The sequence below is a fragment of the Acipenser ruthenus genome, chromosome 7 (assembly GCF_902713425.1).
Source record: "Acipenser ruthenus chromosome 7, fAciRut3.2 maternal haplotype, whole genome shotgun sequence".
Taxonomy (NCBI): domain Eukaryota; kingdom Metazoa; phylum Chordata; class Actinopteri; order Acipenseriformes; family Acipenseridae; genus Acipenser; species Acipenser ruthenus.
Window position 1 is genome coordinate 51,091,051 of NC_081195.1, and position 144,179 is coordinate 51,235,229.

The 144,179-nt window shown below is 36.7% G+C and overlaps 2 protein-coding genes across 2 annotated transcripts; both read left to right on the plus strand.

Moving 5' to 3' along the window:
- The first annotated feature begins 11,332 nt into the window (after positions 1 to 11,332).
- Positions 11,333 to 93,814, plus strand: pot1 (protection of telomeres 1 homolog). Its single transcript, XM_034024761.3, has 19 exons — positions 11,333 to 11,452; positions 35,078 to 35,210; positions 35,703 to 35,775; positions 36,473 to 36,570; positions 49,297 to 49,407; positions 50,284 to 50,398; positions 59,043 to 59,173; positions 62,403 to 62,684; positions 64,252 to 64,407; positions 82,368 to 82,540; positions 83,277 to 83,344; positions 84,040 to 84,096; positions 85,055 to 85,211; positions 88,064 to 88,263; positions 88,435 to 88,570; positions 89,101 to 89,189; positions 89,726 to 89,820; positions 90,314 to 90,419; positions 93,601 to 93,814. Exons 2-19 carry the CDS (start codon positions 35,088 to 35,090, stop codon positions 93,714 to 93,716), a joined length of 2,286 nt encoding a protein of 761 aa, XP_033880652.3. The 5' UTR covers positions 11,333 to 11,452; positions 35,078 to 35,087; the 3' UTR covers positions 93,717 to 93,814.
- A 9,547-nt stretch (positions 93,815 to 103,361) lies between these two features.
- On the plus strand, positions 103,362 to 111,561 carry gpr37a (G protein-coupled receptor 37a). The gene is made up of 2 exons (XM_034027242.3): positions 103,362 to 104,969; positions 108,272 to 111,561. Exons 1-2 carry the CDS (start codon positions 103,878 to 103,880, stop codon positions 109,130 to 109,132), a joined length of 1,953 nt encoding a protein of 650 aa, XP_033883133.2. The 5' UTR covers positions 103,362 to 103,877; the 3' UTR covers positions 109,133 to 111,561.
- Positions 111,562 to 144,179: the final 32,618 nt, after the last annotated feature.

The following is a 144,179-nucleotide window of genomic DNA, read 5'->3' on the forward strand; positions in this document are numbered from 1 at the left end:
TATCATGGATGAGTTGCAAAACGCGAAAAAGAAGAAACAGTTAAGTTTGCAAAACAGTATGTGAATAAGCCTACAACCTAGGGTTATTATATGTGCAATTGTTCTGACTAATGCTGTTCCATTACACAGTTTTCCACGGATACCAGCAATGTCCCTTTAGTTCAACTCCAAACTGAAGCTGCCTTGTTTTTTGATAGTGGAGCCTTTCGATTAAATTCCAATGCGCTGTTCAGTCTGTTTTATTATTTTTATATCAGATACAGAAATACCTATCTGTTATGTTCTTGTTTCAAAGACTATGTTAATTTGCACAGAATCTTTAAGAGACAGTATTAGTAAGTGAAGCTCTTGACGTAAGTGCGGTGGGCTTATGGATGTGCTCTCAATGTAAGGGCGAAAAGTTGTTTTAACTATGAGTTCCAGCAGTTGTTAGTTCAATACAGTTTCCAGCAACGTGCTTGTTAAAGTAAGACACTGGCCAGCAGTGTTATTTTTATTTAGTCACAACACTATCATATTCTGAATCTGAATTTACCCAGGAAATGCGGGAAAAAAACAAACTACTAAGACGATTGAAAATATTATTAAAGATAAGGGAAAGTAAAAAGCTAGAATGACATTTGAAGCTAGTTTGGTTTTTAAACATCCAGTGCTTTGGCTGTTGCTCCATTCTGCTAATAGGTCTTACAGTAAGCAGGGGGCTGTTAAAAGGGTGATCAAATTGTTTGGACAAGGCATAAAACATTTTTTTTTTACAGGACTGACTTATTACAACCCATAAGCGAGGCTATGGCCATGTCCAACCAGGAGTCTCGAGAGAGGTTGAAGTGCTTTCATGGCAGGACCTTCAACACGTTTACTGCTTTTTATTTGCTTGTAATACTTTTTCAATATTCATTGAGCCAAAGACAAATGGTCATCTTTCTGTGTAGTCATGCCTAATTATTAATGGCCTGTAACTGGCTTCACTATATCTAACATCATCACTGTGACCTAACAAAAACAAGCAAGGTGACTGTAGTTATAATGTCACAGTCATCCATTAACTTAGTGATTGATGCTACATGGTTCTTATTAAATTCAATTTTATTCCCTGATTTGGAATTTGATTCAAATCACCATTAAATAAATTTTTGTATATGAAAAATACTGATGGCTTTTTAATCTACAGTAACTCAACTTTAAGTCTATTCCCACTCCCAAACCAGGAAACATACCTGTTTCAACAACAGGCACTCTCTTATTAGGCTTAAGATGTTGTATAAAATAAAATACCATACAGGGATACTTTCTTATATATGACAACACTAACGTTTCTCTTCACTGCCCTTAGCAGTCCATAGAAAGGCACTGGACCATTTTATCTGTCATCAATCCATAACTAAAAATGTATATAGTAAACTTTTTAATTAATTTGTAATTATTTCATACAAATACCATACTTCTCTGTTTGCTGTCATTCCATGCTTTCACAGCACTTTACTATTGAAGTAAACATTTAGTAGTAGTAACTTTTAGGGACAACTACTACATAAAAAGGTTTACAAAATACAATAGTACATATCATTTTAGCTCATCATGTCCTAGCATTATTTCTATATAACGATTGCAACCGTTAAAACCAAAATAATCTATTGCAATGTGTCCCTTCAACTTTCAATCGATTGATTTAATACAGTATGTTTCCATTCACTATCCTGCGTAAATTACTGTAAAGACCATTTCTTTTAATTAAAGACTTTCTATGCCCTAAGTGCTCTTACTGTAATATTGTTAGCCATTAGCAGGTGCAAACTGCCTCAGGATAACTCTCCTTCCTCACTGGCTTTTAAGGTCTCGAGACAGACACCATTCTAATATTATTGAGACAACTGTCTCTGGCATCTCTCAACAAGCATGGAGCCAGCAACCTGTTTAAAATATGCTCTCATTCCACATGACCCAGAGGGCTGTGCAGACAGTCAGTCCCAGGGACAATCGAGTCTCCAAGAGCTGCCCAGAGATAACGCCAATGCAGTTGTTTGCCATACCACAGTAGTCTCAAGCTATCCCAAGGGTAAGTGCTATGTCAGACAGCTGTATGGAACTTCCTTAAGTAAGGGATACTCTGTCTGTGCTTGCTACTTAGAAATGCTTCAAGCTACTCCTTTCTCTACATAAAAAGATCCCTTGACAGATTTACTTCCCAGCCGGATTATCCAAATTTAGGCAATTTAGACAAATAGGTGCCGAGCTGGTAGGCTTGGGGTCAGCATGGTCTCTTCTTAATGGATCATTTGTCTGAGAAAACAAAAACAAAATGATTTTCTGATTTTCAGTGCTGTACTACATTTATCCAAATACTGCAGCACAATATCAAACAAACAGCAGCCTGCTGGCATGATGCCTTTAATCTGTCCTTGAACTTGAAAATGCAATATATTCCTTTTGCCTGCGAATTTAGAAAGTATACTTATTCAGTGATGAGTCACCCTACATGAAAAACTGTAGCCTGAGAATAAAGACAAATATCTATATATATATATATATATATTTTAAAACAGATAGTTAAAGTACTTAAATATTGGTACTTTTTGGTTTGTTTGCTGTTTTTTTTGGTTTGTTTTGTTTTTATTATTAATTTAACTTGAATGGAGCTTCTTGGAGATGTTGACACACCAACACATATTTTAGTGTTATCTTTAAGGCCCCTCTTAAATGTGACAAACACACATTTACAAGATACACTTCCAGTTTTGAGTAAGTATGTGAGTCATGGAACCCTTCAATCCTTAGAAAACTAGATGTGGGTTGATCTAGATGACTTTGAAGTCAATATCCTAAATGACCCTGGTATGTTCAATGGGGTTTAAATCGGGTAAAAATGCAGGCCAGGCTAGCACATTGATAATTGTCTTCGGTAAGAAATCCTGCGTTACACATCACTGTGTGTACACCCACTATCCTGTTGAAAAGTGGTAGCATCATTATGCGCTTTCAAAAAACAGGACATCTCAGCAACAGTGTGTATTACCTGGTAGTAATTCCATTGTTTCCCCTGTGAGTGGATTTATTAACCCACTTAATAACATGACTGCATACAATAAAAACATACAGTGCAATTTGGTCTGTGAAAAAACAGGTTTCGAAATTTACAGGGAGGGGGGATTTATATCCATCACTCTTTAGAGCATTAATAATGACCTTTTATACATCATTTAGGAATTTCTCAAAAATCTTAGGAGTCTTTGGTCAGCAACTTCTTCAGCAATGATTGACCAAGTATAGATTCTTGATATCCTTATTTTACTTGGTACATTACATAATTCCCCAATGTTATTTTTGCTGGTATGTTTATTTCATGAAGCGTTGTTGTTTCATAAGGAATCTGAGTGTAGTATATTCAATATGATATGTACTATAATAATTGATTAGCTTACCAGAACATTATATATATATATATATACATATACAGTACTCACCGTTATAACGCACCTCGTTATAGTGTGGAATCGGTTATAACACGGTAGTGTTGTGGCTCCCATTTGCTCCATAATGCCATTACAGTAGCCCTATTATACTCGTTATAAGGCGGAACACAAATAGTCTTGTAACTATGGCTCCCCACTATAGCGTTATATAGGGTGAGCACTGTATATATATATAGCATTTGTCTAGCATTCATAAACAATTGGTCTCAGAATAACACATGGTATCCAGACCTCAAGGACTAGTCGATTCCTGCCAACAGTTTCATTCTCAATTCAAATTTTTCCAAAATAAACTGAGGCTTGTTTAACTTTGTTTCAAGCATTCTGTGGGCATCACAGTCCCGTCCCATCCCCCCCCCCCCCCCCCCCCCAAGAAAGAGATTTGCTAACCTCTGCAATTTACTTTTAATACTCCACTCAAAAAGGCAGCATCCTACATTCTGTTAGCATCATGTATTTTTTCCATTTATTCACTGTCCTTATGAGTTTCCATTTAGCCTTAAAAATGTTGGTTCACTTCATGAAAAGTCCCAGCTGGTTCAAGGGCTGATGATGACTTTGCATCACTAAGCATTGCCAAGACCTAAAAATGTACGCAGACATAAGTAAGTGTAAAACAATGTATTTACGTATTTATATTGAGGCACTAGTGGCGTAGACAATTAGATGTTCTCTTTTGTACCCAGCTGCATTGCAACATGTAGCCAATAATACATAGTGGCGATAAAGTCACTATTGCTTTATAGAAATTGATGGTAGTGTGAGAGCTCCCAGTCTCTGGTGTTTCCTTCTTGAATGATACCTTTCTATACATTGAATTGGTTTCCAACAACACAAATAGTAAGTGTACACAACACCCTGCATTTTACATAATCACATATCCCACATAAGTCAGTCAGACTGTAAATGAAAGAAAAGCACTTTTCCTATTAAAGCACTGCTAACAGAATCCCGCTAGTGCTCTGTCTGGTTCTTTTCTAACCTAATTGCTACAACTACACATCAAAAATTGAGAGAAAAATCCAACTGGGTAATCAATAGCCTTTCAGTCTGCAAGTCTGTTACTGATTCACCTCCGCAGTGTCTTTAATGCCAAACATATTATGGGCTGTAAAGCATGTCAGTAAATAGGGGAAGCAGCTAGTTTTTTAATTACAGGAAAGAAGACATTGTCAGGGTTTCTATGCAGTTTATAGACACCAAATTCTTCACGCTATAGGATGTGCGTGGCCAAAACATCATACGGCTAAAAAAAGGTAAATCACCTTCTCACGCTAAAAAGCCACAGAAATTGACCAAAAACTAAGGTTGTTTTGCATGGAGATAAGTCCAAAAGCTATACCATAGACTTCAGCAGTGAATATCACTGTGTGCCATAACCTCGCGCAGCTTTCTGCTATAACTAAAGACCATACCAAGAAATTCTTTATTAACATTAGATCTGCTGGAAGTAGCCCGAGCTTCTTTGACCAAATATGAAAAAATAAGCATATAGTACTAGGGGTTTAGAGACCTCCTCATTCAGTATTTTTTTTTTTATGTGACACCATTTATTCAGCATTTGAAATTATTGCTATTTGACTCATAAAATGATAGTGCTTTATAGTTTAGTTGTTTTATAAGCAAGGTTATGATAACATGCTGCAGCTACTACACATAAAAAATGCAGCAATGCAATAAATACATATAAAGAAATAAAGAAATAACAAAGCCCTTTGCAAAGCACAGAAAGATATTTTTCATCCTTTACACTTTTGTTATCTTCATGTTTGGTCATCAGATAGTTGATTGCTTTAAGCCTAGACTTTCCTGTCCCCTGGCAATATGATGCAATTCATAGTACACTGACCATAAGTAGCATTTATCATAGGTACTTACCAAGGACAAAATGTATTAAATGAGCATAGCTGGGAATTGGTGCCAGTGGTCTCCTGTATATTGCTGCGGGCTACCTACAGCACCAGGCTTGAGCGACCACCTACAGAGTTGAAGTAAAATCTTCAACCTAATTTATTAATCTACATTTGTTTTAGAAGAACAAACACATGAAAAAGAAAAAACAAAATGTTGGTTCAACTAATTTGTTCAAAAAGACAAATACAGGGTTTAACATCACCATGCTGCAAGATTTACATAACACAGTTCTAGAAAGTTACATAAATGCCCAGGTGGATTAGCATCTACTGAGAAATGTGATGAATTCATATAAACTACTGCTATACTGGATCCCCAAGAACAACAACAACAACAACAACAAAATATCTAACCACATTCTACTGGCAAGAGCCTTGCACTGCCCCAGCGGAATTTGGATTCAGGTATTTATTATTATTATTATTATTATTATTATAATAATTATTATTATAATAATTATTATTATTATTATTATTATGATTATTATTATGATTATTATTAATAATAATAATAATAATAATAATAATAATAATAATAATAATAATAATAATAATAATAATATGTAGTGGGGGGAAAGTAGGACAGCCTATTTTAGATTTACTACCAGTAGAATGGTGTTCACCTGGCATTCTGCACCTGCTATCAAATATGCACTTTGACATCATTAATCCATTAAAATTATATTGAAATGCACTCAATGAAGAAAAGAGCATTGAATTGGGCGGGATCTGGATACTAATTGGGTGCAAACATTATAATGTGATGTAAGGCTTTTGCCTTGCACTTGGGCAACTGCTGACCCTCCAAAAACTTTACACCTCTTTTTACAAGGCGCAAACCATGGTAGAAGTGAGTAACTAAGAGCTGTATAAAAGCACACACCTACAGAGACCTGTTATTGGATTCAGGATGGCTGCTGTGGTACACTTCCTGATGCGGCAACACTTGACTCTTGTTGAGGAGAGACAGGAACACGTTCAGAGGAGAAAGGCAAGACGAAGAAGACCCTGCATATCTAATCCCAGGGTCACTTTGTTTGGGATGTCGGAGGATGCCGTGCTAAAGCGTTATCGTCTCACTCTGCAGGTCATCCTAGAACTAATAGCTGAATTGAGGAATTCATTGAGCTGAATATAGCTAGACCCCAGCGTCAGTCTAGGGACCACTATCCCTGCACATGTGAAACTGCTGTGTTCTCTGCACTACTTAGCCTGTGGTTCCTTTCAGACCATAGATGGAATGTCTGGAGGGAGAGCCCAATCCACCTTTTCCAGAGTGCTAGGCAAATTTCTCAATGTCATGCTAAAAAGGGCAGGCCAATACATATAATTTCCTAAGGATACTAGCATACCTGATGTTGGCTGAGGCTTTTCCAAACAACTCCGTTTTATGGTGAGTGACCCCAGCTGTAAGGACTCTCAGCTCCTTCTCAGAAAACTTTTATTTTCTTTTCCACGCGCCAAAAGGACTTTGCTGCCCTTCCTCTGACATTTTTTTTGGTTGCTCTCTGTACTCCGAACTCTGCAAGTGCAGCTGCTGAATAGACTGATGCACTCACTGAGACCCTCATTATCATAATTGTGGATCATTATTTGTGCATGTTGAGTAATTTGCATTGCTCTTAGGCTTACATAGGGCGCAGTGCAATACAATTTGCACTTTGCATCCACAATTATTTGCACTGCGCCTATACTTACATCAACCCCAGTATATCTGAAGATCTGCTTATCAAATTGAGATTACACATTTCATTGCTAATTCTTTTTCTATGCTATTCTGTGCAAACTGTTCATGTATAGCATGTGGTTGTGACATTTTTCATCATACTGATAGTTCTAATTCTGAATTTACAGCAGTGGCGGGGGATGTATGTAACTGACATACATGTTTGTAAGGTACGGATAATAATAACTGCTCAGAATAAATCATTAATTTGAAGTTCCTGTTCCAACTGGTTCAGATTAGCAAGAGTCTATTTAAAATTAATTGGCTGGCTGTAATAGGGTGAGGCCATAATAACAAAATGTGGTGCTGCTACTCGGCCATCAAAGGAACTAGATACAATTCATGTATAATATTCAGTGCTGTTCAGTACGTAATTGGTAATCATGTTTCTAGGGGAAATGTAATGTTAAATCCAGCGTTGAATATTGAGGAAAAGGATTGATATCCTTTGCTCATACAATGTGCTACATGCAGCAGTACTGCTGTTGTTTGAGTGAGTGGGCGTACACACTCTATGCTTAACCCATGCTGACAAGTTTTATGCCAATTACTGCCCAATGTAAACCGCTTAAACATCAATTCATTTGAATTTGAAACAATGAGGAGAAAGCTACTTAACACACTGTACAGTAATACTGCCTTGGAACCTTTAGTATAAATATACATTTTTAAATATATATCACAGTGATTTCAATGAGAGACCACTCGCTTCTCCCCTGTATTAAAACCTACATTCCCCTTTAAATACCTGGGATATGCCTTACCTTCTGGTTGTGTTTCTGTACTCCTCGATGCTTTTTGGTGTTTGTTTGTTTGTTTATCTAAGGTTAAATACAACTGTGATAGATTACAAATAAAGTGTTTTTGAAGTAACCTAAAAAAATTGATAACAAAAACACAGCCTTGAATAGTAATTTCTATATGATTTCTGTTTATTGGTTTCAGTAATATGTCATTATGCTAGAAGTTCCTTGATTATACAATACTGTAATCTATATCCTCTTCTTAACCAGTATAATACCCTGTATGTTGACCCTTTAGCCATTGCTTCACAAGTTATTTGACAAACAGCACAGTGCAGTTTCATGAGCTAATACCATTATGTCACCTTAGGTTCTCTAATCCTGTGGTTTATCTTAATGAACTAAATACATACTGAAACAATGGTTTAAATTCAAGTTATTGGCACAGTTGAACAAAAGATTTCAGCATTAGATTTCATTTCAGAAATGGAAAATATGCCTTCCCTAGAGAAATAAAGCAAGCATGCCTGCAATGTTCTGATAATGACAAAGATTAATATATTTTTTCCAAGTTTTTTTTTCTTTAATATGTCCTTAATGGAAGCTGTTTAATCATTAAAAAAAAAAAAAATCTTCAAAACAAATTGTATTTCTTTTTTCTTAATCTTGTTAACTTAATATTTAATTATGATACAATATCTTACAGGAAAACGGCATTATTTTAATTTAACTAATGTATTGTGCTTTTATTGTAGCATGAGCCTTCGGGGTGGCTCTACCACCCCACTGGTCAGTTTACACTAACCCTCCTTTGTTCTAAGATAGATATATCTAAATTTCAAGTTAATCAAGTTACTCTTTGCTTTACTCTCTAGAGCCTATTTGTACGCAGGGACTGAAACTGAACTTTGTATTCTAAGCATAGTCTAAGTGCATTATACCGGTACTGTACAACCTCATTTTAACCCCCCTTCTACACTTTTCACTATAGCCAATCATTCTGTTTTCCTTTTGAATTCCCTCTCCACTGCCTGGTTTCTGTCACTGGAGTGAGCACTACAATGCCTTTCTTGTAGAGGGCTTGTTCTAGTTCTGCAGCACCCATTTGGTATTTGAGTCTTACATTTTTCTGACCGGCATGCAACAGTTTACATTGAGTAAAAATAAATGTCAGTTGCCACATTAGTTTCTACCTGCCAACCATCACAGGTGTGGCCACCATACCCCAATTAGGTAGTGGCTACCTGTATATAAGGAAGACAACATCCTTTGTGTGGGCATGGGCGTGGGCTAAGGCCAGGGCGAGGGCGAGGGCGAGGGTGTGGGTGTGGGAGAGGGGAGTTTCGTGTGAACTGTTTATTTTGGCCCTCGTGCCAGTTGATTTGTTCCTGTCTTTGTTTTGTTTATTTTGTTAATAAACATGCGCAACAGTGCTTCACTGCAGAGTCTCATTCCTGCCGGTAAGAGCTTGGGCCGTGACGCTATCCTGTCACAGACAGGATTTATGTTACTGACATATTAGTATACAGTACAGCTTGCAAATTATTTTTGCTAAAGTGTTTTAGCATAACCACATCAATACAAAAAAAAACCCCAAGTATGTCTGTAACACACATCCCCGCCACGACTGTAAATTCAAAAAGTGAGATATAAGTATGATGAAAAAGCTGATGGCATGACAGATATCAAGAGTATATAATAGTATAGTATAAGAATTAGCAATGAAATGTTTAATTACAATTTGATAAGCGATTCCCTAAATATATGCAAAAATGTAAGTGTGACACATACCATAGATGGATGGATGAATGGACACGCCCCCCACCCCCCAGGGGTCAGCACCATATCGAGTGGTGACGGACATTTAAAAAAAAACCAAAAAAAAAACAAACCATATTGTCCACGGACAAACAAAACAGAAGTTATATACGATTACATGCGTGTGCGTGTTAGATGTATTCACTGCCACAGACACTGATAACTCTTGCTACGGACATGCGTACATGCGTGTCCGTGTATGGACAAGTTGCCAACCCCTGCCAGAATACAGTACTATACAGTACTTACATTTTTCTGAATGGATTCAGATGGATAGATGTACCAAAAGACACCCCTCCAGATATATAGAAAATTATATGTAAACATATGTAAGGCCACCTCCACAATATGCCCTTAGCTGTGGATTACATTACCAGCGGGAGAAAATTATTCACATTGGTTTTTAAACACTGCCAAAGTACATTATTTTAAAAAATAATTTTGTGTGGAGACATCCTATAATCTTTTTTTTTAAACCCACAGGTTTAGGTTTTAATGGTTGTTCAGAATCATAACAAACCTCTTAATCTCTATCACAGTTGGGACCGAATTTCCTTAAGTAGAATGGTATTTACAGGCATAATGAAAAAGATTCAAATGCATACTTTACAGCATGTCCCCAAAACTAGCATGAACTCCCATGCTAGTGCATCGCCCAGAAACGAAGCTAGTCCCCAGAGTTGTAAATAAGATATGCAATTGTTTTAAGTTAATTAAACATCACAGGTCTCTGATTTCCAAAGCTCAGAACTAACAAAACAAAACAAACAAACAAACAAACAAACAAACAAAACAACCTCTTACTGCTGCACAATCACCGCACCTCTGATTTCCATTCGTGCTGCACATACACTGCACCTCCCCTTTCCAATACGTGGTCACTTTCAACTACGTCCTAACCATGTATTGCTATTTTTTTCCAGTAATTTCGATAATTTTGCATACTTTCAATTTAGTATAGTACCCTGTATGAAAAGTATTACTCTGGAACGATTAATATGATCGTTCAGTGTTTATTTAATGAACGTAAGGAGTGCTATCTGTACCCGTTGCAAACCGGGATCTGTTTAATGTTTGGGGAAAAATATTGTGTGACAGGGACATTTTAGGGAAAATGGGACAGTCCTGGTTCTGGGCGTCTGGTTACCCTACTAAATCAAGTATGAAGTAGTGTTGCATGAAAACTTATTTATTGATGCTCAACTGAAAGCTAAGTGCTGACAGACACTTGGAGGAAAACAAGTTATCAGATTAAAGAGTATGTAGGCTATTCTTTAATTGTGGACATCACAAAAAAATAGGATTAATTTATAATAAGGATTTTTTTTGTAAAAAGAAAATCTGCAATTTTTTAAAAATACAATATGTATTTAGCTTAATATATTTCTGGACTTTATATTTCCGTTTTAAATGATATATGTATTTGAATCCATGGTATAGCTTTGCTGTTGTGTGTGAAGCTGTGCATCAGAAAACCGGCGTGACTCAAATCATGTGGCTCGGTTTGAGAAAATGCCCCACTGATCCGAATTTTACTTCTCTAAGCAGTAAAATCCACACTTGTCAATAACTGCACCCAAACTGAAATCCCTGTTACTACTAATTGTACTTTGACTAAAAATGGGCGTTCCTGTGCAACTTTACACTCTTCTCATACTTACAAGCATGCGCGTGTTCAAACTTCACTTGCGCCTGCGCATTCTGTACTGCCTGTCCGTGAACTCCAACCTGCATTGGCGGTTAAGAGAAAGAGGGTTTTTTTTTTCACATATATAAACTACCGTAAGTGGATTTTCTTTTATTTTTACTGTATCAGGACCTATGGCAAATACGTGCATTATTAGATGAGCAAATAGTTGTTAGTTTAAAAGTACTGTGTCAACACTGCAGCCTCTTGTTATTGTTTACTGTATGGTTGTAAAGTTAATGTAAATGCTGTCTATAAATTTACTGTTGGTTACTATTAATTCTTCTCGTGGTCCTTAATTCTGTCGCCAGCGTCTCATACGTAAATCAACATCATGACAATCGTGTCGTACCAGATGCCCTGGTTGTGTCATAAAATCCTGATTCCGGGAAAACACATATACAAAGTGTGTAATGATGTTGTTGAGCCGGGTGGTGATCGGGCACCTGGGCCGACTACTGTTATATAATTTGTTCTACACTGATGGTGCGTTAAGTAACAGCGCTTAGCTAGATTTTTTTTCTGGTCACTCATCACCGATGAAATTTGTTCTCTGAACTCACAGGGAGCGGTACCGAGCATGCCGTTAGTGGGTTCATTCACTGAGCTGCTCTGAGTCGACTCACTTAATTTAGCGCGTCCTCTGTTCATTTTGCATAATCCCATAATAAATAAATAAGTCGAAGGTAAAGGAAAAAAAAAAATTTATTGCCATTGTTTTTGGTAACATTATCTATATAAAATATTCAGGTAATACTTATAGCACAAGTCTAGAAATTATAATCACAATTAACCTGCAAGGTTTGATGTCCAAGTTTCTAGGTTAGCTACATCTGAATAGGTAATAGTGCAGGGAAAGAAGTGGATTGTATTTAAAACTCAGTGACTTACAGCTCTTACTGTTAAACTAACCCACACTGCAGCTAATTATGAAACAGAAGTTTGACGTAATCTTTTTACTCTAAAAAATGCTACAGGTTTGTTTGTTTTTTCTCATAACGATTCAGCTTTAGGCAGATTCTGTATCTTTATACTACATTTAGCCAATTTAATGCAATCATATCTCATACATGAGCTTAAGTATTTCTGTGTTTCTCGTACTGTCTTTTGAGTCATTGCTGTGAACATGCCCTAGTATGTCATAGTTATAGTTATAGTAGGCTGTTATCTTAATGCAAAAAACAACTTCTTTTAATAAGCCAATGAGCCAGAAAAAAGACCATAGGATTGTTATAATGGGAATACATCAGAATTACTGGAGAAAACAAAAACATTAACAAAAAATGTTACAGTACATATTCAGGTAAATGACCACACATTGATGTAAACCAATTTTGTTCCTGTTCATATTATTTGCGTTAAACAATCCCTAAAACAGCATGTTAATGTCTGATGAGGACAAACTAAATATATATATATATATATATATACACACAGTACTGTGCAAAAGTTTTAGGCAGGTGTGAAAAAATGCTGTAAAGTAAGAATGCTTTCAAAAATAGACATGTTAATAGTTTATATTTATCAATTAACAAAATGCAAAGTGAGTGAACAGAAGAAAAATCTACATCAAATCAATATTTGGTGTGACCACCCTTTGCCTTCAAAACAGCATCAATTCTTCTAGGTACACTTGCACACAGTTTTTGAAGGAACTCGGCAGGTAGGTTGGCCCAGACATCTTGGAGAACTAACCACAGTTCTTCTGTGGATTTAGGCAGCCTCAGTTGCTTCTCTCTCTTCATGTAATCCCAGACAGACTCGATGATGTTGAGATCAGGGCTCTGTGGGGGCCATACCATCACTTCCAGGACTCCTTGTTCTTCTTTACGCTGAAGATAGTTCTTAATGACTTTCGCTGTATGTTTGGGGTCGTTGTCATGCTGCAGAATAAATTCGGGGCCAATCAGATGCCTCCCTGATGGTATTGCATGATGGATAAGTATCTGCCTGTACTTCTCAGCATTGAGGAGACCATTAATTCTGACCAAATCCCCAACTCCATTTGCAGAAATGCAGCCCCAAACTTGCAAGGAACCTCCACCATGCTTCACTGTTGCCTGCAGACACTCATTCGTGTACCGCTCTCCAGTCCTTCGGCGAACAAACTGCCTTCTGCTACAGCCAAATATTTCAAATTTTGACTCATCAGTCCAGAGCACCTGCTGCCATTTTTCTGCACCCCAGTTCCTGTGTTTTCGTGCATAGTTGAGTCGCTTGGCCTTGTTTCCACGTCGGAGGTATGGCTTTTTGGCCGCAAGTCTTCCATGAAGGCCACTTCTGACCAGACTTCTCTGGACAGTAGATGGGTGTACCAGGGTCCCACTGTTTTCTGCCAATTCTGAGCTGATGGCACTGCTGGACATCTTCCGATTGCGAAGGGAAGTAAGCAGGATGTGTCTTTCATCTGCTGCAGTAAGTTTCCTTGGCCGACCACTGCGTCTACGGTCCTCAACGTTGCCCGTTTCTTTGTGCTTCTTCAAAAGAGCTTGGACAGCACATCTGGAAACCCCTGTCTGCCTTGACATTTCTGCCTGGGAGAGACCTTGTTGATGCAGTATAACTACCTTGTGTCTTGTTGCTGTGCTCAGTCTTGCCATGGTGTATGACTTTTGACAGTAAACTGTCTTCAGCAACCTCACCTTGTTAGCTGAGTTTGGCTGTTCCTCACCCAGTTTTATTCCTCCTACACAGCTGTTTCTGTTTCAGTTAATGATTGTGTTTCAACCTACATATTGAATTGATGATCATTAGCACCTGTTTGGTATAATTGTTTAATCATACACCTGACTATATGCCTACAAAATCCCTGACTTTGTGCAAGTGTACCTAGAAGAATTGATGCTGTTTTGAAGGCAAAGGGTGGTCACACCAAATATGGATTTGATTTAGATTTTTCTTCTGTTCACTCACTTTGCATTTAGTTAATTGATAAATATAATCTATTAACATGTCCATTTTTGAAAGCATTCTTATTTTACAGCATTTTTTCACACCTGCCTAAAACATTTGCGCAGTACTGTATGTATGTGTATGTGTGTGTGTATATATATATATATATATATATATATATATATAAACGTGGGATAATACACAGGAGACACTTCCTTCTCAGGCAGTCCTTAGGAGGTACATTTTTACACAGAGAATTATGAGGGTGTGGAACCAACTCCCCAGTAATGTTGTTGAAGCTGATACCCTGGGATCCTTCGAGAACCTGCTTGATGAGATTCTGGGATCAATAAGCTATTAACAACCAGATGAGCAAGATGGGCTGAATGGCCTCCTCTTTCTTCTGTTAGTATGTTCTTAAATACCAAGCACTGACCTTTTCTAAAAATGTACTTCTGTAGCCCCTTAATGACTTGTCAACAAATACAGTCATGATCAAAATCATCAAAGCTATTTATTTATGATCCAAACTTTTACTTACATAATCTATCAGTTGATGGTATATCTGTCCTTGAGCAGGGTTTAAGTAAGATTGTATTATTATTAAGGATACGATTTTGGCACTGTGATTTTTTGTACATTTCACAGTCGAGTTGCGGAAAAAAAGAATCCACGGAAAGGCCACCAAAGAGGTTAGCTACATCAACTACACAAGAGCTTTTACATAGTACACCAAATCCAGTAATATAAAGACTATTGCTTTTGACTGCTGGCAAGATTACATACTACATTAACTACATCAGTTAAAACGAGTTTGCATTAATTTTCCCAAAGTTGTCACAAAGCACTTTCTGAAATGACAATACCTTATTCAGGAATCAACTAATATATTACTTTATCACATTGCAGGCTATTTGTACATTTTTTCGTAATAGGATAATCAGTACAACCGTTAAAGTTATTGGCCGAAAATAAAAATTGACGTGAAGGCAAATTAAAACATACATTCAAACAGTCTTTTATTCAGGCTGCTTGTCAATCTTCCCCCAAAAAAGGAAACAAATGTGTTGCTGTCAGTGTCAGGATCGGGTTGGCAGTGAGGCATTGTAAACTCACCCGACTTTAGGACGGCTTACGCAACGACTTGAGACACAAGCATGAGCGCTTTGTTAAACAGGTGTGGACGTCAAAGAAACAAAAAAGTGTAATATTTGAGTATACGTATAATGTTTTGAATAATTACAAACAATTTAGATAGTGTACTTACATATTATTATTATTATTATTTATTATTATTATTATTATTATTTATTCATTCATTCATTTGCAGTAGTAGTATTTGTAACAAGGCTAATTTGAAAAAATAAAATGTGTTAACTGCAATTGTATACAGTAAATGTTTTTCAACTGTGATTAACGCATGTTAAACAAATAAAAAAAATTAATGCATTAATCGCAGAAGTTAACTGCGCTTGACAGCCCTACAAAGGATATGAAACTCGCTAAGGACCTTTCTTAGCACAATTTTTTTTCACAGTGTTTAAGGAGGCTGTCTGTCTGTATGTAAAACCTTCAATTTTTACATATATCTAGGGAATAATAATCCAGTTATGAGGATACTCTGGTATCTGGTCTGGACATACCACAAGCTATTGTGAATGTCAGAAACTGAGGGTACTATATATGAAGGCATCTGCCCATCTTTCTGTTTGCTAAACCTAGGTTTCTGACAAAGAATATGTTACCCGTTTTCGAGAACCATTTTTTGGAAGGGTAAAATGCCCCATTTCAGACGTTCTCTGTTAGTCCTTCTGTCCCACTACAAGTTACTGTATGACAGAAGAATGAATAGACAGAGAATGACAGTATGTCAAAACAGATAATTACGTGACAAACTGCAGCTTTATTTTCAAATGGATAACATGCAGTCAAAATTGAAGTGTGACACCCCTAGGGATCACTTATGCCTCCACTGAGAGTAACAGTCCTCAGAGCCTCTGAACTATGCAAAAGTGCCCATTTCAGATCTGTCGGCAATAAAATGGGAACCCCTAGCTCAACTGTAGATTTGGCTGTTAATAAAACATTTATTAGAACTTCAACGACTCTCAATGGCTTGGTTTACATGCACTTGAAAATCGAGAATACATTGTGAAACAGCAAAAGAACATCCTTTTGGCAGCGTGACTTTAAGGGCAGGGTCAATCACTTTCTCACGATATAAATAGCTGTAAAAACCCATGTAAACCGGAGCAGGAATCGTGCTTGTGGCTCACGGGGTTTCAGCAGGCAAGATCCCGTTTTTCTGACTTAATGTCAAGTAATCTCCAGCAGAAAGGCCGTACAAAACATAGACCCCCCAGAATGTGCACAACAACACTTGAATTAATTTCTCTTGTTAAATGTTTTTATCTTAATGGCAACGCATGAAGCTCTCCTCACGATATTCAGAGTCGTTCTTTTCCTACTTAGTAAGCAGACACGGACACTTAAATATCCCCCTCCCCTAAATTACTATGAGTTGAGTAATCTGCATTGTTATGGCCAATTTTTTTTCCTAAATCAGAACTGCATAGCAATGCATTTCCTGAAAAGTATGGCAAACCGGTTGTGAGGAAAACTGTCATGACTTGTGCATCTAAACGCCGCCAATGAAGAGAGTTTTCTGCTTATGTCTTTACCTTAAAACGGTAGTGTCTTATAAATGGTAGCACTTCTATTATGCTTAAATTACTATTTACTTTCTCCTCAAGTATGGTGCATTGATTTATCTGCTGCAAATTAATTTGCATTCTAAAGGTTGCATAATTACATCAGCTAATTAGACAGCACTGGTTAGGCACTGAGGCTAAAAAAGCAATGTTAGAAGATACTAGAATATTACACATAATGTAAAGTAGAACAGGCTTAATCTTTTTTTGTAGAGCCTGTGGTTAAAGACGGCTAATGGGTAATCATTTAGGAAATTGTTGGGAACATTTGCTATTCATAAATTAAGGTAATTTTATTCTTATTTTGTACAGTCTGCTCCCTATTTTACTGCATTTAATCCTGTACTTTAGAGTACTGTAATATGTCAAGTGTCCTTTAATCTGTAGTATTTTGTATTTAATTATATCCTGATGTAACTGACACTGTTATCTGCTGCTTTATTGAATCGTATTTTGTCATATACTTGTACTTGCTAGAACCAAAATCATTGTATTTTATCTTGCTCTTAATTGTATTAATACTTGTACTGTGATTCTTGAAATGTATTTTTGTTTACGACTGCTAAAATACCCTTATCCCCCCCATACTTGGTTGGTCTTCTGATATTGCTTATGGAAGTGCCTGGAAGTGTTTTAGGAAGAATCCCAAAATATTAGCTCTCGGCTCTCATTATATTTTTAATTTATGGAAGTTTCTCCAGAGTATGTCACAACAAAGACAATATGTAATGTCAGTGTCACAGGGTTATTGAGCTATGAACACCCAAAGTGGACACCAGGCCAGACATGGCATACCTTCAGCACCCCAGAACTCAAAATGGATAACAGATACACACTTGTGCTTTTAAATATGTCCTAAAACCATGTTTTTTCTATGTCTGAGAATTGTAACCTGTATCATTCTAGTTAAATATGGCACACTTCACCCTTAAAATAACATATTTTGTACGCTAATAGTATTTTGTTAGAATTAATCAGTTTAGCAAGGTTTATATGTATCTCATCATCAAATACCAGTAATTGGTGGTTTCTATTTAAAAAAATGATCAGCTTAACTACATACAGTATTCTGTACAGTTTGGGGGGGGTCATGTTTGTTTTTTATGTATTTTGCAGTGTTATGGGCTTTCTGCAATGTGAAGATGTAAACACATTTGGCTAGTGTGCAGTACAGATTTGATATAGACTAAAATAGAACGACTGGCCATTTAAAACAGACTGCACATTTAAAACAGTGACAGTCAAATATTTAAATGAGTTTCTTCTCTGAATATCATTAGCATTCCCTTGTGTTGATAGTCTTTGGGTCAGGTTAATCGTGGTCGTCACACCTAAATTCAATTTGCACCCATTTCAGTGAAAGGAAAGCCAGATTCTCAAGGTTACATAACTTACATAACAACAAAAACACATTGAGTCCTAAAATTAAACTCTTGTGTTAATTGTTACTCGTTTTGTAAAATCAGCATGGTTTATTTTCACAATACATGGTGCAAATTGCTTTTTAGTAAAAAGAGATTGATAAAGTGGGTCATTCTCAAATAACTTACTGTTCATTCTTGTGCTGTAGGTCGTAGTTAGACCACTGGCATAAATCTGATCACAGGAAGTACCAGTGAGCAATATCACAATCTGTTGTGTTGTATTTAACAAATCTACATATCTGCATTTATAGTAAACTAGCAAAGAGATCTACAACACACACAACAAATGAGAACAGTGATAAAATTGCTATTGTGAAGAGGAGTTAATCAATTTAGTATATAGATTTGATTATCACTCTTCTGAAATTGTGGATCTTAAAGTACTATATGTACAGTTTTCTGAATAATTCTCGATTTAAAATGTGATTGGTCAATTGCTTTTGGCTGAAAATTCAGAGGGAAATGTACCTGAAAATTTGACAGGATTTGGTACCAGATGTTGATTCCCTGGAAATCCTCTGGTGTTTGCATTTTTTATTGCTTGAGATTGATCGAGTAACGACTGAATCTGAAACATGTCATCTTATCAAGTACACTATGTTAGCTGGCGAAAAGTGTTACTTTGAGGAACAATTTCAGGCTTTCTGAGGTTGCTTGTTTTAACACTGTTTCTTTTAATAATGTGTATTTTATGCACAAAAGATACACACATTGTGGACATTATTTCTGTTGCGGTGTGATTGTATTCAGACAGTTACAGGAAATGCAGAATTAAAGCTCTTTTATTCAGCATTGTTGTCCTTTTAAATTGTGGAAGGAACTGTGCAATGAAAAGACACATTAGCAGGAAATGCCATCCTAAAAATGAAATCTGTAATATAGCCTTAAGACAAAACAGGCTTCTAGAACTGAGAATACTCTAAAATCCCTCATGTATAATCATATTATATAAGCAAAACAGTGAAAAATGTGCCTCCTCGATACTCAATATATGCATGGAAGCCACTGCAATGTGTTTTTGCTTTGTATATTGTAATGACCATGTATGTGTTATAATACATTGGGTTCAACCACTTTCAGCTTTTACATATTGTAGCTTGTAACTCACTGATCACAAACATGTTGCATAGTATGGCATAAAATCTGTATCATTTACTTTATACTTAATAAGTAAACCTATATTAGTTCATTTTTGTTCAGTGTCTGTGCTACACTGCATTTAATTATTTCTAATCTGTTGGTATTTTCTTTATCCTTGCAGGGGAAAGGTAGTGCTCTGTAGAAATTATTTTAGATGCCTGTTGTCATCTGTAATAGTTTGGTTCCAAACAATAGAAGAATATAGGACAGGATTGTCATAGACTGCTAAATGCTAAAGGTCTCCATGTGTAAGCTGTCATATCAAATTGACGTCAATGCCATGAAACGGAAACCAAACTACAGTTTGAAGCAACGGAGATCCAATTTGATCATTACATATTTATGATCTGGTAAGCTTTGCTTCCTTTTGTTTTTTTCTATATCAGCAGGTTGCTGCATACAGTACAGTATCTTAAGAAGTTAACTAGACGTAGAATGGGAAAAAAAGTAATCATATTATTTGACCTACAAAATATGATATATTTTTCTGATGGCGGATAAAGCAATGCAGTGGGCATAGTAAACTGGATCTTAGGAGTAGCTTTAAGTATCAAATTTGTAGGTACTTTGGTGCCAGGTACTGGCATTTCATTTTGTTATATTACATTGGACCCGTTATCTCCATTGTTCTGTAATGACTTGCTGTGTTAAAGGTAAAAAAAAAAAAAAAAAAAAAAAAAACTTTAATTACTATTTCTGTATTTAACACCTGTTTAATAAGGACAATTTGACAATCCAGGCAAATCTCCTCTATGCCCACATTATAATTCACAAAGCGTCTAGATTTAGAAGTCACTGCTGTGCAAGTTGACTTCATTCTCTTTTGTCAATGTGAGAACTAATGACCATACACAGTTGGATAACCCTGGGTACTGTACTAAGCAGCAGATGGAAACTGAACGTTCTCTAAATCACACTTGCTAGACAGGTACAGTACGAAGAGCCGCTTCTAATTGAGGCATGATCTATCTTAAAGATATTATTTATCTCTAGAAATGTAATTTAGAATAATGGTTTGCTCTAACAGTGAGAGTGTTCTACACATACACACATCAATCACATTTAGGAGTACCTGATTAGAATAATTGTACAATGGTTTTATTCAAGTACAATCTGCAGCGTTGCTTCAAGAGATTGTTGTAGGTGTGTTGTCAAACCAATATACTCAAGCAAAATGAAGTTGACTGCACACAAAGAAAGATGACTGTTCTAGAAAGTATTTATTACCAGCATCAGGACAAGAAATTATAATGTTTCAACACTTCAGTCTTCATCAGATTAACTGATAATAGGTTAAAATCACAGCCTTATAGTCACGGGTCAACATTGAAGTCAATCAACATTCAGCTTTTAGCAGTAATAACATTAGATAACAATAGCACTGAAGATAGTTAACTCCATATCAATCTTTCAGAAATGTCTGCAATGAGATTACACATGTCCATTTCAAATAAACAAAACAAAATGGCATTCAAGTCAATTAACATTCGATAACAATAGCACTTAAAGTAGTTGACTCCATCCCAATGTTTCAATAGTAAGTCTATAATGAGATTACACAAACACTTAATTATTGCAATCTTTATATCAAATTAGTAGAACATGTTCAATTCAAATCAGTTGGCATTTCATTTTTTATCAATTAACAACCAGTACTAGACTGGAACTAATTAAGTAATTAAACCAGTGTAGAAAATTTGATGATAGATCTGCAATATAATTATCAATAGTCATAGTTAAGTGCTAAAGCACCAAAATGCTATACAACTTGTAGAAGGTTTAAAATCGAAATCTTCACCAAGACAGCTCGTAACCATCACTAATTTACAGCCATAGAGCACACCAGCATTCCAATTAATTAACATTGTTATAAATTATTTGTTAATCAAATACACATAAAACTTAAAGTAAACTAACTACCAATGATACTATACAGTTACAGATACAATTAAAATCTTTTGAAATCCCAAAATATAGTACAACTTCTAGAAAAGGTTTAAGGTTGAAATCTTCATTAAGACCTTTAGGTTTTAAGGTGTCAAGGTTATTTATCCAGAAGGTTTCTCTTTGTAAAAGATGTCTTTGAATGTCACCAGCTTGCTGAGGCGCAGCGACATGTGCAATACCCTGGAATCGCAACGAACTTGCATCATGATTAAAAGAAACACAATGTGCAGCTACAGGGTATTCAATATCTTTGTGACGTATAATACTTTTATGTTCACTGATACGTTGTTTCAGTTGTCTAGATGTTTTGCCTTTGCGCGTTCACATACTGTATGACTGAAAAGCAGGCCTAAAATGTGGTGAATTGCTTGCTGGGAAGGATATATATATATATATATAGATATAGATATAGATATAGATATAGATATAGATATAATTGAGTAATACCCCAAGCATAAAAGCCAAAGGTGGTTGAATGCTTGTTACTACTCTGATTTGGGTTGCTAAATGACAAATTATTAGTATGATTATTATTTATTACTATTTGTCAGATAAAAGGCATATACAGAAATAAAGTGACACTATAAATATGTGTCGGTACTTTTATGGAACGATAGCCTGCGCTCAGAATGGAAGCGCTAACAGGATATACAGTAATCCTTGATTTGTAGTAGATGTTTCTTATTAATATATTTTTTTTCAATGCACACAGTAGCAGTTTTATTGTATATATTATAAAAACAACAAAAAAACGATATATATTCTTGAGTATTTTTACTTAATGTTATGGTGTATCAACGATATTAGTATTTGTGGATGAGAACAGTATTTTGTGTGTGTAAAAGCAAGCAGCTAAAAGAAATTATCTGCATTTTAATGTAAAGACGCACACTTCTGTAGCTATGTGTATCGTTGCGTGCAAAACAAATGGTGGTTGAATATGCCAAGTAGCCATAACCATTATTGATCATTATTGAGATCCACAATCCTGCAGTTTTTATATTTATTGCTTAGTTACTAAATAACAGGAAGACAAATTAAATTGTGACAAATGAAGCTGAATTATGAATGCTCTTGTTTATGTTTTCGCGTGCGAGTATGGGGATGGCTCAGTTTACATTTTACGAGTATGGGAGTGTCTACTGAGCTACATAACTAAATCTCTGCCGGCCTGGGGCTGCCTTTTCTTTTTTGGAGAGTTCACATATGAGAAAAGGCCGCCCTAAATTGCAAGTGTGAATGGGGACTAAGAGATTTATCTATGTATTGCACTGTAAGTATCCAGATATGAACTGCAGCAGTCAATGAGAGAGAGACACTTTAAAACTCATGTTTGATACAAAAATACATGAAGCCTGTTAATCATTATGCTTCTCCAGCCATAGTAACATCTTTTTGAAAACTTATAAATTATAACTTTTAAATTCCTCTGGAATCTACCACACTCTCTCCCTCTTCCTCTGCTAAGAACCTCGGAGTCACCCTGGACCCCTGCCTCTCATTCCCAGCACATCTCCACTCTGGCACGCACTTGCCGATTCTTCCTGAGCAACATCCGAAGAATCCGACCCTTCCTCACCAACTACGCCACCCAGCTCCTGGTCCAAGCCTTGGTACTCTCCCGCCTAGACTACTGCAACTCCCTCCTGGCTGGCCTCCCTGCGTCCGCCACCCGTCCGTTCCAGCTCATCCAGAACTCCGCTACCCGCCTGGTTTTCTCTCTGCCTCGCTTCTCCCATGCAACTCCACTACTCCGCTCGCTCCACTGGCTCCCGATCACCGCTCGCATCCAGTTCAAGACTCTTGTACTAGCCTACAGATGCCTTGACCAGACTGCACCCAGCTACCTCCAGACCCTCATCTCTCCCTACACCCCCACTCGACCTCTCCGCTCCGCCTGCACTAGAAGACTGGCTCTACCTCCTCTACGCTCCCCTGCCTCCAGAGCCTGCTCCTTCTCCACCCTCGCTCTGCAGTGGTAGAATGACCTTCCCACAGATGTCAGGACTGCCCAGTCCCTGACCACATTCCGGCGCCTCCTTAAGACTCACCTCTTCAGACAGCACCTGTAGAACTCTGTTTTTCCCCTGGGACACTTATCACCCTTCCTTAAATGCGCTTTACTTGCTCTTATCTGCCCCCTATTTTACTGCATTTAATCCTGTACTTCAGAGTACTGTAATCTGCCAAGTGTTTAATCTGTAGTATTTTGTATTTAATCATATCCTGATGTAACTATCACTGACACTGTTATCTGCTGTATTATTGAATTGTATTTTGTCACACTTGTACTTGCTTGAACCAAAGTCATTGTATTTATCTTGCTCTTAATTGTATTATTACTTGTACTGTGATACTTGAAATGTATTTGCTTATGATTGTAAGTCGCCCTGGATAAGGGCGTCTGCTAAGAAATAAATAATAATAATAATAATAATAATAATAACTTTTAAATGCCACTTAAAAAAAAAAAAAAAAAAAAAATGAATAATTGAATAGCCTAAATGTTCGTTACAGGAAGAGTACAAAAGACATGGTTGCCTCCAGAGATTTGATATATTTAGCTTAATTACATCAGATTTTTGGTGGGAAACAGGGCCCCCAATTGGGGTTTACTTCCATTTATAAACCCAGGCTTTCAAATATACACCTTCACTCTGCTGATAAATAATGGATTAATATTAGTATAACTAATAACAAACAATTGAAAAGGATTAGTATCACTAATAACAATATAATACTATTTCATGAACAAGATCAATTACAGGTTGTTGGCATACACATGCATTTGTGGTTTAGACAGCCTCCAGAAAGGTGATCCTAGTACAGTAGGTAATAATCAGACTAGCTTTTAATGCAGCACAGAGACTGCTGTTTTTGAGAACAAGATGAAAGCACCGTGTGTCCATTGCTTTCATAGTGTTGTACTTAGATGGCCGAGAGTCATCTTATGGAGAGATTTCATCTGAATTTGATTTCTCTTCTCTTTTGATCAGTATGCTAGAAACCCTGCATTCTAGTATAGCATTGATCTTTTTTCAGTATGATAAGCCATTTTCCACCTTATGTTCTCAGTACGATGAAGCCATTGAGAGAAACACTTTTATTTTTCCTCCCTGTTATTTGTAGTGTATATTTATTTAAATGTGATGATTATATTAGTTTATGTTGTGTCATACTGATGTGGTGTGCTTCATGTGTTGCATATTTCAAACTGATTCAGTCTTGTTTCTATAATGATGATGCATTTGTTTGTTGAACAGCTGCCCCCATCCCAAGCATCTAAAGGTAATCATATATCAAATATACACAAGGAGTGGGCACCCCGTCACATAACCATACTGTCATGCAGATTCATAATTAGAAAGCAGATTCATAACAAACAGATCCATAAGGAAAGCTGATTCCAACGTAGCTATAAACAAGCCCTATTCACAAAACTTCTTTAGCAGTCTATATGAATACATTCATACAGGGGTGTCAAACTCAGTTCCTGGAGGGCCGCAGGGTCTTCTGGCTTTTGTTCCACCCGAGCTCTCAATTATTTAAGTGGTCTAATTATGTGATTAACTGGACACATTTAACACTTCTCTTCAGGCCTCAAAAAGTTTCATAGGTAGTGTACCTTGAATCAAGTGCATTTTTAAAACAATCAACTGTAAAAGACCTTGAAAAATATTAAATATATCAAATTCAACAAATAATTAGATCAATTATGTTAATTGAGAGCTTAAGTTGGAATGAAAACCAGAAGGCCCTGCGCCCCTCGAGGACTGGAGTTTGACACCCCTGCATTAATACAATGCTACAGTACTTCTGGGTCCCCTACACTCTTAACCATCTGTCAGCAGCAGTGGGTGCAAATGCGCCACAGCGTGTTTAAAATGAACATATCTCATAACTCTTCCCTGGATATCCAGACATGTGACTAAACGTTAATTGATTACCTTTATTTTGATACAAGCCCGTCCTTGTCTGACTTGGTAAACAGGAGTAATCCTTCTTCAAAGTGCATGTGGGAAATTGTTGGAGTGCATTTGCACCTTTTTCCGCCTTGAGGGTTGCAAAAAAATAAAATAAAATGATGCATGCTTCTGCTTACTGGCAGAGCAGATTGCTGAGAGTTGCGGGAGAGCACGGGGTGTTCCTAAAATTATTAATTTAGGCCTACATATTTTTTTTTTTAGCCCTATGTAGTCAGTTTCCAATCATAGTATAAGCATGCATGTGTGTATAATACATCAGTTTCCAGCACTGTATTTGATTTCTGCATTCTTTACAGTACCCTGCTTATCACCTCCTACAATGGCTTCCGGCATTATAGCCGCGTCGGTAATAATAGTCTTCCCTCGGGTCAATCATTCTTCACTACAGCCCTCTTCTCCAGTCCATATCTACTATATATAATAGGGGTGCACTGATAAAGATTTTCTGTCCGATACTGATAGCCGTGTCACGTTGTTTTTTCTCAGCAGTGTCACGTTGCTGCTTGTGTATTCGGGCAGATGCCTTTGTTGTCTTTTTTCGGCAGTCAGTCACGTTGCCGTTTGTGAATTGGCTGGAAGTGGGACTGGGGTTTCCATTTCAACCATAGGTCGAGTATTGTATGGTTGAGGTCTCAATGGTCGCAGGCCAAGGAAAACGCACCTTTTTCTTCTGCTGCATGCAACAACTTCACATCAGGCAATGGCAAAAGCAATGGAGAGTGCTCTGTCTCACAGTGATGAACAGCTGTTAGGTCTCCTGAAAACAGCTTATTTTAAAGCAACACCAATGTGAATGATGATGCAGTAAAATATATATAGTTTCTTATATGCAAAAATGCCTTTTTTTTGCCATTCCCCCCTAAGATTTTGGAATCCCTCCCCATTGGCTGCAGCATAGGGGGGAAATCCCCCCAGCACACAAAAATGAAATTCAAGCCGTCTTAGTATGTTACTTCAATTTACTAGCAAATGTGTTCCAAACTGCACTGAAAGGAACATTTCCTTAAAGTATGTTATACATTTGTTGAGGTGAGGTGGGGCCACAGGGAACCTTTTGTATATCTTGAAGAATTTAGTGAACCCGTCAAGCTACAATGCTAGATCTGCCCCTGTTAATCACTAATTGATTGATTGATTGTGTTCACTGTTATATAAAACCAAAATCCTACAAGTTATATTCTACTTTTTTGTGTGTTTTGTGCAACGGGGAGGGGGCAAGTAGATTTTTAACCCTTTGTGGTCCTGTCGGACCAGGTCTGACATTAAAATGTTTCCTTTCCGGTCCAATATCATTAAAAAGGTGTCAATCACAGGTCCCTAGTCGTTTTTTCTCCAGAAAAAGCCGAGAAAAGTTTTCAATAGTTGAGAAAGGCCGAGAGAAGCCGGGAAAAAAAGAAAAACTGAGGCGGATCTGGGCAATACGCATAGTCCCTTTACCACAGACATACCACGGACGCAAACAAACCAGATAGCTACTTCCGCATCCAGCGCTCAATGAAAATCCCGGACATTTGCCAAGCTTTTTGAGATGTTGTAGTAATAAAATAATGACTTGGATAGCTTTGATTAGAGTGATTAGATGATTTATCAGTATGCACGACTATGAAGAGATATGTGATAAATACACAGTGAACAAGGAGTGAGGCAGGGCTGGAGATGCAGTACTGAGTGTCATGTTGATATGCAGTGCCTTTTAAACCTGTTTTACTGTAAATAAAATTACTTTTAAACTGCTTGTGTAAAATAAACTGAGCGTGTGAAAATAAATTAGACCTGACGCGCCCGACAGGCGCTGAATAAATGGCCTCAAAGGGTTAAGAAGGACAAGTACATTTTTATAGCATTTTGTCCATCGGACAACAAGTTTTGTTCAAAAATTGCACACCCCTGAAGATGCAAGCCTACTTTTTTGTTTAAAAAAACAAATTAACAATCGCTGTGTGTTTGTGAAGTTCACAACCGAGAGTTTACAGTAACATCCGATCTGTGTTCCTTTACATGCTCGCTCAGCTACAAAATACAAATCTCATTCGCTGACCTACATAGCTACACATAAATGCTCTGGGCGTACACAACCAAACAATTTACAGATACTCGCAGATTTGTATTTTCAGTGCATGACATGCATTTTTAAAGGAAATAAAGACAGTGCCTAACCAAATGTGTTTTTACATCCATTTCCAAGATCTCACAGACTTTTGTTCAAATTCATGATTTTCACCATTTCTGTGATCTCCGTGACAAAATCGTATCCTTAATACTAGTGAAACAAAAAGGCACATCTTATTAGAACACTTTCAATTATAAAAAAATAAACACAAAAGGACGAGTTTTTAACAACTGAAAAAAATATGCGTGCGTCCGCATCAGATGTCTCTTTAACATTGTAATAATAAAAAAAATATTTTATTTTAACAGAGGTAATTTCTATCTAAACTATGGTTGTTCATTTATTGTTAACACGTTATGTCCAAAAGCAAAGCAAAGCAAAACATTTGAATTAATCTCACAAATCCTGACTAATTTAACTATCATACTAAATTAATCTTCTTATATAATACTACTATATACTCCAAACACAACATGCTTTGAAACAAAAGAAGGTAATCGGTAGATTTAGCAAATTTAAAACAAAACAAAAAAAGTAGTGCCTTAATTTTTTAATCAAGAAAACTTGAATACAATAGGCCTACTTCTGATTTGGCTTGTCCTAGCACTAAAAGAAGCGCTTAAATAATCTCCTGCTGGCATATTGTCTTTAAATATGTGTCCATATTATTGTGTGGTCTGTTTCAGAATTTCTATTTTGCAGTTAACTAGAAGCCATTGCACATAAATATTGTCAGGACAACTCTTGTGATAAAACTGTATTTAATAACGGTTAACCAACTAACATAATTTGACTTTGTCATTGGCCTTGTCTATTGAGGCTCTTGTGATACGAATGCATTTAATTGACATCACTCAGCCAGCACTTGGTAGGGGTGCAGGTGATGTTGAAATAAACTAAACACAGACTGCTGGTGCTTGAAATCTGTTTTGACACACAATTCAATATTTCCTCTGAAATGCATACTCTGTCCAACACAGAGACCACCCCTAGTGGCCATGATGTTAGTTACATTCTATTTAAAACATAGGAGAGAATAGCTTTATTTAAAAAGGAGGGTATGCAAAAAAAAAGAAAGGGTGTGTGAAAGAATTAACTATTGACTAACTTGGGAATAATCGCAGTGAATGAGAGAATGTGATTTTATGTGAGAATTTTGAACCAGTAATTGACAACTGAACATTGTAACACTGTTCAACCCTATTGCAGACCAACAGCTATGATAACAGCTCTGATAAAAAATGGAAAATAAGAGCTCATAGACAAAAGAGTAGTAACTTGCTCTCTGTCATAAAAAAAACTGGTTTACATAAATGTGTCAAAAGATCTATGAGAAAATGTTAATATGTGGTTTAATGAAGATGACTTTATTAAGTGTTCACTAGGACTAACCAACCTCAACTGTAGTACCTTTCTAGGAAAAAAGTTACAACTGATTATAACAACTGTTGACAAACATATATGTCCTAGTGTTTTTGCTGGATGTATTTTAGTTTAGTTTGTACTTACTATATATCTCTGTAAATGAGCATTTTACCATTGTATTCCAGTAGTTCAATGATTAGAGAGTATTTGTTTTTACTTGTTTAAACCTTAAATGAGTTGTCACATTATGCATAGTTTTTTTTTTTTTCTTACACAGCACGTTTAGAAGCTGTTCTGTGCATAATTCATTTTTTGCTGACATGCTGAGGATCAGAGTTTAAAAACTAATGGCATTTTAGCTGTAGATGAAAAGGATGACTGTACCTCAGACTGTACTATTATAAAAATCTTATCTGATTTTTAAACCCTGTGAGAGAGAAGGGAACATGCTGACTTTGGTTTTTTGCCTTTGAGTTTTTAGTTGGATATTTATTTTGTTTCTCTCTTTTTGCAAATTATATATTTGGTCACTTGTCTTATGTAGAATTTGTAAAAATAAATAAATAAATAAAAAGAAAAAAAATCAGTTTTCCATAACAGAAAAATGTCCCTTTTAACAAATGTTTTGTAAGCTATAGCACAACATCTAAAATACTACTGTGTCTTCCTCTTAATTAATCAGTTTATTGATTTGCTTAAGTGTTTATTCCTACAGTACTATTTGCACGTGTTCAATCAGTTCTTGGCAGTTCAGAGTCTCTGCTGTATTGCCAGCTTTGGAATGAGCAAGTACTGGGTCTCTTTGAGCTTATGCTGCTAGCAACATCCATCTTTACAAAAGGCAAGCTTTGAGGCTGAGGGCTTAACTCGCATGCTGTTCTTTCCAAGCTTAGTCAGATTTCTACAACCTTCTTAGTTTTACTGTAAATCAAGGCCAAATCTGGCCTGACTCTAAACTCACAGGGTTCAGTTAGTTTTCTCCCCACAGTCAACCAGTCTAGGGTTTACATGGAAGGTGGAAAGGAATGCAAAAGGCCCCCACATACTAAAATATATATATTATTATTATTATTATTATTATTATTATTATTATTATTATTATTATTATTATTATTATTAATAAAGTAATTATTTACTGAATAAATATTGTTTTGAAGTGGTAAGCACTTTTTAATTATCTAGCTGTCTATCTATATACTGTATGCACGCAATAAGACCCTCCACATCGGCAGACAAAAATAATTTATCAATTGTTTTCGTTATTATTATTATTATTATTGTTATTGTTATTATTATTGTTATTATTGTGTTTTATGTGCGGACGGGCGAAAGCCGTCCAACATTATTATTTATTATTTGAGACAAAACCCGTGGGAATGTGGCTGGAGCCTTAATGAGGTAATTTATTAATGGGTAATTAAGGCCTCAGCCACAGATATAAAAGACCCACTCTGGGCTCATGGTGGTTGGAGAGTAGGAGAATCGTAGCGAGAGCGAATGCTACCAGCCAGAGAGTAAAAGGTACTCGTTCTAAAGTAAACATGCATTACTGTTTAATGTTTGTTTTGTTTTGGCCAATGTGCCCATTTCTTTGTGTGGTTTTGTTTATTTTTGTTATTTATTAAATATGAGCGCAGCAGCAGCGTTTTGCCCCGTACAACCTGTGTTTATGTTTCATTTCCTGGTCTGATGTCACCACCCACACGCCACACAAAGCCATCTGTGACAGGTTGTCATGAAACCAAAAAGTAAAGACAAACCACCAGTAAAGATGCTTCTTCTCTTTTGTTTGGAATTTATATTATGTATTTTCTTTATTGCATATTCAGTTTATTACTCTATTACTAGTCATACTATATATAATTGTTATTTTATTTTAAAATGTGACAGCCTCTACCAAGCCGTAATTTACAACTGAGCAGCTACACATCTTTATAGTATGGACAATGGCAAAACATTTTTAAATTGTAGTGAGAATTAAATAAACAATTTAATCCTGTTCCTTCATTCAGAAATTGATTTCTGTATTCCGAGTCACAGATGCATGGTTTTGTACAGATACGTGTTGACAAATGGTTTGTTTTCTTATTTACTAGACGTTGTACATTTTGAGTTTCCATGGACACTATTTAATTTATTTTGTGTAGTTAATATTTGTCTTTGTGAACTGTAAAGGCATTTACTGTTGGTTCTGTATCACTTTATTTTCAATATATATATTTTAAAAGCTTAGCACTTCAAAACAATGTTTATTCAATTAAACGTTTAAAAACAGAACAGTTTTACCATTAGTCTGTGTTGACACAATTACAGTTGATTCACATAAATGGGCCAACCGGACCTACCTCTAAAAGTCAGCTTTTTTTTTTTTTTTTTTTTTTTAAATATGCAAGAACTGAAAGTTTGTAAATTGATGTTGAGAAGAGCAGTGCTTGGGAATAATATCTTAGTTTTTTGAGCAGCCGACTTTATATAGTCATAAAGTATTTATATACTTACTGATAGTAGCGATAGTTGTATTGGCCTATTAAGGCATTGTCCTGCATCGACAGCCACGAGAAACCTTTTTTGCTTGTTTGTTGCCTTATAAAAACAGTGGTCACACAAGAGACCAGTCTGTTTGTTTCTATTTGTGAGATACTTCAAAATACAGAATTAAGTAAGCCACAAAAAGGTAGTATAAATTTGTTTACAATATTTGTTACATTGCTTTATTTTGTTTTTATTTTTTCTAATGAATTATTTAGTTTTTATTTGTGTGTTTATTATCATTATGTAATGAACTGAAAATATATTAAGATTTTACCAACCAGAGAACATGTTACCCCAATTTCTGGTCCAATATTTTCTCTCTTGATTGGTTTTATTTGCTCATTCACCCCAGTCACTTTGAAACGGAACAGCCAGGAACCAGGAGTGCATGTGTCGCCCTGGATAAGGGCGTCTGCTAAGAAATAAATAATAATGTGTTTGATGTGGAAACGACAATGGACAAGGAGTTAATTGCATTGTGTTTGATGTGACTCCTACAGTGAAGGATATATGACGAGTTATCAAATATGATTGGCTGGTATTTTGTTGCCGTCTTATTTCCAACAGAATAAAACAGGTCTTAAACTGGGCAACATTGTTGGAATTTTGAAAGTTTGTTGACCATGTTCACACAAGACAGTCAAAATCAACTGGAGCAACAATTATGAGGAGAGTCTGGAAGAACTGGTTTGCCAACCTATTGGCACAGAAAGATGATTAAGATTGAATACCAATACTGAAGAGTAAACAACTACAAATTGCATAGTATGGCATATTTTCTGACTTTGTGCATATTGAAGTTCTCAACATTTTGTTTCAATAAATCATTTTTCACTCTGAATGGTCATGTATTGTTTCCAGTGATACAACATAACTAAACCATTGGTCAGTAAAAACAAAAAAAACATTGAAAAAATAGCTTTTAATAACGTAGTCTTGTTCTGTATTAATGTTTTAGTAATGACAATGTTAGCTGATAATATACTATAGTCTTTTGGGATGATAACTTGAAGTGCTTTCTTTTACAATCTAAACTAAATTAGTTGAATTTAATTTGACATTCAGTAATCTCCCCTCTAGTGCCTGTAAGCATGCTGCAGTTATTAAAAAGGACATAAAGCTTTTCCTGATCAGGATGTAAGGGCTTAAGTGCTGTACTGATAACTAATTAAACAGCAGCATGTTTGAGAGGGTGCACCAACGGCAGGGCACGGAATATCTGGCAGCAATTGCCGCAGTGCCCAGGCTGCTTGCCGCAATGCCTCCCAAATTTTAAAAATCTTACGGCAAAAGTTGCCTGTAAGCCCGCCCGTCATTGCCGTCTGTGTCCGTCTGCGCAAGCAACACACATTCTAACTCCTTTCATGTCTTCAGTGTATATAAAAAAAACTGAGCGAGTATCTACGACATGGTTCAAGTAACAGCTCCCTGCGTTATAATGAAACGAGTAGGAGAGATAACATAATGGTGAACGAAACACAATCTTGATTTCTGTTTTCATTTCTTTTTGTGTAATACATTCTCACTACCGTACATAGTTCTACTTTTTGCTAGTAAAATGTGTGCTTTCACGAAAGGGGTTACAATGTGTAGTATGCTTAAAAACAGCATAAAGTGTTTTTTTTTTTTTTTTTCCCCTGAATCAAGTGTCCAGCAAGAACCATAACAAAACTGTAAATCTTTTGCAACTGTACATTAAGAACTGTGAAACTTTTATTATTAAATCTCTGAAATGTAAACGTATAACATTATGTAGGCTACATCCAGCTCTTCATCATTGTGATGCAGAGCACTCCTCCATTGCCTGACGAAGTTTCTATTTCAATTTTGTTTTTCAAAGCTGTGTTTGTACAGGTTTTGTAACAGCTGTTAGCAAATTACAGTTTAAAAAAAAAAAAAAAATTAATTGTTTATTTAGCAGATGCCTTTATCCAAGGTGACTTACAGAGACCGAGTCGCTGCGACTTACAGTTGCGCAGACACTGCAGACCGAACAACACATTTGAGCACTATCATTATTAAACTCCAGCCAGTTTGCCTGAAAATCTATCTTTTTTTTACCTGTATCTAAACCTCTAGTCTAATCTATATATTGGTCAGTGGTGTGTGACTGAGTTTAGTAAAAAAAAAAAAAAAAAAAATACCCTGAGTATTTATTTTTGCCAAATTACCCTTTGTATTTTTTCATTATGAAAGTTTATGTTTTTTTTTAAATTGGATTTTTTATACCATTTGATTTTTACAATGGAAAAGTGACCTGTATTTTATTTTTGTAACCATTAGTGTGTGAATCACTCAGAAAACATTGATTTGTGTTTGTTTGAATTAAAATTTCATCAACATAATAGGCTCTCTGTATTTCTTTTTTTGTTGTTTTATGAATGAGTATAAAATCACCTTGGTGCCCTTGGGTTGGATTTATGTTGCCTTTTTGCCCCCTAGAACTGCCTTGGTGCCCCTGAATCTTCACGCCCAATGAAGGCAACATTGCCTTGCCCTTCATGACCTTAACTTCATGCCCTGCAGGGGTATTACTTCATATTCCATAGCATGGCCTCAAGTGCCATTATTTCTCTGTCTTAATTCTAAAATCACCATGTGTACTGTACTTACTGAATCTTACTGCTAATAGTATGATATGAGGGAACTTTCTATTTGTGTGTGGTTTGAGATGGTGGTCTAGATATTATGTACTAACCTTCTGTACCAGGTGTAAGGTTTGCTCCATTTATGTAATAAATACTACTGTTTAAAACTAATGTACATTTGAGTTAAAAGTCTATTGAATGTCTGTTTTTTAACTAATTAGTAGTTGTTAAGCTGTCTGCATCCTAATAAAGAGAAAAGTATTCATTACAAACTGAGTTTAAGAATTATTTTCTTTGCTTCAAATCAAGGAGATAATGATTTAAATGGTGGACTTACTATCAGTGTACTCCGTACTGGGCATTGTATGCTGAAAAGAAAATCTGTCATGACAACTCTGTTAAACGAGTGAAAATAACAAAAGCACAACGATAAACTAGGCGACTGCAAGAATGAAATGCAATTAGGATCAGGATCAAATTAACGTCATTTGTCAAGTCTGTTTGAAATAGAGTCAGGCTCAGTCAAGATATGAAGGTAAAAACAAGTGACATTTGTTTTGTAACAGCTTTTTCTGAGTTTAATTAGGAAACCGAATCAGCTCAATTAGTTTAAAGGGACGTTGGGATAAAAAATAAAACACGAAAACTTCAAGCCGTACTACCTTCTTTATTTAGATCATTTCCTTTATACAGTACTGCAACATATGCACTTAAAAATGGTATTTCAGACTGATGCTGTATTCCCAAACGATTTTCCTCCCTTAATCCATTACATAGGCCAATACAGCACTCCCCCAGCCGAGATCGCAGTTCGTTGTGGATTTGAGTTTCTGATATAGTTGAATGTCAAGTCATTCATTAGACCTTTATGGCATGTTCAGGATATATTACTATCTCAAATGGGGAGAGGGTAAAGCTCTATGGGAACTTATCTGATTAGCTGTGAAACCATGGTACTTAATTAAATAAATGCTAACACAAGGAATGTCAAATATTAACGTAAACATTTTTTTTTTCTTTTTTAGAGCAAAAGACATGCCTGTGCATATGCTCAGTGAAGGAGGTGGTAGAGCTGAAGCACAGATACCAAACCACCTGCAAAGAATTGAAATAAAGAAACTGACTCTCGATTCAGAATGTGAGGACAAATATATTAAGGTAAATAGAGGATACTCATGACCATTCATGGAGCACGCTAATTATTACACAAATGAGGAGGGACGAATAACCATCTGCTTAGCCATACAATATAATGTGTGCAACATAAACATTGCAGTTTGCTCAGGCATTCTGTTGTAGAATTTCAATGCATGCCAGGTAGATTCTAAATTTAGATAAGGTTGAAAAAACAAAAACCGCATATCAGTTTCAAAGTATATCTAAACAATATTTCCCTTTTCCGTTCCTGTTTTATTTTTTATTATTAATTTTGATTAAATATTTTGTTTATGTCAAGATATTTAGTGGAATCGTTAACAGTCTGCTGTTCGAGATGTGAAAACAGACTTCAAAGAGAATGCTAGACTTTCAAGAAGGATAATACTTCAACAAATCCACTGTTTAGTTCCTTAGTGTTCCTAAATATTATTATTAAAAAAATCTAGATCCATTCCTTTTAATCTATAGTTTGTGTCTCTGTTTCCTTTTTAGGGACATGTTGTTCTGAAATATCCATTAAATGTTTTGCCAAATGGTAGACAGATGCTCAAGGCTGTAATTCAAGGTACTGAATTCCACTTGCTTATACTGTAAATGTAATGTAAAAACCATACACATTTCTGTTTATTTAATAGTTTGACTTGCAGTATACCATTTTCACACTGACCTTTAAAATTACATTAAGTGTACCCTCGGGTTACACTTTTCTACCACTGTAGTTAGCCTTCACAGCAGAGGGATATTGGGCAACAAGTTTACTTCATCCACTAATAAACTAATCCTGCCCCCAAAGGTACTTTCGATACAGAATTAAATATTTACCACCCAGGACCTGCTTCTTGATTTTGTCATATCATGTGCAAATCAGAAGGCATATACTGTACTGTTTAATACAGTAATTAGTATGTAAGCAAATCATTTGTCAAGTATTATATGCTGAAATTTCTGAAAGGGTAAAGTGAGAAATTTTGATGACACATACATATAATAAACAAATTGAATAGCTTTTATTTGGAAAACATGATGAGTTTTTAAGTAGTCTGTACAGCATTCACGTTGTGCACTTAAGAACTATTTTGCCTAAATTGAGTTGTCATTTACAGTGATAACGAATGGTTCTTTAAATACGTTTCTGTCTGATGAAATTATTTAATTTTAGATTCTTGTTTTAGTTTTGCCTTTTCTTGCTTTTACTAACTGTATAGTAGCTCTGTACTGTAGCTGTAAAGCTGTTGCTAACTAGATTTGTAATTCTGTTTCAGAACATGCAACTCAGCAGTCATCCTCTGGGATAATGTCAATCAATGCCTATTTCTTTGGCATGCTGGCAAAAGATTTTTCAGATGCTGTCAAACAAGGGGTAAGCTATCAATAAATAATTTCTAAGAACAAACCTGTCACAACTACAAACCTATTATTATGATGAATTGTTTCAAGGTAAAAGCCTGCTTTCCTGGGACACATGATCATTGTAAAAATGTCCTAACTCCATGCCTGGTATTTGGGAATGGATCGTCTTCCACTAATCAGTTCTACAATTCAGAGCAGATGGAACAACATTTTTACATGTCATGTGAAGGCCGTGATCTCCAACTATAGGCGGCGGGGAGTCCAAAGAGCCATTGCCCAACCAGTCTTTAAACTGGGCACGATGCCCCTCCGATTATAATCTTCTGAAGTCAAGGAAAATATGTGCTTCACAATCAATATATATATAGGCCACTTTTATGTCGAGATCACAAGATTAACTCAAGGTCTTGATCACAGGATCATTTATCCCAGGATCTCGAGAAAACAGAAGTCATTACTTTCGACAATAGAAGTCTTTTTGTCGAGATCACAAGATAAATTAATTTATCTCAAGTAATGACTTCCGTTGTCTCAAGATCGTGAGATAAATTATCTTGTGATCACAACATACCGGAATCGTAATATCGAGATCCAGAGATAAATTATATTGTGATCTTGACGTAACGAAGATTATTTATTTATTTTTTATTTTTTTAAAGGTGTCCTTAAAAAGCTGCCATAAATATACAAGGAGAGTGGAAATAAAAAAATAAAAAAACTAAGCATTGACAATTATTAAACACCTAAGTGGTACAGAGCTGTAATTTACCTTATGTCCGAGACCTGCGCTGAACTCTGACAAAGTACTGGTCATGCGTCAAGGGAAAGACAATACCACATTAGCTAAACTGTGTTTATGTTTGCAGACTAGAACATATTACATTTCTATATACATTTTAAATTTGTGAAAAAGTAAGTAAACAAATAAACTGGTCTCCCCCATTTTTTCTACAATCCGCTCTTCGAAACAATTGTACTGTAAGTTGCCTTTTAATTATTATTATTATTTTTTTTTTAATTAGCTAACTCTGAATGTGATGTTTTTAATGTATTGTACTGGTTACCATTCTACATTTGTCATGTCCTTATATTACATTATGATAATATAAGCTGGTAAATGAGAATGCAAAAACGTGATGCATAGCAATACATTTGTAACTTTCTGAAGTTATCCAGGCTACTATTGCTATTGTAATGTTATATGGGTGTATTTTGGAATGTTTTCTCTTGTGTGTTTTATTTAAAAAAATAAAAATAAAAATAAATGCTTTAAGTTCAAATTATATACCAGTAGTTGTAAAATAAATAGATTGCAATCTGTTGATGTTGTAGCTGTAGTTAATACTATAGCTTTGTGCAGTGATCAGTAATGTTTCTAAGTGATATGGCAGCATAATATTCAGGTTTGTGAGTATTCCCCTTTTAAGAATTTTGAATCTTAATGAGGATTTAAAGATATGTGGTACCAATACATTTCTTTCATGGTTTAGTTTGGATCCTGGCCTGTACAGTGTGTACTGTAGGTATACCTGGGTCTATGATTTTTTATTTTATTATATCTAAGCAATTCTGTAACCAAAGATCATTTTGATTTAGTTATCCAGGCTAATTCCACTTTACCCCAATTTGATTCAGTGAAAGAAAATGTATTTTTAGCATCCCCTTGAGGGGAGTTTGTGTATTTTAGAAAATGTGCTGCAGCCGCTATTTCAACCAATTAGGTTTTCAGTGGTATGGAAACCCGCTGAGCAGAGTGAGGGAAAAAATGCCAAGATTAGCAACTATTAACTTCTGCAGATTAATCTGTTAAAATACGTATGTTGTATTATGTTCCATTTTATTGTTGTTACACTCTGTGTAGTTATCAATGAGGTTATGTGCAACAATGCAAGTACTTGTCATGAGTGCGTTTTAACATTATTTTAGTTGCTGGAAGTGTAGATAGTTTTTGTAATTGCCTTTTGATACCGTATCCATAACAATAATAACTACATTTATCGTGCATGATGGCAGATTTGTGTGATTCCTAAAGATTTTTTAGCAGTTCATTCGGTATACATAAGTAACTTAGTGATTCTATCAACTGTTAAAATTGTGTATCAAGGCTTGCCATGATGTTTTGTTGTTTGTCTATTTTATCCCCCCACTGGAAATTTGACAAATCGCACCCTGGTGACCTTCTAAGGATACTTTTTGTTTGACTTTCTTTTTTTATTTAGTGTGTCCAATTTTTATTTGACACCCGATTTTTCTCCCAATTTGGAATGCCCCATCACTTTTCCCCTCACCGCAGTAATTCCCTACATGGCTCAGGGGACCCAAAGGTTCAGTGGGCGTCCTCCGATCCTTTTTCACCCATGTCACGAGCACCGACCTCTGGAGGACATGGATGCAATAAGGAGAAGCAGGCCCTGCTGTTTTGCCTCCCTAACCCACGGGAGAGCCAGAGCCAATGCAACGCTCCCTTCAGAGTCCCCAGCGAAGTCCGGCCAACTTTGCACAGCGAGGACGCGAACCTGCGCTGCATGACTCCATCCTGCACACCGTGCGGCTGCGCGTCTACCAGGTGAGCCACTCGGGGACCCCAGACCGACCTTTTATTCCTTGAATTTAGCTTGTCGACAAACTAATGGTATTTGTTCTCTACATTGCTAGTGTGTTACTTCAATCAATATAAATATTGTTCCACTTTCACTATAATATCGCCCAAAGCTCATTTTACCAGCTGCAAGGATAAGTTAGTTGTACTTTTAATTGTGTGGAATCCTCACTTTAACCTTCTCCTTGTTGCAATTAAATCCTGCGTAGTTGCTTCTAGTTGGCATATTCTGACCTCTTTGGTATTACATTTCAAATGGCAACAAAGTAAGTGTACCTGAAAGCTAATAAAAACGATGTAACATCTACATCTTTTATTGGTTACATTCAAAATGAGTTTTACACACTGAGCCTTGGTGCTAAGCTATATTTGGTTGTGCCTTGCTGCTAGCACCCTGTGTATTTGTGAGCTTTTCCAGAGAGTAAATTGGTTGGTCTTGAACTTGTCAATCAGAAAACTGGGTCTTCTCTATTGCAGTTCTTCTTTACAATCACTGCTCTCACTTTAGGCGGTATGTCAATTTTAATCACTTTCACAGTCTTTCACTTTGTGACTTTTCCATTACTACAGAACAATTGGAAGTAACTTATTTCCTTTTATATCCAGCTATATTTTTCAGAAAGCTTCTCCAAAATGCTGACCAACTGCAGTTGTATACTTTGCTTTCAGTTTCAATGTTTTAGAATAATAAAAAATATAATAAGACCTAGCATTTCATAATCAGGCATATTATATTATTCATATACAGCTAATGAGCTGATAAAAACAATATCCATATTTATGTTATTTTTTAATGGAAATATCAAACGTGTTAATGCAAGTGCCCCACAAATGCTGTATGTCATGACACATCATAAAAAAATTAATACATTCATGACATCAACCGTACCATATTGCCGTTTTACCATGCTTTATTCTCAAAATTGGTACAGAAATCACACCTGAGGCACATCTTTGGATTCCATTGAACTGCAAAGTCAATTCAAAACGGTGACGTCACAGTCCGCCACCTCCCTCAACCACTTACTGTTTTCATCAAACTTTTCCCTGTTTACAATTAAAATGGCAATGGACCAAATAAAAGTTGGTCATGCATAGAAAACAAATATTGCAGAATAACACAGTAGAATATAACAATATAAATAAAATACAAAAACAGTTTACTTCAATAAAAAAAAAAAAGTTTACCATGGATTTACATATTTTTGAGGATGAGGAAGAGAGGTGCATGGAATGCATCTAAGCATGTTATATATGATTTGTGTGACTTACGCAAAATCATTGGTTTGGTTATTGGAGGAACTATCATCCAACACAAGGAGATCCACAAGCCAACATGGACATTACCAAATGGTTGAGACAATAATCAAATAGACCACATCATGATAAATGGAAAGCAGGGACACTCACTTCAAGGTGCAAGAACTTTCAGAGGGGCAGATGTTAAGTGACCATACATTACTTGTAGGAACCTTGAAGCTCAGGCTAAGGAGAAATAAACCAAAAAAGTTAGGTAGGAAAAAGTTCAATGTGCACAAGCTGCAAGACCCTGAAGTAAAAAGCAAAGTTCACCATAGAATTCAGGAATAGATTCAGCCCCCTAAGGAATGGATCTGCATTCCTAGGAGACTGAAAGAAGCGTGGACCACTTTCAGCAAGGTCTACAGTAAAGACTGGACATCGGTATATACATGGAACAAAACTGAAAAACGTGGAAAGCTCAAACAAATAATACTAAAGACCAAGTCAGCCTATTTGTTCCTAGAAAGATCTTCTGTAGAGCTCCTGGGCAGGATTCAGAAAGGGGGTGGGACGGATGCTTGGAACAGCTTTTCACACTTGAGAAACACTGTCAAACATTGCTCGGAGTGGAATGCTACACTATGCATTATCAAATGCATTTTGAAAATCACTGAATTTAGTGTGTACAGGGGAAGCCTGTGGCCCATTTTGAGGTCCTATGGTATACCAGCAAAGATTGTCACTGCCATTTGTATGCTGTACATCTCTTTTGAATGTAGTGTCATTCTCAAAAGATCCACCACCAGCTGGTTCCCAGTTGGCTCAGGCGTCAGACAAGGCTGCACTATCTCAGCAATGCTCATCCTGGTGGCCATTGACTTGGTCATGAGACAAACTACAGATAACACCACGTGTGGCATTTGGTGGACACTATTGTGCTTTCTGGAAGACCTGGATTTTGCTGACAACGTTGCTCTGCTTGCAAGTAAAATAGATCGTATACCAAAAAAAAAAAAAAAAACGTCAAAGACTATGGAACTATGCCTGAATACTAACATCAAGAAGACGGCTTAAGAAGTGTCTTAACCTACCATTTATCCCTCCCATCACTCTCAATTTTAATATATATGTTTTAATAAACAAACTGTGACTGTAGCTTTGAAGGATGAGGCAGCGGGATTTGCTACTATTGTGTGCTTTAGTGGGTGTCTCATTTATGAATTATGTTTTGATGTCTTATTTTTAAATGTTTACCTCATTTTTTGCCACGATCTGTGTCAGTTGTCTCTGTACAAATCACTTCTGAAAGGTGGAGGTAGTGTACACCACTGGCATCAAGGACACACTTCGGTATCCATCCCTGGTTCTCACTCACACTCACACACACACACACACACACACACACACACAAACACGTCGGTGAATTTCAGCTTCTTTAGCCCAGTTGGGTTTGGTTTAGCAGCAGCCCTGGGGTGAACACACCTACCTACTGATTAGATTTCCACATCTGGTAATCACTCACAACAGACAGGCTCTCCCAGGAACGTCAGGTAATTCATTAATTAATTACAACAAATACACACTATTTACAATGTTCACGTGGGTGATGTTGCTGAAGAGCATAATCATGGTGGATAAACAGTTAGGGTGGATATGTGACTAGAGAATACATGACGGATTACTATAATAATAATAATAATAAAAAAGCACTGCGGCTCGGATAGAAAACATTTATCTTTGAGCCAATAGCTATGTTATTAATAAAAATAATTCTAATGCTACAGCAAATAAGCACAGCCGTGCCAAAGGTTAAAGATTTGTGTGCTACGACAAGGATGTTGTGAGCTGTGGAGCAAAACAGAAGAGTACTGATATTTGTTAAACATTTCAGTTTTAGTGGAAAGGTTATTTGAAATGATCCGAATGGCCAAATCTAAAGAATATCTAAACAGTTACTTAAATAATTTAAAATAACATATAGTCCTAGTAACTGCGGTAGGGTTACAGAATTTTCAGTGCACAGAATGCTATATAGTTGTCATTCACCACACTTGTCTAGATTGTTAAACGTTGTTATAACATTTTATGATACAAGGGAAAATTAATAAAAAAAAGTACATGCAAAAATGCTTTACTGGTAGTACGTGAACAAAAGAGATTATCAAAAAAATTTAATTATATATATAATTCTTGTAGCTTTATCTCTAACTTGACCAGTGCATAATTGACTCACTCTGCCCTACTTATTTATAACTACGTCTAGTATTATTAACTTCGTAAAAGCTTTGCCAGTGATGTGGGAAAATGTGGAGGTTTAATAATATGAAATGCTGCTGAAAAAGGTGTTTAACGCAACAGATGCATTTTTAACGATGCAAAATGTTTCTTGAATATGAAGTATTATTTATTAGGCTTTTCACTCTGGGCCATGTTTCTGCAGTTGCATTGTGGAATTATTTTATTTTGTTCGTTGAGATTTGGGGGATTTTGGAGGGTCGGTCGGGAAACCGGATCCTGGAAATATTTTATTTTAGACCTAAAGGAGAAAATCACATATACTAGCACTTTATAAAAATCACGTTTTAAATGGTATTCTATCTATTCATTGACATGAATTGTCTTTTACAGTCCAGTCTTAAGCAACCCAAGGGCAATATTGTTCCGAATGATTTTAGTTGGGTGTTAGCTCACTGTTTTCTTACAAAATTTAATTGGCTAGAAAAACTTACTCAGCCCACTGACTGCATCAAAGTAGTTTGTTCATTGTACTGATTGAGACTCACTTTGAGTTGCATGGACAGCTTAAGATGTAAGTGCATTAGCACATAAGGTTACTTTCTGATTTGGAAACACCATTCAGTTGATTTTGGTTTATTGAGAAACAAATGCTTTTTTTCCCCCCACAAAATCATAAATATCACTTTGTATGTTCGGTTGCTGTCATTACTCTGTACTAATCTGTACTGCTCCATGTTTTTACAATTACTCAAATACTTTTTTTGTTATGTGTTAAGGTGCTTACAGTTACAGTTCTAGTTGTCTGCCCTCAATGTGTGACATAGGCTAGATCAGAATAATTGTCTTTATAGAAATAAGAGCCACTTTGGATCGGGTTTCCTTTTGTTTTTCTGGCAGTACACTGTTGTGCATTGGTTGATGCTGGTGCTGTATAATTAGTGTTCTGCATTTCCGGTTTATTCCAAATTTTACCAAAAATTACAGGATTTTTTTTAAACAGGATGTTGGTTTTTACTGATTTGTACCCGATTTTTGTCTATTATTTAATATTTTCCCAGTAATATTTTCTAGGAAATGCACAATATTTTGATCAAAATGCTGTTTTATTTTGACTCCGACATTGTAATTAGCAGCCCTACACTGTATCCTAGTATACAGCAGACGTTTAGATGTCAGAGGACAAATAACGTTCAAACGTGGTTCTCTGTCACTTCACAAACACATTATCACCTGATTATGTTGGCCAATTAAAGTCTGATTATTGTGGCAGTTGCTGGGCATAGTAACTACTAGCTTGATCAAAAACTAAATTGAAATACTTACACGAAAATATAATATTCAGTTTATGAATATTTAAAAGAAAACAAATGCTTCGAAGTATGCAAAAATCAAAAATAGCAGAAGTGGGTCAGATAAGGCAGAGGATGCATAGCGCTGCAAATACTGCTGCATTGAGGTACATGTTCACACTGGCAATAAAAGAACATAATGAAAAATAAGCAGCACATTAAACTAAAACAGTAAAGTGAACTGAGCGACAAGCAATCCATTTATGTGGCTTTTACACATGCTTTAATAAAAAAAGCACAGCACGGCTGTGTTAATGAGTTTGTCAGAACGTTGTGCTTTGCTGGACAGCCACTGTTTATTGCAGAGGTATGTGTTGGTGACTTCGTGCGACAGTACTGTCTGTCCATCAGTTAAACACTGCCTAAGCCGACAATCTTAATCGTAAATATCTGACAGAAAATGGTGATGCTTTAGTTAGTAAACTTATATGCATTGATGGAAATGTCCAGTGTGATTTTTTTGACCCATCTCCCGATGGCTTGCACCACCCAGTTCTGTCAATTCTTTTCTTTTTACGATTTCAAGGCGATTAAACCTGGCTTGTTTTGTGCTGATGTCATGTTCATACCATTTGTAGATACTATGTCCGTCAGCACAGCGATTGCCCAGCTAACTTGGGAAAATGTGTCTTTGACTTGCACAGATTCTGCTTTATCATATTTGCCAGGGACATTATTAATCAGAAACTAGAACTGCTACACATCATATTCCACATGTAAAGTGTGTATACTGAGTCGTCCCCCCCCCCCCGATGTTTCAATTAAAAACATTGTTTTTACCAATTTTTATCCCTATTTTAATATATTTAAAATAAACTCCGAAAAATTCCCAGAAATGTTTTTTTAAGATAAAAACTGAAAATGCGGAACACTATGTATAATATAAAGTAACTACAATAAGAACGACTCAAAACTAAAAAGGTAAGGGGAACTCTAAGGACCATTTTATATATATATATATATATATATATATATATATACATATATATATATACAGTGCCTTGCAAAAGTATTCAGACCCTTGACCAATTCTCTCATATTACTGAATTACAAATGGTACATTGAAATTTCGTTCTGTTTGATATTTTATTTTAAAACACTGAAACTCAAAATCAATTATTGTAAGGTGACATTGGTTTTATGTTGGGAAATATTTTTAAGAAAAATAAAAAACCTGAAATATCTTGCTTGCATAAGTATTCAACCCCTGTGCTGTGGAAGCTCCCAGTTTACACCGATGAAAGAAATTGCCCTAACGAGGACACAATTACCTTACCATTGGCCTCCACCTGTGAACCATTAAAGTTGCTGTCACATTTTCTGGATAAAAACCCCACTGTTGAAGGATCATTGGTCAGGCTGTGAATCTGAAGGAAAATGAAGACCAAAGAGCATTCTACAGAAGTTAGAGATAAAGTAATACAAATGCATAGATTAGGGAAAGGGCACAAAATAATATCCAAGTGTTTGGATATCCCAGTGAGCACAGTTGGATCAATAATCAGGAAGTGGAAGCTTGGGTGCCAAGAAAAGGCCGTCCCTCAAAACTCAGCGCTCAAACAAGAAGGAGACTTGTGAGAGAAGCCACAGAGAAGCCAAGAATCACTTTGAACGAGCTAGAGAGTTCAGTGGCTGGGAGTGGATAATGGTGCACCAGTCAACCATATCAAGAGCTCTGCATAACACTGGCCTGTATGGGAGGGTGGTAAGAAAGAAGCCGTTACTCAAAAAAGTACCATCTGAAAGCACGCCTGGAGTTTGCCAGAAAGCATGAGAGTGACCCAGCTGCGATGTGGGAAAAGGTTTTGTGGTCAGATGAGACCAAGATAGAGCTTTTTGGCCAAAACTCAAAGCGCTATGTGTGGTGCAAACCTAACACTGCCCATGCCTCAAGACACACCATACCTACAGTGAAGTATGGTGATGGCAGCATCATGCTGTGGGGATGCTTCTCATCAGCAGGGACTGGGCATCTTGTTAAAATTGAAGGAAGAATGGATGGAGCAAAATACAGGGAAATACTGCAAAAAAAAACTGAAGCTTGGGAGGAAATTCACCTTTCAGCAGGACAATGATCCCAAGCACAAGGCCAAAGCAACATTGGAGTGGCTCAAGAACAAAAAGGTGAATGTCCAACAGTGGCCCAGTCAAAGTCCTGATCTCAATCCCATTGAGAACCTGTGGCACTATTTGAAAATTGTGGTCCACAAGCGTCGTCCAACCAACCTGAACAACCTGGAGCAAATCTGCCAAGAAGAACGGGCCAAAATCACTCCGACACTGTGTGCAAAGCTGGTACATACTTACCCCAAAAGACTTAAAGCTGTTATTGCAGCGAAAGGTGGCTCTACCAAATATTAATGTGTGGGGGTTGAATACTTACGCAAGCAAGATATTTCAGTTTTTTATTTTTCTTAAAAATATTTCCCAACATAAAACCAATGTCACCTTACAATAATTGATTTTGAGTTTCAGTGTTTTAAAATAAAATATCAAACAGAACAAAATTTAAATGTACCATTTGTAATTCAGTAATATGAGAGAATTGGTCAGGGGTCTGAATACTTTTGCAAGGCACTGTATATATATATATATATATATATATATATATATATATATATATATATATATATATATATATATATATATATATATATATATATATATATAGTCCTGCCTGTATAATCAGGCTATCCATTAAAATATATCTTTAAATGTTTTGACAGAAGAGCTTTAGTAGTTGCCAATTAATTTTTACCCTGTTTTTCTCCCAATTTGAGATGCCCAGTTGTACTTAGCCTGAGCCCACCGCTATCACCCCTGTGCTGACTCGGGAGCGGCGAAGTCAAACTTAAGCAGGCAGCCTGGAGCTACAGCATTGGTGGACAACGCAGCTCTTGGCAGCTTACAGGCAAGCCTGCAGGCGCCAGGCCAGGGGTCGCTGGTGTGCGATGAGCCGAGGACACCCTGGCCGACCTAAGCCCTCCCCCCCCTAGGGCGGCGCTCGGCCAATTGTGTGCTGCCCCCTGGGAGCTCCCGTCCACGGTCGGCAGTGGAATAGCTTGGACTCAAACCACAGACATCCAGGCTATAGGGCGCATCCTGCACTCCACGTGGAGCGCCTTTACTGGATGCGCCACTCGGGAGCCAGAAGAGCCTTTTTTTGATATTCAACATGTGAAATTTGAAAATAAGTCTTTGCCAGCCACTGTACGTTTTTGCTACTTTAATTTTACCACAGCACATGACAAAGGCCTGTTTTGCTTCCAATGGACAATTCTGAATTTAAGGATAAATGGTGCAATTTCCGTCCATTTGTAAAGCAGTTCTATGTGATGCTGTAAAAGTGCTAAGATTGAAAGTCAAAATGTTTTCAAAGATATGGTTTATGATGGTGTTTCATCACACGGACTGCTTAAAGATAAAATACAGCAGTCCTATAACTGTTTAAACCAAAAAACAAACAAAAAAACAAACATTTCTATCACTTATCGGTTTGTGGATCGACGTGTGCCGTTGTCATTGTCGTCTTTCACCCACAACACCAACAAGAGAGATGTAACAGTACTGTATATTTACCTGTCTTGGTCAGATTACTATGGTGCATCCCACAACATATTTAAAATCAAGTCATCTGTTAAAAATGTATTTCTGTTTCCATGGTTATTAGATATGCATTGCATTATTGACATGCTGTTATGGTGATTAAAGTACAAACAGTTATTGGTAGATTATGATAGTTCATTACTTTCACATATATGTAATATGTTACATGTAATCCTACATAAATACTTTTGTTTTTATTTAATTGTAATTATAAAATGGCAAGACTCGAGGGAGCAATCTTATTGGCTATCAAGTGTTCCCTCCTGTGCAGATATGTCTCCATGCCATAACAGTTTGGAACTTGCTTTTCTTTACTACGTATATAGGAAAGTTCACTTTTTGACTTACCTTTGCATTTAAAAAATATATATTCTGCTTTTCCAATATGCTTTTATATTACATTAACTAGATAAAAACCATCACTGGGGCAACAGATATACCGGTACTATTTCTGTAACATAAGTAATTCTGTTTTTTATTACATTTTTAAGAACTTCAAAGGTAAGTTCTGTAGAGCTTTATGTGTGCACTTTTAAAGCAAGATACCATCTTTCCATTTTGCTGTAGTCTTTTAAAAAAGCAGTGACTTTGTCATGGGCAAGTCTGCTGCAGTATTTTAGTTTTAAACTAGAATCAAGTATTGGGTTATCTGCAGCCATTTCTTTATATGAAAACGTGTGCAGCCATACAGTATGCAGCAGATCATCATACTTGTGTAATAAGCATACAGCACGTAAGATTATAATCAAATGCAATCCAAAACATATATAGGAGGCTAGGATTGAAAAATGAAAACAAAAGTTTTCAGCAGATAAGATGCGTACCTGACAAAATACTTAATTTTTATTTAATGCGTAAAAATACGCGTAGCAATTTTGCTGCACAGATTGTCCACCTCCGCTCCCACCTCCCCTAAAACCTCCACTAACAACTACATCTCCCAGAATACAATGTCTTCATTTACTAGGAAACTACACATGAAAAACCAATGCAACAAACATTATCCAATCTCTGGCTAGCCCTGTTGTCTTTGCAGCCAGTCACAGTAAGAATAAGAAAAAACCGAAGCAACACAGGTTGAAGCGTAAAATGATTTATATACAGGGTAATTGAAAGTAAGTTTACCACATCAAGCTTAATTTCTAATCATATAATATATATGATTTATTCCTTATTAATGTGTTTTACTTTAATAATAATAACTTGATGTAGCATCCTTCACACCAAGGTGTCTAAGGGTGCTGCACAATACAGTTAACTGTGTTGTATATTATTATTATTCACCATAAAAAGGAGCTATAACATTAATTAGACAGGCAAACAGAAGTATTAGGCATATTATGTAGAAAAATATACAAGCAGTCCATCAAAAACAAATATTTCAATAATGGCTTTTGTATATAAACATAAACTCATCCCAAATATTGAAAATGCTTTGCAGAAAATTATTTTCAGATCTAATTTTACTTGCCACAAAAGTGCTTCAAGATGGCCATTGGTTTTTCTTGCAAATTTAAACAGCACACTTACCAGGATGCATAAGTGTATCTATAGTGAACTAACAAAAGATTCTCAGCACAAGGGAGGGGGACCCAGCGATTATGTTAAATAAAGCTGATAAGAGTTAAGAGAATAGATTTTACAGCACTGGTTAGCTCTTATAGGTTAATATTCATTTAACATTTTGTAATTTTTATTTTAGGGCATTGTCGTGGTAACTGGCTTCAGTTTGATCAAGTCACCAACTGCTAATAAAGATAAGAGACACCCCTGTCAACTGGAACTTTTTGAAGAAAAAAAAGCAACAGTTTATGTGAGTACTATACAATTAAGAAACACTTGCCACATTTCATTTTAAATAAGCAGTGTATGACATGTGCATTGTTGCTGTACCATCCTCATGCCTCAACGCAGCTGACAGTTCTTCAAAATACAATGCTAATGTAAGAGTTTACTGTTTGTCTGAATAGTAAAGAAACTAACACAAACAAGCAAAGTTATTAACTACTACCCAGGATCTACAGTATCTAATGATCACGTATCTTACCTGTCATTGTTTACATTGGTCAAAAAGCGGGTTTCACAATGATTGTAATCAGTGTTTATTATCTAAACCTTCAAACACTTGAACTTACATTTGTAGTTTTCAAAATGGCATTTCATGACTGTCAGCTTAATGGAGCAATGGCCAAAGCTATTGTTTAAGAAATATGATCCATTGAGGCCCAGTTTTGAACCTTTTAATATCTGAACTGAATTTTAAAAAGAACAGTGTTCTTTGTGTTTTTTTTATTGCCTTGCAGCTCAGCTCAATACTTCAAAGACTGCTCCAGAAGGATTGTACTATTTTATAATAGAGATATATTTATGAAATATTCAAAATTCAAATTACATGTGAACTTTAACTTAAAACATATGTGTTATAAAAAATGGCAAGTTAAACAAAACACAATTGGAGAACAACATTGTTCACATTTGCATGCTACCTATTGCTCCACAGCAGGTCTGTGCAGCAATATTTGAAAGTGTTATAGCAATAATAAATCCTGTACTCTTTATAAAGTCTAATGGTTTGCTCCACTAGTAGCATGCACAACAACACATATTTGTTACACTTGGACAAAGTTATCAGTGTTCTTGTAGATAGGACTTGTGTCTTTTAAAATACTCTGTTCACCTTTTTTTTTAGGTTCAAAATCCAAAATACATATATGTTCCGCTGAATGAACTCAAACCTGGAGTAGTTGTAAATGTGTATGGAGTTGTGACATACTATAAACATCCATTCCCGACAAAAGGGACTGGTAAGTATTTATCCAGAATAAATAAAGTATAAATCAGTAGTAGGAAATATATACAGTAATAGTATACCCTTTGACTAATATCAAATATTCTCCTTGTAACAACATACTTTTTTGCTGCTGTTTTGCTAACTCTAAATGTGCCTGTTAAGTTGGATAGGATTCTGAGAGATGATGCTGGTGTATGAGATGTCCTTCTTATTTAATGGGAGATGTATATAATAAACTGAACCCAGTTTATTATCCCAGTGCAGCTATTCTGTGTTCTTTTATTTTTTTTAGGAAGCATCCAAATACTGGCTAATTTATCAGAACTGAAAAAAAAAAACTATTTTTTGTTTGTTGAACTTTTGCATTACCTACATTTCCTCAAACTTGATCTTTTTCATATTCTTGATGGCTGCCAACACATGGAGCAGCTTCTGTTTACTTTATTTCCAACATGTTTTACATTTTTTATCTGGAGTTGTGTTTTTTTTTTATTTCAGATTGGGGCGCATAACTACGCCCAGGTATAACACTTAGTTACATACCAGTTTTCCAAACCAGTCCCTAAAACTGGTCATTCCTGAAGTGGAGGGTTTTATAGTGATTATAGTACACCAATGAAGATGTAGAATGTGCAGTTCTGCTGTACTTCTATTTATGATCCATATGAATTTTTGTACTCTTCTGCTTAATTTGAAAATAAGAACTTTCAAGTCTTATTGCTCTACTTAAGGAATATGTGCTGATGGTTTATATATGGGCAGCAGTGTGGAGTACTGGTTAGGGCTCTGGACTCTTGACCGGAGGGTTGTGGGTTCAATCCCAGGTGGGGGGACACTGCTGCTGTACCCTTGAGCAAGGTACTTTACCTAGATTATTCCAGTAAAAATCCAACTGTCTAAATGGGTAATTGTATGTAAAAATAATGTGATATCTTGTAACAATTGTAAGTCGCCCTGGATAAAGGCGTCTGCTAAGAAATAAATAATAATAATAATAATAATAATAATAGCAGTTTTAATACAAAAAAACTTCCTTTTTTTATTAAAAAGCCTATTTCATGCTGTTGCATAAGTTTAGTAAACCAGGGACTTCAGTTTAAATGTGGGAGTCAAAAATTATACCTAAATATTTATTCTCTGCTGGATCTCATTATGCCTGGCTGTCAAGCAGAACCTTTTAAATATTTTCTTTCTGAAACGGCTGTCAATTTATAAAAACCTAAATTATCTAATCACTAGACCCTCTACTAATTAACAGCCTAATGCTTTTTAAAAAAAGAGTGAGCCAAATAATTCCTAATACTATTAGCAATCTCTTCATAAATTTCTTATTTTTCTTGCACATATTATGATAAAAATATTGGATTTTAATAATACAGTGCCTTGCATAAGTATTCACCCCCCTTGGACTTTTCCACATTTTGTAGTGTTACAACCTGGAATTAAAATGGATTTAATTGGGATTTTTACCATTTGATTTACACAACATACTTAACACTTTGAAGGTGCAAAATATTTTTATCGTGACACAAAAGTTAATTAAACAAAAAAAAAGACATTTGTTGGTTGCATAAGTATTCACCCCTGAGTCGATACTTGGTAGAAGCACCTTTGGCAGCAATTACAGCTGTGAGTCTTTTTGGGTAAGTCTCTACCAGCTTTGCACATCTGGATCCTGCAATTTTTGCCCATTCTTCTTGGCAAAATTGCTCCATCTCTGGTTGGATTGGGACCGTTGGTGAACAGCAATTTTCAAGTCTTGCCACAGATTCTCAATCGGATTGAGGTCTGGGCTTTGACTTGGCCAGTCTAAGACATTCAGGTTCTTGTTTTTAAACCACTCCAGTGTAGCTTTCGCTGTGTGTTTAGGGTCATTGTCCTGCTGGAAGATGAACCTCCGCCCCAGTCCCAGGTCTCTTGCAGACTGAAACAGGTTTTCCTCTAGAATTTCCCTGTATTTGGCTCCATCCATCTTGCCCTCAATCCTGACCAGTTTCCCAGTCCCTGCCGATGAAAAGCATCCCCATAACATGATGCTGCCACCACCATACTTCACCGTGGGGATGGTGTTCTCAGGGTGATGAGCAGTGTTGGCTTTGCGCCACACATAGCGTTTTGCGCTAAGGCCAAAAAGTTCAATTTTGGTCACATCAGACCAGAGAACCTTTTTTCCACATGTTTGCTGTGTCTCGCACATGCCTTTTGGCAAAATCCAAATGGGATTTCATATGGGTTTTTTTCAGCAATGGCTTTCTTCTCGCCACTCTTCCATAAAGCCCAGCTTTGTGGAGCGTCCGGGTTATAGTTGTCCCATGGACGGTTTCTCCCATCTCAGCTGTGGATCTCTCCAGCTCCTTCAGAGTTACCATTGGCCTCTTAGTTGCTTCTCTGACTAATGCCCTCCTTACCTGGTCACTGAGTTTTGGTGGACGGCTTTCTCTAGGCAGAGTCGCGGTTGTGCCATTTTCTTTACATTTTTTAATAATGGATTTAATGGTGCTCCGGGGGATGTTCAAACTTTGGGATATTTTTTTATAACCCAACCCTGCTTGGTGCTTCTCCAGAACTTTATCCCGGACTTGTTTTGATAGCTCCTTGGTCTTCATGATGCTGTTTGTTTAGATATGCTCTCTAACAAACTCTGGGGACTTCCAGAAACAGGTGTATTTAATCTGAGATCATGTGACACTTGTATAATTGCACACAGGTGGACTCCATTCAACTAATTATGTGACTTCTGAAGGCAATTGGTTGCACCAGAGCTTATTTAGGGGTGTCACAGCAAAGGGGGTGAATACTTATGCAATCAAGACTTTTCAGTTTTTTATTTGTAAATCATTTTGAAAAATATGTAGATTTTTTTCCCCACTTCAAAATTATGGACTATTTTGTGTAGATCAGTGCCAAAAATCCTAATTAAATCCATTTTAATTCCAGGTTGTAACACTACAAAATGTGGAAAAGTCCAAGGGGGGTGAATACTTATGCAAGGCACTGTAAACTAACTCAGAAGTACCAAACTGTATTGGTGTGCTGAGCAAGTTAACAACAGAGTAACGTATTAGGTTGTGTTGGTACCATTAAAAAATAAAATAAGTGTTTTGGATTATCCGTTTAGACACCTAAATCCATGCCAAACTGGACAAAGCTCACAAAAATAATAAAATAGATTCAGTCTTTTCTTAAATGACTTTGTTAATGCCTACAGTAGAAGAATAGTGCAGTATTACGTAACTGAATGTTTCTATTATAGGCATTCAACAAATGTATTCATTAAATTATAAGAAGTGCTTTCTTCCACAGCAGTATGTCTTGCAGGATATTGTAAACATCCGACTCAAAGACCATATAAACAAACCAAGTGTACTTGCAAACTGCATTGTGAACACAAACGAACTCGGTCCTGGAAAAGGAACAAAAAAACTAAATTTAGCTTGCATCCAGGTCCCTGTTTTGCTTTTTCTGCAGTGCTAAATACTGTGGAAACATTTGGGCGATCTTCCGACCAGAAAGGTGGTGGGAATGACATAAATCAAACATTAAATGTCACTGAAAATTTTATCTTTTGATTTGTATAATGCCTATTACTTAAACAAAAGTATTAAAATCCACTACTAGATTGTTATACATAGCACCTCTTTATCAATGAAGCCACCACCGTGCATTGGAGCAAGGTAATACCAAAGCAGTGGGGGAGTACCTAGAGCAGCAATATTGCTTCAATGAAGTATGTTCTGAATATCTAGTGTACGTAAGAGAAGTGTTATGGTAGAATAAGTATGAAACATAAAATATACGCTAACACTAATCATTTTTATTTTGAAAAATGAGCACTGAGTAGGCTAAAGCACCGCCCCTTTAAAAAAAATAAACCACAATTGAAAGATCGCAGCACAGAGGCAGACAGTGTCCAAGAAACAGGTTTCAGAAAGATAGACAGAAAAAAGACAAACAGATAAACCTCTCATTTCCAAAAGGATGTTCACCTAGTCTGAAGTATTTTGTTGAGCTTTATTATGTTTTGGAGAAAATTTGCATTTATTTTCAACAGACTAGGATGGGACCAGGGAAATAAATGAATAAATACATTTTTGTTCCGAACCTTCAAAGGTCAAAATGTACCCTTCATTACAGCCCTAGTTAAAACCGAAACTAAGAAGCCCTAATTATAATATATCTCACATGCTGTGATTATACTTTGCCATCTCTATCTTGCAGTGTAATACGGGTCCAAGTTATTACCATCTGTTTGAAAATATGAAACAGTACCTCGGAGAGAGAACATTCAGAAACCAAAGTGCTTCTTGGTAGTGCTGTCCATCAGTGATTTCAAGGGTTCTCAAAAGGATCGTGTGCTAAAGTGCATCAAGTAACATGTAGAAGAAAGGTAGGGTATCAGGCTGCAATAAGGTTGGCTATATGATCAAAATAGAACATTACTGATTTAGAAGAAAACTGTTTGAGAGGTGCTTTTTTATAATTGTTAGCAGGTTTGATGGCTTGGTGGAAATTGGTTAGGATGTTTCACATAGACCCTCAAGCAAACCAAATCATACTGCATTTCACGCCATATGTGGAAACAAACTACAGTCAAACCCGCTTAATATCACTTCAAATGGACTGAGCATGAATTGTGACAATAAGCGGAGTTGACATTATCAGGAATTTATCAATAACCTAGCAAACCAAATACCCATGTACAAATTCAAACCAATTTAAGTTCTCTTCTCGGTCCGCATACTTTCCTGTATGCATTTTCAGTAGTAGAAGCCACTTGAGCGTTGTGATAGGCAGTCAGAATTAATGTTTTTAAGAATCTTTGAGGTCATTGACAGATGCAAAGAAAATTTGTAAACAAGAGAGATTTTTTTTTCCCTTGCCTTTAGGATAGAGCCATTATTTCAGTCTTTGTGGCTATATTTAAATCTTTTTGTTTCCGAGACTTTTTCATTTTAACATGCAATGGTGAAAAAAACACTGATACTTTTTTTATTATTATGTTCTACAGAGAAATAAAAGGCAGTAACGTATTCAATCCACTACCTAATCCAATCAGTCTGTAAAAGAGTGGGTGTCTGCTTGTATGTTGGAAGATGTAACAAGATCTTAAAATGAGTCACACACAGATACAGAAATCAAGCTTCAAAAGGGAATAAGCCCTCAGTATATTACCTTCTGTAATATTCCAGAGAAACCAAAGGTGTGGAAATTGATGATTCAACATTAAAACTCAAAGAATATGCCGTATTCCTTCGAATTTAAGACACACTTTTTTTAACCATATTTTGCTTCTCAAAAATAGCCTGCATCTTAAATTTGAGTACAGTAGTGTGTATTAAAATTGCCAAGAAAAGACGTGACTACCAGAGTACACAAACAGCAACATGACTGACTGCCAAGAAAAGACAAACAAAGACGTCACTGCCCGAATACACAAGCAGCAACGTGACTTCCTGCCGAGAAAAGACGAACCAAAATGTTACTGCCCGATCTCGAATCATCCATGACACAGACAGCCATTTTCAAAGAAGCGTCATTAGCTTCTTGAGGAATTCAAAGAGCTTTTACAATTTCAGCGTTTCTAACAAACCGTACCAGCTTGGACAGATCATAAATGCTGATCAGATCCCTGTATTTTTGCACATGCCAAGCAATACCACAGTTCACAAATTGGGGGGGAAAAAAAACAGGTGTGAGTAATCACGTCTGGAAATGAGAAACAGCACGTAACTGTAATGTTCTGTGTGATAGCAGACAACCGCAAACTGCCTCCATATGTGCAATTGAGGTTGTATCTTTGTAATATTTTGCATATTTATTTGATGTTTGGTCCTGGAGGCATAATGCTTGTTTTAGAAAACTGAGCTTATATTTTCAGTTGTTTTATCTACTGTATGATCTTCAGAACTGGTTTGTGTGTTTAACACAATTTGTACTGATATACATGGTTTTGTAGAAGATCTGAAACATCTAACATGGCTTATGGTGACAGCTAAAGAAAATGGGAAGTGTAATCTTGGGGAAAGAACTGCATTAAACTAAAAACAGTGCAATTCCATATCTGGCATGCGGTGGAATTTTAAAAAGCTAAATGATGTTCTTGCAGTACTTATTTATTCACATTTTGTAGTTGATTAATGCATATCTGGAACAAAAAAAATGTTATGGGGCGAATTCATAAAGTTTTAGCATAGGGCAGTAATGTTTTATAATTACTCTAAATGGTTTGCCCATCGCCCCATATAAAATCTATTTATTCAGGAATGTCAGGTTTTGATAGGCTTCATCAATGCTAATAAACATCATTAATAAACCTAGAAAGTAAAACAGACAAATGTTTTTTGCAAATGCCATCACCTTATGAGCTGCAACGGATATATCTGTCTCTCTTGTTAATTTATTTATTTATTATTATTATTTATTTATTAGCAGACACCCTTATCCATGGCGAAATACAATTGTTACAAGATATCACATTATTTTTACATACAATTACCCATTAATACAGTTAGGTTTTTACTGGAGCAATCTAGGTAAAGTACCTTGCTCAAGGGTACAGCAGCAGTGTCCCTCACCTGGGATTGAACCAACAACCCTCCGGTCAAGAGTCCAGAGCCCTAACCACTACTCCACACTGCTGCCCTACATTTGTGGGTCCATTTCTGCAAAATAACATTGTCACAGATAATTGATTAACTTCTTATTGTGCAGATTCAACTTGATAATCAGTCAAACTAATAACCACGTACTGTGAGTCATTGATTTCTCTGCAGTTAATCCTGGGTGGTGGTGATTTTTTTTAGGTTTACCAGAGTGTATATTTTAGTGCCAGCTGTACTTAATTATTTAAGTGATGCATCAATTAATAGGTTAGGGTAACAACAAGTTGAACTAGTATCATTTGTCACTGGCATATCAGGGCTTGAATTTCCCCCGCTATGCTGCAGCCAATTAGGGGGGAATGGCAAAAAAAGGCACTTTTTGCATATTAAAAACTATGTATATTTTACTGCATCATCATTCACATTGGTGTTGCTTTTAAAATAAGCTGCTTTCAGGAGACCTAACAGCTGTTCATCACTGTGAGACAGAGCACTCTCTATTGCTGTTGCCATTGCCTGACGTGAAGTTTTTGCATGCAGCAGAAGAAAAAGGTGCTTTTCTTTTTAACCAGCGCGCCATTTCTTTTTTTTAACTCTTTACACTCGGTCCTATTTCCGTTTTCACTGTTTTCATTTATGTATGTTTAACTACTGGATAGTTTGTACTGCATGCATGTAACATATCAAATGAAAGGCCACAGAATTTCCTTTCAAATTATGTAAGGCAACAAGATCAGGTATACTGTCTGTGGTAGAGATGAGAATATATGTAAAGAAAAAAAAAAAAAACGCTTTTCCAGAAAAAACACTGCACCATTGAACCTCAATATGAAATGAACATGGGGGGGGGGAAGCTGAGCTTCTAAGCTTTTCAACGATGCCACCCCTTTCAGTCTAGCTGCTACAATGACGGAGCAATAGACTCAAAACTAAACCTAAGCTGTTAATTAACTCACATAATTAACTTCAGACGATCGTAGCTCAGGCTAGGAGTACCGCCTACACACACTGAATTCTTTGGAAAGCCCCGAATCTGTACTTTTAAACTTACTGAGTAATATGTGCGTAACCTTCGGTACACTGGCGCCCCAAAATTAATGGGGCTGAGATTTAAGAGTTAAAGCGAAAGTCACCGCTTGCAAAACAACACCTAGGTAGACTTTAATATCGTCTTTTTTTTTTCTTCAGAACTGTTTACTTGCTGCATTGTACTGAGTTTCTGTAATGCGTAAAGATAGCGGCCTAGAATCACGTACGAGTGAGTAAAGTCTCGCGGCACTTAAAATATCCCGCACTACATTTATTTATTTATTTTAACCAGAACTACGCATAATGCTTTCGTCACTGACACCCACTTTCTTAGAGACTGTTGTAGCGTTTCAGGCGTTCTAAATTGGGTGAAAAATACAGAAGCTTGGTGTCTTAAAATATCTCTGTGGGATTTTCCCGCACTGAAAGTTGCAGATATATGGGAACAACTTGGAAAATGCGCGATTCCCGCGATCCCGCGCTGAAATTCAAGCCCTGCATATTAAATGAAGCTGTGAAAATGTCATGAGTAATTAAAGTATGTAATGTGGTTATAACTGAATAATGAAAGAATCGACTATTATGGTTCTGGTACATTAATAAACACCATCCAAACATTCTTATCCTTTTTGACATATGAACAGATGGATGGGTTTCTCTATATACTGTCTGCTAGCAGGACAATGGGGGAAATTCACACTTACATTAGTACCAGAATTTAAAAAATAAAAACAACAAAATAAAATTTAACATAACGCAGATAAAGTCTTATGAAAGTCCCCCCCCCCCCCCCCCAAAAAAAAAATACATGTATTTACCATTCCATTAAAATGTAACTAAAGATTCTGCAGCAAATTGTCTAAGATAATGCATACTTTTTTTTTTTTTTTAATTAGTTCATCCCTGGTGGATGTGTGTGATGTACCACTGTTGCAATGGGTACTTTGCTTTAATTTAATTGATATGGGTAGGATCACTTAGGTTTTTTCATTGAAACTGTAACCATCTTCATCATTTGTCTTTCAGATTATTGCTCAGCAGTAACCATTATGGATCAATCGGGAAGAAAACTTTCATGCACACTATTCAGTGACAAATTAGAGGCACTCCCCCAAATCTATAAAGTAGGAGACATTGTTCGGTTCCACAGAATAAAGGTAAGCAATTTGTGGGGGGGAGAGGGGGTGGGGGAGGAGGATGAGTGTCAAAAATAATCACAGGCCTGTAAGGATGATACAAATACAGAGGTATGTTCAGTTAGTCTAAGCAGCAGCACCATTTGACACCATTAAAATAGCAACCTCTTCTGGTTTAAACTCTGTGCTAAAAATAAAATCATTCTACAGTAGCTACTGTACAATATATAGAGTGTGAAAACAAAAGCAAACGCAAAGGTGAAGTTTTTTCTTGTTAAGGGGAGTACATTGAAGAGAATAAATTGTGAAATACCTGTTGAGATCATTCTGCATAGACAAAATAAAAACGATTTATATGTACAAATTTAAATAAATACAACTTTACAGAATTATTAAAAGCAAATTGAACAATGTATATGTTGATATTTCACACCAACAAGAAAGGCCTCAAGGTGTTTAGTTTAGCTGAGAAAGTAAATTTAGTAATAGGGATTAGATCTCACCAGTGTCCAAAAAAACAGTTGTTATTCACAGAATGTTCCCATCACAATTCTTTCTTTCAAGTAAAGACAATGCAGTGTAATTTATTAAAAGAAAAGTTCAATTTACTGTAGTGTAATTAAAGATGCCAAAACGCTTTGATAAGTACATTAATAAGCTCAAGCAGACCCTAAAGATTATCAAGCTATGGTATTTAATCATCATAACTGCATAATCAAGGTCTTTTTACAATGTGTGAGTTTAATACGCCTCGCAAATTCAAATCTTTTTTTTCTTCTTTTAAACATCATAGTATGTTTCTTTTTGTACCCCTTGGAGATGAGGGACATGCTATCAGATATACTCTTGTATTTACATTTATAAGTAGTTGTTAGATTTTTGCAGGTAAATGTAGCTCATTCAAATAACAGAACAATACATTTACAGTAACATACTGTTACCTCTTTATAGACAATCTACAAATAAATTTCACATAACTATTGTCGTTTCATACCTCAAAAAACATTACAACTGTCGGCAATTTCTCAACTCTGAACGTTGTAAAAGGTAAACATGAGTTTTGAAGTTCAACATAATGGCTATTAAATTAAAAAAAAGACTAGATGCAGTTCACTTCTCTTGGGTTAAGTGCTTGTGTAACAATTTAAAAGGCAATCCAGAGAAAAGTTGAATGGCACAATCCAATCATCTAATGTACTCAAAATACAATGGAGAACTGGTATCCCAGTGGTGCTATTACTGCAATTCCTTTAAAACATGTATTTAGGGCTTTAGTATTATCTCACTGCTTTTCCTATCAAATGTGAACAGTTACCATTTCTGTATATACTGTAGTCCCTATTATTGGTGAAACAGGACCAGTATCCAACAACTCAAGAAGGTACATAAGTTCATTCACTTGCTTCAATTTGGTTCCATCTAATGTGTTTTAAGCCAATGAACAAATAAATTAAATTAGAGAGGGCCCAGAAAACGTTCCAATAACCTTTACCTCTCATCCAAATTACAGCCTTAACCATTAAGACTTTGCAGATATGTACAGTGCCGTGAAAAAGTATTTCCCCCCTGTCTGATTTTCTGCATTTTTGCATATTTCTGACACTGAATGTTATCAGATCTTCAACCAAAACCTAATATTAGATAAAAGGGACCCTGAGTAAACAAATAAGACAAAAATTGGATACATATTTCATTTATTTATTAAAGAAAGTTATGCAACACCCAATGCCCCCGTGTGAAAAAGTAATCGCCCCCTTAGACTCAATAACTGGTTACACCACCTTTAGCAGCAATAACTGCAACCAAACGCTTCCTGTAGTTATTGATTAGTCTCTCACAGCGCTGTGGAGGAATTTTGGCCCACTCCTCCATGCAGAACTGCTTCAACTCAATGACATTTGTGGGTTTTCGAGCATGAACTGCTCGTTTCAGGTCCTGCCACAACATCTCAGTGGGGTTTAGGTCTGGACTTTGACTAGGCCATTCCAAAACTTTAAATGTCTTGTTCTTCAACCATTCTGATGTAGACTTGCTTGTGTGTTTCGGATCACTGTCTTGCTGCATGACCCAGCTGCGCTTCAGCTTCCGCTTCAGCTCACGGACGGATGGCCTGACATTCTCCTGTAGAATTCTCTGACACAGAGCAGAATTCATGGTTCCTTCAATGATGGCAAGGCGTCCAGCTCCTGATGCAGAGGTTCTTACTGTGGAATGCAGTGTTTTGGTTTACGCCAGACATAACGGGGCCCATGTCGGCCAAAAAGTTCCACTTTTGACTCATCTATCCATAAAACATTGTTCCAGAACTCTTGAGGATCATCCAGGTGCTTTTTGGCAAACTTGAGACGAGCATTCATGTTCTTCTTAGTGAGCAATAGTTTCTGCCTTGCTACTCTGCCATGAATCCCATTTTTGCCCAATGTCTTTCTGATGGTGGAGTCATGAACACTGACCTTAGCCGAGGCAGGAGAGGCCTGCAGATCCCTGGATGTTGTTCTAGGGTTCTTTGTGACTTCCTGGACGATTTTACTCCTTGCTCTTGGAGAGATTTTGGCAGGACGGCCACTCCTGGGAAGATTCACTACTGTCCCAAACTTTCTCCATTTGGACAATATGGCTCTTGACTGTGGTTCGGTGGAGCCCCAGAGCCTTAGATATGGCTTTGTAACCCTTTCCAGACTGATAGGCATCAACAACTTTTTTCCAGAGGTCTTCAGGAATTTCTTTTGTTCGTGGCATGATGTGCCTCTAGAACCTGTGTGCTGACAACTTCACTCTGATGGTAAGGGCCAAAGTTAGTCAGATTTATATTGGGCAGGGCTGGCCCAAATCAGGCCTGGTTGTTAACCAAAGTACTCAAACAGCTGACCCTAATTATCCCTTAAATTGGGTTGAGATAACTAGGGGGGGGGCAATAACTTTTTCACACCTGAAGATTGCATGTTTGATTACCTTGCACACCAAACAAATGAAAGAAGCACCAAACTGTGGTGTCATTTTTTCTCTGACTCCCTCTATATACCACTACAACCCACAAAAAAATCTGACCAAATACAATGTGAAAAATGTGCAAAAATGCAGAAAATCAGACTGGGCAAATACTTTTTCATGGCACTGTATATGCTATACTTATGCTTTGAGATACCTTATCCCAATATACTATACTCATAATCATTTAAACATGTTACAGATGGAAGTCCACATGGTGTTTTATAGAGGAATGTGACGTCCTGCAACTGTTTTTTCACAGACGGAGCGATTCCAGGGTGAACTAAAGGGGGTGACAAGTGCAGGCTTTTCCGCTCTGACATTTGATGGAAGAGTGGGAGGTCCAGTAATTCCACGGACGGGAAGCAAATCTTACCACTTTGTAGAGGAAGACCAGAGGATGCTTGAAATGTTGCGCCAATGGGCAGCCAGTCGATGTTCTCCCTCTGAACAAAATCTGTCTACAGTTCAGCCAAAGCAGTTTTTTGACTTGACATGCCAGCTTGTGGCAAAAGCAGAGCTGGTCAAATCTGTGCTTTTAAAGGTATCTGCAGCTAATATTTCTACGTGCCTATATAGTATTGTTACTGTGCAGTGTTCTAATTTAACTCGCCCTCTGCCCTTGCTTACTATTCCATTGTGTATCATTCCAATTGTATCTTTTAATACATAGCCAGTGGGCAACATGAAACTCAAAAACGTCAAGAAGTAGTTTTCATATTTGTCAGTTGTTTATCAGTTACCAGTTGGAAAACCTGCATTTCTCTTTGTGGTATTAAGAAACTGTAAAGATGGTGTCATAATGAGTATGTAAAGTATTGTGGTATTCTGATTTGACCCTCTAAAGCCTGTGAAGGAGAAAGCCAGAAGTTATTTTCTACTGTATTTAATACTGTACCTCAGAGGAGATCATTATAGGGAAAGCTGTTTCACGGGAGTTAAGGTTTGAATATAGTATAAATTAGAAATATAAATTTAAAAAATAATGTACTGCATATTTAATAAATGAACCTAATTAACTAATCCATACATGTTCTTTTAAAGATGGTAACCTACAGCAAGTTCAGTGTAAATATCTTTGGACAGCAGTAAATGTCATTTTCTGTAAGGCTTGGCTGTTTCAAGTGGCCTTATCTGTTCTGTGTGACTGCTCTGGGATATCTGCTGTGCAGTGCTGGCTACAGATTAGTAAAGACTAGACACTTCATTAAACTATGGAGGTCTGAGCAGATCATTACTGAAGGGCACACTCTCAAGTAGCACTGATCTCAACGGAATGAGAATTAGGAAAAACTAAAACAACATTTTCAAGCAAATCAGATCAGTTGAATTCATATTTTAAAATCGTGAGTGAACAGATACACAAAAGGTATGGTCTTTTTTAGTGATATTAACAGCAGGATTTGTGTATACTGCCACTCTCCCCCTGCCCCAAGCGGTGTCTGAACTGCATACCATTCAAATTCACATGTTTTGCTTGTATAATTCTTGTTAACATAGACGTGCTTCAGTGAAAATTTGACTACCCATAAAACATTTACAAGTAACAATGACACAGACAGTTGTACTGTGACACTACCCTTTGAAAAAAATTTGGAGTAAAATGTAACTGAAGATAATTTCACAGTAGACTGCATTTCAGGTAGTTTGTTAACTTGTATTGTTCTCCAAATGTCAGAGATGGATGGCATCCTAAAACTCATATAGTAGTGACATGTGAGACGATATAAAATGTGCACTGTGTGGAAGAATGGCAAGGTTAGCAATGTTGGTGTTTACAAAGTTAAGTATGTGGAATTTCAAAATTTGGTTTTAAGACACATTGGGACAGATTTTTGTGTTTAGGAAAAGCAAAATTAAAGGAAAAGGGTCTTTTCACAGAAATGTAACATTTGCTACATTAGGTAAGTCGTCAGTATCAGACTACTGGCAAGCCCAAAACTTTTTAATGATTGAACTTCTATGGATTAGGATAGGCCTGACATAAGCCTAATGTCATTGAATTGTCAGTATAACAAAGGTATGATTTCCATGGAATATTCCAAAGCTATTAATTGCGACTCAAAATAAATATTTAAGATTTATTATAAAAACTTGCTTTCCTTTTACAGGTCTGGGATGGAACTAAATGCTCTCACCCAGTTTGGAAGGTACTTGAAGAGGAGGACAGCCTTGAAGGAAATGCTGTTCTCATGCACGAGTTGCAGAATCTGACAGTTGATGTTCAGGTCTATGATAACCATATAGAGGTGGCCAAATCCTTAAAGGTAATGGGTCTTAATAGACCAATAAATGCTTAATCCTTTTTGCTCTGATGTGGGTCTTGATGGTCTGTGACCTATAATAATGATGTTAAAATCTGACTTGTAAGACTTTTGATTGTTAACCTTCTCATATTTCATTTTGCATGCAAATAACTGAATATGAAATAACTAGTCTCTCACATTACCAGCAAAACCAAACGCCTTTTTTTTCAGATAAGTAATCTAAAATATAACAGTATAAATATCCTGTACTGTGTTGTTGGATATTAAGTCACTTTAGTCACTGTAGGTTGTTGCAACAAAAAATAAGATTAATTTAAGAAATGTAGGGCATTAGGGCACCCAGCCTTCATTCTTGCCTTATTTGCTGTGTGTCTTTTCACAAAGCATGCACGATTAGTAATCGTGATTTATAAATGACTAGTGGAGTGTGCAACTGTATTCTACAGGGGGTCATATTGGATATTGTCTCTGCACCTTTATTTAAGATTGACAGATGCAACAGACACATTGCACTGCTGTACTAGTTTTAAAATATAGCCTGATATATTCGTTAACAATGCTGTCTTTTTCAGTTATTTTTTTCTTTTATGTATTTTTTTTAATCGAGTTAGATATTTCTCAACAGCACTGATTCAAACTCAGAACTGTAATTCCAAATATTTTTTTAATGTTCTACTAGCTTTACCTGCTAGATAATTGACCATGGTGACAGTTAGATAGTGAAGACAGGTAACGTCTCACTCCTAATGGCTTTGTCTAAATCAATTCTACATCACGTGGTTTCTGATGAATGTATGTATAGTGGTAGCCACGGCCAGCTATTTACCTGTCGCAGTGCAGTAACACACAAATGTCACGAGGTTGCAATCCTTTTTTTTCTGACCAGCTTTGAATAAGCAGCACTTCATTAGTTACCCCACCAGATGCCAAAAGAAACCTGAGAACAAAGCTAAACTGCGCATGGTTTGGAGTTATGCTCTGATGTCAATCGATTGTTCATGTTTGTTTAAATGGGAGGAGTTATTGTATTAAAATCAATATAACAGGCTGTGTAAAAAGTGCTTAGTATAAATACCCCACAAAACTCTATTTTTTTCAAGTGTACAGAAGATGATCAATCCAACAAGAATATAAATCCAACTGTAACATATGCCAATAGCAACAAATGTTAGTGCTTTTATCTACAAGCTCTACCCAAATGGACTCGCTTTGGTAGTTTAAGAAGTCAGTGTTTTCTTCTTCTAGCCCATCCCTAACATGTAGAGCTACACCTCCTCTCCTAATTAGTCTATCTTTTCAGAATAGTTTATACCCCTGCATGTGGAATTGTTCTCCATCTTCAGAACTAAGCCAAGTTTATGTGATTCCAACAACGACATACTTTTTAGTTGACACTTGGGCTAAAAGTTCTAACTATTTACTGGATGCTCACGAGTGGCGCATCCAGTAAAGGCGCTCCGCTCGGAGTGCAGGATGTGCCCTATAGCCTGGAGATCGCAGGTTCGAATCCAGGCTATGTCGCAGCCGACCGTGACCGGGAGTTCCTAGGGGGCGGCGCACAATTGGTTGTGCGCTGCCCGTGTAAGGAGGGCTTAGGTCGGCAGGCGAATCCATGGCTCACCGCGCATCAGCGACCCCTGTGGCCGATAGGGCCCCTGTGGTTCTGCAGTGGAGCCGCCAGATCTGTGTTGTCCTCCGACACTATAGGTCTGGTGGCATTGCTGTGGATCTGCAGTGTGAAAAATGACGGCTTGGCAGGAGCACGTTTCGGAGGACGCGTGTTCCAGCCTCCGTTCCCTGAGTCGGAGGGGGGGTTGCGAGCGGTGAGCCGAGGATACAGATAATAATTGGGCATGCTAAATTGGGGAGAAAAACCGGGGTAAAAAGATTGGCGACGACTAAATTTTAAATAAAAAAAAAATAAAAAAAAAAAATAAATTATTTATGGCATTGACACAGGCATTTATTCTATGTGACCTTACACTATTAGCCCTAACTAGAACCTGATTTTAGTAGCCTAGTTTAAATCCCTTCTAGTCTTCCTAAGGGTTCTTTCTATGCTCCATGCTAGAATAGCTGCTCCCTTATCATTAAGGAGTGAGCCATCTTACTTGTAAAGCTCGCTTTTCCCCCCCAAAAGGTACTCCGGTTATCTACGAACCCCAAACCCTCTCTTTTGCATCCCTTTTTCAGGGTACACCTAATGTTAAAAATCCCGCCTGCGACCTGGCCCTTTAAATCTTTTAACTCAGACACTGCAAGAGACAGTCCTGCTGGCATTGCACCGTTCGAAAGAGGAGTCTTGGAGCTTCAAAACGAGGTCCTATTAGTGTATTTCCAGCATTGGACCATGTCAGGAGAGAGCCGTGAATGCGAGTGTTTTGCAATCTTACAAAAGTAGAGAAATGGCGACATCAAAGGCACAAGGACCTATTTTCCTATAACTATATATTTGTTTTTTTATGTTTGTGGATCAGATGCATGACACAAGTCAGCTGTTAGGGTTAGGTTGCCATGGTTGCCACCTTGCAGGGCTTTTAGCCACAGCGAATAGCTCCACCTTGCACCACATGATCAGGGTCCCTGGCACGAATAATTTGAGTTTTTTTTGTTTTGTTTGTTTTTTTTCTTTTTTTTTTTTCTTTTGCACATTTCTTCGATTTGTTCAGTTTTCATTTTGGTTACTTTTGGTCTTTTATATATATATATATATATATATATATATATATATATATATGGCCGTAATTCCTTTTTATTATCCAGTGCAGTTTTTTTTTTTTTTTTTAACATGTTCCTTACATGTTGTTGAAGTTGAAGTTTAATTGGACACTGTCAAATTTGAGCTGGCCATGCTACTTTTTAATCTAAAAAGCATCTCTCTCTTTCTGTGTTTATTATCTGTACTAAACAGGGTGAATCTTAGACTATTTCACTTTTTTTTATGGAAGCCTAGTGTGTGCACATTCATTTCATGTATGACATGTACCTGTAACCTTTATAGTTCGTTATAGGCACAAATCTAACAACAGTAAAAAATATATATATAAATAATAATCATGGTTTTAATCGCATATTAAATTGATACAATTAATACATCGATCTAATTTAAATTAGTTTTATTACTGATGCTAATTATTTATTATTATTATTATTAATTGTTATTATTATTAGTAGTAGTAGTAGTCGTAGTAGTAGTAGTAGTAGTAGTAGTAGTATCCTTAACTGTAAATAAAATCATTTAAAAATATTTATTTAACCAGGAAATACCCATTGTGACTGTCACGAAAATTTACTAGGGGCAATAATTTAGAAATTACAAATACAACCAACGCAATAAAATGTTCGGTTCAAGATTGATCAGCAGCATACAGAGATCAGAAAACAGAATAAATAGGATATCTATTTTTAAATGTGATCGTGGACTGAAATAAATTCATTTTATTTATTTTTTTAAATAAGATTATAAATATGTAGCTACAGTAAGCACTTCTAGGAAATGAACTGTTAATTGTGAAGAGAACATAAAAATATATCATCATATCCAAAAACTGCAAACCATTGTTATTGCAGAAGATAACTGCGATTTAATTGACAGCCCTAATTTAAACCAATCATTCTGCTAAGCCTCTCCTTCACTGCCCTCAGCACTGTAAGCACCCAAGAGAAGATTACTTGACTCTTTTAAGCATGGCAGCTAGTTCTGTGAACCTCTCTTTCAGTACCTCTGACCTCTCACGTATATTATTTGTCCCTACAGTCCCTGTTAGTTCTGTACTTGGCCCGTTTGTTACCTGAATTACTCTGTCGCTCACATCTTCAACTCTGGCACCAGAGACAGATAACACTGGAAATCTTCCTGTCTACATGCCTTAGAATTTAATCCCCCACTGTGATTGTCCATCTCTGGTTGTCCACACTCTTTTGATTAGCAGGCTTGATAGTAGTAAGAACACTATTCTCCACTGTATACTACCACTGTATTTGGAGTAATACATCTCAGACAATCATTATACAAGTCAGAAAGCCTCATTATTGTTGGAACATTCTTTTGACCAAGGCCACAGAGTGGGTGAGCTACAGTAAAGGACTCCATTCCTTATAAAGAGCTTTGTTTCTGTGGGTTTGCTGTGTTCCGCTAAGGCCAAGAATGCAAGCCACTGGAAAAACAAATAACAATAACAAATACAGTATATACAATTTTTCCTGTAGAAAACAGAGTGGTGTTTTGGACCAGTTTAGTGGCAATTTACCCCAAATGTGTGGTTTGTTCTTCCATCCCAGTATTTTCTTTCATATTTTGCTGTATTTGTGCCTTTCATGCCAGGCACCTTGCACCATTGTTCTACCATAGACTGAGGTCCTAGTGGCTCTGCTGCTAGTGATGTCTGCCCTCTGGGTTTTCTTGATGGGTTCACTCTACAGGACAGAATGTACTATCCCAGCTAACAATTTTAAGTTCCCAGAACGTTCCAAGAACGCTTGTTTTAAGTTACGAGAACGTTAGGAAAGAACGTTTCCTGAACGTTTTTCAGGCACATTTTCCAGATGTGCTTAGAATGTTATTTTGATAAGAATTACTTAATATTCATACTTTTTCAAAACATTATATTATCAGATATTACATAAATAATGTGTACCCACTTAAATCACATGAAATTAAGAATATGAATGACTGTTTTGCATTTTAAATTTAGACAAATGTGAAATTAATCACCACCATACAAGTAAAGAACATTTGTTGTTGTTGTTATTATTGCTATTGCAACCCTTAAAACATGTCCTTGATCTTTTCCTTTCCTCTTCTCACTTGGGGGAGAAGCAGGGGTTTGAACAGGGTTACAAGGAGTCTTTGGAGCATATCTGCAAGTACTTTTATTTTTATTTGACCTCCCTGCAGAGTTACTGGGCACCCAGAAATAGAAAGCGCTGGAGCAGCATCTTATCAGGGGAACCATACGTCAATACCAAAAAAAAAAAAAACGTTCTGTGCACTCTAATGCGTCCAAATGCAACATCAGATGTTACTTTAATAACTTCACAATTAGCAGCAACATTCAAAATAATGTCCACAAAAACAAATGAACTATAGTTTGTTCTTTATTTTTTATAGTCTAGGACTAGTTAATTTAAAGTGGAAAAATAACGAACATAAAAGGTTGTATAGTTATGTAAATCTTTTTTATTTCTAAAAATTCTACAGTTTATTTATAATGATTCTGTAAGGCACTTGAGTTGATGAAATCTTCATTCACTGGCCACATCCTCTTGGTGTTCCATCTGGAAAACCATACAAAAAGCTCAATATAATCTGCATATAGTAACCAGCATTGCGGTTTGTTGTTCAAGTGTTCAAACAAGAGGCAATCAAATATGATCGTATTACCCCGGGCTATGGTCGGGCCTCAGGGCCCCCAGTTTCAGATTCTTAGTTGATATGAAACAAAATAAAAACTGACAAATCATGAATCAAATCAAATTAAATTCAAGTACAAAAATAATAAGTAAAAAAATGTCTAGGTAAGTATATGAATAGGCGAGTGCTCGGAAATGGTAGTGCGTGTTTTTAATTAGTTCAGTTTTCTCCAAGCTGCACACGCACAACATCATCTAATTTAAATACAGAGATGACCGAATCAGAATTTCTGGTTGCACGTCAGTTTCTTCAGACACATACACTACCAGTCAAAAGTTTTAGAACACCCCCATTTTTCCAGTTTTTATTGAAATTTAAGCAGTTCAAGTCCAGTGAATAACCTGAAATGGTACAAAGGTAAGCGGTAAACTGCCAGAGGTTAAAAAAAAAAAAAAAAGTTTAGGTTACCAAAAACTGAAAAATAATGTACATTTCAGAGTTATACAAAAAGGCCTTTTTCAGGGAACAAGTAATGGGTTAACAACTTACAGCTGTTCTGCAGCAATGGAAGTAAATTAAGCCTTGAAAGTTGATGTTAACAATTCCTACAGGTGTCCCAACTTTTGATGATTACTTACAAACCCTCTGTATAAAATCAGTGTTGGAACAGACTGTGTTACTACACCCTCTTAAGCATTATTTGGACAGTATTGTACTGCAGGAAGTAGTATATTACTCTCATAAAAAAAAAAGGCAATTAACAAAGGAAGACAGACAGACCATTATAACCCTTAAAAGTGTAGGTCTTTCCTTTAGAGAAATTGCAAAGAAAGCCAAGGTGTCAGTGAGTACAGTTTCCTACACCATCAAAAGGCACTTGGAAACTGGAGGAAACTCTGACAGGAAGAGGTCTGGCAGACCCAAAGCCACAACAGAAGCAGAAGACAAGTTTCTGAGAGTCAACAGCTTGCGTGATAGGCGGCTCACAGGACAACAGCTTCAAGCACAGCTTAACACTGGTCGAAGTAAGCAAGTCTCAGTTTCAACTGTGAAGAGAAGACTTCGAGCTGCAGGTTTGACAGGTCGAGTGGCAATAAGAAAGCCATTGCTAAGATGGCAAAATAAGAAAAAGAGGCTTGCCTGGGCTATGAAGCACTGCCAGTGGACTACTGAAGACTGGAAGAAGGTCTTATGGACCGATGAATCAAAATTTGAAATCTTCGGTTCATCACGCAGAGTTTTTGTACGCCGTCGAGTAGGCGAAAGGATGGTTCCTCGGTGTGTGACACCAACTGTCAAAAACATAGAGGAGGAAGTGTGATGGTCTGGGGCTCTTTTGCTGGATCCAGAGTCGGCGACTTGCACAGAGTGAGTGGCACCCTGAACCAAAACTGCTACCACAGCATTTTGCAGCGCCATGCAATACCCTCTGTTATACGCCTAGTTGGTCAGGGGTTCATCCTACAGCAAGATAATGACCCAAAACATACCTCCAGGCTATGTCAGAACTACCTTAGAAGAAAAGAACAAGATGGTAGGCTTCAAATCATGGAATGGCCAGCACAGTCTCCAGACATTACTACCCTCAGTGTCAGGTTTGACGCTGCTTGATCTGCGAAGTTCACAGTCTTTTTTGCTTTGTTCGTCAGCGTAAAGGTCTTTTCACACTGAACGTGTCGCGTCAAAGTCCAGCGTAAACTTTATTTTTTAGAATACTATACATCCTATGGAGGCATTCACACTGGACGCATCGCGTAAAACCGACAGCGTCAAAAGTAGACCTTGTCCTATTTTTCTGTGCGCGTCGGTCGTAAATTTGTCTATAACCAATCACACTCCAGCTCTCGCCCCCTCGTCGGCATGACAACAAACATCAACAGGTAGCCCCTACTGTATTTCATTAACACAAACAGAGATGAGCCTAATGAAAATGAGTGATTTAAAACAGTAGATATTGTCAAAATGAAAAGTTTCCTTAAAGATAATGGAAACAAATATAGCTACAGTAAAGAAAACAAGACAACTCTTTTTTGGCCTACTACATATCCTGAATAGCTAATACTCTTTAAATACGGTATTTGCAAAATGTTTTATCAGTCCCCATTGCAGAACCCTTTATTATTCTAAAATGAATCACAAATGTCATACCCAATAATTTTACATTGGTAGTAACTGGGTAACATTAGCAGTAAAACTGCACTGATGGGATGGATTATTCATTTAAAAAAATGTGGTGTGTCAGAATATTTCATGAGTAAGGAGCCTCTGTGACATGGGCAATATATACCTTGCATCCAGTCATTCTGTTGTTTTGAGATGGCTTGTTCATTTAAAAGCAGATGATTACCTTATCGATTATTTTGGTCAGATATACCAAGGTAATTAGTAAGCAAGGGGCCTGAGTGGGGAAAATGTGTCAGCAGTTTATTTATTCAACTGCCGTAATACTTGTATGATATTATAAAAACATAAATAGGTAAAAGCAGGCCCAACAGGAAACAGAGACGTAGCGGAGCATAGCTGTTCTGGTTGACTGATTTAAAATGAAAAGATTGTATTTGGCTGCAACCATATCTACACAAATACTGCCAGTGTGAATTGTGAACTGCATTAAGTTTTCATAGAGGTTTGCAGTAAATCAGTCCCAGGATCTTCAAAGGTGTTAAGGTCTTATGTGGGGATTCAGAAGACACTTGGGCAACCCTTTTGAATTTCTCTTTATCAGAAAGGTTTAGATACAGCTTGCTTTAGCATAGTACAGCGTCTTTATTCAGCAGTTTTTTGTTCACAGGCAATATTGTTCTGACTCTACTTTACCTGGAAGCATTATACTCCTCTGCGCTCAGTTTCAAACAGATGTCACGCTACATTTTGAGAGTAAATGAAGGAGATGAATTAGTCTAGGAATTCTGACAGCTTTTTAATTGGTCACAGATTTTACTTTCTTTCAAGAAATACTGAAACTGGGAAATTATTTGTTTGAAGATCTATGGATGTACTTTATTTATTTATTTATTTATTTATTTATTTATCTTTTTTGTCAAGTGATCTAGTGAACCACGATCTTGGTGTTAAATCTGAGTTGTTGCAGATTTACTGTTTGATTTGGCAGTGCATTAATGGTTGAGTAAAATGAAAAACTGGTTTTAAATTAAATTGTTTTTAGAAACTGTTCAACCAGTTTTTGAGTGCTCTGACTGTATTTAACAGATGCCTATTATGTAAGTTAGGTGCCAATGTTTTTACTTGACTGCTTTAAAGTTTTGATCTTATTGAAGGGCAGAACCCTTGGATTAAGTTTTTCCTAATTTACTTCAACAATGGCAATTGGCTTTCTCAGTTCTCATAAACCAATCCAAAAGATGGCATGGTTAATCTGTGCCAGTGAAATTCTAAGATCATCATGCTATTGCTTAGCTCTGAATAATGAAAATCTCATTGCAAAAGAGCAGGGTGGCTAACTCTCGTCCTGGAGAGCCGCAGGGTCTGTTTTCCGTTCCACCCAAGTTCTCAATTACTATTTATTATCTTAATTGGTCAACACAAACATTTTCCGGGTCTTTAGACTGATTATTTGAAGATACCCAGAAAACCTGCAGGATTGTGGCTCTCCAGGACAAGTGATGACCACCCCTGTAATAGAATCTTTAGTTTCAAGCACCCCAGTGTTGTTTTACTGAATATTTACACTGGCTTAAAGCTTAAAAATTAACACAATAGGAACAACTAGTCGCCAGAATTTTTTTAACAGGTAGAAACAATATTAAAAGAGACGTTTTAAAAAAGAAAAGAAAAAAGTTCCAACCCTCGGCCACTATTTTTTTTTATTTTTTTTTTGATGTTTTGAGAAGTAATTATTTCTTACATGAGAGTATTATTCTTCAAATAATATATCTGCTACCCTTAATATAATGTACCCAGCGGACCAGATTAGCTGATTACCTGTCATTTTATACGCATTAAAAAATAAATATGCAACACATTAAAATTTAAATATACAACTTTGCTGCACACCTTGTTTGCGTCCCCTATAACTTCCACTATCAACTACATCTCCCAGAATACAATGTCTTTAATTACTAGGAAACTACACAAGAAAAACCAATCCCAACAAACATTATCCAATCTCTGGCTAGCCCTGTTGTCTTTGCATCCAATCACAGTAAGAATAAGAAAAATTCAAAGCTACACAGGTTGAAGCGTAAACACCCCAGTCCAGCTACAAATCCAACTAGAACTACCATCAGAGGCAATCGCTAAAAAAAGGTGCCTATAATATTAAACAAACTGTTTTATAACTTAATAATGCATTTCCTTATTTTATTTATCTGTATGGGAGAGTGTGCAAGATTGGCTGGTGAGATCTATGGACAATGGAACAGAGCAGGATCAGTTTCCTCATCAGGTCAACATATGATGTTCTCCCATCACCACATAACCTTAATCTATGGGTAGGAGAGGATCCGTGGTGTCCTTTGTGTTCATCGCCAACTACATTAGGACACATTTTGACAGGCTGTAAGGTGGGTCTTAGCCAAGGATGGTTTACTTGGTGTCTTGACCAGGTGCTGTGATGTTTGGCCTTAACATTGGAAGACAAGCGCAGCACAACCAACTGCAATGCCAGCAATATGTGACACACAAAGAACAACATTCCTCCGTCCAGGGGAGCAACCCAGACCCAACGCCTTATCTGGAGCGCTGAATGTACCTCAATGTATTCTAAACAGGAAGACAATATAGTTACTTCAGCAATCTGTCAAGCAGTGATTGATGCACCATTTAGCTCTCATTCATTTATCACTCTGCTACAATTGCTGAACTCTTTATGTTTCCACAGCTAAACTATTACAAATGTGACAGTATTTGAGATAGCACAATATTTTATTTCAGCTGAGACATTAACCCATTTTGTTATAGATTGGTTACAGGCAGGTGGGTTTTTCTGAGGAGTACATTAAAATAGTTTTCAGCTCAACAAATACCCAGGGTTCACTGACTTTTACTAAAAGCTTATTTAGCAGAACTGTCCATATAAATTGAGATTGAAAATCTGCTAAAATGTTGTTTTTTGCTAAGGTCTGATCACCGCCAAAAAGAAACACAGCCTTGTGTAAGAACATACCTTTTCTCTTTGTGCATTTACACTTTAAACTGACCCAAGCTGGCTTAAAAGATCCTTATTTGAACCACCCGTTTACACTTGAGCAGCTCTCTAAGCTGGCTGTATGCGTGTGCATGGCCCCTGAACTGAAGTGTGTGACCTGGCTTTGATCTCTCCGGCCTCTCATGTCCGCAGTTTCAGCGCAGTATGTTTGTGCCTGTGCCCAAGGAGATGGTTGAGTGACACTGATACTGGGGCCGTTGCTCGCAAAGTGCCTCTGCGTGACCCGACTCAGGGTTCATAATAATGCAAAAAAGCAGATACACATTTTCAAAACAATCCAAAGTTGTTCACAAATTAAGAGTTACAGAGTTACATCCTTGAAGAAATGTCTGCACTGAAAGATTATATATAAAAAATATATATAATTTTGTTTTTGCTTAAGAAAGGAAACATTTTAGAATGTCATCTTGAAGGCACCATGAAAAAATAGATAAGTTAAAATACAAATCTACTCCATGGAGAGTGCCAAATTAAATTTGTAATGTATTTAGTCAGTTGAAAGCAAACAAAGATTACAGGAGTGAAGAGGCAGGCTGTTTTGCATGCTAACCATGAATCACATTGCAGGAGAGAATATCTTTCTCTGTACTGACTTGGCAATAGATATTAATTACTGATGTGTAGCAGCAGCAAGATCACTCTTTATTTTAGGAAAGATGCCTGAAATTGAATTAAAGATATCATCTTTCTACTGAACTAAATCTTAAATGAACATGTTGATGTTGTTTTTTTTTATTAATCACACAGAATATATTTGGGTTTCCCAGAATTAATATACTAATATAAGCTTATGTATTGACAGTTATCGCAATCTTTTATTTTCTTCCTATTTTGTTGTGTTTATATACCATATTTTCTTGTTGCCATAGATACATAATTTACCATACATAAGTAGTGGGCCACTTTTTTGCAGTACTTGTTGGAGGGCAGTCTATATTACAGAGTGGGGAAGAAATTGGAGATCGGAATTTGTATTCTATACTTGAACACACAGGCTCTTTAAAGTACGGGTAGCCTATTGGGAATTGACATAAACAGCTGTGATAAATGGGTTATGTTCTCTTACATGCAGTAGCCAGTGGAAGTAAATTCAAGAGCTACACATGGTTGAATTGTGCTTGTCTGAGCTTGTTAGTTTCCTTTGTTAGTGGAGTGACCCATCAACTTTCTTATTAGCTTGTTGGTTCAGTTGAAAATTGGTTTGTTTAAGTTATTATTTTAAGAGGGTTTTAACCCTTTCAGGACCAAGCATTTTTTCTGTGGTATGCTCCCCCAGGACCATGTACTTTTTTGGCTGTAGTTGACTCACTTCCTATAAAAATTCATTTTTTACAGCAGCATCTTGCAAATGGTGTCTTTTTTTTCAGAACACTATAAAGTACTTCAGAAACCATACAAACTTTTCGCTTTTTTTTTCCAACACTATATATATATATATATATATATATATATATATATATATATATATTTGTTAAGTAATTTTTATTATGTATGCTGCTTATAGATACATGTATAAAAACGTGTTATTCTATGACCTGAGGGACCTTACAATACTTCCTGAAAGTTTTGTTGAAAAATAGTGATGTTTGAGCAGATTACAAGACATTGTTTCACCTGAGTGAGCAACTACTTTCGATTTTATTTTCTGAAAATAAATATTTATAAATAAAATAATAGTTACTCATTTCATCATTATCAGTAATAAGGGGAAAAAAACTACCTGATACATTTAGTTAATGAAATAGTATCTGCTTATATCCACTTGTTTCTTGATATTTATAAATGTTATAAAAACATATATATTAAAACACGAGACAGAATAAATGTTCTAATATAATTATAAGTTAAATACATCAGATTTACATGTATTTCCCCTTTTTTTATTAACTCTAAACAAGTTTCTGTGATGTTTTGTTTCTGCTTTCGTCTCTTCCTGGCTGCTGTAAACAGTCTCCGCCCTTTATAGACACCAAATACCCCTCTCAGTGAACGTCAGTCCCTCCCCTATCCATTGATGTGTGTTTCAAGCCTGTACTGCAAAGTATGGTGGCCCTGTAAGTCTAAAAAACGGAGTGCTTTTTTTTTTATCATGTTTACACGATCACAGTCCTTAAAGGGTTAAATCTAAATCTAAATGGGATATAAGGATAATACTGAAAAAAAGTAAATACATTATTGTAAAAGTATATATCTTGTCCAAGAGGAATAAAAGTGAAAGGTGATACCAGTCTAAGGCCCACCTATTTAAAGTGACTTCCATCTCCCAACCCCCAAAAGACACATTACTTTAATAGACCTGTAAAAGGGAGCGGGTATCCCTTTAGAAAGATGAGAGAGAAACAGAAGGTTGACGTTGACAACGCCACACCGTGCGCAGAAGTTTTCTTTACAATATTTACAAGAAGATCGCAACTCAGTTGCAGTGGTAGGCGGCCGCCACTAGAGTACCAGCAATGGTAGCCATAGTGCAGGGTTGCTTCTCGTACACAAAACATTAAAAACAAAACACTGTTCAAGCTAGAAAATAAAAGCTGACCAAACAGTGGCCGAGTGCTACTCCTACTAAAAGGAGGTCCAGGAACCTTCTGTACACACCCTTCTTATACTAACGTGGGATCAAGTCCCTGAAGCTAATTTCCTGTACACTCACTAGGATCCTGGTGTACACACTGTGATCTCTAGTACTTGGTTTCTAAAGCTCAGAACATACTACCTGATGCGAGCATCGCATCTCAGTGGAGGAGGTTGCGTCGCCAAAAGAAATCTTTGGAAGCGGACATCACAAACTGTCCGATGAAATCGCAAGAAGGGATGCACATTTGCGAGTTTTTCCTGATGTTTGACCTGCCCTGGATGCATAAAGTACAGTGGCAATGGTGCGAATCAATTGGCGAAAACAAAAGGCTATGGCAGTACTAATATCTGCAATTTTGGCTAGAAGGTGACGTGATCGTGAATACCTCAAATGACTGGAGACATGCATGTATTCTGTCTCTCTCACTCTCTCTTTTCCCCTCTGATTTTTATATATATATAATGTATGTATGAAATCTTTCAGACTTGAGGTCGAGTCCTCAAACCTCGAGTCTGAGTCGTCAGGCAACAGTGTGTTTTTAATTGAAAGCACTTTGAGATTATATACACACAGCACAACCGAATTGTGTTATTTAAAAGTTTAACCGGCCTTCAATTGAAATGTCGGTTCAGCGAGACCTTAAAGGAAAATTATCCGTAACTGTTGTATTATTCCCATCTCTAACATATTGTATATATACACAAAATCATGCTTTTATTTACTTATGATGGCGGCAAAAACATGTATTATATTTTTCCTTCATTGTAAATAAAAACATGATATTTTATAATAATAATGCTATTAAAAACAAATTAATCATCCAGCATGGTTATAGCAGCAGCTTTGTATTTCTAATAGTTGCTTGTTTTCAAAAGATGTCGGCACGGACATTGTATACAAACCAATGAAATACATTGTGTTTGTGTGTTGTTTGTTTATTTATTTATTTATTTATTTAATAGAGAGAGAATCCATGCATGTCTCCAGTCATACGACCGGTGAACTCATTGGTTGCTGACACTGAGACTTGTGAGTGGGTGTAACACACTAGCCGATGCAAGGGAATCACTAAATATGAAACGTGTTTAAACTTTGCGAGCCGACTGAAATCGATGGGCCGATCCTGTAAAATCACATCGCAAAGTATAATACGCTGCAATCAATAGCGACACGATTTTTCAGTCGCATCGGGCAGTGTATTATACTTTGCGATGCGATTTTACAGGATCGGCCGTGTGTCCTGGGCTCTAGTTTGCTTACCATGAATACACACTCAGTCGTGAGGATTCATTTAGTATCTGGCCACATTCGACACATTTTAGCAGACAGGGGATTCTAACCCCAGCCCTGCCATATTTTGCAAAACGTGTATTTGAACAAACTTTATTCACAAAATTCAAAACACACTCTTTCCATGTGCAGTGCCCCAGTCCTGCCACAACTTCTATAAAGACCACCAATATAAAATAACTAATTTCAGCCCCTTTTTTGTCTTTGACTATGGCCTGCATCAGCTGTATTTTTTAGCTGGGTCGTTTGAACAGGAGTCTCACACAAGAATTGCATCGCCAGCCTACCTGACTCCACAGCTTCAAATGCATCCTGAATTGGCTGTGTTGTCAGTTGGCAGGATCCTTTTCTTAGGAGGCTCAGACACAGCTGGCTACCATTCATGTGCTGCTATAGTGGTTCTTTGAGCTCCAGGCACATGTCTCAGATTCCACTGCTTGTGCTTTAAGAACTTGCACATTGTCCTCTAAGGACATAAGTCTGGATAAGTAACCCTTAGATTAAACTGAGCCAACATCATTAGGACAAAGTTGTATTCCCCTGCCTCACATCCCAGATACTTTAAGAAAGTTCCCTCTGATCAACACAGGTTCCTGACTTCTCAATCTGCCACAACTTGACTATGCTTGTTCCGTTTGGTTTATCATGGACAGGATATACAATTTTTTTTCCCCCCTCAACCTCTTTGTAATCTTCTTAAACACAAAGCACAGAAGTTGTCACCCAGCCCTGGAGAAGCGCATATTTATTTATAATGAAATTAAGTCTGGCCATAATTTAGCACAAGCTATTGAGTTCAGAATATGGGGTATGTGAAGGATTTACATTTTTACATGCTCTAGCATTGGGTATAGGTCCTGGAGATCCACTTTTCCATGTTACCGATGGCTTTTATTTTGAATTTAGCTGTGACAGGATGAAAGTCATTACACAAAGAACTAAATTATTTAAAAAGCTGAAGTCTACCTTTGGGATTCTGAGAGATGTACTGCAAGATAGAAATTGCCTGAAAGATTTTGAATGTGTTAGATGCTACAGAGATAAAGCACATAGATCACTGGTGTGGGTGGGATAAGGCAGCAGTGTGGAGTAGTGGTTAGGGCTCTGGACTCTTGACCGGAGGGTTGTGGGTTCAATCCCAGGTGAGGGACACTGCTGCTGTACCCTTGAGCAAGGTACTTTACCTAGGTTGCTCCAACCCAACTGTATAAATGGGTAATTGTATGTAAAAATAATGTGATATCTTGTAACAATTGTAAGTCACCCTGGATAAGGACGTCTGCTAAGAAATAAATAATATTAAATAATAAAAATAAGGCATTTGCTACGGCAGGTCCTATATAAGAAGTGCAGGTTTTTAGAGTGGCTTTTTTTTTTCATCGTTCTCACATTAATCCTGTTTTGAATGTGCATCTGACCTTGAAGAATGGTTAGCGAATTCATCTAACCACAAAACTAATGAACCCTACCCCTAGAGGAAGTTTTGCTACCAAATTAGTTACTAAATGCATATTAATATGTTCTGTAAAAAAAAAAAATACTACCTTGTAAAGAAAACAGACGGGATAACACATTCATAATGCCAAATCGAATGCCACAAGAGTAGCAGACATAGGATGAGTGGCAGGTTTAACTGCTAATTTATGCATAAAGTCTGAACCAGTTAAAAGCTTTCATTTCTTGCATACACAAGCTGAACAAAGCTATCATGTTTTGGACTTTTTGCCAAGAACAGGTTGACTGTTATGTATACGCTGTTGGAGACTTATCCTGAACAAAAAATGAGGATGATTGTTATTATCTCTTAAATTCTTGTTTTCTGAGATGAAGAATTCTACAATAAATGTGTTTTGCTGTTCTTATCATTGAAAATCTATAGGTTAATCTTGGTTAGTCAATATTTGGCACATGGTTCACCTCAGGAAGGTCATTACAAAAAAAAAAAACCAAAGAGAACAGAGAGACCAGCTGAACAATATTGATAAAGCCTCTCTTTTTAGATAGTCTATGGAAATAATATTGTTTTTATAGTTAGACTGTATCCTGACAAGGGAAATAAAGGGTACAGCTTTTAACATGGGAGAAGCATGGCTGATATGTAATGTCAAGCTTAGCTTTACAGCTTTCAAGAGAGCAAACAACCTACTGTCATCACCAAGGAAAATAGCCTCCAAGTTAAGAAAACACCGTGCATTCTGGTCATGGTTTCAATAGGAGTGCCGAGGTCGAGCACGCAAAGGCATAGTGCTTCAGTGCTCTGAGCTAACACACCTGACTGGTATTAATAGATTACCCATGCTAACACGAAAGCCAGCCTGTGTTGTCAGAATACAAAGTGACCTTTAAAGGTGAAGTTTGGTAGATTCTGTTGCCCTGGAGAAGGTTCAAGAATGAAAACATTCAGCAAGCTGGGTGTGTCAAAAGGGCAAGCAGAAACAGTGGTAGGTTGAAGAAGCAGCTAGGCAGAAATACATAGATGTGTGGATAGGAATATTAATAGAGAGAGAAAGACAATACCTTAGGTGTGTAAGCCCACTGACCACAGTGTGACCTTGGACACATCGCTTGACCTCGTTTGTGCTTCAGTCCTCCCAACTGTAAAATGGTGTAGTATCAGGACTGTTGTAAATGATGAGTTATGGCCTCTCTAACAGTGAAGCAGAAAATATCTTGCCAATGTTACATTATTTGCTGCTGTAGGATTTAGTGATACAACTGTGTGTGACACTGTAACTTAAAATAACTTCTGCAGTATATTCTGCCAGTCTTCACTACAGGAGGTATAATAGCGACTGGGACATAATACGGTACTGGAAGACCCTGTTGTCAGATAGGAGAAGAAAAGTTGATTGTAGACACAGTTAGTTTATGCTGCAGGGGGACACACTCTGAGGCATTTCACCAGGAATGTTAAATACGTAGTAAATGGCTTTTACAGAACTGAGACAAGACAGATAATGTATCTGTGGTAAGAGGTTAATAACTGTTGACTAATACTTACAGGGTAATTAGTCCTGAATTAATACAAAAAAATTAAAATCAGTTAAATGCCAGAGGTCGATGTAGAGCAGTGACAGACTGCATAATATATTAACAGTGCATACCGTACTGGAATGCTTAACGGCCCTGCCATGTTACGTGGAGAGGGAGGGTGCCATCAAATGCAGTGTAGAAAGCATCTTGCTGAGTGTGAATGCATCAGGAGGTTCGTCTAAACTCATCATGACAAGCAAGTTGTTGTTTGTTTGTTTGTTTGTTTGTTTGTTTTGTTATACTATAAGAACAGTGGCGCCATGCATATTTTAACATGCTTAGTATTTGCAATAATGACAAGTTATTTCAATAATGTGTACATGGTAATAAAATCAATTTTAGCCAATAAATAGTATGAAAACACAAGTTGCTATCTTGCTTAATACTATACTACCACCTAGTGGACTTTCTTGGAATTGAGCTACAGTAAAGTCACAATAGCAGCTTTAACATTTGGACAACAGTAACAGCAAAATTCTCGATTTAAGAAAAACATTTTGCAAAAACAAAATTTTTAATGAGTAAATCTGTGTTCTCTGCAGCCAGGGGCTTATCTGCGAATCAACAATCTCCATGCAAAGTTGCACACTTCCACTGCTAAAACGCAAGCATCAAATGAAAATCATCTGCAATTTCACCTTCACGGAGGAACTATTTATGGCCGAGGGATTCAGGTCTTGCCAGCGGACAGTTATGACGTACAGGAGCTAAAAAGGTAAGTTAAAGATGGAAAGTGCTGAGGTGATTATGTTTGCCAGTATTTTTATTTGTCTGCAAAAAAAAAACAAAAAAACACATTTCCGTTAAGTGCTTGACACTGTTATTTTTATATATATATATTTTAAATCTTTACAGACTTTGAAAGTATATTTGTAAAGCTTGTATTAACATCCTTTCAATTAAGAAATAACCTGCTGTTACAGACCTGATGAGATTGTTTTCCGAAGTGAGCAACGAAAGACATTTAAACCCACTGAAGCTTTCAAAATGAGACAAACTCCCATTTCAAACACCATTTAAGCATGCACTACACTAGAGATAAATAAGCTATCATTGTTACTGTGTGACCCTGTTGTTTCTATAATAGTGCTACTAATAACAACATTTTAGTTTTACACAGTTGTTCCTTTTAAGACAGAAAGAAATGGATGGGTTGATTATAACCCTGTTACATTAGCTTTTCTTTCTAACCCGTTCTCTTGTGAACTAAAAATATTACAAATTAAAATAAAAAATAAAAATAGTATAACTTTTGAAAAACGTCTATCTACTGTTTTTAGTGCTCAAAATAATGTACTGGACAGTGATTTGACCCTATGGCATTTATTACTACAATTAGTACAAATCTCATTGTAAATCAAATTGTCAGTCTGACTGATAACATTTTTGCAAATGTTATATAACATACCTTAAAATACCATATCAGAATGATTTTTTTTTTTCCCCCCTAGGAAGCTGGAATCGGCAGAAGTTCGTATTCATCCCAATGTAAGCGATTCAGTTTTGCTGGACTTCTCAAGTAAGTTTTATTTTTATTTTTTTAGTGTTCTTTTGATTTTTTGGTCTCATTTTGCAAACTAGTATTAGTTATGTTAGAAGTAAATTACCTCAACAATGATTTAACTTGATTTTGTATTTTAATCTCATACTAATGAAAAAAAACACAGTTTAGGTTTTACATGCTACACACAGAAACTGCTTTAGAAACAACATTAAACAACTTATTTTAAAATCTTTACATTCTCTGTATATGCTGCTGTTTTGTCTTCGTATTTATTTAAAATATTAATCAAGCTGAGATCTCATACCTGCCTATGGATATAAACTACATGACTCAAAGTAGTAAAGGCTTTATCTACTACTGGCATGCAGTACCTCCAAGTAACTCAAAGTTACTGTGCCGCTTGAATTGTCACAGCTTCTCCTCTGGGCCCACATCCCTTTATATTATATTTATATTACATTGAAAACTCACTTGTTACATAACTTCTCAAAGTTCATTCTATCGTTGTTTATATACATTTTCATGCGTTTTCATGCATTAGCATTGATATAATTCTGCTTTTTAACTTAGCACTCAGCATTTGTCTAATCCTAGCATATACGACACAAACTTACCTTTCTCATAAGCCAATAATGTTGGTTTCCAGATTTCAATTCCCTTTCTCTAAAAAGGCAAATTCAATTAAATTCTCTTTTTTTTTTTTCTTTCAGTAAACGAGGGTACATTGCATGCACAGTTGGAACGATACCAACAACAATCTGTAACAGGTACGGAACCTGTTGAAATGACTGAAAACATCTAAAATAACTTGTGTACTTTCAGATAAAACAGTTCTTACAGACAACATTAAGGGAAACCTGTATGAACCCAAGCTATGGTCTTGTTATGTCAAGCCAGCATTTGCGTGTTTGACAGAATTAAATTGATCAAGGAATTAGTAATTCTCTACCTGTAAAATAAAATAAATAAATAATAATAATAGCAACTACCATGCTTTTATACTGTATACAGTATGTAATTTAAGATTCCCTGTTGTGCTGCAGAGATATATCATTAGTTTTATTATTATAATAATAATAATAATAATAATAATAATAATAATTAATAGTAGTAGTAGTAGTAGTAGTAGTAGTAGTAGTAGTAGTAGTAGTAGTAGTAGTAGTATTTAACAGCTCATATCTTAAAAACATTCAGTTATAGACTAATATTTATTTTCTGTTTTATGGAAACCCTTCGGGCAATTTCTTTCACTTTGATCTGCTACAATACCCCTCACCTTGATATGTTACAGCTACCGTGTTGTGGTCATGTTTCTGGTTTCCGGCTGATAAAGATCAAACACTTTGTGATATTAGCTTCACCTGAATTACACAACTGTATTCTATGATTCTCAAGGTTATGTAGAGTTCATACAAAACAAATTAATCCTTTTTGGCAACTTTCTTTGTTTTCCAGATGTTGATGTTAGATGCATCATCATGTCAACATCATGCTCAGTTTCTGTCATCTTTAAAAACCATTCTGTCAGAGGTGCCATTACCTTTACATAATGACCTGAGATGCTTTAATTTTGGTGTAACAAACACAGATCTCTAGTTAAATATTACAGATGCCAATTATTAAGCTGTAAATATTACAATCACTTTATTTTTCAAAAGTATTGGATCATTGCAGTATACTATTATCTTGTGTAAATTATGCTTTTTGTATTACCTTATTTTTCAGTGCTTACTGCTCATCAGCATATGAAGACAACATCGCTAAGTAATGTTAAGAATTGCAAACCTCCTCAGAAGTTTCGGATCAGGGCCAAGCTAAAATCTTATGAACCAAAAAGCTTGTATCAGTCTGTGAAGCGTTGCTGTCCCAAGTGCAGGATCCTGTAAGTGAGAAAATGACTGCTGATGAGCAGTGTTTATTTATGTCAAATTATGACCATCATAAAATGCTGATAAAGGTTTCCGTTCTTTCAGTAAAATGTGTGCTATGAATTACAATGTTACAGGCTGTGGAGGTGATTTGGGATGATCTAATAAGACTATCAAACTGTGCTCAAGCTGCAGGACCTCTCCTTTTGAAAGTCACTTGTCAATGCATCACTCTGTGAGCCAAAAATGTTCATGCCCTACTAATGTACTTGCAGCAGTAAGGTGGGGAATAATTACATCTACAAGCTCTGCTATAGCTTATGCAGCAGAACATGTGTTGGCAGCACTTCAGATAAGGTTTTGGGTCATTGAGTAATGTACTCTTCAATTTAGACACTGTGGTGGTTATTTTCAAAGAAGATCCGTTGGAGGATATTGTTATACAACATTATTTCGATTGATTTTTCCTGAACCACAATATTTTTCCCACCGTTTTTTGTATTTTCTAAAGCTGCAGAAAAAACGTCAGGAATCTCTCGGCCAGTTTGGTTTGTTAGTTATTGTGACTCTTTCTTTTGAAATATATATAATGATCTAAGAATCCATGCTTACTTTCCAAAGATCAACAAGTTTGCTTTCCACTTGCTTCAGAATGGGCAATAGTCTATTCGCCAGTAAAAAGAGCGACAAATCATAGGCAACTACTGTGCCCCCCTTAACTTTTTCAGCACCCTTTATTATTATTATTATTTATTTCTTAGCAGACGCCCTTATCCAGGGCGACTTACAATCGTAAGCAAAAACATTTCAAGCGTTACAATACAAGTAATACAATAAGATTGTATTACTTGTGCAAACACATCTTGTTATTATCTGTTTAAATACTTGCAATTTATAAATGTTTTCTTGTAAAAAAGGTTAAACAGTTGTGTTTTATTTACAGCAGTCATTGACAAGGACAGTCAGAAGCCCCATAGATGGTGCTCTGGTGTCATGCTGCTAGATTTTTTTCATGAGAGACATCTAGCGTGTCCAGAATGACACTGTGTATGTGTGTAAGAACACCACCGTGTATGTGTGTAAGAACACCACCGTGGATGTGTGTAAGAACACCACCGTGTATGTGTGTAAGAACACCACCGTGTATGTGTGTAAGAACACCACCGTGGATGTGTGTAAGAACACCACCGTGGATGTGTGTAAGAACACCACCGTGGATGTGTGTAAGAACACCACCGTGGATGTGTGTAAGAACACCACCGTGGATGTGTGTAAGAACACCACCGTGGATGTGTGTAAGAACACCACCGTGGATGTGTGTAAGAACACCACCGTGGATGTGTGTAAGAACACCACCGTGGATGTGTGTAAGAACACCACCGTGGATGTGTGTAAGAACACCACCGTGGATGTGTGTAAGAACACCACATGCTAAAATCAGCTCGTCACAAATGCGGCAAACTAAGGTGCTGCTTTGTTATTAAAAGAAAGTAGTCATGAGAGAGAGAGATTAATTGAAATCATTTTAATATGCATGTTTGTTTTGGGGTTTTTTTGGGGGGGGGGGGGGGGGAGTTGGGGGGGTTAGCCTATAAAGTTACTGATGCACATCCCCAGGAGAGCATATATGCTCTATCACCCACAGTCTGTGCCTGTGTGAAATGTGTATACAGTCTTCCTACATATTTTGTATATTTTTATTTAGTGAATAAGGTAAAACATTACTTTTTGGTTCTTGGTGCATCTTAATAAATAATCATTACTCGAACAAGATGTAATTTTGATAGGAGCAGCTGCTTCATGATCACACTTTTAATTAAAAATATTGCACAGATAACAACCTAAATCTTTTATGCATAGACAAATATGGCATCCTGATGTATTTGTACCCTTTTAATGTGATTAAAATACTGTAACTTTTTGTAATTGTTAATGTGGATAGCAATATTGCTTCTGGCTGCCAGAGCAATGAACGGCAATGATCATTTGTATATTGCACAGACACATTTTTATTGGTAAATGCCAGTACATTTGCCAGTACATTATTTATGTGACAATTTACATTTACTACAAACAATCTGTTAATATTACACGGTTGCATTGTACTGCAATTTCACAGCTTTCCTTAACAGTGTAGCCTACATACAAAAATAATAAGAAAGAATAATATCAAATAATGAAATATATATCTTTGCATTTGCGTTTTTTCCCTGCTGTTTTGGGACAGGTTTCGATTGTGTTTATATAACATTGCTAACACATTTGAACCCAAACCATTTTTTTGGCAGATTACACCATTTAAATGTTCATTACTTATTCATTTAAAGCACCTAAGAACCACAGAAAATGATGTATGAAATGCGATCGGCCGTCCACTTTAGAAAATAGGAGGATATTTTTTAATATGCCCTATGTACCTAAAATGTATTTTGGGGTGAGTAAAATGCAACATTACGTTGAAGTCAATAAATACTGTACATTAATTTAATGCTAACTTATATGGTATGCATTAAATACAGCTTTACATTTTAACTGTAATGTTACTTTGAACTACTGTACAAAATCTTGGTGGGTAAAACACCTGGTATACAGCTTATCTGGAGCACTGTGTGTTGGGTTATATTGGTTTTATACTGATTTAACAGGAAATCTGGTTTGTATTTGTTATACCTCCTTTGTCCTATGAATCTGATCCTCACACCACAGTGGTAATCATGAACATCATCATCAATGAGGATAACTGCCCTTCTTTCATGATTCTAAAACTATACCAATCTCAAGGTTACATTTAGATCCCAATTCATGTTTTTGGTTATGATTGACAGCTAAGGTTAACCAAGCTCTTTACTGCTTAAAATGATTTCAGGCAGGAAATCCCAGATGATGAGAGCCTTGCACATCTGTTTCAAGATGCCTCAACCAGACCTCTCAATCTAAACCTGCACAATGATTTCTGGTACAAGACTGCTGTTGGGTGTACAAAGAACAAACAACAGATTGCTTTCCACTTTCTTGTGGAGGATGATTGGGAAAAAGATGCAGAAAAAACATCGGTTATGGTAGAGAGTAAGTGTGTGTGTGTGTGTATGTATGTATGTATATATATATATATATATATATATATATATATATATATATATATATATATATATATATATTGGAGATCTTTCAGATTAAAATAAACACATTACTCTATGGCATTTGTTAACACATGCATCTCTTCTATGGATCTGTCAGAAGCCTCGCTGAATGAAATCTTTCAGCTTTCAAGAAGATTTGGAAACATCATTCCAGTTACATCGTCTGAAGAACAGCTGACTTTATTAGATCTTTCAGCTCCTTTTCTCATCCAAGGAAAGACGTGCTATTACGGGTATGGAATTCATCATGAATTATTCTCTTAGGATGTTATCATAGTGCAAGTTCAGTCAGTTCTGCATTATTTATAATTGCTCACAAATTAAAATGTCTCAAACTACTAATTGCCTTTGTGTAGTGGTTTTATCTTGCCCTCAGTGTATATTTTATACTATTAATTTTCTTTAGAGATTTCTTTGCTGTTAATTGCTTTAGTTTAAATGTTAGTGGTTAATGTCAATTCCACAATGACATTTAAATTATTTAGCAATTGTTTAGGTTTTGCAAAACTGTTCAGAACTTCTTATGTAGGTTCATTATTCAGATGTACAGTTTGCAAGCTTCAGGTAAGATTAGGAAGTTCTGCATGCTTTAGGTTTATAAACTGCCCTGTAGATCATTTCTCCATCCTGCCATATTTCTGATATTAAAGCTTTCCTAACACAGACACTTTTCAGTGACCGTGCGTGTGTATGTACTTATGGACAAAAGTTTTTTTTTTTTTGTTTTTTTTTTAATTATTATTTTTTAATGTTATTCCCTTAGGTGCAAAAACTGTTCTAATGTTACAGGTGTTGGACCTCTTCGTCAGTTTATTCAGCAAGAGTCATGGGAGGCTGCAACCATAGCACAAAGTAAGCCATGTCACCTTTTAATGAGTCCTAAAGTGGAATAAAGAATAATAATCAGCAAATTGATAGAAAATGGAATCGCTATGTTAGCGCTCATACTGACATCAGTTAACAGCATTTACTTTCAAAGGCAGGGTTCAGCAGAGATGCAATTTGGACAAAGGTTAATTTGTGAGCACACTTACATAGAACAGCTAGATTAAAGAAAGCAGGCTGTATTCAGAACCCTGTTCTTAAAGCATAAGTGCATGCATTGGAAACCTGGTCAGTGATTGGGGAGCTGTGCTGTCCAGTGACAGGAATGTTGATTAACAGTCAGCTTTTGAAGCTCTTTTTTTTTTTTTTTTTTTTATTAAATAGCCATAGTATTTCTGTGATGTTATATAGTTTCAGAAGTGAGAAGCTTTGTCAATTAAAAAATAAATTTCTGCTGCTAATACTGGTCACAGGTTAATGGTTTATGAAAGAATGTGATGTATTTCTGTACAAGTTTAAAAGCTGATACACTGGAACAAATATTATTGTCTTTAATGAACTAGGTTTAGGTATCCAGTTACTTCAGCATGTTTTCTTAGTGAAGTTGGAGTTGGATGATGGAACCGCTTCTTTGGATGCAATACTGTGGCAAGACGCTGTAAGTACAATTGCTGTTTCTTTCCCTGTTATGCACCAGAAATTTATATAAATAAGATTACGTAAGCTCCTCTGGTAAATTAGTATTATTTATTAGTACTGTAATTTAGAAGAATACATACATTAATTTAACCTAACAACTTAGTTGTAATGTCACTTATATTACTTTGGTTGACTTGTTTGGAGTCACACTTTTGAACAGTACTATATATATGCAGAGTGGCTATAAAATAACTCTGATGACAAAACAGCCATGCTAGAGAAAAGGTATTAGTCACAGAGCACTGCAATTGCATAGGTAGAGTTGTGACAGGATGTGCCTCTGCTTTTTATTCATCATTTATGTAAATTAGATCACAGTGAAGATTAACACCTTTAACCTCACAATATTATCACCAGCTCTTTTCCTCACCATCTGCTTATGGAGTGACAATATGTTGACAACAAGGTTCAAAATATATTTTTTTAATTAACAACTCTCTGATTTACTGTAGGAGAAGTTCTTCAGGAGTCTTGCTTCGGAAGCTGAAGTAAATGTGGCCCTCCAAGAAGAGCTAGAGCGGACAATGAAAACACTCTGCCCACCCGGAAAAGGCTTTGGTAAATAGTGTTTCATACACAGTCGGCACCGCTTAGAACGGGCGCGTTTGTGTTAACGTGATTCACCCACAGTAAGCGATGGACAGTATAAACTCCCACACAATAACCTGACATTCAAAATGTCCCCCAATCACCAGTACAGTAATCAAAACAAACAAGCGTGTATGTGGTTAAATCTTTATTAAGACACTCATTACACTCATAAGAGATGTGTTAAAACCTATGAATGGATTTCCTGCTAAGTACAGTAATCCGTCGCATATCCGACTGTGGTGGGACCAGAGTAAGGGCGTAAAAAGGCGGATAAATGATTCCTGTTTTAAATACCATTATACACAGCTGTAACAATTACTGTACTGTATTTATTATTGTTTTGAGATTCAGCTTTTATTAGGGAGCTCCCCTAAATGACTAGTTTAGAAAGATACTGGGTTTTAATGCTTGTGACAGAGTAGCCGTGTGGATGTGTGCATTTGCTGCTGAGTGACAGGCAGGAGATCGAGACGGAGGTTGAAGTTGATACCCCCTGCAGGCGAACAGGATTTATTTACATATTGTAGCGCTGAGCTGCAGGGTTTCCAGGATATAATGAGACAGACAACAGTTGCGGTTCAAAGCAGTAGGAAACCACTGTATTTATTATTTTTTTAGCTTTTAGTGAACAGTGGCTCTCATTCCTCTCCTCTCACTCGCAAACTCAACCTCTCTTAACTCTCTCAGTTCTCCCTTCACCAGGTCCCGCTTCTCTCTTTCAAACTGTCATCTCCACACATGCACACACACACACACACACACACACACACCCAAGTCCCTCCCCCTTCCTCACTCATTGGTCCAACACTCCCTACCTCTGACTGGTCATATCAGACCTGCTCCCACCCCCCTCAGTGCTGCACTCATACACAGGCAGTCTTTCAGCTCTAAGTCACATATGCACCAAAACACACAGAGAACACTAACAGATCTGAACAAGAATAGCAAAGTTTACAAACACATGTTGGACACAGAGTACTCCCATCCCCTTCCCCAGTCCATAATCGGGTCCATTCCCACATTGTCCCCAGCTTTTTGACGCAATGTTGTATTGTTTGCTGACTGACAGAGTTCCAAGCATGCTTTAGCAAGCGCAGACCATCTAACAGAGACATTTTATTTACACTGAAGTTTCGTGCTGATGCACATCGCTTTTCTATTTCCAGCCATGTAAGCCTTTTGTATTGCAATATATGTGAATGGCAAGGTAACAAGGTGAAAACAGCTAGGGTATGCATTAACTACAGCCTTACATTTTAACTGTAATTTTACTTTGAACTACAGTACAAAAACTTGTTACTACAATATAAACAAAACAACAATTATTCTTATTTGCAAACAATATATATGGCTGTGAAGTAAATAAACACAGAAACAACTTTTTTTTTTTAGACCAACGCTGCAGATGGAATATACTTAACAAAAGGCCAGCATGCACATCCTATATGTTTATAAATAAATTATAATATTGTATTCCTTGCTATAGCAATATAAAGCATCCAGACTCTCCAATCTCAGAATATTGTATTTATTATATAGATTTGCCTTCCAAAAATTCAGTTGAAATTGGTAGAATAGGCACCAACCCAGAATCCAACATCAAGAATCCAGTCGCTTATTAACCAGTCACAAATGCATATTGCGAGTGGATTCAACTGTAATTTATCTATCTATCTGTTTATTTATTTATTTATTTGTTTATTTGTTTATTTATTTGTTTATTTTTATTGGTAAACTGGTCACGTGTTTCTGGCAATTCCCAGGCAGGCTACAATTAGCTGTCTAGGCATTCTGTAGCTACCGCATGCAGTATATTCACAATTGACCATTGAGACACTAGAAATCAATGAGGTACAAGAAGCTTGATAACATGCAAACGCAAACTTGTGCAGCAAAAGTGCTATGCGTATTCGTTATGCATTAAATTGAAATATCATCCGTAATTCATTTTTTCAATGCGTAAGAAACACTACGCAGCTTATCTAGAGCGCTGGCTATTAGTGTAGAAAATTGCTTGCTCATTCCTTGCAAATTCAGAGGTTGTTGCATGACAGTTGCAGTTGGCATAGAATAAACAAAGACAGACATTGCTTCGACTGAAACACAGATTAAAGATGTTGAACTCGGAGTACAGTAATCATAAATCCAAATCAGTCTACCGTAGGTTTAAACCAAGTTTTTTGGTAAACGTAGAATTGCTACAGTTTACAATTGTAATCATTCTCGTACCCATGTGGCACTTATGTTGTGTGGTTTCCAATTAATTCATGCTTCTGTTTCTCACATTCTTGAAGCTTTATGTTTTATGTTTTGGTTTTCCAAGATTCATAGCCACATGACACACTTTTTAATACCAATACAATATGTCTATCCAAGGACTTGGACTGAGGCACTTTGCTTAGACAATGAAATGTGTCTCACCGTCATCACATGTGTGGGCATTGCTATGTGCTATTTGAGTTCATTGTTGCTGTTAACAAGATACATTAGTCTCCTCCCTCTGTGTGCAAGTGTTTCTGCCAGGTGTACCCACATTCACTAACAAAAGTGTTTAAAGATTTGAACCAACTCCAGGAATTGTGACACAGATAATCAAAATCATAACCATTCAGGAAAAGGACCTCAGATCAATTTTGATACAATAGAACAATGTCCTATTGAATATGAAGATGTAGCAGTAACATGTAAATCAATTGGCCCCCCTCAGCTATTTAAAACTCTTAACAATAACAAAGATTTGCAGCAAAACCAAAAAGGGCTTATGTCAGGAGCTGAAAAGACTACATGATAATCATCCTGGATTTTTCTTTTTGTTTTGGAAGCACAGCATTCAATTATTATTGAATTAAGCACAAATGGATCTAGCAAACCAGAATTAAAGGCAGTATTGAGGACTATGACAATGACATCTTCTGCTGCAAATATAACTACAGTATGGTGCATCTGCCAAAACCAATATACATCCATCAGATAGATGCCAATCTGCAATCATTTCATCATGCAGTTACATTGTAACATTGCACTGCTGACTACACTTCCATAAATGAAAGTCCAAAACATTTTCTAGGTCCTGATTTTAAAAAGCTTGGTTAAAAAAGATCCATTAATTAAATCTGTGTTCAACCTAAATTATTGCCCTCTGTTTTAGATGAACTTCCCTGGCTTGACTGTTGCATCATGACTTACTCCACTGAAGATGGTGTTTTCAATCAAATATTTGACACTGTGGTTGCAGAAGAAACAGACATTTTATTTAACTGTTGAATAAAACTGTTATAAAGAATAACTGAACATAATTTATTTTTGTATTGTATTTCCCTTTGTATTTTGTGCAGTGGTTGTCAATAAATAAATAAATAACAGGGTGGCTGATTTAATTTAATCATATAATAAACACAAACATTTGATATGTATTAAACGACAGTACACCCTCGCTATAACGAACCTGTTGGGGTCCAAGCCTTTTGTTTGTTATATCGAGGGGTTTATTATAGCGAAAGGACAATCAAAATGACTAAGTTAATGAGATGAGATTGTGAATTAAAGTAGAATTACATGTACCGGTTTGTCTCATGTATGCAGTATTCTGCCTGTATCCTATTTGTTAAAGAATTAAAACACAGTACAAAAATCCTGAATTGAAGCAAAACTTTTATTCAAAATCAATCTGACAAAATCAATCGTTTCAAAGTGCACCAAATCTTAATCCAACATGCAAGAATCCCAAACTGATATTTTATTCCAAATCAACCCGACATGAAAAGTTCATCAGATCCTCAAATTGTATTTTTTTTTTTGTTGCTGAACAAGCTAAAAAAACAACGTATAGCCCTTATACAATATGTATTTTTACATAAATAACATCCTTATTTACTCAATTACACACACTAACTAAAATAAAAAATAAAGTATAAAGGATTTTCTGTGCAGGCTGATCAAGCACACATGATCTACAGAAGAAACAAGTTTACAGGGTGATTTCTACAGTTTCATTTCTACACAGACATCTTCAAAGCAGAAAATATGCATACCACCTCGGCCCTTGGAAATGATTACCTGTGTCCAACTGTTACTAGAGTACTATGGATGTCATTCTTTACTGAATTGAACAGCTTTTTTGCACCAAACTGTTAAGTATCAGCCTGGTTTGAAAAACAAAAAAGCATAGCTGGTTTTTCAATTTGGTGTTTTTCAAAAGGGAGACGCAGCTACATCATTGATATTGAATTTAATAAATAATATTGACACACTTGTTCCCTTTGGTAGGGTTTTAAATTATCACTAATGATCTTAAATTTTAAAGTATTACTGCTACTGTACATCTCAAAGGGATATCAATATTGTCTAATAAAACTGAAGTATACTTCGTATAAAAATGAATACCTGTACTTCTAATTAAGGCCAGAAATTGAGCATTATTTTGCCAACAGTATTTGTACAGAGAGAGAGAGAGAGAGAGAGAGAGAGAGAGAGAGAGAGAGAGAGAGAGAGAGAGAGAGAGAGAGAGAGAGAGAGAGAGAGAGAGAGAGAGAGAGATAAGTAATGGATATAAAAAACAAAGGACAGTGTAAAAGTAGCATCTAACACCTACAGTAGATATAGTATTGTAGGCAATTGGGAGTAGCTGTTACTGTTTATAAAAAAGAAACATGAGCAACGGGTCAATTGCCAAGTTATGTTGTCTTACTTGAGCGAGTATGACGTGCTACAGATTACAACATTTTTGGTAGACATACAATGAGTGGCATAATACATGCAGTAACTTATTCATTTTTATTGGCCTTAAGTTTCTTTTTTTAATAATCCATTTTCAAACTGCAATTTCCTGTAAATGGTGAATAAAGTGTTTCTTGATCCAGGAGCAATCAATCACCAGTGTTGCCTTGTCATTCAAGATGACAGGTTCACAGCTCTGCCCACAATCTAGCACCTCCGTGGTATACTTTTTTAGGCAACTGGTAGCTTATGATTGATAAATGTGGCTGCAGGAGATTTATTATTATTCAGCTACTCAGTCACTTTGATCATAAAACATTCTGTGTTTAATGGTTTTACTGTCATCTGATGTTGCCTGTGCCACAGCTGAAGGCTTTGTATATTTATGTCTCTCTTTCCTTCAGTATACTTGGAGCTTTAACATGCAATACAAAGGAGATTATATATATATATATATATATATATATATATATATATATATATACACACACACACTGTATATATATATATATATATATATATATATATATATATATAGTAATAATGTACCTTTAAATTATTGTTCAAGTGAGATTTGAGCCCATTATCTTAGTTTAAACAAAGGCAATCTGATTTTAGTTTGCATATACAAACAGCGAAGTGAACAAGTTTATCATAAACACCCACCACCTACAATTTTCAGAACATTTATGAACATTCTGAAAAAACAAACTACATGAACTGTAAATTCTGGTCATTTTGGATACACTGAAGTTCTTTATTTCTATTCTGCTTGTATTTACCAGAGGGCGCTCAAGAGCTGCTGTAGATACATTTACTGAGTTCCCTGGTGTTACATTATTTCAAACAAATACTTATTTCAGTTAATTTTCCATGATTTCCACAAATTACAGGTGCTAACATTTAATGCATTTATTTAAGAGAGCCAAAGTAGTTTACAGCATTCTGTTAATTAAAATCAGTCCCATTGGAAGGCTGACTGAAACGATTTCCATCTAACTTACCGTATTTCCACCTTAAAGCTTAGGTCCCCCACGGCTTGTTCTGTCACTGTCACTATTATACAGTTCCTGCTCTTTTAATTTGTTAGCCAAAATGCAACCATATGTCAGTGCTTTAATGTGTACAATCATTTACTTAAACTAGTCATTTCCTCAGAACGAGATGGGAACTCTCTCTTTAGTACAACACTGCATAAAGGTTAGTGAAGAATCCTGGATGCGTGACTGAAACTTAATGAAAAAAAGATGATGCCACAAGCCAAGCAAATCTACTCCCTCTGGGCAACATACCTTTTGCATTAACAGGATAAAAATATAAAATATTTAGCTGTGTATTTTCATCTTGGCTCTTGACAAATATATAAGTGAATTGAATTGTATTGCCAAATGGGACCTGTCGTGTGAATCTGTTTAAGCCTCTCCATAAACCTTTCTTAATGTAATCGACTTCAAAGTACAGTGCCAAACACCATCCCTTTCTCTCTGTTCATTTACCCTTTGATTCAGACACATTCCTTATCCTTTCCTCTGTAAATTCATTTTCAACAGTCACATTATTACTGCAGTGAATCCCCACTGCAATTTTTTTTAACTCATATTAAGTGATGCTCAGAACAACCTACTTGAAATCCAATACAAACAGTTATTTATATGACTGGTCTTGCTTTTAGGAGGCATTATCTTCCCCCTTGCACGACACTTCCCTATACTATATATATATATATATATATATATATATATATATATATACAGTACTGTGCAAAAGTTTTAGGCAGGTGTGAAAAAATGCTGTAAAGTAAGAATGCTTTAAAAAATAGACATGTTAATAGATTATATTTATCAATTAACTAAATGCAAAGTGAGTGAACAGAAGAAAAATCTAAATCAAATCCATATTTGGTGTGACCACCCTTTGCCTTCAAAGCAGCATCAATTCTTCCAGGTACACTTGCACAAAGTCAGGGATTTTGTAGGCATATAGTCAGGTGTATGATTAAACAATTATACCAAACAGGTGCTAATGATCATCAATTCAATATGTAGGTTGAAACACAATCATTAACTGAAACAGAAACAGCTGTGTAGGAGGAATAAAACTGGGTGAGGAACAGCCAAACTCAGCTAACAAGGTGAGGTTGCTGAAGACAGTTTACTGTCAAAAGTTATACACCATGGCAAGACTGAGCACAGCAACAAGACACAAGGTAGTTATACTGCATCAGCAAGGTCTCTCCCAGGCAGAAATGTCAAGGCAGACAGGGGTTTCCAGATGTGCTGTCCAAGCTCTTTTGAAGAAGCACAAAGAAACGGGCAACGTTGAGGACCGTAGACGCAGTGGTCGGCCAAGGAAACTTACTGCAGCAGATGAAAGACACATCCTGCTTACTTCCCTTCGCAATCGGAAGATGTCCAGCAGTGCCATCAGCTCAGAATTGGCAGAAAACAGTGGGACCCTGGTACACCCATCTACTGTCCGGAGAAGTCTGGTGAGAAGTGGCCTTCATGGAAGACTTGCAGCCAAAAAGCCATACCTCCGACGTGGAAACAAGGCCAAGCGACTCAACTATGCACGAAAACACAGGAACTGGGGTGCAGAAAAATGGCAGCAGGTGTTCTGGACTGATGAGTCAAAATTTGAAATATTTGGCTGTAGCAGAAGGCAGTTTGTTCGCCGAAGGGCTGGAAAGCGGTACACGAATGAGTGTCTGCAGGCAACAGTGAAGCATGGTGGAGGTTCCTTGCAAGTTTGGGGCTGCATTTCTGCAAATGGAGTTGGGGATTTGGTCAAAATTAATGGTCTCAATGCTGAGAAGTACAGGCAGATTCTTACCCATCATGCAGTACCATCAGGGAGGCATCTGATTGGCCCCGAATTTATTCTGCAGCATGACAACAACCCCAAACATACAGCGAAAGTCATTAAGAACTATCTTCAGCGTAAAGAAGAACAAGGAGTCCTGGAAGTGATGGTATGGCCCCCACAGAGCCCTGATCTCAACATCATCGAGTCTGTCTGGGATTACATGAAGAGAGAGAAGCAACTGAGGCTGCCTAAATCCACAGAAGAACTGTGGTTAGTTCTCCAAGATGTTTGGGCCAACCTACCTGCCGAGTTCCTTCAAAAACTGTGTGCAAGTGTACCTAGAAGAATTGATGCTGTTTTGAAGGCAAAGGGTGGTCACACCAAATATTGATTTGATGTAGATTTTTCCTCTGTTCACTCACTTTACATTTTGTTAATTGATAAATATAAACTATTAACATGTCTATTTTTGAAAGCATTCTTACTTTACAGCATTTTTTCACACCTGCCTAAAACTTTTGCACAGTACTGTATATATATATATATATATATATATATATATATATATATATATGTATATATATAAAATCGTCCTCGTAAGCCTTTTTCAGTCCACTGCTGGATGAAGGCCTCCCCAAGATTCTTCCAAGTGTCACCTTCTTGGTCGCTTGGTTCAGTGGTGGTCTGTTCTTGCTACATGTCCGGCCCATTGCCATTTCAGTTTTTTCGCTCTTCTAATAACATTGCATACTTTTGTTTGCGCTCTTATCCATTCCTTCCTTTTCCTGTCTCTTGTTATTCCCAGCATGCATCTTTCCATACTCCATTGAGTCGTTTGTAATTTTTGAGTCATTTTTGCATTGAGGGTCCAGGTTTTGCATCTGTATGCTAGCACTGGCAGTATGCATTGGTCCAAAACTTTCCTCATATATATATATATATATATATATATATATAGTTTTAGCTCAAAGAGCCAACTTCCCAACGTTTCGGTATGTTTAACACACCTTTGTCAAGGGAAAAACAAACATTGGAGGTATTTATAGGCTTTTTGGCCATGGTAACCACACATTTATTTGTGTGTATATATATATATTGTAATAGAATTGCCACTCACACGGTTCGTTGCCCCTTTAAAAATAGACCCAACACACTGGAATGGATTTTTTAAGCGCTGGTGCGCTATTTTTAATACACCAAAACAAAATACAAACACAAAATAAACACCTAGCTCTTTACGAGCACTAACTAAACAAACAGGTACACCCTGACTACCACGGGACAGCTAAGCTGTTTCCCCGTCCTTACACCAAAACACCGGTTAAATACCACACTTACTTTTTATTTACTTTGGCTACTCTGAGACAGAGCACCTCTTCTGTCTCCTTCTCCTTAGCAGCCATGAGCAGACTAGCTGCCTCTCTTAAATACCCTGCACCTGGTTTTAATTTAACAATAGCTACCAGGTGCAGGGAATAATTAATACTAAAACAATTAACAAATTCAATTAAACAATAAAGCAACACAATTAAATTACACAAATGTGCATTCCGCACATGTTTTTTCTTCAGGGAGGCTTTAACCCCCTCCCTGCTGTCTTACAATATATATATATATATATATATTACATGTTTAAAAATGCCACTGCTACTCTGCTTTGTCACTGCAAATGCCAAAATGTCTATTTCCCTTCCATCACTTTTCTGCATTGTTAAGCTCTGGACTTAATGATGACAGTCCATTATTAATGCAGTCCTCAGAATAGATCATTTGATTTGTATACAAGTAATTGCTATAATCTGAACCCCAGAATTCTTGTTTGCAGCTCTGGAGGAATTGCAAATATTCCTGGAGTGGAAGTGATGCTTCATTTGTATGTTCAGTTTGAGAATGTATTTGCAAATCATTAAGATATCTACTGCAGTAACTCCCTGCACTAACCCAGTCTGAAAGCAGATCATAATTAGGTTTCCAGAGTGAACAATTTCATCAAGGGCAGATAAAACATGCAGGAAAATAAGCTGATCCCTCGAGCCAGCATTACACTTCAGCCATTAACACCAGACAGAAGGATATCTACATCATCATATGGAAGGAAACGTAAATGGATGGAGACACATATGGATCACATTAGTTTACTGTAAAGCTACGTCTTAGTTGGTGCTTATCTTGGCGAGAGCCGAGTTCAAATCAGCATGAAGTTTTAACATCTACTCTCGTGTAATGGAAATCATTTTTAGCCTCTTTAAACTAATCTGTGGTCTGGCCACTTCATGCTGTTAAAAACAGAGTTCAGAAGGGTTTGAATCCTGCCTCTACTTACAGATTCAAATGATTTCCATATGTAGTCATGACTCCATATTTCTACATTAAAGCTTGGGTCCCCCACTGCTTGTTTTTTTACTGTCACTATTATACAGTTCCTGTTCTTTGTTAGCCAACATGCAACCATATGTCAGTTCTTTACAATGTATAATCATTTATTTAGTCATTTACTCAAAACGAGATGTTCTTAATACACTTACGATAATGCTGTAGTGTATACTGTACATTAGACTGTATGTTTAACAAAAAGTATCCATGTTTTTTCACTTGTGTGCACAGGTTATAAAAAAAACCTCAGTAATGCTACTCTTTTATGAAAATGTGTCATTTGCCACTTTGTTTATTGTGAAAAAACTGCAATGGCAGGGATAACAAAAAATAAAAAAGCAATGTCTACTTTTGTACTGCTTCTGCCTGAAATAGACACATGAAACAGTGTACAATTAAGTTTTGACATCCTCTGCTTTTATAGTTAATTCAGTGGAGCAAAATAAAGCCTTCACAACCTATTCTGGAATATTACACGTTTACATATAGTTTTAGGATAAATAGTATTGGAAATCATTTTAATTTCTCTAGATTTAGCTGGGAATTGTGCAGCATGTGATTGGAACATGAACGTGAAAGTAATTTTTGTAGTCATTTAATTTAAATATGTTAGAAATGTACTTTAGCTTAGGTATTGTATTAAGTTATATGATTGATTAACCTATTACGTTTGACCTGGTGTCAGAGCATTTTTTTTGAAGCTTGCAAAACACCAGATTTTTATAGAAAGGCTTGGGAAGTTGAGAGGGGTTGCTGTATGTTTGGCTTTATTATAGAAATACATGAAAAACTTAAGTGCATATTTCTATATTTTCTTTACTTTTCATGGTAAACTAAGTATTTTTAGGAAAAAATAGCAATGCGGCCACCAGTAAGGGTTCAGGCACAGGAAATTAGCAGAAGTCAAGCCTGTCAAAGGTCTTGTATTTGGCTTAAAAAAACCTGTTTGGCAACAGTAAGAAATGCACCTGCAGCACGCCTCTCAAAGACGGCACAGTGGATATGCACTCAAGTTTATTTTCCCCTCTGTTTACTGTCATGCCATGTATTTAAATTAGAAACTTTTCATTTACTTTTAAACACATTGGAGCTAGAACATGCATATTTAGACACTGTGCTACACTTTTAATCAGGCGCTTAGTAAGATGCTTATACAGCATAACTACAGCGATCACTAATTGACGTGATTTCATTAGTTAACTTGAATGCTTGCTGCAGCAGTCATTTTCAGAACATTTTCTAGTTTTAATAAAATTAAAATGAATAACATGCTGTTTTAATAGCATTACAGTGGGATTTGTATAATTATTTGTTTGCAAGATTTTGTTTGAATATTGTCAGAAAAATATCAGGAAAAAAATATATTTGCTTTCTGTTTTTATTATTAAATGCGATCAGACATTGTATCATTGTAAGTAGTTATTTCTGACATGTATTAGTTGATTGGTGCAAGTGTAGTTTTGCAAAGTTCTGTTACTGTAAAGTATGATTTGATAGTAGATTTTCATGACCATTTAAAAAGCCCCCCACCAGTACTTACATCTTGAGCGCCCTGTGGCCCCCAAAGGTTTGGACATTGCCTTATATGGCCCGCCAGAGAATGTAATTGAATACCCCTGGTGTATTGCAATGAAATACAAGTCATTAACATTAGTAATAACTGTGAACTGTTATGCAGAAGGCAAAGTGATTGAATTGCTCTAGATGTCTAAGTTACTTCCACTTTTACCACATACAGTACAAGTATGAGAAGGTATTAACAGTGTTTATGCATGTTTGCATTATACCCCTGTAGAAGTCATTCCTGTAGGATTGACACATCCATTCAGCCAACTCTTGTATCTTTGGAATATATGTTCAAAAGTGAAACGGCCTCTGTGCTCTCGGCTTATCCCTTGATGTGCTGCTATCCCTTTTACAAGTACACTGCACAGTCTGTCACAGGTATGTATCACTGATTCTCTTTTTCTTATTGTAAATGGTGTTCTGTTTATAAAATAAGTCACTAAGTTGTTTCAATACAATCTGGAAACCCTGTTTTTATACATTTATTTATTTAATCCCATGATAGGTGCTGGTTTAACAACACTGGAGATTGGTGTCCCATTTATAATTCAGAACTGAAATAGCTCAAGCTTTGGTATTTGTCTCAAGTCTGCCCTTGTGTACAACACCTCTTAAGTGGTGAGAGAGCATTTTCAATCCCATCCATGCTTACCCAATCTGTGGCCTCTTTTTTAAGGCTATAGCTGCCTCTACCAAGGGTGTCAAAATGTGTATGGTGGTTTAGTAAGTGTAGATAAATCCACTGAGGGAGAGGTTGAGACCACAGAACCGATTTACCTGCAATCGGACCCTGGTGAAAGGGCAACGCATTCAAAGGGAGACTGTCATATCTGTTATGTTATTTATGTTATTTTTTTTTTTTAACATAATAGTTTGTTAGTATCTTTCCAATTGTATATGTTGGTATTAATAATACTTATTGTATTTGGTACTAACATTTCATTATTAATATTAATTTCATTGATAATTACAATGTGGCATGTCAATGGAAATTGAATGTCCTATTTGTGAATTCATGAAAGAATGGTTCTAGTAAAACAGTCATTGGCATATATATATATATATATATATATATATATATATATATATATATATATATATATATATATATATATATATATAATTAGTTTTTGAGTTATTAAAATTTATCTGACTCGAAGTTTTCTCCGTTCTACAAGAACAAAACAACATGCTGCTGAACACATCCTTGGTGGCCGCAGTTAAGACCATTTTATATTGAAAACTACAGTATGATGCCCAAGTTTATAGCGTAATTACTAAATTTAACGTGAACATTTCTAAAAATGTATTTACTGTGGGTTAGGGGTGTAAAAAAAACAAAAAAAAAAACAAGCCAACTGTTTAGACTGAAGGGCTGATCCTGACCGATTTGCTGTGACAGATCCGGGTTAGCCGCCAGGGGAACCCATTTCTTAACAACATCTCATCGAGATACACACAGATCGCAGCCGCAGAGGGAGCAGGAAGCATCTTTGAGCACGTCCCCGTTTAATAAATATATATTCTGTCTCTGTTCTTTCACAACCGGTCTGTAGCCACAAACTCTCATCGCCGCACGTTCTGTGTAATCCAAGCGAGTTCAAAATGCGATTATCTAATTACTGGACAAACTGTTTAATCTAACAAAAAGGAACTTCACAAGGTAAAGAAACAAGATGTTTTATTTATTTATTTTTTCCTAGGAACTTCTGGAAATGACAACTACGATTTAATTACAGAGTTCAGGAAATGTGCGCGTTAGGGACAGTTGTATTTTGTTTATGAATGTTACAGTACAGTAGGCTACACATCTGCACAACATTCTGTTTGCTAATGGTCAAGATTAGAAACTGCAGTAATGCACCTATAGGCTTCTCTAAAGCGTGCCTTTAATGGGAGGGCGGTCTTGGATTACTATTTGTACAAACCTTCAACTTCAGACACATCTCAAACGCAGCTGTAATCATGCAGTCACTACTGTTAAGCCGTCTTCTTTTTCTAGTGTGGAGTCTTGATGCTTTAACATATCGACATGATGAGAAATTAAGAACGATCAATAGGGGCAATGGTCAGACTCACCTTTCTGCAAGGGATGTTGTAAATTGTTCTAATTCAGAATTGCATAGGAAATGGCTGATAATATATGGGAAAATAGCGAAGGACAGGTGCCATTTCAAAAGGCATTCTACAGGTGGTTCTTTAGAGGTAATAAAAAAATGGTTGAGAATAAATAATGCCTCATCGTTTGAAAGGGCTTTGCAAATCAAATCCAAAGGTTTGACGAACAGCCGAGGAAATGTACATTATGACTCCGCAGCGAACATCATCAGAACCTTCCCGGATCAATCGCCTGCAAAACTCCACAGGGGACTTAAGTACCATCGCAACGGCAAGTTAAATTCCAACCTGGCTGCCATGGAAACACAAAGGGGATACAATTACTCGGAGCTTCAATTTGATTCAAAGGGGCGTGAATTAGTTTCGCAAGCAGCGAGGAATCAAAGACGAAAAAGGGGTGCCGCCAACACAGAAAATAACAAGAAAAAAGGAAAAGGCAGAAACAAAAAGCCAACGAATAATGGCCACGCATCTACTCATTTAAATGGTTCTACTGAGGTAACCCCTACATGGGAAAATCCCAAACCCCTACCACTTAACGACTCCTCCGATTATTCAAATGACTATACCAGAAATGATGGACTCTACACACTACCAGAGGACCTGTCTGTAACCCCTACAATGCCTTTTAATACACGGGGAAGAAAAAATGAGCTGAAAAACCCGTTTTACCCCTTAACAGACGTAACTTATGGAGCATATGCAATCATGTGTTTGTCTGTGATTATATTTATTGTTGGTATAATGGGGAACATTGCAGTTATGTGCATAGTTTGTCACAACTACTACATGAGGAGTATTTCTAATTCGCTTTTAGCCAACCTGGCGTTTTGGGATTTTTTGAACATCTTTTTTTGCTTGCCCCTTGTGATATTCCATGAACTTACAAAAAAGTGGCTATTGGGAGAGTTCTCATGCAGAATCATACCATACATTGAGGTAATATTTCAACTATACATTTTTAATTGTTTTAATTTGTTATCTATAGTTTTATTAAAGTCAGAAAACATATCCACCTGTCTCACATTCTGTGAGGAAGATGATGTGATCATGGAAATTAAAAAAAGCAGAATTAAGTCAGAGAGGGATGATGATTCACACACAACAGAAGATCTATTAAACCAAAGAAAACATGATAAACACTTATCAGTGTTTATTTTCTATTGTAAAGTGATTTAAAATGTAGAGTACATTTGTTTTGCTATTCCGTTAGCTAAGCTTATATTACACTAAAGTAACACGTACCCATACCTAGTACATACCAAACGGTAATACGTTTGGACATCTTTTGCAGCGCTTCCAGATGTTGAAAGTTGTGTTACTTGTGCCAGGAAACATTCGTGTTCTAAAGCCTTCATCTACATAATAACTACGTGTACAATAACGTTCCTGTGTGGATTGAGTAGCCTCGCTACTGCCAGGATCTATTACATCAGTAGGCCTTCATACCAGGAGATGGATGTAATACCTCAGTGCATAGCAGTCTATAAAATCCATTCCAGGTTTTACTGTGCAAGGCTTACACTGTTATAAAATCCATTCCAGGTTTTACTGTGCAAGGCTTACACTGTTATAAAATCCATTCCAGGTTTTACTGTGCAAGGCTTACACTGTTATAAAACCGGGATTGCTTTCCATCCCTTTACAACCACATCCTTTGCTTTGTTGCCAGATCCAGGTCTGGATTAAAAGATATGAAGGACTAAATCACGTATATTTACATTTATACTAAGAAGTAAATATTAAAGGCACATATCAGACTATTATTATTATATATTTCAAAGCACACAAATAAAGACAGATCTCGTTTATTAAAATGAAGTACTCTAGTATTAAAACAAGAATAAAATGACTTCTAAACACATCAAATTGTAATCTCTATTAACATTCCAGTCATGTCAATATGTTCTTGAATACTTTTGCACAGTTTACATTATTAACAAAGTAAATATTTTCTTTATGACAAACTATTAAAATCATATAATAAATATGCAGCCTTAGTAGATTTTAAATATTGTACACAATGCTCATGTTTCAGTAAAAATGTATGTTTACACAATTATGATTATTTTAAAAAATAAGCGAGAACCTGGTTTATATATTCCTGCACATGTATATCAGCATACTGTAGTTCATTAATGTTTTTTTTAAAGATGTTTAGACAGTTATTTTAAAATAGTGATTGTTTCAAAGTATTTAGTTACAGACAACAACGTTCACAAAAAATACATTAGTGAATAACGATTACAGAAGGGTGTGTAGATTACCCCGTTATAAGTTTTAATAGCTTGAGCAGATAGAGTAAAGTAAAGTAGTACAAATCTAAACTAAAATCAGGTGCCAAAGCAAATCACTAAGTTTGTGTTGTAATGCACACACCTGCTAATGAACAAGTCAATAAATAAATTAAGATACAATGCATTTTCTGTGCTGATTACCACCTAATTGGTACCATATTTGTAAGTGCATTATTGTCACTCACAAAATGTTTTTATTATTATTATTATTATTATTATTATTATTATTATTATTATTATTATTATTATTGGCACAGGTGAGCTGTTCGTTATCTGTAGGTGTGTTACACTTGAACTGAATCCACAAGATAGTACATGTTCACATTCCAGTAAAATCACTAGGAAATTGTCCCTGGGGCTTTATTTATTTACCAGTAGTGTGCGTTTTAAAAGTAAAATTAATTATTGAGAATATAGTAAGATCCTAGTGAAAAACGATTGCTACATTCAGCTTCAATACAAAGACCCAGCCCATCCCACTGCTGTCTGTTCGTCTGAAAAAATATGCAGTTTGTCCAATGCTGCTCCGCAAGGTTTTTAATTTTTCACCCGCTGGTGCCGCCCACGATCTTTCACTTTGATTTTGCAATTGTGAATCTCAGTGAGACTGGATAAACTTCCATCTGACAGTCTGGGTTGAGGTCTAGTTCTCCACTATAATTGGCTTTTTCCAAATGTTGAAATGACATATTATTAGAAGCTGGAGAAAGCACAGTGCCTCAATAATAGTGAAGAAACACAAAACACAAGAAACATGCGGTCATTAAATATAATATATCGGAATAGTTCAATTCTGACAGTGTATTGTAGCCTGCGTATAAAACAATAATTCATTCAGAGGCAGAAAAACTTCAAATTAATTAAAAACTGCTGTAATAGATTGTAGTTGTTGGTAAGCACATTGATGAATGTAACTTGGCACTTACAAGGGAAAGCACAATTGATAAAAAAAAAAAAAAATGATAAAGAATGTCACATAAAGTTATATGGGTTGGGTAACAGCCAAAAAGGCAAACCATGTGCTATGATTTAAAGTGAGTTAATTATTTTGCTGCATTTCAACTTTTTGTGTACTTATACTTTGTATTTTTTTTTTAGCCTTCGGAGCAGAGTATACTGTTTACTACCACTTTCTGTGATTTTTTTCTTTTCCATCTAGTCAAAAGATATTTATGCATAACTACCAGGGTACTTAACTTTGTTGTATAATGTATTAGGTGTAATGGTGAACACTAGTCTAGTGGCAGATGCCGTTTAGTCATTTTGTCTGTTGACTCTTTTCCATGCTCATCTCGTTCTTCACCATCAGTTAGTACCAGTAATATTCTGAGACTTTTCCTCATTCCTTAAAGGAGCATGACCCTGAGGTTCATGATTGTATAGTTGCAGTTGTGGCTGGCATACTAAACCATGGTACTGTAGGTCTGTCCAGCCTCTCAAGAAAACATTAACAGCAAGTTACCTGGTGTGTAGCAATACTTTATGGGCCATTCAAGGCATTACACTTGCAGTAGTGAACTATAAATGCTGCTCTGTTGCTAATTTGAAACATCTGTGGCCTGTAGTACAAGACTGAACTAGTAAATTCAAGTGCAGCAATGTGTAATTTGTGCAACAGCTAAAGATGGTCTGCAGTCAGACATATATTTTCTATTACAATGTTTTTACACTGTGTTCACTAATGCAATTCATTCATTGGAGTTTAGCTGCTCAGGTTGGAAATCAGATGAGCTAGCGATTGATAAGTGTAAATGACAAAGCTCCGAAGTTGTAATGGATAATGTATCCTATTAAAACTTAATGAAACAGTTGTGATTTGTAGGAAAGAGTACTGTAAATTAGAACCACTGTGAAGCAGAGATCTTGGTTAAGCTTATTTATTAATATATGTATAGATTTGTCTGTGTAAGAAACTGTATTTACTGTTTTCTTGTTTTTTTACAGGTGGCCTCGCTTGGAGTTACTACTTTCACATTGTGTGCTCTCTGCATTGACCGATTCCGTGCTGCAGCAAACGTGCAGATGTACTACGAGATGATTGAGAACTGCACTTCCACCACAGCCAAGCTAGCTGTTATCTGGATTGGGGCACTGCTGCTGGCCCTTCCTGAGGTGCTTCTTCGTCAGCTCGTCACAGAAGATCCTGTAGCCACCGGTACTGCAGCCTCCGGCTCTGCGGTGACTAGTTTCTCTGCCGCTGGGTCTGCCGCAGAGCGGTGTGTGGTTAAAATCTCCCCAGAGCTTCCTGACACAATTTATGTTCTTGCGCTGACGTATGACGGTGCCAGGCTGTGGTGGTACTTTGGGTGCTATTTTTGTTTACCAACGCTCTTCACTATTGGCAGCTCTCTTATAACAGCAAGCAAAATCCGAAAAGCAGAGAAAGCCTGTGTTAGAGGAAACAAGAAACAAATTCAGCTGGAAAGTCAGATGAACTGCACAGTGGTGGCCTTAACCATCTTGTATGGCTTTTGTATCATTCCTGAAAATATATGCAACATTGTCACGGTCTACATGTCCACAGGGGTCCCTAAGCAGACTACAGACCTTCTTCAACTCATTAGCCAGTTTCTTTTGTTCTTCAAGTCAGGCGTGACCCCAGTACTTCTCTTCTGCCTTTGCAAGCCTTTCAGCAGGGCTTTTGTGGACTGTTGCTGCTGCTGTTGTGAAGAATGTGTCCAAAAGTCTTCAACTGTGACGAGTGATGACAATGACAATGAATACACTACAGAACTTGAACTGTCTCCTTTCAGCACAATACGGCGCGAGACGTCTGTTTACACCCCTGTCGGTACTCATTGCTGAACTGCACACGCAGTTCCTTTACTGAAACACTGAAACAATAACACCTACCTGTATACACTGGGAAATGCATAGAATTCATAAACAATCTTTTTAATACAACAGTTTACTAATGATTTGTTTTTATAATAACCTTCTTTAAGTTATGTTTCAAGTGGAAACAAAACACGTTTTTAGAAATGTAATAATCTTGAAACATTAGTGCTTTGAAAATATTTCTACGTTTGTATAGTACAATACTGTACATGATCATTTACCAACAATTTTCTTTTGTTACTTTTTTTATTTGTTGCATGTGCAAACAAAGTTTGCTCTGTATATTTAAAACATTGTGTTGAAAGTAATATCGAAAATGGCTGGTCGTAATGTAACTGATATGTTTTTCGATAATGGCGATTATTGTGAATCAGTGATGAAGTATTTGTAGATGCCCTGATATGTGAGTTTTTATCAGTCACTTTGAACCAGTGAATTTAATCCACTATTTTAGCAGTTAAATTGTAAAATTATGCTTAAATATCACAACTGAGTCAATACAATAAGTGTTTGCTTGCTAAAATGTGTTTTCTGGAGAACAAAAATAAGGAAAGTTTAATCTGCTGGGTCAATTTTTTATTTAATTTTGTTCGGAGTAAATAAGTAAGTATGTAGGTAGTAAGCAGTAATGACAGCCTGGGATCGATAAATCAGTTTTTAGTGTGGAAAACCAATGTAATTTTTGGTATTACTGTATTTATAACATTAATAAATTAAAATCTAGAACACAAAAAATAATAAAATCCTTAGGCTTCAACCTACTGTATTTTACTGTGTCAATAACTTTAGCCTCTCACCTATTCAAACTGATGGAAGATATACAGTATTCAATTTGTTAAAATGTCTGGAAACATAAAATGCAGAGGGCTAGATTTACTAATATTTTTATTCTGAAAGATTAAAAAAAAAACAAAAAAAACTAATTAAAATGTACTTTAGAAGCCCCTAGATTAAATATTTGAGCTGTTTATTTTGGGTAACTTTATTGGGTGTGCTGTTCGGTTTTGAAAAAAAACATGCTAATTATTAGGCCTATGTGCAGTAAAAAGGTTTGAGAATGTAGCCCAGCATTTGCACTTTCCAGAGGTGAATTTAACGGTTCTCAGAGAAATATAGATGCAGACAGAAAAAATATATATTAACTGGGAACCAGAGTTGAAACATATGATTAGGTTTTACTGCAAAGCTAGCTTGTTGAAAAGAAAATAACCAAACCAGGAAAGAAAGGGCACTAAACAAGTATGGCTGCCGACTGCCAATAGTCATTAACATTTAATAGGCCTGACCTTTGAAACTCCTTTCCTTATGCCTCAAAACGTAACCAGTGTCGGGGGTAGAATAACTGATGTAGCCTGGAACACATTAATGTTATGATTCTGCCATAACATTGTAGGATAAAATGACTTAATCTAATTTACACAAAGTGGGAAATTATTATGAACTGTCTCCATAATTATTCGTGTAACAAATTTTGTGACAAAACATGTTTAACAGCACAAAAACTACTGACTGTTTAGAGAACATTATAGCAGTCGTGGAGAGGATGCATCTGACTGTTTCAGGTTACTAAGCAACCAGACATCAATTTCCCTTCCTAATCAGGAGATCAACTGCAGACAAATGTCTGGAACAAATATAATAAAGACGAGGAGGTAAATACTAGTACATTGACTTTGACAGCATAACAATAACTACCAGTACTTCTGCGTATGTGAGAGTTACTTTACGTTTGCTATTGTAGCATATATCATTGACCAAGTATTTGTGCAACCTGGACCCTAGTGAATATGTATTAACTAGCTAAATTACACTGCCAGCTTTATTATCCCCTGGGGATTCAATTCCTGCTGACAGGGATGTAGTGGAGGCGATCGTTCATATACGTACGTGTGTCACACTATGTTTTACCATATATCTGGAAAACTGCATACCCAATTGTCATGACACTTGTTATTAACGCTATTTAGCCGGGGGTGTCTGTGGAGGGTGATGTATGTTACTGACATACTTGTTTTAAATGTAATTAGCTCCTTTTTTTAACCCAGCATGATCATTTAGAAATGTGCTTAATTAATAAACCTACTGTATATGGATTGCTTTTCATAGATTCAATTCAAGATATTCTGTATGATCAATAATGAAAAAGTCTTGTTTGGTTGTCCTTGGAAACACTGTAATCAGCCTTGCTCCCTCCCTCTAGTAACACTGACCAACCTTATTAGATATCACACAGCCTATATTTTTTGTAGTCCACTGTAAACCAACCCACCTCCACATTTTTCAATAGATCTTCCCCTTCTCTTCAGTATTGTCTGTAATGGAGCACAGGATTTTTATGGTAGAAACATTTCCTGTGATGGAATACATAGAGACATCATTAAAGAACCAACAACCTGCCTCAAAAGTCACTGTCATTTTTGCATACACCATTCTGCTACAGTATAACACACATATTATTATTATTATTATTTATTTCTTAGCAGATGCCCTTATCCAGGGCGACTTACAATTTTTACAAGATATCACATTATTTTACATACAATTACATTATTTTTTACACATTATTTTTACATACAATTCCCCATTTATACAGTTGGGTTTTTACTGGAGCAATCTAGGTAAATTACCTTGCTCAAGGGTACAGCAGCAGTGTCCCCCATCTGGGATTGAACACACAACCCTCCGGTCAAGAGTCCAATCTGTTTATCAAACACTGTATCCTCCTACATACAGTTACAGCTGTTCTTTTACTTACAGAACTGTTGTTTTTATGTGAGGTGGTGATTAGTTATTTGGTATATGCACAGGGGAGAGGACTTAACATAAACCAGCCTACTTGTGATCGATCCTCTTTATGCACCTTTCTGATAATCTTGAACATGTTGCCAAACAACAACAAACCTCATTTATCAGTAGCCTGATACATATTATTGTGTTAATACATATCAAGTATGAAAACAAAATACATTTTTTGTTCTGAAGTAAATGATAAAAAGTTATAAGATTTTAGCACCCTCAAAAAATGGGGACACTTTATCTGTCATTGCAAATGGCTATAATCTGCTAAACTCCATTTTATCCAAACATTTTGAACCTTTCACACACGATCATGAGAACACTAGAATATAAATCCTGAAAGCTATACACTAATAGGTATAGTTCACTTTCATATGATGCAGGCTTGGTGATACTCTTTACTGCAAATAGGCTAGACATTTGAATTCATGCAAACTAAAACTGCTATTCTTTATTCTTTTAATGCAGTATTCATTTTGTGATCTTACCAACGTTCTGCTCCTTCTTAAAAGTAACTAATGTCAATGAAAGGTAAAGCAGCAGGGGCCTCTTTGTCAGAGAGAGAGGTTGGTAATTGCACAGCACTGCAAGTTTCCTTCAAAAACAGGCAGAGTAGTATTCCCATCTATTCAAGAAAACCCCAGGGTGACAAACCACTTCTTGCTTTGCAGTACCAAGTCATAACTGAAATCGATGAAGTGATGCACTCTAAACTATGTGCTTTATAGAATTTATTTATTTTAAATCTGTAATCCAGTATGTTTACAGGAAAAGATGCTATCAATTTGCTATTAAAGATAAAAACACATTTATGTCTTGTGTATTTTTGAAATACAAAAGTGCTTTGCCAATTCGGAAGCTTAATTCCAGCAGTTTGCAAAAGGAAATTTACAATAGTATTGATTGTTCTATAATGAATACACATTGGAATGGGTGCTCTTTTGCTAGGCTGGCAAGACAAATGGACAGAAATCAAGGGGCGGGTGTTGGAGGTGGGTGAATAGCTGAAGATGTGTCCACTAGGCAAAAAACAAAACAAAGAAAAACGGTTTCATAAAGACTAGCTACTGCATCCTGGGTAAACAATTTTGAAGCAAATCTATACTGTAGGTGAGCCTTTGCCGAGTAAGCAGCTAAACAGTAGTGCTATTGTCAAGAGATACTACTACAGAAAAAAAAAAGGTTGTAGTAACTGTCAAAATCTGACTGGCCAAGGAGGCAGGTGGCATTTGAGCAGCAAGTGGTAGACATTTAATTATGCCAGTAAAATTACTGTCAGTGAGCTGGGAAGGGCTGGCAAAATAGGAAAGGTTGACCTGTACTGAGTGTTAGATGGAAGTCTGACCACCTACTGCTTGGAGACCTGCTGCTTTTAGTCCCCTGCTTGGAACAGAGATGTTCCAGGAGATAGCAGATGTCTTTTTGACATGCTGTTAGGATTAGGTGGGGTAAAGACTGTGGGAGTTTACTTTACTATGGGAGTACCACTAAAGGTGGTATCGAATATCATCTTTCATTTTAAAATAAAATCTAAAGACAGTACATACAGGATGTGTTTGTGAATGGAGCCCGGTGTCTCCACAATTACTTTTTTTTTAAAACAAAATTTTACATCCTATCACTTCTGCATGTCTTTGGGACACAGCAGAAGATCAGTAAATACTATGCTTCTGTTTATTGACTTTTATCATCTGACACAGGCAGAAACTGCATTGTGAAATTATTGTACTGTAGTTTGGTGGTTTACTAGCTTTTACTGGGGTTATCTATGGTTCACTGTGTTTTTATTAGGCACTAAACAGTGTGGAACAGTGACACATTGTGGGCTTATTTATTTGGTTGAATTTTTTTGATAAAATACCATAATTCTAGTATCTACAAAAACCTGCACACAGCTGGTGTAGCTGGCAGGGTTGATCTTAAATAATGAACTATTTAGTTGGCTGTGACTAAAACCATCTGTAACACTATAAAAACTATGTGCGGTGTTTGATTATAATAAGAAATGGCATATGTACAATCGTGATATACTGAAATGCTGTATATAAAGGCCATTCTTCCTTTGCCTATTTTCTGCATGTTTGTTGAGATAACTATACTCACAAAGCATTGATGAGCTGATTATGACAGATCTTGTATTTGATCTTCACAAGTGGACTTCATTTTCACGTAAATTACTTAAAAAAAAATTATATCAAAGCATTCCCCAGCTTGGTAAATGAACAGCTAGTTAGCTGTCTGAGCATGTCCAAAGAAAATATTTGCAATATAATCCTTATTTGAATATCGAAGACATATAAATATAAATATAAATATAAATATAAATATTTTAAATATAAAACAGTTGGTTGAGAAGTAGAAACTGATTTTCGTAATTGTAGTTGGTTGCACAGTACTGTACAGGAAAGTATTGTGACTGACTTAATGAATTGACACACCAACATAACAAAACCTTGTATAAAAAGTTTCTCATGAAAATGACGTGTGTGGCTGTCTTTTAAAAGAGTTAAACAAAAAAAATGTACTCTTATGAAAATTGTTTAAATTAAAAAGTTGACAATCCCAGGCATTTAGCTTCTCATTAGCATTAAAGTAGTGTTGTTGTTGCATCTTTTTTTGGCAGTAAGGATGCATATTCATCACGGGTCTGGAGAATAACAAAGCCACTCTTTCTTTTGTAGTTACCGTTTTTTCACTGCATTCTCAGTGGATACTAATGGCTAAATTCTTGAAGTTCATTGTTTTTCCTAAATCCCAGCTAAAAGCATGCATAGCACAAACTAACACATTGCTGTTATGAAAAACTGTGAGTTTCACTTAAGCTCTGAATAAATAGACAAATAAGTAAATAGGACAAGGAACAATCTCAGGCATTACCCAGCTGTTTATGAGCATGCAAACACTAAAGCTGGTTTATAAGCAGTCAACAGATTACACAAGAGCAAAGTAATCTTGTGTACAAAGATTACAACATAAACAGTGCTTTTTTTCAGTCACATGTAATTGTAAAATTTACAAATTAAAATATTGGTTGTTTTTTTGTTGTTGTTACGAACAGGATGATTTTCCTTTCAGAAAAAAAATTAGCAGCTTGCACTTAGATACTGTACATTTGGCCCGCTGATCTTGCTAACAACTACGTTGTACAGTTATATACTTATTCCATGTCTACAGAAGTATTACTAATATAAACATTAGTGCAAATTATATAAAATGTGTTAATAATCTGTTGTATAAGATTTCTGTTTAATGTGCTGTGTAAATAGTTATCGCAAAATAATTACTACAGAACATGAGCAACCCTTCACTAAAAAAGAAAAAAGTTGAAAATTGTAAACACCCTGAACATTAATTGATGATTGTTTTTGCTTGATCAAAATATGTAGATTTTTGGCTTTTTTTTGTTTTCCATGGGAAAGTGTATATAAAATCAGAGTCAAACTAAAAATGAACTCATCAATTACACATTAAACCCCCTGTAATCACTATGTATTGGCCTGAGGTTTCGAGAAAAGTCAAAGGGGTCGTTACAGTACATGAATGCTCTAAAACTCTAATAAAAAAAAATCTAATAAAGTCTAAGACCTGTGCATCACAAGTTCAGATGTTGACTTCTGACACACAAGCTTCCACATATTGCTGATTGATTTAATAAAACAATAGCCTTATTACTTGTGTCTGTCTGTCAGTCATAAAGATGGAACCTTAGTAGCACATGTAGAAATACCTGGTGCAAAAAAAAAGGAAAAAAAAAAAGAAACATGGCTATAAAAATGTTTATGAAACTGCGATAACTGTAATTATGTTCTTTTAGTTTTTTGCTTGTTTAGGTAAGTGTGCTTCTTTTCAATCTGCTATAAGCATAGCAATGCTGTAATTAGAATTGAATTCCAGTGCTGGTATGTGCTATTATTTCACATAATTTGTTACTTCAGATGGATTGAATATAATTTGCCAAGGATAGGGGTTTCTTTGTGTACTCGTGGCCTTTGTTTAATTGTTATTCATTTCTAGGTCACTGCTAGCAGTGAATGCTTGAATGCATACATGTTACTTGTGCTATGAAAATTTGTTCTGTGGCTAGGGCTGCCTTCCATTAATGGAACAATGAGCAATTACTATCTACCGATTTGAAATAAATGGGCACTTCGAAATCTATGGGATGTCTGCACATTTTGTGTTGCCCTTTTGACCATTAAAAAGCATTGCTAATGTTTTTATAAACTTTGATCAAAGACTGATTTTAAGCTTGTTACTGCTTTTCCCTGTGTATAATATAGAACATACATATATATATATATATATATATATATATATATATATATATATATATATATATATATATATATATATAGTTATTAAAGTTGTAATAATAAAACAAAAGAAAATCTTGCACACAAATAATGTAGTTATAAATCCCCAGAGCAGTGGATTTTAAATTATTATAGTAGCAACTTACTATAGTAGAACTGTTTATACTGTACATAAACCCACATGGAATAGTTTCTGAAAGGTCGGTAATCTGTTTCTAACAACAGATTACTTTTTTCATGCAGGGGATTAAGGAATAGAAATAACCAACAACCTACAAACAATATCTTTCATAGTAATCACATTTTCACTTTTATGACTGGATGACTCTTCCTTGTGGGCGAAAAAATTCTGTATGTAGAAAAGTTCCTTTAGTGCTGTTCACCTAAACTAATAAAAACATATACAATCTACAAATAAATAATGCACCATCACAACTGTTCTATCCAATACGATTGCACGTTGCAGTAATTATGTCACGAGACATGTTTTATCATAGAAGTATACGAAATGGAGCCATTCTAAATGGAACAAAATAAAACCAAACCATGATAGCTTTAAAATTTTCTGCAGCAGAGAGGATGATAAAAGCAAATATTCATTCAAGGCAGAAAAGAACAGATCAGAGGTTGAGGATATTTTCTATAAAGTGAAGGAGTATAATAGAAATTATTTGTTGCTAGACTTAGAAAACTCATCGATCAACATTCCAAATTCTAATACTGCACTCAAAAACAAATTAGCGCTTAAGTATCCCATTTTTGTTCTAGCTTTTATAAGAGATCAGCCATTGTGAATGTGTGCTGATGTTAACACTGATTAGTACTTAATGTTCACTCAAGTCTGTCACTTTTGCTTATGCAGTATAATGATTGGTTGTGTTTGGTGGGTGTCAACCTATGTCTGAATAGATTGCATAGTGCAGTGCTGTATGTTTTACTGAATCAATGTTAATGTGAGTAACACTTAGCTACCTATATTTCTTTGTATACAGTGATATTCTAATTAAGAAACAATTGAATTCCTAATCATTTTATGATTAAATCCCAATACTTCTGAAATGTAATTAGCAACTGATGCATTAGCCCACATCCATTTTCATAAATTTAGTTCACAATTTAACAAGCTATTAAAATACAATGTAATATTTTATTAATAAACTATTTATAATTACATTATTATGGCTTGTATTAATACTAGGATTTTGTTTTCATAGCTGGTTTGATCATCTAATGCAGCCATCTAAGACAATTAAATGAAACTTTCTACTGCCATCCATAATTAAAGAGACTCTTCCTGTTTAACATATACCATAAATCTTTCTCTCATTTCAGTGTTGTAAGGGTTATTTACTGGGACACTTATTCAATTTAACACCAGTTAAAGAAAGTCCCTCATTTCTTTAGAAGACACAGCTCACTATTGACTATTTATATTCACTTTTCTAGCTTTGCCAATAAATTCCATTTAGAGTATAGAGTATAATGTGTAAGCCTGAAGCATGGACATATTTCAATGGTTGCATTCTATTAAGTTATTAAGCCCATTTTTTTCCCCACATTTTTCATTGCTGGAATTAATGCCATGTCATTTGTGGTTTCTTCTTGGCTGGTCACAGAGTTAACTCATACTATTTAAGTATTTTGATTCGTTTTACAGGATTAATTTATAGTTGTGTACATGATCTCAGTGTGGGATGCTGAAATGGAGATGTATTTTGGAAGCTCTTCAGAAACAATGTTTAGGTGGTTGGCTCTAAATGTAAGGAATACAACACACTTTCATGGACTACCAAAAGATGAATTCAATAGTACAGAAACTCCCAAACATTAGAGGGCAGGCCACAAACACATCACAGCCTTTGATTTAAAGGCTGTGTAAAGTACAGGTTAACCCATGTAATAAATAACTAATTTGTAGAAGAAACAATTTACTTATTTATCAGTATGACAGACAAAGAGTGTTTCTTATTTATGTGAGGAGACCAGTGATTCACAGTTTAATTCTCTGGGGCGGAGAAAGACTGAAGTACCTATTGTGCAGCCTGTGCGGTTCACTGCTGATCTGGAGCAGGCAATAGCAGGCAGAGCTTTTGGGAACACAGCTGTGTTTTCTCCTTGATTCGTCTTAATAGAAACCACAGTTAAACTTGACGCAATTATTATCTATGGGGAGAACACAGAAAACAACTAGGCTGTAGATAACTTTAAAAAGTTATTGTTCACTTAAGTACCATCATCTTTGATATTCATATTCAGCTAACAGTTGGAAGCATATCTCATACAGATATCTTAAACATTACAAGTTTAAGAAACAATTCTACAGGTCAGCACACGTCGACCTTGTTAATGTTTATTTTCTAACTTACATCAAAGAATGTTGTCTACATTTCTAAGCATCCATCTTATAGAGTTTCAGAATGCCAACAAGTGCCCCTTTTCTTTTCTATATCTTTGTGGTGTGTTTTAGAGAGCCAACAGGCAACATTATAACAAGGACCCACTCAAACTACAGGATCTAAAGGGTTAAAAGCTCTCAATATTTAATGATGATCAGTGTTCATTTTTCATTCCTTTGTTTGTGAATTCCTCAGTTTTCTTGGGAGTGGTTACTTTGATTGGAACTTTGTGCAACTAAATCTGAGCTATTGGGAGCAACTAATGAATTCCAGTGAATCACATTTTTGTAATGAAGAGGGGCTGAATTAAAAGCCCATATACCAAAATAACATGACCAAGCTGTACATTGTTGCGTTTGATAGTCAATATATGAATAAGTATGACTAGAGCTTGTTTTTAAGGTAATAAACATAGCACAATAAAGACTATTGTATTCATATTTAGAATGGAAAATCACTTTTTTTTTATCCCTGTAGGTTACTTATAAACTACAGCTTAAGCAGAACAAAGTCTTTCTTTATCAATGTCAAATGAAATGAATCATTAATGCTGGGCAACATTAAAATACAATACAAATTACCAGCTGTTAACAAACTCTGCTTTGTTTCCACCCGGTATAAACAGCTGCGCCAGAGGAACAAAATAGAAAAGCACCAAGTGCATGATGTTACTGCCAAATGATGCTATTTTGCAGTGGCTTGATGCTCTAAGACACTGACTGAATTCAGTCTCCTGTTTCAAAACACATAAATCAAAAAATATATGTTATTTGATGATAAATGCAACTTTACAAAAAGGGCTAATGTATTGACAATCTTCATTTCCAGGACTATACATTAAAGGGGGCAATTATAACTATTCACTTTTCTATGGACACACCTAGTGTTCTGGAGGCTGTGAACCAATACAGTTTGGGAACCAATGGTTTAGTCTACAGATTCAAGACCTATTTTCTCATAGCTGATAAAAACAATAGGTCATGATTTCTGCATCAGGGTCATCAGAAAATGTAATTGAATGCAACAGTAGTCTAAAATTAGCCACTGTAGATAATTAATAAGGTTCTTTGTGTACTGTGGTTATGGAAAACAAATATCAACTGCACATATTAGTCACTGCAAAGTGTATTTGTTTCTGAAAAAACACATGGTTTTATTTTAATGGATTACACATTTTAAATGGCAGCCTTATTTTCAGTAGACACGACTTTGATCACATTGTTTCTTTTTTAGTCTAATTCTTTTTTAATGATTTTAAAATATTTAGCTCACTGAATTTCTTATCCATTTTTACAAGCCTTATACTCAACTGCTGATTTGCAAAATATAAATTCCACACATTTCTCAACTGCTCACAAAGCAACCCATCTACATGAACTACCCACAGGCTTTGACCAAGTTAGGAGCCAATTCACTGAAGTACTGTACTGCAATATGAAAGCTAAATAATCTAATGGCATGGCATTGAACAGATTATTGACTTTCCATCAGTCAGTTCTTGATAACTATCATCAGGTTTGCAAGAGTAAACAGCAAGTCAGAACACTGGTGCTTTAAAGATAGACCAGGCATTTAACTCTGAGCTTAACAGCTGGAGCAAAAGCAAACTTGGTTGCACATTCAGCCCTGTAGGGATCTGTCAAGCACATTTTTCAGTTACAGACTACAATGTGTGTAACAAAATAAATGCTAGTGATCTCACTGCAATATTAAAAGATAGACTTAACTGTACCTTCCTCTAAACAAACAAGTAAAAAAAAAAACATGCTTTTTAAAGTTGAGAAAGGACCATCACTGTCCTGTGTTGTTCTTTTATGGAATGTGAGTGAAAGCCAAGCAATCATTTCCATGATAAAAATGCTTACTATTACCAGCGGAATTATGAATAGTAATTGAGTCATTGAGTCATTTGGCATTTATTATCCATTTAGATTTGCATTATCATATTCTGCTGTATGTCAAAACGCTTGATGATTTGAATGCCTCTTTATTACTCAAAACAGTGGCACACTTTGGAAGAGCAACTGGACAAAATATGGGTCATATGCAAGAATAAAAAATTCAACATGTACTTATAAATGCACAAATGCCTCACAAGAATTGCATGGAAAGTAATAGAATTGGTTTTCTTTGTAAAATGTGACGAATAATCCCAAAAGACAAGATAATGGTTCCTCGCAGAAGATGTTGGTGTTGTCATTTTAAAAGACTGCACTTTCGCCTATATGTCATTTAAATTGCTGAATAGACTTGTCCAACCGGGGTGACTTCAACAGTCAGTAACATGCAATCAAGCTATAGGGATACGATGGGGCAACAGAAGTCTACCTTGCACACCTTCAAATAGTGCAGGGTAACTTTATTAGGAACACTCCTCAAAATGTGCTGGTACAGTCCAGTTAGGATTAAAACAAACTAGCTTCATCACATGATGAGTCAAGTGGTTTAGGTGAAAATTCAGTATACTCCTAAGTTGTTTACAACATGGGAAGAGGTAAAGGATAAAGGGGTGGAAGATATGCGCAAAGTGTATCCCCCACTGTCATAAATCGTGTTTAGCCATAATAAAGTCTGATTTTAACAGCCTTTTAAACCCGGAATTATTTTGGTCGCTCTTCTTTACACTCTTTCAAGAGCAGCAATATCCTTTTTGTGCTTGGTGGTAACATTATTAATTAAAATTATTGAGAATATTAGATTCTGGGGAGATGGGGGGGGGGGGGGGGCGAGGAGTGGTCTGTATGTCCATTCATCCATCCATCTGTATGTGACACATTCTTGCATTAATCTGGAGAATTGCTTATCAAATTGTGACTAAACATGTAATTTTGAATCACAGCCGTGGTGGGGGGTGTATGTTACTGACATACTTTTTTATTACAGAAGTCTTTTATTACTGCTGAGCAAAAGTATTTGCCAAACTATTCTGTATTTCAAATGTGTATTTCAAATGTGTACTGTACATATTTTCACAACCAGTTTCATACACTAATACACACATGATTAAAACACTGTGTGTATTAGTGTATGAAACTGGTTGTGAAAATATGTACAAAAAATCCTATGCCCCTTCTCATATATTGAATGGTGTGGTCCAGAATCAGCTCGTCTCACTGTCCTATTGCAGCTGCTTAAGAGCAAATGAGATTGAGGTTTTGAAACAGAAGTGCATCTGTTTGCAAAAAAATATGTGTAAGGCCCCAGGTACCCTTTATTTGTATCTTTTAAATACACGTTTAGCTTATTTTATCTAATTGATTTCTGATATATGAGTCTAAAAATAAGAACTGTTCCAATTATTACATCTAATTGTAAAACACTGACACCTCAGCACAGCGTTGATACAGGTTCCCTTGCCCTCTCACACATTATTCATACCCGTTATTCCAGACCAGAGGGATGCTATATTCAAACTGTTTCATTATTTATCTCTCAAGGGTTTCTTAGAGTTATTGTATTCTTTGTTTATTTGTATGAGTTATACACATGTATATCTCCATATATTAACAACAGGAGCATAACAGTTAAATATTCTACACTTGAAGTACGGAAGCACTGCTATCCCGGCCCAGGAGAAGTGTGGGAAGGGGGGGGGGGGGGGGGTGCTCAGCATCAAATTATTCTGATGTTTAGTAGCCCTTTTCTTGCACTGAATAGAAAAAAGAGGACGCTTCAGTTTACCTGAATGGATTGTTCTGTGAATGAATGCATTCTGTCACTTTAGCTGAATCCCCTGACACAGTTAATCTACAATTCAATACTGAACAGAAAAAAAAAACTAATGGAAAATGCAAAGCATCAAGTACCTATGGTTCAATTATGGTAAAAAAAATAAACCACCTTTGAAAGAACAGCTGAAAGAGAAAAATGTCCGAAAGCAGAATGGGCTGGATTACTGGCGCCCGATCTTGAAATCTCTAAAAGCATACTTTGACGTGGACTTCAATGATTTTCAGGATTATGAAAAGATGAAGAATGAGATACTGATCGCCTGGGGGTGACGGATACAGTACGGGCCCATTGATTTCACCATTGGGTGCACAACACCGAACAACCCCCCAGGTCCCAAATGTTTGACCTCATAAACCTGGCACAGAAATGGTTGAAAGCTGAACAACGGAAATTGGCGGATATCATGGAAGTGGTGGTCTTGGATCAGTTCCAGCGAGAACTTCTGAAGGAAGTGCGCCGATGGGTCGGCCAGAACGACGTCACCAGCGTCGTCAACGAGCGTTACTTCACAGCAGCAGCAGTGGACAAGCAACAGGACCCCAGCTACTCTACGTCCCGAACCACCCATCCCAGGGACGGGATAGTGCTGGGGGGCAGTCGGGAGGAGAATACCAGGGAAGAAGATGGAACCTACCACCATTTTCTAGAGTGACCTGCTTTAGATGTCACAAACTCTGACACATAGCGGCTTATTGTCCAGAGAAAGAAGAGCCGATGGACTGCAATCTGGGGGAAAATGATAATGATGATGTTGTATTTTATGCTTGTCCGGTGGTTGTCACCGCTGTAAAAGAAAACAAATTGAATCATTCGCATGTGTGTGCAGTAAAAGTGGAAGGGAAAGAGGTCACGGCCCTACTTGATTCGGGAAGTATGGTTACCTTGGTAGCGGCAAAATTAGTGCCCTCCACTAAATTGGAAGAAGACCCGGGCTTGAATATTACATGCATACACGCTGACACCCGCATATATCCTTCAGCTGTAGTCTCGCTAGAAACATCAGAGGGCGAACTGGAGTATGAAGTAGGGGAGGTCCCGAACTTGCCGTACGACGTAATACTTGGAGTGGTACTTCCCTAACTTCGCAAAGTTAGGTCCACAATCTGTACATTTTACCCTGGAAACTAGGGGAAACAACCAAGACGTGACCTCATTCCCTATCCCACAAGTGGAAAACCCACAACAGGGTTCCTCCTCTTCGGTGTGTGTTGGGGCAACCGAGACAGAAAGTGATACAGAGGTAGTAGAAGGAGAGCCTGAGCAAGCCCCAGAACAAGCTAGCACTAGTAGGGTGCAAGAACAGGGTAACACTAGTGGGGTGCAGGAGCAGACCAATCCCGAGTTGTTAGGAATGGAACCCTTGGAATTAGAGGAGATAGAGCCCAACCCCGGTAATTTTGGGACAGCCCAAATTCAGGACCTCACTCTTCACCACGCTAGGGAAAACATAAAAGTCATTGATGGTAAAGCAGTTCAAGTTGAACAAGTGGACATAGTGCAACCTTATTTTGCTATGAAACTAGGCTAAATGTACAGAGTAGATAAAATTGGAGTAGAAGTTGAACAGTTGTTGGTGCCTGGGAAATATAGAACTACAGTGCTCAATTTGTCCCACAGACATATTCTAGGGGGGCACTTAGGGGAAAAGAAAAACAAGGATAGGCTCCTACAGAGTTCACACGGCAGTTGCCAAACATTGTGTTGAGTGTTCGGAATGCCAACTGACCGCTCCAAAACCAGCCTTCAGAAGCCCCCTTATACCCCTGCGGATTTATCATCCCCAAACTAATGACCTTGTAGAAAGATTAAATCGGACTATTAAGTCCATGCTACGCAAGGTGATTGACAAGTATGGAAAAACTGGGACTACATGCTACCCTATCTTATGTTCGCCATACGCAAGGCACCCCAGGCATCCCTAGGATTTTCTCCCTTCGAGTTGCTATATGCAGGCACCCCCGGGGAATGCTAGATATAGCACGGGAAACTTGAGAACGGGAACATACCCCTTTTCACAGTGTAATAAAGCACATCACTGTGATGCAGGATAGGATAGCGACAGTCACTCCCATTGTAAGAGAACACTTGAGGCAGGTGCAGGAACACCAAAGTTACACTTACAATAAACAGGCCACAGTGAGGGTATTTGCACCTGGGGATAAAGTAATAGTTTTGGTGCCCACTTTCGAGTGCAAGGTGTTAGCCACATGGAGGGGGCCATATGCAGTGATAGAGAGGGTGGGGGAGGTCAATTATAGGGTATATATAGATATATAGATAGATACATAAAGGTCGCAGCAAGAATATATTCTTGTGCCAAATTGTTATAATTACATAGATTAAGTAAAAATAAATGTGTAAGCTTGCTAATGTGCATTACAGTACTGTTTATGAATCCTCAATCACATACATTATTTTGAGTAGACTTTTGACAATGCAGTACATGGCATGATTGATATTGGTACTTGAAGCTAACAAAATAATTCCAGTAATCTTAACTGCTGTGCACTTCGGTTTTATATATAGGTCTCAACATTGTAAATTGGAAAGACACACCTGTTTTATTTTTAAAATGTTATTTGGAACTACACTAGAGAAATCTGTTTTACAAGCCTTGCACACAGGTAGCACTTCCTAGAGTGAAATGGTCTCAATGCCTTCTGTCCTGTCAATAACCAACTGGCTGCTGCCCATATATATTGAATGACATATGTTGCAGTCAATAACATCCTTTGATCCTGAAGACACTACTGAGCTGTGATGACCGCTACAGGCTTCCTGAAGGTAAAGCAAGCAAACTCAGAAACCTACTGTTGTATGTATAATGTGTTTGTTTCAAAATGGAAGTGCACTACAGGCAAGATTTACAGAATTATATTGTTAGCTCCAACAAATTGAATTTAGATTAACTGTAAATGTACATCTTACAATTACAACAAAGACCTCTTTGTTGATTTGCAAGGAAGTCACAGTTGTTGTGATCTTTGCAGATATAAACATGGTGCAGAATAGATAGAAATAGTGTGGGTAGTATCATAAAATACTGTATGAGTTTGAGACTGTTATTCTGCTGTATAAACAGAGTGGCTGGCTTAAACATACTGTATTGCTAAATTTAAGATTGTACCTTGGTTTACAGGGCTGGCATTATTTTAAATTACCAGTAACTAATTGGTTTTGATTTGACATAATAATTATACAAATTCTGTTCTTAATAACACAGACAGAAGCATAGCGTTTGCATCAACCACAACATTGAACTATACTGAAATGTCCAGTTCTGCAGGCATTCACCATCTAGTGGTGTGTTAATATGACACAATGATTTCTCCCTGAAAATGGTTTTCAATCTCCCTGGATTCAGGTGGAGTCAGATGTCAAAATAATGCACTGCAAAAGTGGCACTGCAACAGTATGGCCAGCGGCAGAATTACAAGTTGACATTGTGTTACAATTGCTTCTTATTTTAAACAGAATTCTGTCTAAGGTACTTTAATGCTTCTGACAGCTTTAAACATTTCATCATAGACTGCTTGCAGGATGCAGCTGAAACTATACTTAATTAAACTCCCCTTTTTTAAGCTACATCAAGTAAATGGTTTATATCAACAAACACAGAGCCATTACACCAGTATTGTTAGCTTAACGGTAAACATTAGAGCACCTTGAATTCTGGTAATGTTACTATACAAGCAACGGTCTCACTTCCTGGAATCAGAAGACATGACTGGGCTTTGAAGTTAATGTAGGTCAGGCTAAATTATATGTGCCAGACAGCTTGCTAACACATACCCTGCTTCATTGCTACACTATACAGACATTTCTCAATCCACACTTACATGAAGCTTAACCAGCAGAGGTCTTAATCTAAAGATGATGTATGTGCCTGGATGTGTTCTAGCTTCATACTAATTAAGTAACTCCCCTTAGCTGGATCCAGGCAACCCAGTAATTGCACAAAAGTTTGTTCGTATTGGATTATCGGTTCTACTGCTTTGGAAAACATAGGACTGTTCTAGTATTGTGTGACCTTAGCGTGACCTAAAATATATTTAAGACTGGCACACATTCTGAGATAAATGCAAATGGGCACATTCTACTGCTGCCCTGTCACCAAGAATTTATAACTAACTACTACGTAACATATATATATATATATATATATATATATATATATATATATATTATATTTGTGAAATAACCCTCCTTCCTGAGACACCCAATCACAAGCTGTTGCATGCAGTATCAGTTGGGATTTGCATGCACGATGCAATTAGTGTTTATAATACCTTTAATATACATGGTGGCCATACAGTAGATCACTCTGAAATGACATAGCAGCAAATGTCATTATAAATGAATGCACCACTTGGAGGAATTATACAGTAAGGAAGTGAAATCCCCTAGATGGCACATATGCCCATAGAGGGCGCCACCAAAACAACACATAGTCGTATAAAAAGAAGCTGTTAATCCATCATTTTTATAATTGTATTAATCACCATGCTGACATTTGAACTGCGTGTTGTCCTAGTGGAATACTGCTACAAAAATATTAGTGTTCAACTTACTTTAGACAATAAATCACCCTGTATAAAAAAAGCTATACATCTTTGGATTCTATTTATATTACTGTACTGTAGATTCAAATCTGCTCAATCAAATTGGGAAGAGTTAGCCCAGTTTTAAAAGGTTAGACTTAACACGCTAAAATAGGATTTGCAGTATATTATTATTATTATTATTATTATTATTATTAATTTCTTAGCAGACGCCCTTACCCAGGGCGACTTACAGTTGTATGCAAAAAATACATATCAAGAATTACAGTACATTTAAGAGTAAGATACAAAATACAATGACTTCCGTCCTAGTAAGAGCAAATACAAAACACAGTACGATTTGATATTTGGGCAGTTCAAGAGCAGATAACAGTGTTGATTATTATTTTTATTTTATTATTTATTTCTTAGCAGACACCCTTATCCAGGGAGACTTACAATTGTTACAAGATATCACATTATTTTTACATACAATTACATTATTTTATTATTATTTATTTTTTTACACATTATTTTTACATACAATTACCCATTTATACAGCTGGGTTTTTACTGGAGTAATAGTACCTTGCTCAAGGGTACAGCAGCAGTGTCCCCCACCTGGGATTGAACCCACAACCCTCCGGTCAAGAGTCCAGAGCCCTAACCACTACTCCACACTACTGCATAATTACATCAGGGTTAGATACGACTGCAAGTGAAATACAAAATTCCACAGATTGGGTTAAGTGCAGGATTAAATTCAGTAAAATAGGGAGCAGATAACTGCAGTTTAACATGCATTAAAGGCAGAGTGCTATATAGTCCAGAAGGGAAGAGTTGAGTTTTACAGGTGTTGTCTGAAGCAGTGTGTCTTGAGGAGGCTCCGGAAGGTTGTAAGGGACTGGGCAGTCCTGACATCCATAGGAAGGTCGTTCCACTACTGCAGGGCGAGAGTGGAGAAGGAGTGGGCTCTGGAGGCAGGGGAGCATAGAGGAGGTACAGCTAGTCTTCTAGTGCAGGCGGAGCAGAGAGGTTGGGTGGGGGTGTAGGGAGAGGTGAGGGTCTGAAGGTAGCTGGGTGCAGTCTGGTCAAGGCATCGGTAGGTGAGTACAAGAGTCTTGAACTAGATGCGAGCGGTGATCGGGAGCCAGTGGAGTGAACGGAGCAGTGGAGTAGTGTGGGAGAAATGAGACAGAGAGAACACCAGGCGAGCAGCAGAGTTCTGGATGAGCTGGAGTGGACAGGTGGCAGGCGCAGGGAGGTCGGCCAGGAGGGAGTTGCAATAGTCTAGGCGGGAGAGTACCAGGGCCTGGACGAGGAGTTGTGTGGAGTAGTTGGTGAGGAAGGGTCGGATTCTTCGTATGTTGCTCAGGAAGAAACAGCAGGTGCGTGGTAGAATGGAGATGTGCTGGGAGTAGGAGAGGCAGGGGGCAAGGGTTACTCTGAGGTTCTTGGCTGAGGAGGAGGGAGAGAGCGTGGTAGATTCCAGAGGAATGGAGATAGAGAGATCAGAGGAGGGGGAAGAAAAGGAGGTCAGATTTAGAGAGGCTGAGTTTGAGGTGATGCGAGTGCATCCAGGAGGAGATAGCAGAGACAGGTAGAGATATGGGAGGGGATTGTGGGGTTGGGGGGGGGAGGAGAGGAAGATCTGAGCATCATCAGCATAGAAATGGTATGAGAAACCATAGAATGTGATGAGGGGGCTCAGGGAGCAGGTGTAGAAAGAGAACAGGAGAGGACCCAAGACTGATCATTGGGGGACTCCTGTTGAGAGAGGGTGAGGGGTAGAGGTTGAGCTGCGCCAGGTTACCTGGTAGGTGCTGTCAGAGACGTAGGAGGAGAACCAGGCCAGAGCAGTGCCAAAGATAGAGTGATCGACAGTGTCAAAGGCAGCAGAGAGATCAAGGAGAATTAGGATAGAGGAGAGAGAGGCAGCATGGGCAGAGTTTAGTGAGTTAGTGACAGACTGGAAAGCAGTTTCAGTGGAGTGAGCAGAGCGGAAACCAGATTGGAGAGGGTCAAGGAGAGAGTGGTTAGACAGGAATGCAAAGAGTTGGCGGTGTACCGTATGCAGTGAAATGCAAGCTTCTGCTTTGTTAAAAAAACATGGTCACACCAATAACATTTAGTAATTTGGGCCTATGACTGGAAAGAAGATGGACACCCCAGTTTACCAAGGTAAATCCGCACGGTCATTCTGCAGGTTCTCTTGCTTATAGAATGTTATTCCCAGGCATGCTCTTGATTAACTTTATCATCAATGCTTTATGTGATATGCTAAGCTTTTCTATGCTTTCATCTTGCTTTTAATATGCTGTACTAGACTTGTATGATGGTATACCACATTCATTTGCACAGCACTGGGTAATGTTACCATGGTAACCAATATGCAACATGGGATTTGCCATTTGTTAAATAATGTTTCCTGCTCTTAAAAATCCATGATTACATAGTAAAGCAGAAAATGTAGCACAGCATATGTTTACAATATAGATTTGTATTATAATTCTCTAATAAGGTACGTGTTTACTAGTTGAACCAGTTTATTTTGTATCACAAAGCTGCTAGTTGTTATTTTTTATTTGTTTTACTTCTAGTGTGAAAAACTACAATGGTTTTACTTATTGACGAATACACTTCAGTGCCTAAAGTTAACTGCTACATTTTTATATTTCTAAAGTGCATTGTGTGACTAATTTAGTCCACAGTGGGAAGTCTTACCTATTTAGTTGAATGATAAAAGAAAAAAACAAACAAACTGCAAATCCATAATAAACCTTGTTCAGTCTAGATGCTCAAATTACACCAAGTATGCATACAAAGAATACAGCTGTGAGTGTCAAAAACTAGGCAGCAATCAGTGTTGTTAACATGTAATCACATGCCTTGCTAGCCCAGCACAGAACCAACTGGCCAAGCCCAACAGTACAAGACAAAGCGTTGAGAACAGTCCTATTGCTTCCTGCAAGACCTGCAAGACCATTTGTGGGTTCAGGTGCTGGTAATGTATTTCAGTGTTTATCACCTTTGCTTAAAAATGATGTATTGCTTACTTTATGTGAAATCTGTTTGTAATAGAGCGGGTATGAGAAAAGTTTGTTTTGCTTTGGCTGCAGTTTCATTTTTATAATTGTATTAACTTTTTATTTATGTGACTTCAAGTAATAATGACCTACTTTACTGAAGATCATGCAGCAGTGTAAAATAGTTTTGTAATCTGCTCCATGTATTTACATTTCAAGTTGTGTGGCACTATATACCCTTTAATATCTCCAGTCTCATGATTGCTGCCTTCAACAACTTTGATCAGATTCCTAAGACAGTCATCTCCATCTCTTGTCGTTAATGGTAATAATTTAGATTCATGGAAGGTGCTACAGCACATTTTCTTGTGCTGCAGGGACACAGTCGCCTATAGCTATTTTCTTGTTCCAGGGGAATTTTTTGAGCAAAAAAACTGAAATATGTAAAATAAACTGTTTAAAGCTTTAAAAGAATTGTTTAAAGCTTTGCAACTTTAGTCGAATAGGTTTTAGATATACCTTAAGCAAAACCAATCTACAAGACTTACTGTATAGGTCTTATAAAACCTGTGTTGCATTTTCATATACTCAAACAATACTTTCTTCACAGCAGTGGATGCATTTAAATGAAATAAAATTGAGCATATGCCAGTCTTTTTTCACTGATGAAACAATGCATTTGTAAACAACAGCAACTTAGAGTATATTATTATATTGCATTGACTCTGCATTCTGATAAAGCTAAACGTATTTTTTTTTTTTTTTTTAAATCCAGAAAGCCTTTTCTAAAAGTAAATAATGGAACACATGACACCTCCCGGTTCTGCCTCGTGCCTCACAGCACACCCTGGGGATTGTTTAGTTGAAATGGTTACAGAACACCCTGCAGTGCTTTAAGACTACTTTACCTTCCCTATGTCTGTTTTCTCAGCAATATATTTTTCGATTGTTTTGATTTTTGAATTCATATATCTATCTGCATATAATCTACCCACCAATAGCTTCTTAGAATTACATTATCATAATCCAGTAAACACAGATTTATTGGAATGGGACTCATAATCGGTTTTCCTGAGTGAATAATGTATTTTGTTGCCAATTCTTATTATTCCCTACAGAGGATGAAAACCAGCAATGGGGGTATAGTGGAGGCTCTTAATTTGCTTACTTTATGACATCTAGGTTCTAAATAGCATTATACAATATTCATTAAACTAGTATTTCTTATTTTATACTATGCTTTAGATATCGGTTGGATAACCCTCCTAGAGAAATTCATTATTTTGTAAAGGCCAAACTGATTTGCAAATAATTACAACAATGTCCCTGGCTCCTCTCACTCTCACTGGTTGTTTTTCACAAATATGCTTCTCTTCATTCATTGTAGAGCTATATATTGTACACTGGAGTGAAAACAGTATGGTTGCACTGATTTAGATATTGGTATAGGAAAACCTATGCTACTGTTAACTATGTAGGAACGTCAACGCCCTAGACAAAATTACAATCAAATTTGAAAAATGTAAATTAGAAACACTTGAAGGAAATGTCTATGGCAGACTACATACTGCTTTTGACATGAGGCTGAGGAGGCTAGTGGAGAATTTTTATCAAACAGATTGCAATTTCCAAGACATAGCTCCATGGCAACTGAAGATAGCCTCGTCAGATTCAATGCATGTAGAAATTATGTGGATGACTTAAACTGTACTATAATGTATTCAATTTGAATTGTAATATTTAATAGCTGGGGGTCAGTACGGTAACAATTTGTATGAACAGGTTGACTGGTTATGCTGACCAAAGATTTGTAAAAATCATGACTTGTTCACATGATACTATTTCTATTATGTACTAAATATGGTGTGTGTGGTTTTCGTGAAATAAATATGTCATTAAAATTCAGATTGCAAGACCAGTGGTCAACATACTGTATGACATACAAGACTAGAGATGAATGGGAACATTGTTTTAAGAAATGAGTCATCACCAACAGTCTGAAAGCCTAAAGCTAGCATTCACAAAGACGTAACACAGTGTGGCATCAGAACAGCGCCACTCAACAAGAGTCACCATGTGAGCTGCCAGCTGCATGATATTGAGCTGTCACTTTCAGGTTTTGAAATCCACAACTGTGCATAGCTATCCAAAACATTTATGACATAACAATGTCTTCAAATGGTATGCTGATAAAAAATACATTGTGCAATTTGGTTTAGAACGCTCCAAAGGAATTTAAGCTAGATGCAGAATTGTGGCAGAGAGTGATGAAAATCTCAGGTGGTACGGGTTATTTCTAATGGAATGACCCCAAAGTAAAGTGTCGCTGGCCACAAAAAAATGAGGAAATGTGTATCAAAGGTTGGAACTAGAACTGGCCCCTACAAAAAAAGACCTTGCCATTGTATTGAGATCAGTTGGTTTCCATGCTAGAAAAGATTAGTGCAGATTTGGTGATAGTTTATAGACTAATCCCAAGGCTCAAGGGTATGACTTATGATGATAGGTTAACGGAACATAACTATTGTGTTATTATAGGAGGGTTAAAGGAGTCTTGATAAACTGTAGTCCTAAAAGTCGATTCCAATTACTTTTTCAAACTTAGCACCAGGGGTGTAGTGCTATATTTAGAAGTGAGGGGTCGCTATTATCTACCCCCTCCTCCTATTGATTACAAATTCAGACAATCAGGTATTGCGGTATTACTGTAAAGCAACTAGACTTAAACCTATTTATATTAAAGATAAATAAATACACAAATACTGTACATATGTTCACAACCAGTTTCATACACTAATACACACATGATTAAAACGCTGTCATTATTATCATTAATACTATGCATAACACTCCCTCACTCCCCCTCCTCATATATTGAATGGTTTGGTCCAGAATTAGCTTGTCTCACTGTCCTATTGCAGCCGCTTAAGAGCTAATGAGACTGTGGTGCTCCCCCGCGACCCCCCAGCACTATACCCCTGCTTGGCACAGAAACTAGACAGATTCAGTACAGTGTTGGGGGGACACCTTTTTTCACACAGGGGACCCTATCCTCAAAGCTTTGTCTCATGAGTGGTTAAAAGAATACTTTCCAAGTAAAGTTTCATATTCATTAAATCACAAATATACACAAATCAATTAATTATGTAACTAATCAACTTTTAATTTCACAATAAAATGGGTTCTAATAATGAGTCAAGACTATGCAAATTAAACATGTCCTTTTTATTGATTTTTGTACATTTCTTTTTTTCAGTTACTGTGGAAATCAAATTATCTTGCACAGCATCCAACCTGAGAAATCACTGATGTAAATGTTACGTAAGGCAGTGGTATAGTGCTGCCAAAAGAGGAGACTCTGTTGGTAGGAAACTGAATGGGTATTCTTTTATTTTTATTTGTTTATTTAGCAGACGCCTTTATCCAAGGCGACTTACAGAGACTAGGGTGTGTGAACTATTCATCATCTGCAGAGTCACTTACAACTACGTCTCACCCGAAAGACGGAGCACAAGAAGGTAAAGTGACTTGCTCAGGGTCACACGAGTCAGTGGCTGAGGTGGGATGTGAACCGGGGACTTCCTGGTTACAAGCCCTTTTCTTTAACCACTGGACCACACAGCCTATTCTTAAAACAACCTTCACGAAAACACATATTACTTTCCATTTTTCTGTGCAAGTTGATATGAGATGAGAGGGAGTGGGTATTGATATAGTTCTAAAATCCTGCCTCTACACATGGGGGGACCACCTTACATCACTGTCCGTGGCCTGGTGTCCTAGTAAAAGACTGTACTTCAACACTGGCCAATCTGCACATCCAAGCCACGTCACTCTGAGGGAGCAGGGTCTCTCGTATCTAACAGCATCCTCTCTCTGTTCTTTGGGGGGTGATGTCCTCTTGGGGGTGGATAGGTGATGAAACAATAAAACAGTACAAAAAATAGTACAGCAAAAATGAAGATTCAAAAAGCACAAGTCCCAATAAAAGAAAATAATGAAAAAAGCACACAGCAAAAATAATAAATAAATAGTTAAAACAAAAACTATACAAATCTGAGACACTGGGAGTGTGAGCAGGCAGGTATACACACCAAAAAAAAAATCTGCAGCAAGTCACTGACTGTAGTGCGTCCCAGTAAAAGAAAACAAAAGAAATGCACACACAAAACCAAAACCGAAAGTAAAAAGGTTTAAAAATATTAATATTAAAAATCGTCCAGCTACAGGGAAAGCAGCTCCCAAGCCTCACTAACCTGATTTACCAATTCTAATTCGCCTGGTTAACACGAAGACAGCATGGCATTTATTCCTAAAACATAACTCTCTATATGTTTTCTGTACTCAGACCTGCACTCGGTTTGTCCTCTGCCGGCTGCTTCAGTTTGCTGGTTTTCTCACTGTGCTGTTCTGTATTCTCATCCTGCTGTCCTTCCTTAATTCTCTTTTCTTTCTGTCTTTTTCTGGTCCGTGACCTCTGATCCGCTGTTTTTTTTCCTCTACGAAAACCATCTCTCCTTTTATTCTTAAATCTCCCCCTGTTAAACTGCAGCTGTACTAATTTCTGTAAATTTTCTCCCTACTAGGTTCATGATGGTACAATAAGAAGATGCAGGTGGAGGTAAGTGAAACCGTTAACACTTGATTAAATTGTAACAAAAAGTGGAAGCTATGCCCATATAAGGAAAATAGCTTATACATTAAAAAAAAATAGAAAACTTGAGAAAAAATACGTGGTCACAATAACACAGTGCTAATAGAAAAAAACTTTCAAAAGTGTCTTCAAACAAAAATAGCAAAACTAAATAAAAACAACAAAAATAAAACACACCATGCACATAAAAGCTAATAAGCAAGTTAGTCACAAGGGTGACAACACAATTATGAATAAGAATGGGAGTGGATTTCACTGTGTATTTGTTTGTAGTACTGTTATTAGGTGAGTCAGTAAGTCACCCCATAGGGTAACACCAGCGGTGTTAACAGATCCAGAGCAGATGTATTTACTGTAGATACGACACAGTTTAGATCTTAAAATATATTCAATGATGCTTCTATGGGCTAGATTTTCAACTTCCCTTATTAAGTTGTGTTGAAAATTCATATTCACATCAGTAGAGAAGCCTTGTTTAAGAGAAACGCAAGTCATTTAAGAGTAAAGGGAAATATAAAACAGACCTCATTACAGAAAGTGTGATTATAGTATTATTATTATACAAAACACCCCCTGCTTGTCACTACACATTGGTGCATTAGGGAAATGACTGTCTTGGATACCATACAGTAACCATACTGGGGACCCAGAGAATCCAGTTGGGATTTATTTTGTACTGGCCCTGTCGGTCCCCATGCTGTAATCATCTTTGAAACAAGGATAACAAGTTTATGCAGTAATTAGCCAAAGGAAATAATAGATGTGTATAATAAAACTAAAATGAAACTTTGCAAGGGAACCCTACAGAAAAACTCAATTATTGTTCCCTGTTTTAACAGATTCAGGGCCTCGTTCACTTAACTGCGGTAAATTACCAGAATTACCGTGTGGCAGAGGGAAGCCACACCCCGTGCAAAAATGAACCAGCGGTAGCTCCATTCTCTAAGCCAATTATATGCACAAATAAAGTGAGCTAAATGGTTCATTTGCAAGTTGTCACAATGTGTGGAATTCAGCACGGAGAATTCAACACAAGGAATTATGCATGAGGTTTACACACAGTACTATAGTATATATATTTTTGTCACTGAATGTTATCAGATCTTCAACCAAAACCTAATATTAGATAAAAGGGACCCTGAGTGAACAAATAACACAAAAATTCGATACATATTTCATTTATTTATTAAAGAAAGTTATGCAACACACAATGCCACCGTGTGAAAAAGTAATCGCCCCCTTAGACTCAATAACTGGTTACACCATTGTTTCTTTGAAAATTTTTTACACTTATAGCTTTAAAGTCTGTTTCAAAGCTCTTGGCCGCTCTAGTGCACTCGGATTTCTGATCTGTCCTCTAAATCACTGCAGGAAGAGCGATTAAAAAAAAAACAAAAAAAACATAAGTGCTCTGGCTTTTCTGTTCCGTACTACATCATGGATTGTTATTGCTGTGGTACCTGTTTCATAATGTGTGCAATAATCGTTCACTAATGTATGCACTAAAGAAGTTCGATCAGTAAGTGTACGTGGTTCCTGTGAGAGTCCAGTCAGACCACAAGCCCCTAGAAGCTGTAATAACCAAACCTACTGGGAAGGCATCAGCAAGGCTACAAAGAACGCTACTTCAAATTCAGAAATATTATATACAGATAGTGTACACCCCAGAAAAGGATATGTTAATAGCCGACACGCTGTCCAGGGCAGTACCTGATAGCTCAGCTGAGGAAGACTTTGATCTCAGCAGTGAGAAGGTCATATATGCAGTAGGTTTACATGAGGCAATAGGTGGAGATATACTGCACCAGCTAAAACAAGCCACTAGCACAGACTGTGACATACAGTTGTTAAAGAAATGCACAACAAGGGATCGCCTGATAGAAGGAAGCAAACACCCTTCCGAATCCAGTCCTACTGGCCACTCAGGAACACTCTACACATGGAGGATGACCTGGAGATGGTGAATAAAGATATCATCATTCCAGGAGAACTCAGAGCAGAAATGTTTAAAAGAATCTACACAGCACACCAGGGCATACAGAGGGCACTGGCACAGGCTAGAGTAGTAATGTGTTGGCCGAGCATGAACAAAGAAATGCAGATGATGGTTGAGGCCTGCATTTCCTGTCAGGAACAGTTGCCAAGCAAAAATGAAGAGTCACTTCACCCGCATTCTGTTCCAGAACTAGCTGCAGATATCTTTGAGTTTAGGGGGCAGTCGTATCTTTTTGATAATAGACTATTTCTCCAAATATCCAGAGGTGTTAAGAATGTCAGACAAAAGGACCTGTACGGTCGTAACAAAACTGAAAGCTGTGCTCACAAGGCATGGCATACCTAAATAATTAATATCTGACCATGTGCCATTTGCAAGCCAGGAGATGGTGCAATTTGCCAGAAGCTGGGAAGTAACTCATTCTAAACCAGGTTACCCACAATCAAACGGCATGGCTGAAAGAACAATACAAACTGTTAAAAGATTGTTCATGAATTCTGTGCAGACTAAGACTGATGCTCACCTGGCGCTACTCAGTTTGAGAAACACACCACTCGCTGGGCTGAAATACACTCCTGCACAATTACGAATGGGTCGTGTATTCAGGTCAACACTTCCAGCTAGCAAAGCAGCATTGAAACCTGCAATACTTCAGAATGTGCACAACCGTCTCAAAAGGCTACAGATGCAACAAAAAAGGTTCTATGACAGAAATGTGTCATTGCTTTCTGTTCTCAGAAAGGGAGAGAAAGTATGCATGGAAACAGCTGAAGGATGGCAGCCTGCCACAGTAGTGAGAATCTGTGATGAGCCAAGGTCTTATGACATTGTCACACCATCTGGAGAAAGGTACAGGAGAAAAGGGAGGCATTTGAGACTGGACAGAACAGTCCAGTATGCAAACAAGGAAGCAGAAACTACACTGATTGAAGCTAAGACCAGTACAGTGGGTCATGAACCCACAAGCGGCAAGGAAGTGACAACAGCACAAGAAAGTGAAATGGTGAACTTGTAAATAAGTGCAGCAGTGAACCCTCCGAGACGGATTCAGCTCAGGACACACAAAACAATTGCTTTACTAGAGCTGGACACCGTACATGGGTTCCATCGAAACTCCAAGATTATGTCTTGATTTGAGGCACTGGTAAAGTCTGCACTCCAACAGGGTAATGTGCTTGTAACCTCTGACCCCAACAGATAGTAAAGATAATATGTTAAAAATGCTCCTGTTAACAATAGTGAATTGTTCAAAGGTTATACACCACCCACTCTATATACATTGCAGGTGTCGGGTCCAATATAAATCCGCTATATATCAAGGGCCGCGATATAGCGAGAGACCCACAGAAAAACAAATAGGCTAACAAATACTGTACAACCACTCCCTCGTTTTATCAGGGGCGTCAGGGTCCAATATAAATCCTCTATGCAATCTGCTTTTTCTCATTTTTCGTCTAAAAGGCAGCACATTGTTTTAATTCGTACTGCGGAGGGTAATTCCTTCTCATCAACTTAAGTCTCCAATTAATTTCATGAGTCTTCCTTTCCTTTCTCAAATGCACAAACCCGCTGCATTGAAAGAATCCCATTCCAAACATAGGAAGCTTGTTGCTAGGGAGCTGACGTCACTTTTGCTAGTGCATTGCTGCCACAAGTGAACACCTTGTTGGCTAAAATAAAAACCGCTTCAGCAAGTAGATATTTAATTTGCTTTGTGTTATAGTGCAATGTGTGCGTATATGATAACAGTATGATATTAATGCTTTGTTTTTATTTATTTTGTATATTTTTGCTTGTGATTTGCAGTACGAAATAAAATGAACAGTAATTCTAAGTGCCTATGTATGTATATTGCAGCTAAGGCATGCGCAGTTAGACAGTAAAAATGGGCAGCCAACTTCAGGACCGCTATATATCCAAATCCGCAGTATAGCGACAGGCGATATAATGAGGGTTGGGTGTATATCGCAAAGTAAATGCCAAATGTAAAGCAGATAGTTTTAGTCCTTGAAGAAGGGGGTGTAGTATCAAACAGTAGTATTTTCCGGCAATAGGATCTGACGCAGTCTTCAGAATCAGACTGAACATGCTCAGTTATACGTATGGCTTGTGTGCATAAAAGTTCCTATTTTGTTTAAACTACTTACCTGTGTAGTTGTCCAAGTTCACTAAGGTTGCAGTCATAACAAAATACTGGCCAACTAAAGCAAACATGATAGCAGGACTGGAAGGATAGACCTCCCTGCTTGCCTAAAGGAAACTCAATGTGCAGCAGGTGGCCAGGTGTGAATTGAACAATTGACAATCAATTAACTCTGGTCACCTGCTTTTAAAAAGGGGCTGAAAAGTCAAATCCTGGGTTTTTCTTTGTTCTGTTTTTTGTTTGTTCCTGTCCTTCTGTATCAGGGTGAAGATTCATGCCAGGGATGATAGCCAAGGAGAGTGAACCGGATGGACCAACCAAGATTATCACTGTGTGTGTAATTGGGTTAATTCCATAAATGTTAGGGCAGGGATTAATTTAGGGGATTTTAATCCCACCAAGAGTTTATTTAAATGTCTGTTACGGAGAAGGTTCCTGAAGCAGGACCTTCCTTTTTAGTGGGAGCAGCGCTTGGCCACCTTTTGTTTTATCTATTTTTCTCACTGTTTTTTGTTTTGGATTTTTTTTTATTATTATGTACGTGTGTGTATTTCCTTCAGCACTAGGGATATCATTACTGGTACCCTAGTGGCAGCCACCAATAACTGTAACTGCTTTCAACTTGTGTATTAATAAAACCTGGACGCCTGAGCGGTGTTTCAATGTCAAACCCTTTGTGTCTCTCTGTTCTCTCAGCGGATACCCAACACTGTAACAGAACACCGTTGCTTTTTTTCCTATGCATCTGTGAGGCCCTCAGATTGTAAACGGAACAAATTCCCAGAAGCGTAAGAGGATTGTAATCAACACCAGAAACCCCTTTTGTGAATTCTAGCCTGTCATTGTTGAATGAGTGACAATGCTACCTGCATAAAACATTAAGAGCTAGGTTTAGAAAACAGCTAATGACTGAAGACAGTCACAACCTGAATTACAATGAACACCTGTGACATAAGGATTTACATTTCACTAAAATCCAGTCTTACCCAACTTTTCCAAAATGGTAAATAAAATAAAACACCAGTATTAGTAAACAAGCAATGAGGAAGTATTCAACACCGCCCCCCCCCCCCCCCCCCCTCCTCTCTCATTATAGGAAAATAGCCAGGCTGATACTATCCAGTATGTTGTATATGCAGCAGGATTTTTAAATACTCCACTAGTGTCACCTGTTGGTGAAAAGAAATATAACATTAAAATAAATCTTGGGTTTTACACTCCTTAAAAATATCTACAGACATCATTGTGGCTTCTATTGGCTCTCCTTTCACACTTCACTACACATTTAAGCATCTGGCACATTTAAGCATCATTACCAGTATAAAACAAGAGTTTGAACACTTTGCTCCTCAGGTATAATCAAAATGAAAATGTGTGGTAAAGAATGTGTATACCAAGTTTCATCCCAATTCAGTGAGTTGTTCTGAAGCTGTAGATACAAATGTATGCAAGTACAATATAGGACAGATGTAAGTACAATGACCTACATTCACACTGAGTTAAACATCTTTAATGTAAATACGCATTTTATATTAAGGCAATTGGTTTCTAAGATAAAGATACAAGCCAGATCTTGTTAATATGTTGGTTACAAAACTACACAAAAGGCATCACTTGAGCAATTTAGGTATATTTAAAACGTAAGTGTGATATACAGCGTAAGCAGGAGACAAACAACTACATTTCTATTTACTTGCCACGTGTGTCAAACGTCTCATTGGCCACATGCAGTATACTGTTAGGCTTTAGTAATTGGCAGTAACCACCAGAGGGAGCTGTTACAGAGTTGCTTTTTACAATTACCGATAACTCAGTAACATTAGGCCTTTATAATTACAGATGCAAAATTCAAATTGCATTGCAGCCAGGCAATTATTTTGCACAGAACCCTATGTAAGCTTAAAAGCAATGCAAATTACTCAACACACACAAATAATGATCCGCACTTATGGTCTCAATGAGCGCATCAGTCTATTTAGGGCTGTACTTGCAGAGATAGGAGTACAGAGAGCAGTAGTCACTGTATGACATTTGTGGAGCACGAAAATACAAAGCACAAAAATATGTCCTCTTGGCACACGGAAAAGAAAACAAAAGTTTTCTGAGAAGGAGCTTAGAGTCCTAAGGCTGAGGTCACTGAAACAGAGCTGTTTGGAAAAGGTTCTGCCAACATCAGTTATGCTAGAATCCATAGGAAATGATATGTATTGGCCTACCCTTTTTAGTATGACATCCAGAAATTTGCCTAGCACTGAAAATGTGGATTGGGCTCTCCCTCCAGGCACTCCAACTGTTGTCTGAAAGGAACCAGAGGCTAAGTAGTGCAGAGAACACAGCACTTTCACATGTGCAGGGATAGCGGTCCCTAGATTGACGCTGGGGTCTAGCTCATACATCAATTCAGCTATTAGTTCTAGGATGACCTGCAGAGTGAGACGATAACGCTTTAGCACGGCATCCTCCGACATCCCAAACAAGGTGACCCTGGGATTAGATATGCAGGGTCTTCTTCGTCTTGCCTTTCTCCTCCGAACGTGTTCCTGTCTCTCCTCAACAAGAGTCAAGTGTTGTGGAATCAGGAAGTGTACCACAGCAGCCATCCTGAAGCCAATGACAGGTCTCTGTAGGTGTGTGCTTTCATACAGCTCTTAGTTACTCACTTCTACAATGGTTTGAACATTGTAAGAAGATGTGTAAAGTTTTTGGAGGGTCAGCAATTGCCTAAGTTCAAAGCAAAATCCTTACATCACCTTATAATGTTTGCACCCGCAAATCACTTTGCATGCATCCTTACATCACCCCCCAGGTGTATAGTGAGACAGCCAGCAAAATGTTCTCACCTGTAATAAAGTAGAGCATTTAACTAGTAGACTGGTTCTAGTGATATATCTGTGGAAACACCTACTAGTTGACTTATAAAAGACTGTATAATCTGCTGTCTTTCCCTCTGTGGACCAATATTGACATGCAATATGGAAATGCTGCTTTTGTATATTACAGAATATATATCAGGGATTTGCATAACCATTTCATCAGTCATGTGAGGAATACACTGTACCCTGTTTGCACAAACGGATGAGCTACACAACACAGGTGATTCTATTTATTTGTCCAATGCCTGTATATACACTCACTGGCCACATTTGCATTGACTCCCCTGTAAGTTTGTGTATGCAAACAATGCTGGGTACTTTGAATGCTCTGGAAAGGTGAATATATCCTAAGCACTTTCTGACCAACTTTTACTTGCAAACTTAAACTGGAAACAGACAACAAATTTATCTTAAAAGAAAAAAAACAATTCACGACAAACAAGACAAAATGAGCAGTCACCGCAAAGGTGCTCAAGTAAAACATTTTACAAGACCCAATGTATTGCATATGATAAATATGTGCATACTGTTTTCTTAGTGGTGGAAAAATTGATAAATTGGATTAAAAACTATGTAAAAGACCGAAAACAGCATACCGTACCAGATTTTAAATGGGTGTTTCCCTGCTTTCTCAGCGGAAGTTGTTTAGGCATGGGCTAGCAAGCACAGTGCGATGCGTAACACTTTTTAACGCGTACATGAAAATAACACTACACCAGTCGTTTTGAATGTCATCTGCAAACTTTGTTGTGAAGTTCATTGTGAAGAAAAAATAAATAAATTACACATGCTACTTGTGAGAACGTGAGGACACCACTTCAGGAATTACGCCTAAAGAAATACAGTTAAACATTTTTGGAACACAGTTAACATTGTAGGGGAGACCGGGGTTAGTTGAGACACCACCCATAATTTCCTGTCACATGATGCCATGCTTCCTTAACAACAGTTAAAGTAGCATAACCATGTGTTTAACCCATCCCCTTTGTGTGGAAGCTTTCAAGGTATGAGAATGAGAAACAACAAAGTACTGGTGAAATGGCGATTTATTTATAATCCAAAGTCTGATGACAAACAGTAAAGAAATGGAGGGTTGGTAATACACAACAATGTGTATTGCACAGTTCAATAAACACAGGGTTCAGTCCCAAAATAATAAACAGTGTTTGCTCCAGGACTTACAGACTGAGGGTCAATGTGGCCCCTCTCAAAATTTTAGGGGGACATTTTCTTCAGTGAGGAGGTCAATATGTTTGATTCAGAACCAACCACCATTTCTTATTTTTGTTTGTTTTAAATATGCCAACAGAGTTTAATGACCTTTTGTTTCTGAACAAAAAATAAAACTGTAAAGCTGTAGATACAACCAAGGTGTCTCTACAACACTCACTGTCACTTTTGGGGAAAATATTGGGAAATGTGTCACAGTGATGCTGGTGTATCACTGAGTAGAGGATATTAATTGTACCAAATCACATTAGAACAGGGGTTTTCAATCTTTTTAAGCGGTGTACCCCTTTCCAAAAAATGTAGTCCACCGTGTACCCCCATCTGAGATAGTCAATAAGAAAATGAAAACAGAAAAAACAGTCTGTACAACAACATGATACAACAAAATGCACAAGCCTTGGAGTGTGTGATGGATACAATTATAAAAGTTACAGTATTATAACAAGAAAAATACATATATTTAACCTTTGGATAAAAATAATCCCTCAAACAGGTTTCTAGGTGTTGGAAACATCAACATAATTTTATTGTAATTACTAATTAATTAAAATCAATGAAGCCTCAGTGCTAGCCTCAATCACTCAGAAATGACATAGGACTATTCCATGATACCAAATGGCAATCATGTATTTTTATTGATAATAAAATTACAGAACAAAGTTTACTATCCACACATCTCTACAGCTGACCTCATTACGAAAACATATTATTGGCATTTTTTAATTCTGACTTAAACATACAGTACTGATGCTAATTAAAAAATAATAATAAAATGCTTACCTAGTATCAGTGTGATGGATGTCCCTTTTTGTTACCACACAGATCACTGATGATGGCAGGGAAATTGGAGAGAGCTTCAGTCGCAAGACATTTTTGGCATTTTTAATCTCTGACGGTATTTCGTCTTGATCGCCCTTTGCTAGTAATGTACTAGTATTGAGCCAACAATCCATATTTTTTCACTGGATTGAAAGCTAAAAACTCTCACACCAGACGTAACGGCTTGTCAAATTAGACCGCATGGCAATACTTCGGTTTCTGATTGGCCATACATTCTGTATTTTAAAACCAATAGTATTTAAGTTGCAAAAAACTTTAATTGGGTCACTGAAAAAAATAAATATGGATTTGCAGGCACGAACATACACAGGAAATAAAGTTAAAGACTAGGCTTTTAGTTTTTTTTTAAATATGTATTTTTTTTGTATCCCAAAGACAGACTGCAGTAACCGCCCAACTGTTTATATGACATTTAAACAACAGGGCTTATTATACTGTATAATTAATATGCTTACTGTAACCTATAACAATAGC

What these genes read in the sequence shown, in the direction of transcription:
- gpr37a (XM_034027242.3), top strand. Translation starts at nt 103,878, where the DNA reads ATGCAGTCACTACTGTTAAGCCGTCTTCTTTTTCTAGTGTGGAGTCTT. An exon ending in GAATCATACCATACATTGAG is followed by an intron (nt 104,970 to 108,271) that starts GTAATATTTCAA and finishes GTTTTTTTACAG; the next exon opens with GTGGCCTCGCTTGGAGTTAC.
- pot1 (XM_034024761.3), top strand. Translation starts at nt 35,088, where the DNA reads ATGCCTGTGCATATGCTCAGTGAAGGAGGTGGTAGAGCTGAAGCACAG. An exon ending in GTGAGGACAAATATATTAAG is followed by an intron (nt 35,211 to 35,702) that starts GTAAATAGAGGA and finishes TTTCCTTTTTAG; the next exon opens with GGACATGTTGTTCTGAAATA. An exon ending in GGCTGCAACCATAGCACAAA is followed by an intron (nt 89,190 to 89,725) that starts GTAAGCCATGTC and finishes TTAATGAACTAG; the next exon opens with GTTTAGGTATCCAGTTACTT.